The following is a 144179-nucleotide window of genomic DNA, read 5'->3' on the forward strand; positions in this document are numbered from 1 at the left end:
TTTGGACGCTCATGACCACTTACAGAGCACCCCTTCACATCCAGTTCATGTTAAAGAATGTTCTGATGAAGGTCCTGTGACGGACCGAAAACGTTCATAACCATTTTTGTCTGGATGCACAAATAAAAGGAAGCTCTTTTTTGTTCAAATACTGAGTGCCAAGTTTATTATTATATTAACTCAGGAAGAGTTCAGAAACAAATATTTTTTGGAATAACCATGATTTTTAATCACAGCTTTCATGCATCTTGGCTTGTTTTCCACCAGTCTTTCACACTGCTTTTGGGTGACCTTATGCCACTCGTAATACAAAAACTTAAGCAGTTCTTCTTTGTTTGATGGCTTGTGACTATCCACCTTCCTCTTGATTACATTCCAGACGTATTCCATGGGGCTGAGGTCTGGAGATTGGGCTGCCCATGAAAGGGATTTGATGTGGTGGTGACACAGGGACAGTGTCAGCGGGGTCTAGGCCAGGGGCGCTAGTCGATACACATGGACCAAGAAGACCAAAGTGTGCAGAGCGCACAGGACCTGAGCTAGGCCGGTCATGTGATCACAGAGGGTGGAGCTAAGCCAGTCATGTGACCACAGGGGCGGAGCTACCCGTGAGCGGACGGAGAGTTGACCGTGGTGCTGAGAAAGGTGCGCAAACCAAATAACAAAGTCAAAGCAAAGCCAAGGGTCAGAAGCCAGACAAGTAAAAGGTAACCAAGGGCAAAACAGAAGAGTAAACAGGGTCGAGCCAAGGGGTGAGAATACCAGGAAGGACAAAGCAGTACCGAGCAGTAAAAACAGAGACAGTAGTAAAGGGACAAACCGGGTCACATACAGCAAAACTCACACACGCAGAGGAACAGCGATTAGAGACGAGTAATCTGGGTCAGCAAACTCTAGCCGAGTAAACACAAGTATCACCGACACTGGACCCAGGAACTACCAGCATTAAATAGCCACTCCAGAACCAAAGAGAGGCGAACAAACTTAACCCTGACCTGCCCAGGACGGAGAAGAACCGCCCCCCCCATCCTGAGTCATGACAGGTGGTCCTTTGTCCACACCTTGATTGGCCTAGCTGTGTGGCATGGTGCATTGTCCTGCTGGAAATAACAGTCCTCAGAGTTGGGGAACATTGCCTGAGCAGAAGGAATCAACTGTTTTTCCAGGATAATCTTGTATGCGGCTTGATTCATACGTCCTTCGCAAAGAACCTGCCCAATTCCAGCCTTGCTGAAGGATCTCCAGATCATCACCGATCCTCCACCAAATTTCACAGTGTGTGCAAGACACTGTGTCTTCTACACCTCTCCAGGTCTCTGTCTAATCATTAGATGACCAGGTGTTGGGCAAAGCTGAAAATTACACTCATCAGAGAAGATTACCTTACTCCAGTCCTCTATGGTCCAATCCTTATGGTCTTTCTCAAACTTCAGCCTGGCTCTCCTTTGCTTCTCATTGATGAAAGGCTTTTTTCTAGCTTTACATGACTTGAGTGCTGCCTCTAGGAGCAGGAACTGTTCTTGCCATGCACTTCACCCCAGCTGCCATTTGCCATTCCTTTTGTAGGTCACTTGATGTCATCCTGCGGCTGCTGAGTGACACTCAAATAAGATGATGGTCATCCCAGTCAGTGGAGAGTCGTTTTCACTCTCTGCCGGTCTGTAGCTTTGTTGTCCCCAATGTCTGCTGCTTGACCTTGTTGTAATGGACTATCATCTTAGAAATTTTAAGGATGGAGGCAACATGATGCTCACTGTGTCCTTCTGCTAGTAAAGCCAGAATTGAGCCCTTCTTTTCCTCACTCAAGACTTTTCTTTTCAACTCCTTTGGCATGGTTAAAAGTTATTTTTTCATTCCTATTACTTTTGGGATATTACTAGCACTTGTTTTGCTATCCAGTTTGTCATATTGTAAGAGGATTGTGAACACAACAGCAGTGTTTTTTATACTTTCCTTCGTTAAATAAGATTTGGTTCAGGTGATCACCTAATCAGAAGCACATTAAGTAGAATGAGGTGTACTCTGGTTGGAATTCAACTGACACTGGAATGGAATGGCTGACGGACATGTAGAGAACCTGATTTTTATAAAACTGTTCAGTGGTCTTGTCACGATATGGTATGAAATATCATAAGTAGTTCTCTTGCTAGCCTGCGTGGGCTAAGCCCCCCTTCTTGGAGTAAGTTTGTAGCTGCCAATTCCTGGCTTTCCTTCTCAGAGAGTGTGGGGAGTTTTATGGCCGAACGGAATTTACGACCGGCATTTCCTGTGTAAGCTCTTGTTCAGCTATCAGTGAAGTAGAAACTTCAAGGATCCATGAAAGATTCTTTGTTTAGTTTTGTTAGATATTAGGCAAACGATTTAAGCTAGAAATACGAAAATATATATTCTTATCCTCACTCGGTGTATCTACCCATCCCTTGAAACTCGGGCTTCTAACTCCGTCTGGTAAAGAAGTAGGGTTTTCTCTGTAAATATGTATCCCAGATAGGACATATTTGATCTCATTAGAATGCTCACGTTAATCCGAGATGAATGATAGGTTTGGTCTGACTCTGTCATGTGTTGTAGCGAAGTTATAGCAAGTAGATAAATTTAAGATTGAAGTACTCAGAATGTAGAGAGAGGAGGGTCTGGATAAGCCAGCCCTTCTGTGATGTCAAAGCCTTAAGGTATTAAGTTGTGGCAGGCTCCCCAGCTCAGTCTCTCTGCTTGATTTCTTCTTCTGGACTTCTTGTCTTCTCCTGAAGCCAGCAGCCCGTCCTAATGAGCTGGGACATATGGAAAACTCCACTAGCCTGCTTGCCTGTCATGCTTTGAACATGTAAGTGCTGCTTTTTTCTCAGTTATTCCCTTTATGTTATAATTACCCTTGTACATATTTGCAATTGTCTCATTTGTCACATCTTTATAAACTATTTTTGATAAAGCACTGCCTAATTATTTTTATGGGATATAATATTTCATATATTAGTTCGTTCATCCATGCTCTAAACGTACCCTGTCTCTTGAAGAGAATTACGCTACTGTGTTGGGTTAGCTTCGGACCCGTTTAATCGAAGCTGGTGGCAGCGAGAAGTGTGCAGACTTTTGGGTTATGTTGTAGCGGCTGCGGCATTAATAATTATTGTTCCTGCCTGAGTGGGAGTAGTTATCGCGTCGCTGCAGCGTGCCCAATAGCCAGTACATAGCAGGCAGCCTTTCTGGCGACTAATTACCCAGGGTGCAGTACCTAATCTGACCTGAGAGTAAGGGGGGCGCCAGAGAGCTGCAAGTGTTAAGTGGAACTGTAAGCAGGATATACATAAATCCCTGCAGTTCGTGGTATATAGAAAAGCAGTGGGATACCTAGAATAAGCCCCTGCTGTAAGCTAAGAGGTCAATAGCCTTGTGTGTGTTGTTTCATCACATTGTAGCAGTGGAGGGATAACTAAGATAAGCCCCCCTGCACATGTGATAGCCGTCTGTTGGCCTCAAGTCACCTCAATCTGTGACGTAGGGGTGACGGTCACGGTGGGAATCCTGACTAATTGGTGACAGCGGTCAGGGGAATCGTGACAATTGGTGGCAAGGCGGTGGGATATCTTAGAGCATTAGTGATTTGGTTTGAGTAATCATTCCTCTCACTAAAAACTTGCAGAAAATTCTTGCGAGGACTCTGCGCAAATAAGTTTGGAGAACGAACTCAGTGCTTTTTAGTTGTGAGACAATTGCGTACTGGTAATTATCCCTTCCCTTTCTCTTCGTTTTTCTATCCTATCTTTTATTTGGCAACCATGGCTGCGAAAGGGGAAGCCTGGTACAACCAGCAGAAGAAGGACTTTCTTGCTGGGATATGCACGTGCCATGGCCTGAACCCCCAGGGTAAGACCAAGACTCAAATGGTCACTGAACTGGTGCAATTTGAAGCAGACCAAGCCAGGCCACAGAGCCCAGAGGCTGCAGAAGCCAGCACAAGCGAACATGGTGCTGCAGCAGAGGTCCAACCACTGAATACGGGCCCTACTGGCAACCAGGGGGGCTCGGACCTCCTCCTGCAGCTGGCTCTGCAACAATGCGCCGCAGATGACCTAGAGGGACGTCGGCAGCTGATTCAGCAATACCATGAGCGAGCCGAGCGAGAGGCCCAGCGAGCCGAGCGGCAAGCGGAGCGGGAGTACCAGCTGCAGTTAGCCCAACTGCAAATGCAGGGGTCGTCCCAGTCCAGCCGTGAGCCCAGCAGCGCTCAGATACCTAAGCCCCGGCCCGATCACTTTCCTGTTATGGAGAAGGACGGAGACTTGGACACTTTTCTGCGGGCCTTTGAGAAAGCCTGCAGACAGTACCGACTGCCTACAGATGAATGGGCACGATACCTGACACCAGGGCTGAGAGGTAAAGCTCTGGAGGCGTTTGCTGCCCTCCCTCAAGAACAAGATGGTGACTATGAGGCCATCAAGCAGGCTCTGATAGCCAAGTACCAACTTACACCCGAGGTGTACCGTAGAAAGTTCCGGACCCTCCAACGTGGCCCACACGACAGTTACAGTGATGTGGTGCATGGACTGGGGACCCACTTTGACCAGTGGACCCAAGGACTGTCAGTGACCACCTTTGCACAGCTGCGAGACCTGATGATCAAAGACCAGTTCTTACATCTTTGCCCAGCTGAGGTGCGACAGTTCGTGATGGACAGAGAACCCAAAGACGTGACGAAAGCAGCGCAGATTGCCGATGCCTATGAGGCCAACCGTAGATCGGAAGCGCGGAAGCCAGTCACCACCAGCTGGAGAGGGGGTAAGCCTGCAACCAACGCCAGTACCCCTGCCATCCAGCACACCAGAGGTCCTGTCCCCGTAGCCAACAGCACCAGACCTACCACCGAACCTTGCAAGTGTTACCACTGCAATCAGACTGGTCATATCAGTACCTACTGCCCAGCCAAGCAGAAGAACACCCCAGCCAAGGCCCCAGGGCCTAATGCAGCAGTTCTTTTGGTGGGTGGTGACGGTGTGGTTGGGAGGGTGTGTGACAACGTACAGCCCGTCACTGTGGGGGGCCATGTTGCTACAGGCCTCAAGGACACCGGGGCTGAACGAACCCTCATCCGACCCGAACTGGCGGCCCCTGAAGAAATCATTCCGGGGAAAACCCTAACTGTCACTGGGATTGGGGGCATCAGCTGTCCCTTACCGATGGCCCGGGTTTTTATTGATTGGGGTGCCGGGAGCGGGGTGATGATTGTTGGGGACTGATTTGGGGAGGTTGGTTGCCCACTACGTCACTGATACCCCTCTCCAATCTTCTAATAAGGGTAACGTTAACCCTGATGATGATGATGATGGGAGATCGCATGTGTTACCTGACCATGCTTTATCTTGTAATGATGCATCTAATAACCATTTTTTCCCTAGGATTGATGGTGAAAATGTTGTACCTGTGCCAGCTGAACCTGATAATGATTTTTCTGTGAAGGTTAATGTGTCCATAGGTACAGGTGTGCCCAGCCACGTCGCTCTGCAGAGTGAGACGGCTGAGGAACCCCTAACAGGGGCAAGTGTCGGTGCTACAGGAAATGGGGAGATGCATGGGAACCGTGAGGAAGGTGATGTCATGAAAGTGACCAGTGCCACCGAGGAAGGTAACTGGCCCATAAATAGCACTGCCCCTGAAGTGTTGGGGGTGGATGGGGAGGTAGAGCCCATAGCAGCGCCGGCTGATGGGCCTGTAGAAACCCCCGGGGAGACAGCCTACGTAGCTGCTGTCACCCGCAGTCAGAGTGCCCGGAACGCAGATAGCTGTCAGCCTTCCGGACCCTCCTCAGTCATTACTGTGACTGAACCAGAGGTGGACCCAGAGCAGGTCCAAGAGGGTTCCCGTGGGGAAGGGACCCTGACGTCGCTTCTGGCTTCCCCTAGCCAGGAGTTTCAGGCCACTCTGCACACAGATGCGAGCCTAGAGAGTTTGAGACAACTCGCCGGGACGCGCTTCTCCGAGACTGATAAGGAGAAGGTGTTCTGGGAACAAGGAAGGTTATAGCGGGAGACAGTACCCGGAGAATCACAAAAGGAGTGGTTGAGGGAAAGACAGCTAGTCGTCCCGCAGCAATTCCGGGGTGAGTTGTTGCGGATTGCCCATGAGATCCCGCTAGCTGGACACTTGGGGATCAGCAAAACTAAGGCCCGGCTGTCTCAACACTTCTATTGGCCTAAGATGGGGACAGATGTGTCAAACTACTGCGCTCCTGTATCACTTGTCAAAGAGTGGGGAAGGCGGGGCCTGCTATTAAGGCTCCCCTGATCCCTTTGCCAGTGGTAGAGGAGCCTTTCCAGAGGATCGCGGTGGACATTGTGGGCCCGCTGGCCGTCCCCAGCAGCTCTGGAAAGCAATACATCCTTACTGTGGTAGACTATGCTACCCGGTACCCAGAGGCAGTAGCTCTGTCGTCAACTAGGGCAGATAAGGTGGCGGATGCCCTGTTGGCTATCTTTTCACGTGTAGGATTTCCCAGGGAAATGCTTACTGATCAAGGGACCCAATTTATGTCTCGCCTAATGGAGGCTCTCTGTAAGAGAATGCAGGTGAAGCACCTGGTATCGAGTGCGTATCACCCACAGATCAATGGCCTGTGTGAACGCTTCAATGGTACCCTCAAACAGATGCTACACATGCTGGTTGAGACTCAAGGGCGCGACTGGGAGCGGTACCTCCCACACCTGTTGTTCGCTTACCGAGAGGTTCCGCAGGCCTCGACGGGGTTCTCCCCCTTCGAGCTCCTGTATGGCAGGCGAGTCCGGGGACCCCTTGGGTTGGTAAGAGAATCCTGGGAAGAGGAGCTGAACCCTTCTGAAGTGTCCATAGTGGAGTATGTCATGCGCTTCCGTGACAAGATGCAGACCTTGACGCAGTTGGTGCATGACAACATGACGCAGGCTCAGGCTGATCAGAAGCACTGGTACGACCAGAACGCCCGGGAGCGGACCTACCACGTGGGTCAAAAGGTGTGGGTGCTGGTCCCCGTACCAACGGATAAGCTTCAGGCCACCTGGGAGGGCCCGTAAGTCGTCCACCAACAGCTCAACCCGGTCACTTACGTGGTCACGCTTGACCACGCTCGGGGTAGGCGAAAGGCCTTTCACGTCAACATGATGAAGGTTCACGAACGTGAACCTTTCGTCCTACCGGTCTGCAGCTTGCCCGAAGACGGTGAGGAAGACACCCTCCTGGACTTGCTGGCCCAAGCCAAGGCCAATGGGTCCATCGAGGATGTTGCAAACCACACTGGAACCTTTCCGGGTCGTGTTCTCCAACCGACCTGGGAGGACTGAGTTAGCAGTCCACGAGGTGGACACCGGGAATCACGCCTCACTACGGCGAACACCCTATCGAATCTCTGACCAGGTGCAGCAGATTATGCGCCAAGAGATTGATGAGATGTTACAGCTGGGGGTGATTCGACGGTCAAAGAGTGCGTGGGCCTCACTTGTAGTTCTCGTGCCAAAGAAGGACCGGACCACCCGGTTCTGCGTGGACTACAGGGGGCTCAACACCATCACAGCCTCTGACGCGCACCCCATGCCGCGCATCGAGGAGCTGCTTGAGAAGTTAGCTGGCGCAATATACCTGACAATAATGGATTTGAGTAGAGGATACTGGCAGATTCCCCTGAGCCCCGAGGTGCAGGAGAAGTCCGCCTTTATCACACCCTTCGGAGTGTACGAGTCCACGGTCATGCCCTTCGGCATGAAGAATGCCCCTGCCACTTTCCAGCGGATGGTCAACCTCCTGCTTCAGGGACTGGAGACGTACGCCGTGGCGTACTTGGATGACATTGCCATCTTCAGTCCCTCCTGGAAGGAACACCTGCAGCATATCGAGGAGGTGCTCAGGCGAATTCACCAAGCAGGACTGACTATCAAGCCGGGAAAGTGCCAGATGGGCATGAGGGAGGTTCACTACCTGGGGCACCGGGTAGGCGGGAACACCCTGAAGCCAGAGCCTGACAAAGTGGGAGTGATCGTGAACTGGCCCACTCCCGTGACCAAGAAACAGGTGATGTCCTTCTTGGGCACTGCAGGGTACTATAGGCGCTTCGTACAGCACTATAGTAGCCTGGCAAAACCTTTGACGGACCTCACCAGGAAGAAGCTACCCCACATCGTCAACTGGACAGATGGCTGTGAGGGGGCCTTCCAGGCGTTGAAAACCGCACTGTGCAACGCCCCTGTGTTGAAAGCAGTCGACAGCAGTCGACCGTTCTTGGTGCAGACCGACGCCAGCGAGTTTGGCCTTGGTGCTGTACTCAGCCAGGTTGACTCGGAGAACCAAGAGCACCCCGTGTTATACCTGAGCCGGAAACTTTTGCCGAGGGAAGTGGCCTACTCCACAATCGAGAAGGAGTGCCTGGCCATAGTCTGGGCCCTGCAGCGCTTGCAGCCCTACTTGTATGGTCACACTTTCACTGTGGTGACCGACCACAACCCTCTGCGCTGGCAAAACGCCATGTGTGGAACCAACGGCAGGTTGCTACGCTGGAGCCTTGCCCTTCAGCAGTTTGACTTCACCATTGAACACAAAACGGGCAGGGAGCATGGGAATGCAGATGGACTCTCCCGCCAGGGTGAACCTACTGAGGTGCCCATGGAGGCATACCGTCGGGTTCTACCTCCCTAGCGCACACCAAAAGGGGGAGGTGTCACGATATGGTATGAAATATCATAAGTAGTTCTCTTGCTAGCCTGCGTGGGCTAAGCCCCCCTTCTTGGAGTAACAGTTTGTAGCTGCCAATTCCTGGCTTTCCTTCTCAGAGAGTGTGGGGAGTTTTATGGCCGAACGGAATTTACGACCGGCATTTCCTGTGTAAGCTCTTGTTCAGCTATCAGTGAAGTAGAAACTTCAAGGATCCATGAAAGATTCTTTGTTTAGTTTTGTTAGATATTAGGCAAACGATTTAAGCTAGAAATACGAAAATATATATTCTTATCCTCACTCGGTGTATCTACCCATCCCTTGAAACTCGGGCTTCTAACTCCGTCTGGTAAAGAAGTAGGGTTTTCTCTGTAAATATGTATCCCAGATAGGACATATTTGATCTCATTAGAATGCTCACGTTAATCCGAGATGAATGATAGGTTTGGTCTGACTCTGTCATGTGTTGTAGCGAAGTTATAGCAAGTAGATAAATTTAAGATTGAAGTACTCAGAATGTAGAGAGAGGAGGGTCTGGATAAGCCAGCCCTTCTGTGAAGTCAAAGCCTTAAGGTATTAAGTTGTGGCAGGCTCCCCAGCTCAGTCTCTCTGCTTGATTTCTTCTTCTGGACTTCTTGTCTTCTCCTGAAGCCAGCAACCCGTCCTAATGAGCTGGGACATATGGAAAACTCCACTAGCCTGCTTGCCTGTCATGCTTTGAACATGTAAGTGCTGCTTTTTTCTCAGTTATTCCCTTTATGTTATAATTACCCTTGTACATATTTGCAATTGTCTCATTTGTCACATCTTTATAAACTATTTTTGATAAAGCACTGCCTAATTATTTTTATGGGATATAGTATTTCATATATTAGTTCGTTCATCCATGCTCTAAACGTACCCTGTCTCTTGAAGAGAATTACGCTACTGTGTTGGGTTAGCTTCGGACCCGTTTAATCGAAGCTGGTGGCAGCGAGAAGTGTGCAGACTTTTGGGTTATGTTGTAGCGGCTGCGGCATTAATAATTATTGTTCCTGCCTGAGTGGGAGTAGTTATCGCGTCGCTGCAGCGTGCCCAATAGCCAGTACATAGCAGGCAGCCTTTCTGGCGACTAATTACCCAGGGTGCAGTACCTAATCTGACCTGAGAGTAAGGGGGGCGCCAGAGAGCTGCAAGTGTTAAGTGGAACTGTAAGCGGGATATACATAAATCCCTGCAGTTCGTGGTATATAGAAAAGCAGTGGGATACCTAGAATAAGCCCCTGCTGTAAGCTAAGAGGTCAATAGCCTTGTGTGTGTTGTTTCATCACATTGTAGCAGTGGAGGGATAACTAAGATAAGCCCCCCTGCACATGTGATAGCCGTCTGTTGGCCTCAAGTCACCTCAATCTGTGACGTAGGGGTGACGGTCACGGTGGGAATCCTGACCAATTGGTGACAGCGGTCAGGGGAATCGTGACAGGTCTCTTAATTTTTCCCAGAGCTGTATGAATGCACGGTGGTTCTGGTGATGATTTGTTCATGTAAGTACTCTTTAAAAAATGTTTGTGGCCCTTGGGATTGGTTCAGCATGGCTATGTGGCCCTTAGACCAAAAAATGTTGTGCACTCCTGCTTTAACAGATGAGTACAAACAATTTTGTCCATGTGTGTATTTTCAAAACTTCATTATTTTTTCCGGTTATTAAGTATTTGTGAAAGCATGAATGTAGTTCACCCTTCAGCTTTAGTGCTTGAGGCTGGTGCGCTTACATTAGGTTTAATACGGTGTTTCCTCCTCATGTTACCATTTAGTGGGAAGGGCTAGATGATCAATGCATGCAATAAAAGCCTTTCAAGGAAGCACTGGGAGCCCTGACATGGACGATACACAGGTGAGGTCTTTACATTTTCATTCAATGAGATACATACTTTAGTAATGATTACAACATATTTACATTTCTAGGTTGCAGAATGAGAACTGTAATCAGATGTTCTTCAATTTTAGTGAATACAAATGCTATTAATACAAGGCACTAAACCTGGAGCGCACCCTTCTTTTAGCTTGCTCTTACACAGCAACAGTATCATGAACAGATTAATGTTTGCCCTTTTTGCTAAAGTGTGTGTGAACTTAGAGAGATGATTCATGGAAGAACACAAATGTGTTGGGTGTGCCGGGTACACAAATGTGTAGGTGTGTCTGTAAAACCTAAGCTTCACTCCTAGATATTTATATATCAATAGATAGTAGCATTTGCTCATTTAAAAGAACAAAAAATGCTGAAATAAATAAAACTGATATTTCAGCAATTCTTCAAATTAATCTCTTTTTTTTTGTCTCCTACTATTAGAAAAAAATGTATTACTATTATTTACTACTAACAGAATGTATTAGTATGTATTATTACTATTATTATTACCATTATTTACTAATCCTGAGGATTAGACAGTGTAAACTTAGACAGTCTAAGGCTGGATTCAGAAGAACATATTTCATGGTCCTTATACGGACCACAGTGCCGGGACTGACTGAGGGTCTCCTGACCAGAATTTACAGTCTCATAGACACATGAGGCTGAAAGGTTGGTTGTGGTCTGTCTGGTCAATGCGGTCCGTACAGGCCGAATCCATCCTAATCTAGGTTCACAATCAATTTCTGCCAGACATTTGTGGTAACATAGGGGCTCAGTCTGAAGACTTGAAAAACAGTATTTAGAAGGAACCGCTGATGAAGCCATTCATTATAAAGATGGAGACTGAGATCACTTTGTTTTCTGCCTGCCTCCATTTTGGCAGTATCAGTCTTTGTAGCAGGCACAAACTGTGGTATACTGCACTCAACTGCCTAAAAAGACAGACACTTCTGTTAAAAAGGCCAGAGTACAAAATGACCTCATCCGCCTCGTTGATCTATGGCAGAAATGTCAACACAGCTTTAAAATGCAGCAACTTTATTCTAAATGACTTATGATGGAGAAGTCTGGTACACTTTTTTAAACTGTAATGCATGCTGCCAACCAATCAAAGCCCAGCAGCTAATATAAGATTGCAAGGCATTGGCGTCCCATGGCAGCGATGTTATGTATCATCACAACAGGCATGCGGACATCAGCTGCCAGCCTATGATTGGCAGGAAGAGTCCCTGTGCTGCAGTATACATCTGTGTCCTCGGGCCCCCCTCCCACATGGGCTCTGTAGAGGAGGGTAGAGAACAGTGTATACCAGAAAGGGGCCCAGGATGGGAGACATACAGTATATACCAGGTAGGGGCCCAGGATAAGGGACATATATACCAGGATGTGCCAATAATGGGAGACATATATACTAGGATAGGGGATGTATACCAGGATGGGCCAACAATGGAAGACATATATACCAGATTGGCCCAGAATGGGAGACATAAATACCAGGAAGGGGCCATGCACAGTATATACCAGGATGGGAGATATATATACCAGGATGGGGGACATTTATAACATAATGAGGAACATATACTGTATACCAGCAGGGGGGACATACATTATATATCAAAAAGGGGGACATGCATACCAGGATAAGACACATATACCAGGATAAGACACATATACCAGAATGGGAGACATTTATACCAGGATGGGGAACATATATGTCAGAAAGGGGCACAAGATGGGGGACATATATACAAGAATGGAGAACATACAGGTGCTTCTCAAAAAATTTGAATATGATCAAAAAGTTAATTTATTTCAGTTCTCCAATAGAAAAAGTGAAAGTAATATATTATATAGAGTCATTACAAACACAGTGGTTTATTTCTGTTAATGTTGATGACTATGGCATACAGCCAATGAACCCCCAAAAGACATTATCTTAGTCAATTAGAATAATTAACAAAAAACACCACCACATTGACACACTCCACGCGGAAGGTAAGCCACAAAAGGTCATTGCTAAAGAAGCTGATACAAAGTTCTGTATCCAAGCATACAGTTAGGTCCATATATATTTGGACAGAGACAACATTTTTCTAATTTTGGTTATAGACATTACCACAATGAATTTTAAACAAAATAATTCAGATGTAGTTGAAGTTCAGACTTTCAGCTTTCATTTAAGGGTATCCACATTAAAATTGGATGAAGGGTTTAGGAGTTTCAGCTCCTTAACATGTCTTACTCTGTTTTTAAAGGGACCAAAAGTAATTGGACAGATTCAATAATTTTAAATAAAATGTTCATTTTTAGTACTTGTTTGAAAACCGTTTGTTGGCAATGACTGCCTGAAGTCTTGAACTCATGGACATCACCAGACACTGTGTTTCCTCCTTTTTGATGCTCTGCCAGGCCTTCATTGCGGTGGTTTTCAGTTGTTGTTTGTTTTGGGCCTTTCTGTCTGAAGTTTAGTCTTTAACAAGTGTAATGCATGCTCAATTGGGTTGAGATCAGGTGACTTACTTGGCCATTCAAGAATATTCCACTTCTTTGCTTTAATAAACTCCTGGGTTGCTTTGGCTTTATGTTTTGGGTAATTGTCCATCTGTAGTATGAAACAACGACCAATCAGTTTTGCTGCATTTGGCTGGATCTGAACACACAGTATGTCTCTGAATACCTCAGAATTCATTCGGCAGCTTCTGTCCTGTGTCACATCATCAATAATCACTAGTGACCCAGTGCCACTGGCATCCATGCATGCCCTAGCCATCACACTGCTTCTGCCATGTTTTACAGATGATGTGGTATGCTTTGGATCATGAGCTATACCACGCCTTCGCCATACTTTTCTCTTTTCCATCATTCTGGTAGAGGTTGATCTTGGTTTCATCTGTCCAAAGAATGTTCTTCCAGAACTGTACTGGCTTTTTTAGATGTTTTATAGCAAAGTCCAGTCTAGCCTTTTTATTCTTGATGCTTATGAGTGGCTTGCACTGTGCAGTGAACCCTCTGTATTTACTTTCATGCAGTTTACTCTTTATGATAGATTTGGATATTGATACGCCTACCTCCTGGAGAGTGTGGTTCACTTGGTTGGCTGTTGTGAAGGGGTTTCTCTTCACCATGGAGATTATTCATCCACCACTGTTGTTTTCCGTGGGCGCCCAGGTCTTTTTGCATTGATGAGTTCACCAGTGCTTTCTTTCTTTCTCAGGATGTAGCAAACTGTAGATTTTGCCACTCCTAATATTGTAGCAATTTCTCGGATGGGTTTTTTCTGTTTTCGCAGCTTAAGGATGGCTTGTTTCACCTGCATGGACAGCTCCTTTGACTACATGTTTACTTCACAGCAAAACCTTCCAAATGCAAGCACCACACCTCAAATCAACTCCAGGACTTTTATCTGCTCAACTGAGAATGACATAACGAAGGGATTGCCCACACCTGTCCATGAAATAGCCTTGGAGTCAATTGTCCAATTACTTTTGGTCCCTTTAAAAACAGGGTGGCACATGTTAAGGAGCTGAAACTCCTAAACCCTTCATCCAATTTTAATGTGGCTACCTTCAAATGAAAGCTGAAAGTCTAAACTTCAACTGCATCTGAATTGTTTTGTTTAAAATTCATTGTGGTAATGTCTTTAACCAAAATTAGAAAAATGTTGTCTCTGTCCAAATATATATGGACCTAACTGTATTAATGGAAAGTTGAGTGGAAGGAAAAAATGTGGTGCAGGATATCCACAGCCTTGAAAGGATTGTTAAGAAAAGGCCATTCAAATATTTGGGGGAGATGCACAAGGAGTGGACTGCCGCTGCAGTCATTGCTTCAAGAGCCACCACACACAGAGGTGTCCAGGACATGGGCTACAAGTGTCGCATTCCCTATGTCAAGCCACTCATGACCTATAGACAACGCCAGAAGCGTCTTACCTGGGCCAAGGAGAAAAAGAACTGGACTGTTGCACAGTGGTCCGAGGTGTTTTCAGATTAAAGTAAATTTTGCATTTCATTTGGAAATCAAGGTCCCAGAGTCTGGAGGAAGAGTGGAGATGCATACAATCCAAGCTGTGTAAGGTCTAGTGTGAAGTTTCCACGATCAGTGATGGTTTCGGGAGCCATGTCATCAGCTGGTGTAGGTCCACTGTGTTTTATCAAGACCAAAGTCAGCGCAGTCGTCTACCATGAAATTTTCTCTGCCGAGAAGCTTTTTAGAGATGGAAATTTCATTCTCCAGCAGGACTTGGCACCTGTCTACACTGCCAAAAGTACCAATACCTGGTTTAAAAACAACAGTATCACTGTGCTTGATTGCCCAGCAAACTTGCTTGATATTAACCCATAGAGAATCTATGGGGTATTGTCAAAGGAAGATGAGCGACACCAGACCCAACAATGCATACAAGCTGAAGGCTGCTATCAAAGCAACCTGGGCTTCAATAACACCTCATCAGTGCCACAGGCTGATCGCCTCCATGCCACGCTGCATTGATGCAAAAGGAGCCCTGACCAAGTATTGAGTGCATTTAATGAACATACATTTCAGTAGGCCAACATTCAAGATTCAAGATTCAAGATTCAAAGAAGCTTTATTGGCAGGACCAAATACACATCAGTTTTGCCAAAGCAAGTGTATAGAGGCAATAGGGATAGGGACTGAGGGGATGTTGGGTAGGAGCTGTGGGGGGAGGTGGATGGGGCAGATCCAGGTTGGGGGCTATAGTCCATGGCATAGGGGAGGTGGATGGGGCAGATCCAGGTTGGGGGCTATAGTCCATGGCATAGGGGAGGTGGATGGGGCAGGTTCAGGTTGGGGGCTATAGTCCATGGCATAGGGGAGGTGGATGGGGCAGGTCCATTGTGGGGGCTATAGTCCATGGCATAGGGGAGGTGGATGGGGCAGATCCAGGTTGGGGGCTATAGTCCATGGCATCATAGTTCTCTTTCTCGCAGTCTATGGCATTCGCTCACATACCGCGCTGCTATCTCCACCGCTCTCTCTTCTTCTCCCAGCAAGATATATGTTTTCTCTTCCTCCTTCATGGTGATGAAGTCTGGGAAGAGATGTGAGAGTCTCCTGAAGTGAGTGTCCCTCACTGCTGAGTATTTGGAGCAGTGTAGCAGGAAGTGGGTTTCGTCCTCTATGGCCTCCTGATCACAGTGTTGGCACAGTCTTTCCTCCCTGGGCTTGTAGCTCTGCCTGTGTCGGCCACATTCGATGGCCAGACTGTGGGCGCTGAGTCTATATCGGCTCAGGATCTGGCGGTCTCTGGGGTCCGGGAGTTTCTCCAGATATGGGGCCAGTCTGTAGTCTCTCTGTAGGCTCCGGTACATGGTCAGTTTCTGTGAGCTGATGATATCATTCTTCCAGTCACTGACATACCTCTCCTGGCCTTCATCTGCCATCTTCCTAATTCCGGCTTTTGTCAGGTTGTTGTGATTGGTGTTCTGCTCCGGTTGGGTTTGGCTGGGCTGTTCCGGGGGTTCTGGTTTTTCTGTTTCACCTTCATGTATCAGGGCTTTATGGTGATGGGAGCTTGGATTGCTCCTATGCAGGTGAGCCCGGAATGACAGCGCCCTCTTTAGAACTGTCAGGTGTAGAGGGAATCTGCCCAGCTCGGCCCGACAAGCACTGTTGGAGGTGCTCCGATGGACCTGGAGAAGGTGCTTGCAGAATTCCAGGTGGAATATTTCTGTTGGACTGGAGTCCCACTTTGACCAGTCTGGGTAGGTGTGAGGACCCCAGACTTCGCTGCCATACAGGAGGATTGGGGCGATGATGGAGTCGAAGATTTTTAGCCAGACCCTCACTGGTGGCTTCAGATGGTAGAGTGTCCTTCGGATGGCATAGAAGGTTTTGCAGGCCTTGTCTTTCAGGGTCTCTATGGCTTGTTTGAAGTTCCCTGACCGGTGAATCTCTAGGCCCAGGTAGGTATATTTGTCCGTTCCTGTGAGGTCGCAGTTGTTGAGGATAAATGATGGGTGTTGGTCTGATCTTCTCTTTCTCCTCTGGAACACCATGGTGTTGGTTTTCTTCAGGTTGACCGGTAGGGCCCAGGTGGAGCTGAATTTCTCTAGGATTTTCAGGTTGTCCTGGAGGCCTTTCTCGGTTGGTGACAGCAGCAGCAGGTCATCTGCATACAGCAGGAATTTCACCTGAGCGTCGTGGAGGGTGAGTCCTGGTGCTGAGGAGGATTCCAGGGCGGTAGCCAGCTCGTTGATGTAGATGTTGAAGAGCGTTGGGCTTAGGCTGCAGCCTTGTCTTACTCCGCGGCTCTGCTGGAAAAAAGCCGTTCTTTTGCCGCTCACACTCACGCTGCAGCGGTTCTCGGTGTAGGAGCTTTTGATGACATCGTAGGTCTTTCCTCCTATTCCACTCTCCAGCAGTTTCAGGAATAAGCCCGGGTGCCACACTGAATCAAAGGCCTTTTTAAAGTCCACAAAGCAGGCGTATATCTTCCCATTCTTTGTATTGTAGACGTGTCTCTGAATGAGGCTGTGCAGAGTATAGATGTGGTCAGTGGTGCGGTGGTTCGGCATGAACCCTGCTTGGCTCTTGTTGAGGACGTTGTGCTCGGTGAGGAAGGTGAGGATCCTCTTGTTCAGGATACTGTTGAACAGTTTTCCCAGGTTGCTGCTGACGCATATGCCTCTGTAGTTGGCTGGGTCATACCTGTCCCCACTCTTGTGGATGGGTGTGATGAGGCCTTGGTTCCAGGTACGAGGGAAGTAGCCGGCACTCAGTACAATATTGAAGAGTTTAACCATTGCAGCCTGTATTTCTGGTGGGCTGTACTTCAGCATTTCTGGTAGGATTCCATCTAGGCCACCGGCTTTTCTACTTCTTATGGAGGAGAGTCTCTCGGTTACTTCCTGTAGTGTTATAGGTGTATCCACCGGGTTTTGGAAGTTTTTGATTTTTTCCTCCATTGCTTTTAGTTTCGCCATTATGTTTTCCTGTTCTTGGCTTAGTCCTTCCTTTGGAATGTCTTTATAGAGGTCTCTGAAGTATTGGAGCCAGAGGTTGCCATTTTGGATATGGTTGTTGTTTTTCTTGTCTTTGGTGTCCATGTGGTTCCATAGTTCCCAGAAGGAGTGGTCTTGGAGGGCGTCTTGGAGTTGATTGAGCTTCGTAGAGATGTAACTCTGCTTCTTCCTCCTGAGGATGGTTTTGTACTGCTTTTGTATGGAGTCATAGGCTTCCCTCAGACCCAGGTGGTTGGGGTCTCTGTGTTTCTTGTTGGAGGCTGTTCTCAGGGTCTTCCGTACAGCTTTACATTCTCTGTCAAACCAGCCATTGACCTGTGTTTCTTTTGGTCTCTTGTAGTCGACTTTTTTAAGGTCGGACAGTCTGGCCATTGCGTAGAATATATTGTTGAGGTCCTTTGCTGCTTGGTTCACTCCCTCTGGGTTTGGCATGTACTCAAGGTTGTAGAAGTGGTGGAGCATCCGCTGTATTTCAGGTCTTCTGGAAGCTTCTTTATATCTTAGTGCCGATATTTTGGACCATTTATAGGATGGAGGCCGGGTGAAGAGGCCGCTCTGCTGTGGCTTCTGAGTGGATGGTTTCTCTGTAGATTTCATGTACAGAAGAAGTTGGCTGTGGTCTGACAGGTGCGTTTGTGGGGTGACTATGAAGGCGCTGACATCTGCCAGGTTCATGTCTGTAATGGCGTAATCAACTACACTCCTCCCTACATGGGAGTTTAGTGTATACCTTCCTAAGGAGTCACCCTTGCATCGTCCATTAAGGATATGAAGTCCTAAACTTTTACATACGTTCAGGAGCTTTCTGCCACTTTTGTTGACTGTACTGTCATAGCTGTTTCTCTCAGTGTGTACAGGGTCTTGGCCGTCATTCTCTGCTCCAAGTATGTAGATGTTTCCATCCGTGGTCAGGAAGTCTCTCTCTCTCCCTGTTCTTGCATTGAGGTCTCCAAAGATGAGAACTTTGCCCAGGGCCTGATAATGGGCGGCTTCTCTTTGTAAGATTTCGAAGCAGTCTGGATTGAAGTAGGGGGACTCTGGCGGTGGTATATAGGTGGCACAGAGGTGGACATCAGACTGACAGGTGAGGATGGAGCTGCTGATTCTGATCCATATGTGGCTGCCTCCTTTCTTCACCGGTTTGATGTACTGGTGGAGCTCCTCTTTATACCAGATCGCTACTCCTCCTGAGCCCCGGCCCTGTTTGATGTTTTTATTTTTCTGGGCATGGACCAAGAATTCCTTGTATCCAATAGGCACCAGGGATTCGTTTTCGGCTCTGGTCCATGTTTCCAGGAGGATCTGAATGTCTATATTTTTCATACTTTGTATAAAATCAGGGTCCTTTGTTTTAGATCCAAAGGTTGAGGCGTTGAGACCCTGGATATTCCAGCTGCTGATTGTAAGTGAAGACATTCTTCTGTGTGGTTTGTGTGTATATACCTTGTAATGAGTATGGCTGTGTGGGACAAACTGGATTTCTGACCGTTTTATAGTCATTTCGGATTTTAAAATAATTTTTCAAGGTGGTGTTATAAAATATTCTAATTTACTGAGATAATGACTTTTGGGTTTTCAGTGGCTGTAAGCCATAATCATCAACATTAACAGAAACATTAAACCACACTCACACTGAGTCTGATCCTCAAAACTCTGCACAGAATCCTTGCAGGGACTGTTCAAGTTTTTAGTGACATGAGTGATGATCTGTGATTCCATCGCTTGCCAAATGGAATCGCGCAGATCCCACCACTGCCACCAGTTTGTCTTGAAAAACATTGAAGAGATAATGCAGATCTCACTGCTGCCATCAATTTGTCAGGGAGAACACCGGAGAGATCACACAGATACCACCACTGCCACCAGTTTGTCAAATGACGCAACTCTGCTGGCTCTAATTGCCAGGACAATTTCACAATTGACTGGCAAGTGATGGACGAAGCTGCAACTCTTTCCCCTACTAGGTCAATTACTGGGGAACGCACAGTGAGTGTATGGTACCGTGTATACCCCTCCGATTCCAACGCATATACATATATATATATATACTCCCATTTGGTCATTGCCAACTCCACCATAACAAAAGGAACTACTAGCTGCCACTACCAATTGTATATACAGCCTGTTTGGACACCCGTTATAGGTAGCTTATGGCTTCAGGGGTCTGCTTTACAGAGCAAGAGGAACGAAGCTATTCAATTTTATATATTTAATCCGGAAACGTAGGTATCCTTTATAAAATAAAATACAAAAATGTTACAAAATGGGAACAAAACAATATTGTATATACAAATATATAAAATAAAAGGGGTAACAAAAGAAAATTACTAAACCTGTGCCAGGCAAGCTGTTCCTTCTTGGACAGACAAATGACAGAAACCCAAACTCTGATTTTTATTAAATCAGGTTACACGCACATACCTCCCTTTGGTGAGCTTATATGAGGGCTAGTCGTGGGATAGGCTAGGTCTTTTAGAAGTTTGAAATCCCCAACTTTCAGAATACTTTTGCCCCTGGAGGTCACAGGTGAGAGATACTGTTGTCATGTCATTCTATCACGATTTTACCTTTCTATAAAGATCAAACATGGCATGGATAACATCATCCATCTTCCCAATATTAAGTTGGAGGTCTTCGGCTGGCCCTACGATGATGTGAGTGAATGCAAAATGTTTGTCCCTTTGTTACATGCCAAAAATATATCTCCGATAAATATTGGATAGCTGCAAACTCCAAAATTCATCAATGACAAATGGCTCCAGAGCTTCTGAGACAATTCCTTTGAACAGAGGAAGTCCATGTACTTCTCCGCCCCAGAATACATACCAATCCTATTCTTGGCTAGTTCTCATCAAATCCCCTGTGGTAATTACCTGTCAACAACAGGCGGCATTACTTCAGTGGAGGTTGAAGTGTTAGCTCTTTCTCATTTCCCCAGGTATAATTAATCCCATATGTTCAATGTGACCATGATATGACCCCTCTCTGGAGAAGTATTTTATAATTTTTATATAGGGTTCAGTAAAAATTGCCTAACAAGTTCTTGGGTACATGCACCGTACATATACTGGTCTGCGGGAACTGTGTTCCAGCAAACAGCAATATGTGTATGGCGTTGCGATCGCACTGCCTCACACTGAGCGCCGCGGAAAACAAGTGTGAGTGTCAGCTCTGTGCGAAAGCGGACACCCTGCAGCAACGCCCACGATCGGTGCTAGCACTTATCGCAGGCGTTTATCCCCTCTGATGCCGCTGTCAATAGTAACAGCAACATCAAGGAGACCGCACACAAGGAGGGGGCTCCCTGAGTGCTCCCATCACAACAAAGCGATGTGATACTGTACAATCCTGGGACAATTAAAAAATATTAAAAAGTTTAAAATATTTTTCAAAAATCCCCAAATAAAGAACGAAAAAAAAGAAACAAATATTTTTCCAATAAATACATTTATGTAAAAAAACAAACAGAAAAAGTACATATATTTGGTATCGTGTCATCTGTAATGACCCGACCTATAAACCTGTCCTACTAGTTAACCCTTTCAGTGAACACGGTAAAAAAAAATGCGAGGCAAAAAACAATGCTTGATCATCATACCACTAAACAAATTGTGCAGTAAAATGCCATCAAAAAGACGATTGTAAATAAAAATGGTACACTGAAAACGTCATCTTATCCCGCAACAACCATGTCACCATACAGATCCATCAGTGGAAAAATAAAAAATGTATAGCTCTCAGAATAAAGCAATCCAAAAATATATATTTTCTTATTACATACAGTCATGGCCAAAAGTATTGACACCCCTGCAACTCTGTCAGATAATACTCAGTTTCTTCCTGAAAATTTTTGCAATCACAAATTCTTTGGTATTATTATCTTCATTTAATTTGTCTTAAATGAAAAAAACACAAAAAGAATTGTCCTAAAGCGAAATTGGATATAATTTCACACCAAACATAAAAAAGGGGGTGGACAAAAGTATTGGCACCATTCGAAAAATCATGTGATGCTTCTCTAATTTGTGTAATTAACAGCACCTGTAACTTACCTGTGGCACTTAACAGGTGTTGGCAATAACTAAATCACACTTGCAGCCAGTTGACATGGATTAAAGTTGACTCAACCTCTGTCCTGTGTCCTTGTGTGTACCACATTGAGCATGGAGAAAAGAAAGAAGACCAAAGAACTGTCTGAGGACTTGAGAAACCAAATTGTGAGGAAGCATGAGCAATCTCAAGGCTACAAGTCCATCTCCAAAGACCTGAATGTTCCTGTGTCTACCGTGCGCAGTGTCATCAAGAAGTTTAAAGCCCATGGCACTGTGGCTAACCTCCCTAGATGTGGACGGAAAAGAAAAATTGACAAGAGATTTCAACGCAAGATTGTGCGGATGTTGGATAAAGAACCTCGACTAACATCCAAACAAGTTCAAGCTGCCCTGCAGTCCGAGGGTACAACAGTGTCAACCCGTACGATCCGTCGGCGTCTGAATGAAAAGGGACTGTATGGTAGGAGACCCAGGAAGACCCCACTTCTTACCCCGAGACATACCGTATATACTCGAGTATAAGCCGACCTGAGTATAAGCTGACCCCCCTAATTTTGCCACAAAAAACTGGGAAAACTTAATGACTCGAGTATAAGCCTAGGGTGGGAAATGCAGCAGCTACCGGTAAATGTCAAAAGTAAAAATAGATACCAATAAAAGTAAAATTAATTGAGACATCAGTAGGTTAAGTGTTTTTGAATATCCATATTGAATCAGGAGCCCCATATAATGCTCCATAAAGTTTATGATGGGCCCCATAAGATGCTCCATATTAAAATATGGTCCATATAATCCTGCATAAAGGTTAATAATGGCCCCATAAGATGCTCCATAGACACATTTGCCCAATATAATGCTGCACAAATGCTGATTATGGCCCCATAAGATGCTCCATAAGGATATTTGCCCCATATAGTGCTGCACAAACCTTGATTATGGCCCTATAAGATGCTCCATACAGACACTTGCCCCATATACCGTAATGCTCCACAAACGTTAATTATGGCCCCATACAGACACTTGCCCCATATAGTGCTGCACAAACGTTATGGCCTCATATAGTGCTGCACAAACGTTATGGCCCCAAAGATGCTCCATGCAAACACTTGCCCCATATAGTGCTGCACAAACTTTATGGCCCCATAGAGTGCTGCACAAATGTTATGGCCCCATATAGTGCTGCACAAATGTTATGGCCCCATAGAGTGCTGCACAAATGTTATGGCCCCATATAGTGCTGCACAAACGTTATGGCCCCATAGATGCTCCATACAGACACTTGCCCCATTTGTGTTTGCTGCGTTAAAAAAAAATAAATCACATATTCACCTCTCCGTCACTCAGGCCCCCCGCACTTTCAATATTCATCTGCTCCTCATTCCGGCGCCGCTCCATCTTCAGCACTGACATTCAGGCAGAGGGTGCACACTAACCACTTCACCGCGCCCTCTGACCTGAACGTCACTGCAGAAGATGGAGCGGCACCGGAACGGGGAGCAAGTGAATACGCACAGCGCTCCCCTCCCCACTATACTCACCTGCTCCTGGCGCGGTGCAGTCCCTGCTTCCCCGATGCTGCAGCTTCATCCTGTACTGAGCGGTCACCGTTACCACTCATTACAGTAATGAATATGCGGCTCCACCTCTATGGGAGGTGGAGCCGCATATTCATTACTGTAATGAGCGGTACCATGTGACCGCTCAGTACAGGAAGCTGCCGGCGGCAGGGAAGCCAGGGACCTGTGCAGGGACCATGCCAGGAGTAGGCGAGTATAATTAGACAGCCCCCACTCCCTCTCCGTTCCCGACCCCTGGGTATGACTCGAGTATAAGCCGAGAAAGTGGGCTGAAAATCTCGGCTTATACTCGAGTATATACGGTAAAAAAAGCCTGGTTGGAGTTTGCCAAAACGTACCTGAAAAAGCCTAAAACTTTTTGGAAGAATGTTCTCTGGTCAGATGAGACAAAAGTAGAGCTTTTTGGGCAAAGGCATCAACATACAGTTTACAGGAGAAAAAAGAGGCATTCAAAGAAAAGAACACGGTCCCTACAGTCAAACATGGTGGATGTTCCCTGATGTTTTGGGGTTGCTTTGCTGCCTCTGGCACTGGACTGCTTGACAGTGTGCATGGCATTATGAAGTCTGAAGACTACCAACAAATTTTGCAGCATAATGTAGGGCCCAGTGTGAGAAAGCTGGGTCTCCCTCAGAGGTCATGGGTCTTCCAGCAGGATAATGACCCAAAACACTTCAAAAAGCACTAGAAAATGGTTTGAGAGAAAGCACTGGAGACTTCTAAGGTGGCCAGCAATGAGTCCAGACCTGAATCCCATAAAACACCTGTGGAGAGATCTAAAAATGGCAGTTTGGAGAAGGCACCCTTTAAATATCAGGGACCTGGAGCAGTTTGCCAAAGAAGAATGGTCTAAAATTCCAGCAGAGCATTGTAAGAAACTCATTGATGGTTACCGGAAGCGGTTGGTTGCAGTTATTTTGGCTAAAGGTTGTGCAACCAAGTATTTGGCTGAGGGTGCCAATACTTTTGTCTGGCCCATTTTTGGAGTTTTGTGTGAAATGATCAATGTTTTGCTTTTTGCTTCATTCTCTTTTGTGTTTTTTCATTTAAGACAAATTAAATGAAGATAATAATACCAAAGAATTTGTGTTTGCAATCATTTTCAGGAAGAAACTGAGTATTATCTGACAGAATTGCAGGTGTGTCAATACTTTTGGCCATGACTGTAGTTGTTATTGTGTAACAGCACCAAAACATAAAAAAATGTAAATGGGTATCGCTGTAATTGTACTGACCCGAAGAATAAAGCTGCCTTATCAATTTTACTACACGTGGAATGGTATAAAAAAAACAATTCCTGAATTGCTGTTTTTCGTTCATTCTGCCTCACAAACATCAGAATAGAAAGCGATCAAAAAATAACATGTGACCGAAAATTATATCAATAAAAATGTCAACTTATGCCACAAAAAACAAGCCATCACATGACTCCGTGGGCTAAAATATGAAAAAAATTATAGCTCTCAAAATATGGGGATGTAAAACCTAGTTTTTGCAATAAAAGGCATCTTTTAGTGTGTGACAGTAGTCAAACACAAAAACCCAATATAAATCTGATATTGCTGTAATTGCACCGACCTGAAGAATGAAGTCATCTAATCACTTATACAGCACGAGGCATGGCGTAAAAAATAAATAAAACTAATTCTTCACATACTATTAATGTTTTTCATTCTGCCATCCAAAGATTGCAATGAGGCTCGGTGTACATTTATTCTGCACTCTGCGCTGAGCGCTTACACCGGGGTTTCCGTGTAAATCTCTGAAATACGTGATTCAGACTGAACCATGGCAGAAGATTCTCTATGAAGCAGATGGAGGCACTGTGGATGCCACAGGACCTGTGATTCGGCGGTGTTTGTCTTTTTAGGTGCATATACAGGTCCTTCTCAAAAAATTAGCATATAGTGTTAAATTTCATTATTTACCATAATGTAATGATTACAATTAAACTTTCATATATTATAGATTCATTATCCACCAACTGAAATTTGTCAGGTCTTTGATTGTTTTAATACTGATGATTTTGGCATACAACTCCTGATAACCCAAAAAACCTGTCTCAATAAATTAGCATATTTCACCCATCCAATCAAATAAAAGTGTTTTTTAATAACAAAAAACCCATCAAATAATAATGTTCAGTTATGCACTCAATACTTGGTCGGGAATCCTTTGGCAGAAATGACTGCTTCAATGCGGCGTGGCATGGAGGCAATCAGCCTGTGACACTGCTGAGATGTTATGGAGGCCCAGGATGCTTCAATAGCGGCCTTAAGCTCATCCAGAGTGTTGGGTCTTGCGTCTCTCAACTTTCTCTTCACAATATCCCACAGATTCTCTATGGGGTTCAGGTCAGGAGAGTTGGCAGGCCAATTGAGCACAGTAATACCATGGTCAGTAAACCATTTACCAGTGGTTTTGGCACTGTGAGCAGGTGCCAGGTCGTGCTGAAAAATGAAATCTTCATCTCCATAAAGCATTTCAGCCGATGGAAGCATGAAGTGCTCCAAAATCTCCTGATAGCTAGCTGCATTGACCCTGCCCTTGATGAAACACAGTGGACCAACACCAGCAGCTGACATGGCACCCCACACCATCACTGACTGTGGGTACTTGACACTGGACTTCAGGCATTTTGGCATTTCCTTCTCCCCAGTCTTCCTCCAGACTCTGGCACCTTGATTTCCGAATGACATGCAAAATTTGCTTTCATCAGAAAAAAGTACTTGGGACCACTTAGCAACAGTCCAGTGCTGCTTCTCTGTAGCCCAGGTCAGGCGCCTCTGCCGCTGTTTATGGTTCAAAAGTGGCTTTACCTGGGGAATGCGGCACCTGTAGCCCATTTCCTGCACACGCCTGTGCACGGTGGCTCTGGATGTTTCCACACCAGACTCAGTCCACTGCTTCCTCAGGTTCCCCAAGGTCTGGAATCGGTCCTTCTCCACAATCTTCCTCAGGGTCCGGTCTCCTCTTCTCGTACAGCGTTTTCTGCCACATTGTTTCCTTCCAACAGACTTACCATTGAGGTGCCTTGATACAGCACTCTGGGAACAGCCTATTTGTTGAGAAATTTCTTTCTGGGTCTTACCCTCTTGCTTGAGGGTGTCAATGATGGCCTTCTTGACATCTGTCAGGTCGCTAGTCTTACCCATGATGGGGGTTTTGAGTAATGAACCAGGCAGGGAGTTTATAAAAGCCTCAGGTATCTTTTGCATGTGTTTAGAGTTAATTAGTTGATTCAGAAGATTAGGGTAATAGGTCGTTTAGAGAACCTTTTCTTGATATGCTAATTTTTTGAGACAGGTTTTTTGGGTTATCAGGAGTTGTATGCCAAAATCATCAATATTAAAACAATAAAAGACCTGACAAATTTCAGTTGGTGGATAATGAATCTATAATATATGAAAGTTTAATTGTAATCATTACATTATGGTAAATAATGAAATTTAACACTATATGCTAATTTTTTGAGAAGGACCTGTAAAACCACAGTTTTGTGCACTTCTGAAAAGGACAATGCTTAACAGAGGCCAGACACAGTCCAGAGTCACTCTGCTGCCTCATTATAGTGAATGGTTCCCTTAAGTGTTTCATCTGAATCACATCACTCAGAGATTTAGATGGAAACCACAAAGTAAGTGGTCAACGTAGAGCACCAGATAAATGTGATCTCAAACACTATGTAAAGTGTTCCCAATAAAAGCGTCAACACAATCTAAAAAAAAGCAAGTCTCCACTCAGGTCTATCATCTGTTAACTGAAATATAGGGGGCTTCAACGTTACTGGTAGCACAAAGGCTCTGGAAAAGCAAAATGGCTGCTCGCCCCTCAAAGGATATGTAGCAAATTCTGCGCTTTAAAATCCAAATGCTTCCCTCCTTTCTGAGCCCCAGTTTGCCTAAACCACATTTAGCGCCCACATGTTTGGCATTTCTGTAGTGATGAGAGCCTGCCTAATTTCTGGGTGCGTTTCACCAGAAGCATGAGCTGGGCATAATGTTCTAGTCACTACAACGTACTGGTTACTACAATGGCAGTTTGCAATTTTCACTCAGCAACTTCCACTACTGCCTGTTTCTGGAAAACACCCATGGAGTCAAAATTGTCACTACATCTGTAGATAAATTCGCAAAGGGCTATAATTTCCAAAATGGGCTCACTTGAGGGGGATTCTGCTTTTCTAACACTTAGGGGCTCTGTATATGGAGTCTGCAAACTATTTTAGGAAAATCTGCGTTCCAGGAGGCAAATAGCTCTCCGTCCCTCCCGAGTCTCTCCTTATGGCTAAGCAGTACTGTACAGCCACATATCGTATATTTCTACATTAAGCAGAAATTGTGGGACAAATTTTGGTGTCATTTTTACCGGGTTCCAAGTAAGAAAATGTAAAATTTGAGGCGAACACACAATTTTGGTGGTTAAAAATGTAATTTATTTTTTCTTCACTGCCCAATGGTATAAAATTCTAAAATACACCTGTGGTGTCAAGATGATCAGCGCACCCCTGGATGAGAGGTTTAGTTTGTAAAATAGGGTCACTTGTGGGGATTCCGAGGTTCTGGCATCTCATGGGGTTTTCCAATGTGACATAGCACCCTCAAACCAGTGCAGCAAACTCTGCACTGCACTTCCCTTCTGAGCTTTGCAGTGTGCCTCAAAAGTAGTTTTGGACCACATATGGGGTATCGGTGAACTCAGAGAAATTGCACAACAAATTTTGGGGTCAATTATTTGCTATTCCCTGTGAAAATCCAAAATTTGGGGCTAAAAAACATTTTTGTGGGAAAAAAGGGATTTTTTTTATTTTCATGGCTCAACGTTATAAACTGCTGTGAAGCACCTGAGGTTTCAAAGTGCTCAATACACATTGTGTCACTTGTGGGGGCTTTCCACTGTTTAGGCACATCAGGGGCTCTCTGTTGTGAATTCTGTGGCTGAATTCACTCCTGTGGTCACAAGTGGTACTGCAGCTTCTGAGCTTCCTCCCTCAGGTGTTCTGGTGAGCTCGTTAACTGCTTCATTACTTAACTCCGCCTGATGCTGCTATCCTGGCTCCTTGTCAATGTTTCAGTGTTGGATCTGAGCGTCTCCTGATTGTTCCTGTGACCTGCTGCTCTGTATAGCTAAGTGCTTTTTGCTTTTTTGTTGCTTTTTTTCTGTCCAGCTTGTCTTTTGTTTTGCTGGAAGCTCTGAGACGCAAAGGGTGTACCGCCGTGCCGTTAGTTCGGCACGGTGGGTTTTTTTTTGCCCCCTTTGCGTGGTTTTGCTTTAGGGTTTTTTGTAGACTGCAAAGTTCGCTTTACTGTCCTCGCTCTGTCCTAGAATATCGGGCCCCACTTTGCTGAATCTATTTCATCCCTACGTTTTGTCTTTTCATCTTACTCACAGTCATTATATGTGGGGGGCTGCCTTTTCCTTTGGGGAATTTCTCTGGGGCAAGTCAGGCCTATTTTTCTATCTTCAGGCTAGCTAGTTTCTTAGGCTGTGCCGAGTTGCCTAGGTAGTTGTTAGGCGCAATCCACAGCCGCTTTTAGTTGTGTTTAGGATAGGATCAGGTGTGCAGTCTACAGAGTTTCCACGTCTCAGAGCTCGTTCTTGTATTTTTGGGTATTTGTCAGATCTCTGTGTGCGCTCTGATCGCTAAGCACACTGTGTTTCTGGATTGCCTTCATAACACCTGTCATTAGCAAACATAACAGTACAAGGAGCCAAACTAATGATTCTCAATAGAGGGAAAGAAAAAGTTCTGACATCATTTTTTTTTTTTTCCTGCTCTGTGTTCACTTTTTTTTTTTCCCCTAGACATTTGGGTGATTCTGGACACAGGTGTGGACATGGATATTCAGGGTCTGTGCTCTTCAATGGATAATCTCGTTATAAATGTACAAAAAATTCAAGATACTATTGATCAGAAATCTATGTTAGAACCAAGAATTCCTATTCCTGATTTGTTTTTTGGAGATAGAACTAAGTTTCTAAGTTTCAAAAATAATTGTAAGCTATTTCTGGCCTTGAAACCTCATTCTTCTGGTAATCCTATTCAACAGGTTTTGATTATTATTTCTTTTTTGCGCGGCGACCCTCAAGACTGGGCATTTTCTCTTGCGCCAGGAGACCCTGCATTGAGTAGTGTCGATGCGTTTTTCCTGGCGCTCGGATTGCTGTACGATGAGCCTAATTCAGTGGATCAGGCTGAGAAAAATTTGCTGGCTTTGTGCCAGGGTCAGGATGATATAGAAGTATATTGTCAGAAATTTAGGAAATGGTCAGTACTCACTCAGTGGAATGAATCTGCGCTGGCAGCTTTGTTCAGAAAGGGTCTCTCTGAGGCTCTTAAGGATGTCATGGTGGGATTTCCTATGCCTGCTGGTTTGAATGAGTCTTTGTCTTTGGCCATTCAGATCGGTCGACGCTTGCGCGAGCGTAAATCTGTGCACCATTTGGCGGTACTGCCTGAGGTTAAACCTGAGCCTATGCAGTGCGATAGGACTATGACTAGAGTTGAACGGCAGGAATACAGACGTCTGAATGGTCTGTGTTTCTACTGTGGTGATTCCACTCATGCTATTTCTGATTGTCCTAAGCGCACTAAGCGGTCCGCTAGGTCTGCCGTCATTGGTACTGTACAGTCCAAATTCCTTCTGTCCATTACCTTGATATGCTCTTTGTCGTCGTTTTCTGTCATGGCGTTTGTGGATTCGGGCGCTGCCCTGAATCTGATGGATTTGGATTATGCTAAACGTTGTGGGTTTTTCTTGGAGCCTTTGCGGTGTCCTATTCCATTGAGAGGAATTGATGCTACACCTTTGGCCAAGAATAAACCTCAATACTGGGCCCAGCTGACCATGTGCATGGCTCCTGCACATCAGGAAGTTATTCGCTTTCTGGTGTTGCATAATCTGCATGATGTGGTCGTGTTGGGGTTGCCATGGCTACAAACCCATAATCCAGTATTGGATTGGAATTCCATGTCGGTATCCAGCTGGGGTTGTCAGGGGGTACATGGTGATGTTCCATTTTTGTCGATTTCGTCATCCACCCCTTCTGAGGTCCCAGAGTTCTTGTCTGATTATCAGGATGTATTTGAAGAGCCCAAGTCCGATGCTCTACCTCCGCATAGGGATTGTGATTGTGCTATCAATTTGATTCCTGGTAGTAAATTCCCTAAAGGTCGATTATTTAATTTATCCGTGCCCGAACACGCTGCTATGCGCAGTTATGTGAAGGAATCCCTGGAGAAGGGACATATTCGCCCATCGTCATCACCACTGGGAGCAGGGTTCTTCTTTGTAGCCAAGAAGGATGGTTCGCTGAGACCGTGTATTGATTACCGCCTTCTTAATAAGATCACTGTTAAATTTCAGTATCCCTTGCCATTGTTATCTGACTTGTTTGCTCGGATTAAGGGGGCTAGTTGGTTCACTAAGATAGATCTTCGTGGTGCGTATAATCTGGTGAGAATCAGGCAAGGAGATGAATGGAAAACTGCATTCAATACGCCCGAGGGTCATTTTGAGTATCTAGTGATGCCGTTCGGACTTGCCAATGCTCCATCTGTGTTTCAGTCTTTTATGCATGACATCTTCCGTGAGTATCTGGATAAATTCCTGATTGTTTACTTGGATGACATTTTGATCTTCTCAGATGATTGGGAGTCTCATGTGAAGCAGGTCAGAATGGTTTTTCAGGTCCTGCGTGCTAACTCTTTGTTTGTGAAGGGATCAAAGTGTCTCTTCGGTGTGCAGAAAGTTTCATTTTTGGGGTTCATCTTTACCCCTTCTACTATCGAGATGGATCCAGTTAAGGTCCAAGCCATCCAGGATTGGATTCAGCCGACATCTCTGAAAAGTCTGCAAAAGTTCCTGGGCTTTGCTAATTTTTATCGTCGCTTCATCTGTAATTTTTCTAGCATTGCCAAACCATTGACCGATTTGACCAAGAAGGGTGCTGATTTGGTTAATTGGTCTTCTGCTGCTGTGGAAGCTTTTCAGGAGTTGAAGCGTCGTTTTTGTTCTGCGACCGGGTTGTGTCAGCCAGATGTTTCTCTTCCGTTCCAGGTCGAGGTTGATGCTTCTGAGATTGGAGCAGGGGCGGTTTTGTCACAGAGAGGTTCTGATTGCTCAGTGATGAAACCATGTGCTTTCTTTTCCAGGAAGTTTTCGCCCGCTGAGCGTAATTATGATGTGGGCAATCGAGAGTTGCTGGCCATGAAGTGGGCATTCGAGGAGTGGCGTCATTGGCTTGAAGGAGCTAAGCATCGCGTGGTGGTATTGACTGATCATAAGAACTTGACTTATCTCGAGTCTGCCAAGCGCTTGAATCCTAGACAGGCCCGTTGGTCGTTATTTTTTGCCCGCTTCGACTTTGTGATTTCGTACCTTCCGGGCTCTAAAAATGTGAAGGCGGATGCTCTGTCTAGGAGTTTTGTGCCCGACTCTCCGGGTTTATCTGAGCCAGCGGGTATCCTCAAGGAAGGAGTCATTGTGTCTGCCATCTCCCCTGATTTGCGGCGGGTGCTGCAAAAATTTCAGGCGAATAAACCTGATCGTTGTCCAGCAGAGAAACTGTTCGTCCCTGATAGGTGGACTAATAAACTTATCTCTGAACTTCATTGTTCGGTGTTGGCTGGTCATCCTGGAATCTTTGGTACCAGAGAGTTAGTGGCTAGATCCTTCTGGTGGCCATCTCTGTCACGGGATGTACGTACTTTTGTGCAGTCCTGTGGGATTTGTGCTAGGGCTAAGCCCTGCTGTTCTCGTGCCAGTGGGTTGCTTTTGCCCTTGCCGGTCCCAAAGAGGCCTTGGACACATATTTCGATGGATTTCATTTCTGACCTTCCCGTTTCTCAAAAGATGTCAGTCATTTGGGTGGTCTGTGATCGCTTTTCTAAAATGGTCCATCTGGTGCCCTTGGCTAAATTGCCTTCCTCCTCTGATTTGGTACCTTTGTTCTTTCAGCATGTGGTTCGGTTGCATGGCATTCCTGAGAATATTGTTTCTGACAGAGGTTCCCAGTTTGTTTCAAGGTTTTGGCGAGCCTTTTGTGGTAGGATGGGCATTGACCTATCCTTTTCCTCGGCTTTCCATCCTCAGACTAATGGCCAGACCGAACGAACCAATCAGACCTTGGAAACATATCTGAGATGTTTTGTTTCTGCAGACCAGGATGATTGGGTGTCCTTTTTGCCGTTGGCTGAGTTCGCCCTTAATAATCGGGCCAGCTCGGCTACCTTGGTTTCTCCATTTTTTTGCAATTCTGGGTTCCATCCTCGTTTCTCTTCAGGACAGGTTGAGTCTTCGGACTGTCCTGGTGTGGATTCTGTGGTGGATAGGTTGCAGCAGATCTGGACTCAGGTAGTGGACAATTTGATCTTGTCCCAGGAGAAAGCTCAACTTTTCGCTAATCGCAGACACCGTGTGGGTCCCCGACTTCGTGTTGGGGATCTGGTTTGGTTATCTTCTCGTCATATTCCTATGAAGGTTTCCTCTCCTAAATTTAAACCTCGTTTTATTGGTCCGTATAGGATTTCTGAGGTTCTCAATCCTGTGTCTTTTCATTTGACCCTCCCAGACTCCTTTTCCATACATAATGTATTCCATAGGTCGTTGTTGCGGAGATACGTGGCACCTATGGTTCCATCTGTTGAGCCTCCTGCCCCGGTTTTGGTGGAGGGGGAATTGGAGTATATTGTGGATAAGATTTTGGATTCTCGTGTTTCTAGACGGAAACTCCAGTATCTGGTTAAATGGAAGGGTTATGCTCAGGAAGATAATTCCTGGGTTTTTGCCTCTGATGTTCATGCTTCCGATCTTGTTCGTGCCTTTCATGCGGCTCATCCTGGTCGGCCTGGGGGCTCTGGTGAGGGTTCGGTGACCCCTCCTCAAGGGGGGGGTACTGTTGTGAATTCTGTGGCTGAATTCACTCCTGTGGTCACAAGTGGTACTGCAGCTTCTGAGCTTCCTCCCTCAGGTGTTCTGGTGAGCTCGTTAACTGCTTCATTACTTAACTCCGCCTGATGCTGCTATCCTGGCTCCTTGTCAATGTTTCAGTGTTGGATCTGAGCGTCTCCTGATTGTTCCTGTGACCTGCTGCTCTGTATAGCTAAGTGCTTTTTGCTTTTTTGTTGCTTTTTTTCTGTCCAGCTTGTCTTTTGTTTTGCTGGAAGCTCTGAGACGCAAAGGGTGTACCGCCGTGCCGTTAGTTCGGCACGGTGGGTTTTTTTTTGCCCCCTTTGCGTGGTTTTGCTTTAGGGTTTTTTGTAGACTGCAAAGTTCGCTTTACTGTCCTCGCTCTGTCCTAGAATATCGGGCCCCACTTTGCTGAATCTATTTCATCCCTACGTTTTGTCTTTTCATCTTACTCACAGTCATTATATGTGGGGGGCTGCCTTTTCCTTTGGGGAATTTCTCTGGGGCAAGTCAGGCCTATTTTTCTATCTTCAGGCTAGCTAGTTTCTTAGGCTGTGCCGAGTTGCCTAGGTAGTTGTTAGGCGCAATCCACAGCCGCTTTTAGTTGTGTTTAGGATAGGATCAGGTGTGCAGTCTACAGAGTTTCCACGTCTCAGAGCTCGTTCTTGTATTTTTGGGTATTTGTCAGATCTCTGTGTGCGCTCTGATCGCTAAGCACACTGTGTTTCTGGATTGCCTTCATAACACCTGTCATTAGCAAACATAACAGCTCTCCAAATGCGACATGGCGTCTGCTAATTTTTTCAGCAAATGTTATATTCAAAAAATCAAATGGCGCTCCTTTCCTTCCGAGCCCTGTTGTGTGTGCAAACATACGGCATATTCAGAAATTGTATGGTGCATCTACAACAAATTGTATGGTGCAATTTCTCCAGTTACCCTTATGAAAATAATAAAAATTGGGTCTAAAAGAACATTTTTGTGAAAAAAAAGTTTCCTTCCACATTCCATTAATTTCTGTGAAGCACCTGAGGGGTTAATTAACTTCTTGAATGTGGTTTTGAGTATCTTCAGGGGTGCAGTTTTTAGAATGGTGTCACTTTGGGGTATTTTCTGTCATATAGGCCACCCAAAGTCACTTCAAATGTGATGTGGTCCCTAAAAAAATGGTTTTGTAAATTTTGTTGTAAAAATGAGAAATCACTGGTCAAATTTTAACCATTATAACTTCCCAACAAAAAAAATATGTTTCAAAAATTGTGCTGATGTAGAGTAGACATGTTGATTTAAGGGTATAAAAATTAAAAGTTTGAAAATTGCAAAATTTTCACCAAATTTTTGATTTTTTTCACAAATAAACACAAGTCATATCAAAGAAATTTTACCATTATCGAGAAGTACAATATGTCACAAAACAAATCTCAGAATCAGTGGAATCCATTGAAACGTTCCAGAGTTATGACCTCCTAAAGTTACAGTGGTCAGAACTGAAAAAATTGGCCTGGTCAGGAAGGTGAAAACAGGATTCCGTTGAAATTTCTGTTGAAAAAATGTAATTATTCATTTTTTCATTCTTCTTTTGCATTAATCCCCATGAAGCACCTGAAGGATTGTCAAACATCCTGAATGGTGTTTTGATAACGTCAAGAGGTTTTTAAACTGGTATCACAATGGGGGGTGGGGGGGTGGGGGGTTGACGTTTAGGCCCCTCAAAGTCACTTCAAAACTTAATAGGTTTGTGAAAAATATAGATTATGTGGATTTTATTGAAAAAAATTAAACTAGCTGCCTTTACCCCTTCTGACATCCTAATAAAATAAAAGAGAATTTCAAAAATAATGCTGATGTAAACCAGACATATGGGAAATGTTGTTCAATAATTATTATGTGTGATTTGACTATTTGTTATAAGGGCATGAAAATTCAAAGTTTGAAAATACCTAATATTTCTACATTTTCATCAAATTTCCAATATAAAAAATAACGAAAATGAAATGTGTCACGAAAAACAGCCTCAGAATCACTGGGATTGAAAAAAGCTTTCCAGAGTTACAGTATTACCACATAAACTGACACAATTCAGATTTGAAAAATGAGTTTTTGTAAGGAAAAATAAATAAAAAAATGATTTGGCCTCATTATTAAAACCAGGAGCGGACACAGACATAAGAGAGCCCCTGAGCTGTTTATGGGCCATTTGCAGCTCATTATAATACACAATTGCACAGGGGCTGACTGGCAAATTTTAGCCTGGGGGGCAAGCACACAGCAGTGGCCCATGAGTAGCGGCTCATCCTTAAAGGGGTTGTCGGATCTTATGCTACATGTCTACAGACACTATGTGTGAATCCTCATATCATGCGCTATGAAGATTCTCTGGTGCCGGCAACAGGTGGTCTTGTGACTGCAAGCATGCGATATATATATTCCCAGCCACATTTCGACTAGACTGTTTTGGGCCTTGTTCAATACAGTTGCATTAGGCCATGCAAGTCTGGTCGGCATGTGACCGCACGTATGCAAATCACAAACTTACAGCCACACACCCGCCAAATAACCACAGCACTGCCAGCAATGTGAGAAGCACAAGTCTGCAGTCCAAAGAATGACAGAGTGAATGCACCAATGGCACACACACACACGCACAGCCCCACTGTATAATGACACACACACAGCCCCACTGTATAATGACACACACACACAGCTACACTGTATAATGACACACACAGCCCCACTGTATAATGACAGACACATGCACAGCCCCACTGTATAATGACACACACACACACGCACAGCCCCACTGTATAATGACAGACACATGCACAGCCCCACTGTATAATGACACACACACACAGCTACACTGTATAATGACACACACACACAGCTACACTGTATAATGACACACAGCCCCACTGTATAATGACACACACACACAGCCACACTGTATAATGACACACACACACAGCCACACTGTATAATGACACACAGCCCCACTGTATAATGACACACACACACAGCTACACTGTATAATGACACACACACACAGCCACACTGTATAATGACACACAGCCCCACTGTATAATGACACACACACACAGCCCCACTGTATAATGACACCCACAGCCCCACTGTATAATGACACACACAGCCCCACTGTATAATGACACCCACACACGCACAGCCCCACTGTATAATGTCACACACACAGCCCCACTGTATGACAGGCACATGCACAGCCCCACTGTATAATGACAGGCACACGCACAGCCCCACTGTATAATGACAGGCACACGCACAGCCCCACTGTATAATGACACACACACGCACAGCCCCACTGTATAATGACACACACACACGCACAACCACACTGTATAATGACACACACACGCACAGCCCCACTGTATAATGACACACACACACGCACAACCACACTGTATAATGGCATACACACACAGCCCCACTGTATAATGGCATACACACACGCACAGCCCCACTGTATAATGACACACACGCACAACCCCACTGTATAATGACACACACACGCATGGCCCCACTGTATAATGACACATGCACAGCCCCACTGTATGACAGGCACACGCACAGCCCCACTGTATAATGACAAACACACACCCACAGCCCCACTGTATAATGACACACACGCACAACCCCACTATATAATGACAGGCACACGCACAGCCCTACTGTATGACACGCACAGCCCCACTCTATAATGACACACACACGCACAGCCCCACTGTATAATGACACACACACAGCCCCACTATATAATGACATACACACATGTACAGCCCCACTGTATAATGACACACACACGCACAGCCCGACTGTATAATGACACACACACACACACACACACGCGCAACAGCACCACTCTATAATGACAGGCACACGCACGGCCCCACTGTATGACAGGCACACGCACGGCCCCACTGTATAATGACAGGCAAACGCACGGCCCCACTGTATAATGACAGGCACACGCACGGCCCCACTGTATAATGACACACATGCACAGCCCCACTGTATAATGACAAACACACACAGCCCCACTGTATAATGACAGGCACACGCACGGCCCCAATGTATAATGACAGGCACACGCACGGCCCCACTGTATAATGACACACACACACACAGCCCCCCTCTGTATAATGACAGGCACACGCACAGCCCCACTATATAATGACAGGCACACGCACGGCCCCACTGTATAATGACACACACACGCACAGCCCCACTGTATAATGACACACACACACGCACAACCACACTGTATAATGGCATACACACACAGCCCCACTGTATAATGACACACACACACACAGCCCCCCTCTGTATAATGACAGGCACACGCACAGCCCCACTATATAATGACACGCACACGCATGGCCCCACTGTATAATGACAGGCACATGCACGGCCCCACTGTATAATGACACACACACACACAGCCCCCCTCTGTATAATGACAGGCACACGCACAGCCCCACTATATAATGACAGGCACACGCACGGCCCCACTGTATAATGACACACACACGCACAGCCCCACTGTATAATGACACACACACACGCACAACCACACTGTATAATGGCATACACACACAGCCCCACTGTATAATGACACACACACACACAGCCCCCCTCTGTATAATGACAGGCACACGCACAGCCCCACTATATAATGACACGCACACGCATGGCCCCACTGTATAATGACAGGCACATGCACGGCCCCACTGGATAATGACACACACACACACACCCATTGTATAATGACAGGCACACGCACGGCCCCACTATATAATGACAGGCACACGCACGGCCCCACTGTATAATGACACGCACACGCACGGCCCCACTGTATAATGACACACATGCAGCTCACAGATGCACGCAGCACACACACGCACGCAGCTCACACACACGCACGCAGCTCACACACACGCACGCACGCAGCTCACACACACGCACGCAGCTCACACACACACGCACGCAGCTCACACGCACACATGCACGCAGCTCACACGCACAGATGCACGCAGCTCACACACACACACACGCACGCAGCTCACACACACACGCATGCACGCAGCTCACACACACACGCACGCACGCAGCTCACACACGCACGCACGCAGCTCACACACACACGCACGCAGCTCACACACACACGCACGCACGCACGCACGCAGCTCACACACACACTCTCCTCATACACACACACACTCTCTCCTCATACACACACAGACACTCTCCTCTGTGGTGCAGGGGCCGGCTGATGTCCATGTGCAGCTCTTCAGTTTCTCCTGCTCACAGCTCTGCACTGTCCCGGCACCTCCCCCATCTCTCCTTCTCTGCCGGGATAGCAGATAAGAGCAGGAGAAGCCGGAGCTCCGTGCACACACAGGCCGGTATGCCGGTATGCTGACCTTTCATCTTGGCTGCTGGCTCTCTCCCTCAGAGTGGCCGTGGCGCATAGGAGCCTGCTCATCACATACCCCTGCAGCTTGCATGTTAGGGCTGCTGGCGGGATGACACCATCGCGCACTACAGGTGCGCTATGTATTAGTCACTGCCAGTCCTCCAGCAGCCCTGTGCAGCTGCTTAGACACCGGCCCGGGGGGCATATGCATTTCTGCCACCTGGGCCAGCCCGCGCCTGCAATTGCAACAGCTTCGGAGGTAGAAGAGTTCCCCCCTTACCACTTCAGCCTCTGTAAAGCAAATTTCATTTTTTTAAATAGCTCCGATATAAATTATGTGTTTAACATGTGAGCGGTGTGTGTGCTCTACATGTGTCTGATATGTAAACAGTTTGCGTGCTGCATGTGTGTCTGATATATGAGCGGTGTGTGTGCTGCATGTGTCTGATATGTGAACGGCGTGTGTGCTGCATGTTTCATATGTGAGCGGTGTGTGTGCTGTATGTGTCTGATGTCAGCTGTGTGTGCTGCATGTTTGATATGTGAGCGGTGTGTGTACTGCATGTGTCTGATATGTGAGCGGTGTGTGTGCTGTATGTGTCTGATATGTGATTGGTGTGTGTGCTGCATGTGTCTGACATGTGAACGGTGTGTGTGCTGCATGTGTTTGATATGTGAACGGTGTGTGTGCTGCATGTATGATATGTGAACGGTGTGTCTGTTGCATGTCTGATATCTGAGCAGTGTGTGTGCTGCATGTGTCTGATATGTGAGCGGTGTGTGTGCGGCATGTGTTTGATATGTGAGCGGTGTGTGTGCTGTATGCGTCTGATATGTGAGCGGTGTGTGTGGTGCATGTGTTTGATATGTGAGCGGTGTGTGTGCTGCATATGTTTGATAAGTGAGCAGTGTGTGTGCTGAATGTGTCTGATACGTGAGCAGTGTGTGCTGCATGTTTGATATGTAAGCGGTGTGTGTGCTGAATGTGTCTGATATGTGAACGGTGTGTGCTGCATATGTTTGATATGTGAGCGGTGTGTGTGCTGTATGGGTCTGATATGCGAGCGGTGTGTGTTACATGTTTGATATGTGAGTGGTGCGTGTGCTGCATGTGTTTGATATGTGAGCGGTGTGTGCTGCATGTTTGATATGTGAGCGGTGTGTGCTGCATGTGTCTGATATGTCAACGGTGTATGTGCTGCATGTGTCCGATATGTGAGCGGTGTGTGTGCTGCATGTGTCTGATATGTGAGCGGTGTGTGCTGCATGTGTCTGATATGTGAGCAGTGTGTGTGCTGCATGTGTCTGATATGTGAGCGGAGTATGTGCTGCATGTGTGATATGTGAGTGGTGTGTGTGCTGTATGCGTCTGATATGTGAGCGGTGTCTGTGCTGTATGCGTCTGATATGTCAGCAGTGTGTGTTACATGTTTAATATGTGAGCGGTGCGTGTGCTGCATGTGTTTGATATGTGAGCGGTGTGTGCTGCATATGTTTGATATATGAGCAGTGTGCTGCATGTGTCTGATATGTGAGCGGTGTATGTGCTGCATGTGTCTGATATGTGAGCGGTGTGTGCTGCATGTGTCTGTGAATGGTGTGTGTGCAGTATGTGTCTGATATGTGAACAGTGTGTGTGCTGCATGTGTCTGATATGTGAACGGTGTGTGTGCTGCATGTGTCTGATATGTGAACGGTGTGTATGCTGCATGTGTCTGATATGTGAACGGTGTGTGTGCTGCATGTGTCTGATATGTGAACGGTGTGTGTGCTGCATTTGTCTGATATATGAGTGGTCTGTGCTGCATGTGTCTCAAATATGAGCGGTGTGTGCTGCATGTGTCTGATATGTGAACGGTGTGTGTACTGCATGTGTGTCATATATGAGCGATGTGTGCTGCATGTGTCTGATATGTGAACGGTGTGTGGGCAGCATGTGTCTGATATGTGAACGGTGTGTGTGCTGCATGTGTCTGATATGTGAGCGGTGTGTGTGCTGCATATGTCTGACATGTGAACGGTGTGTGTGCTGGATATGTCTGATATGTGAACGGTGTGTGTGCTGCATGTGTCTGATATGTGAGCGGTGTGTGTGCTGCATGTGTCTGATATGTGAGCAGTGTGTGTGCTGCATGTGTGTGATATGTGAACGGTGTGTGTGCTGCATGTGTTTGATATGTGAGCGGTGTGTGCTGCATGTGTCTGATATGTGAACGGTGTGGGTGCTGCATGTGTCTGATATGTGAACGGGGTGTGTGCTGCATGTCTCTGATATGTGAAAGGTGTGGGCTGCATGTGTCTGATATGTGAACGGTGTGTGTGCTGCATATGTCTGACATGTGAACGGTGTTTGTGCTGGATGTGTCTGGTATGTGAACGGTGTGTGTGCTGGATGTGTCTGATATGTGAACGGTGTGTGTGCTGCAAGTGTCTGATATGTGAACGGTGTGTGTGCTGCATGTGTCTGACATGTGAACGGTGTGTGTGCTGCATGTGTCTGACATGTGAATGGTGTGTGTGCTGGATGTGTCTGATATGTGAACGGTGTGTGCTGGATTTGTCTGATATGTGAGTGGTGTGTGTGCTGCATGTGTCTGATATGTGAGCGGTGTGTGATGCATGTGTCTGATATATGAGCGGGGTATGTGCTGCATGTGTCTAAGATGTGAAAGGTGTGTGTGCTGTATGTGTCTGATATGTGAACCGTGTGTGTGCTTCATGTGTCTGATATGTGAGCGGTGTGTGTGCTGTATGCGTCTGATATGTGAGCGGTGTGTGTGTTACATGCTTGATATGTGAGCGGTGCGTGTGCTGCATGTGTTTAATATGTGAGCGGTGTGTGTGCTGCATATGTTTGATATATGAGCAGTGTGCTGCATGTGTCTGACATGTGAACGGTGTGTGTGCTGCATGTGTCTGACATGTGAACGGTGTGTGTGCTGGATGTGTCTGATATGTGAACGGTGTGTGCTGGATTTGTCTGATATGTGAGCGGTGTGTGTGCTGCATGTGTCTGATATATGAGCGGGGTATGTGCTGCATGTGTCTGATATGTGAACGATGTGTGTGCTGCATGTGTCTGACATGTGAACGGTGTGTGTGCTGCATGTGTCTGATATGTGAGCGGTGTGTGCGTTACATGCTTGATATGTGAGCGGTGCGTGTGCTGCATGTGTCTGATATGTGAACGGTGTGTGTGCTGCATGTGTTTGATATGTGAACGATGTGTGCTGCATGTGTGTGATATGTGAGCGGTGTGTGTGCTGCATGTGTCTGATATGTGAGCGGTGTGTGTGCTGCATGTGTTTGATATGTGAACGGTGTGTGTGCTGCATGTGTTTGATATGTGAACGGTGTGTGTGCTGCATGTGTCTGATATGTGAGCGGTGTGTGTGCTGCATGTGTCTGATATGTGAGCGGTGTGTGTGCTGCATGTGTCTGATATGTGAACAGTGTGTGTGCTGCATGTGTCTGATATGTGAAAGGTGTGTGCTGCATGTGTCTGATATGAGTGGTCTGTGCTGCATGTGTCTCATATATGAGCGGTGTGTGCTGCATGTGTCTGATATGAGAACGGTGTGTGTACTGCATGTCTCATATATAAGCGGTGTGTGCTGCATGTGTCTGATATGTGAACGGTGTGTGTGCTGCATGTGTCTGATATGTGAGCGGTGTATGTGCTGCATGTGTCTGATATGTGAGCGGTGTGTGTGTTGCATGTGTCTGATATGTGAGCTGTGTGTGCTGCATGTGTCTGTGATTGGTGTGTGTGCTGCATGTGTCTGACATGTGAACGGTGTGTGTGCTGCATGTGTCTGATATGTGAACGGTGTGTGTGCTGCATGTGTCTGATATGTGAGCGGTGTGTGTGCTGCATGTGTCTGATATGTGAACGGTGTGTGTGCTGCATGTGACTGATATGAGCGGTGTGTGTGCTGCATGTGTCTGACATGTGAACAGTGTGTGTGCTGCATGTGTCTGATATATGAGCGGTGTGTGTGCTGCATGTGTCTGATATGTGAACGGTGTGTGTGCTGCATGTGTCTGATATGTGAACGGTGTGTACTGCATGTGTCTGACATGTGAACAATGTGTGTGCTGCATGTGTCTGATATATGAGCGGGGATGTGTGCTGGATGTGTCTGATATGTGAACGGTGTGTGTGCTGCATGTGTCTGATATGTGAATGGTGTGTGTGCTGCATGTGTCTGATATGTGAATGGTGTGTGTGCTGCATGTGTCTGATATGTGAACCATGTGTGTGCTGCATATGTCTGACATGTGAACGGTGTGTGTGCTGGATGTGTCTGATATGTGAACGGTGTGCGCTGCATGTGTCTGATATGTGAATGGTGTGTGTGCTGCATGTGTCTGATATGTGAATGGTGTGTGTGCTGCATGTGTCTGATATGTGAACGATGTGTGTGCTGCATATATCTGACATGTGAATGGTGTGTGTGCTGGATGTGTCTGATATGTGAACCGTGTGTGCTGCATGTGTCTGATATGTGAACGGTGTGTGTGCTGGATGTGTCTGATATGTGAACCGTGTGTGCTGCATGTGTCTGATATGTGAACGGTGTGTGTGCTGCATGTGACTGATTTATGAGCGGTGTGTGTGCTGCATGCGTCTGATATGTGAACAGTGTGTGTGCTGCATGTGTCTGATATGTGAATGGTGTGTGTGCTGCATGTGTCTGATATGTGAACGGTGTGTGTGCTGGATGTCTCTTATATGTGAACGGTGTGTGTGCTGTATGTGTCTGATATGTGAACGGTGTGTGTGCTGCATGTGTCTGACATGTGAACGGTGTGTGTGCTGCATGTGTCTGATATGTGAACGGTGTGTGTGCTGCATGTGACTGATATATGAGCGGTGTGTGTGCTGCATGCGTCTGATATGTGAACAGTGTGTGTGCTGCATGTGTCTGATATGTGAACGGTGTGTGTGCTGGATGTGTCTGATATGTGAACCGTGTGTGTCCTGCATGTGTCTGATATGTGAACGGTGTGTGTGCTGGATGTCTCTTATATGTGAACGGTGTGTGTGCTGTATGTGTCTGATATGTGAACGGTGTGTGTGCTGGATGTCTCTTATATGTGAACGGTGTGTGTGCTGTATGTGTCTGATATGTGAACCGTGTGTGTGCTGCATGTGTCTGATATGTGAACGGTGTGTGTCCTGCATGTGTCTGATATGTGAACGGTGTGTGTGCTGGATGTCTCTTATATGTGAACGGTGTGTGTGCTGCATGTGTCTGACATGTGAACGGTGTGTGTGCTGCATGTGTCTGATATGTGAACGGTGTGTGCTGCATGTGTCTGATATGTGAATGGTGTGTGTGCTGCATGTGTCTGATATGTGAACGATGTGTGTGCTGCATATGTCTGACATGTGAACGGTGTGTGTGCTGGATGTTTCTGGCATGTGAATGGTGTGTGTGCTGCATGTGTCTGATATATGAGCGGGGTGTGTGCTGGATGTGTCTGATATGTGAACCGTGTGTGTGCTGCATGTGTCTGATATGTGAACGGTGTGTGCGCTGGATGTGTCTGATATGTGAACCGTGTGTGTGCTGCATGTGTCTGATATGTGAACAATGTATGTGCTGCATGTGTCTGATATGTGAACGGTGTGTGTGCTGCATGTGTCTGATATGTGAACGAAGTGTGTGCTGCATGTGTCTGATATGTGAACAGCGTGTGTGCTGCATGTGTCTGATATGTGAGCGGTGTGTGCGCTGCATGTGTCTGATATGAGAACGGTGTGTGTACTGCATGTGTCTGATATGTGAGCGGTGTGTGCGCTGCATGTGTATGATATGCGAACGGTGTGTGTGCTGCATGTGTTTGATATGTGAACGGTGTGTGTGCTGCATGTGTCTGATATGTGAACGGTGTGTGTGCTGCATGTGTCTGATATGTGAACGGTGTGTGTGTTGCATGTGTCTGATATGTGAACGGTGTGTGTGCTGCATGTGTCTGATATATGAACGGTGTGTGTGCTGCATGTGTCTGATATATGAACGGTGTGTGTGCTGCATGTGTCTGATATGTGAGCGGCGTGTGTGCTGCATGTGTCTGATATGTGAACGGTGTGTGTGCTGCATGCGTCTGATATATGAACGGTGTGTGTGCTGCATGTGTCTGATATGTGAACGGTGTGTGTGCTGCATGTGTCTGATATATGAACGGTGTGTGTGCTGCATGTGTCTGATATGTGAGCGGCGTGTGTGCTGCATGTGTCTGATATGTGAACGGTGTGTGTGCTGCATGTGTCTGATATATGAACGGTGTGTGTGCTGCATGCGTCTGATATGTGAACGGTGTGTGTGCTGCATGCGTCTGATATGTGAACGGTGTGTGTGCTGCATGTGTCTGATATGTGAGCGGCGTGTGTGCTGCATGTGTCTGATATGTGAACGGTGTGTGTGTTGCATGTGTCTGATATGTGAACGGTGTGTGTGCTGCATGTGTCTGATATGTGAACGGTGTGTGTGCTGCATGCGTCTGATATGTGAACGGTGTGTGTGCTGCATGTGTCTGATATGTGAACGGTGTGTGTGCTGCATGTGTCTGATATGTGAGCGGTGTGTGTGCTGCATGTGTCTGATATGTGAACGGTGTGTGTGCTGCATGTGTCTGATATGTGAGCGGTGTGTGCTGCATGTGTCTGACATGTGAACGGTGTGTGTGCTGCATGTGTCTGATATATGAACGGTGTGTGTGCTGCATGTGTCTGATATGTGAACGGTGTGTGTGCTGCATGTGTCTGATATGTGAGCGGTGTGTGTGCTGCATGTGTCTGATATGTGAACGGTGTGTGTGCTGCATGTGTCTGATATGTGAACCGTGTGTGTGCTGCATGTGTCTGATATGGTTACGGTGTATGTGCTGCATGTGTCTGATATGTGAACGGTGTGTGTGCTGCATGTGTCTGATATATGAACGGTGTGTGTGCTGCATGTGTCTGATATGGTTACGGTGTATGTGCTGCATGTGTCTGATATGTGAACGGTGTGTGTGCTGCATGTGTCTGATATGTGAGCGGTGTGTGTGCTGCATGTGTCTGATATATGAACGGTGTGTGTGCTGCATGTGTCTGATATGTGAGCGGTGTGTGTGCTGCATGTGTCTGATATATGAACGGTGTGTGTGCTGCATGTGTCTGATATGGTTACGGTGTATGTGCTGCATGTGTCTGATATGTGAGCGGTGTGTGTGCTGCATGTGTCTGATATATGAACGGTGTGTGTGCTGCATGTGTCTGATATGTGAACGGTGTGTGCTGCATGTGTCTGATATGTGAACGGTGTGTGTCCTGCATGTGTCTGATATGTGAACGGTGTGTGCTGCATGTGTCTGATATGTGAGCGGTGTGTGTGTTGCATGTGTCTGATATGTGAACGGTGTGTGCTGCATGTGTCTGATATATGAACGGTGTGTGTGCTGCATGTGTCTGATATGTGAACGGTGTGTGTGCTGCATGTGACTGATATGAGCGGTGTGTGTGCTGCATGTGTCTGACATGTGAACAGTGTGTGTGCTGCATGTGTCTGATATATGAGCGGTGTGTGTGCTGCATGTGTCTGATATGTGAACGGTGTGTGTGCTGCATGTGTCTGATATGTGAACGGTGTGTACTGCATGTGTCTGACATGTGAACAATGTGTGTGCTGCATGTGTCTGATATATGAGCGGGGATGTGTGCTGGATGTGTCTGATATGTGAACGGTGTGTGTGCTGCATGTGTCTGATATGTGAATGGTGTGTGTGCTGCATGTGTCTGATATGTGAATGGTGTGTGTGCTGCATGTGTCTGATATGTGAACCATGTGTGTGCTGCATATGTCTGACATGTGAACGGTGTGTGTGCTGGATGTGTCTGATATGTGAACGGTGTGCGCTGCATGTGTCTGATATGTGAATGGTGTGTGTGCTGCATGTGTCTGATATGTGAATGGTGTGTGTGCTGCATGTGTCTGATATGTGAACGATGTGTGTGCTGCATATATCTGACATGTGAATGGTGTGTGTGCTGGATGTGTCTGATATGTGAACCGTGTGTGCTGCATGTGTCTGATATGTGAACGGTGTGTGTGCTGGATGTGTCTGATATGTGAACCGTGTGTGCTGCATGTGTCTGATATGTGAACGGTGTGTGTGCTGCATGTGACTGATTTATGAGCGGTGTGTGTGCTGCATGCGTCTGATATGTGAACAGTGTGTGTGCTGCATGTGTCTGATATGTGAATGGTGTGTGTGCTGCATGTGTCTGATATGTGAACGGTGTGTGTGCTGGATGTCTCTTATATGTGAACGGTGTGTGTGCTGTATGTGTCTGATATGTGAACGGTGTGTGTGCTGCATGTGTCTGACATGTGAACGGTGTGTGTGCTGCATGTGTCTGATATGTGAACGGTGTGTGTGCTGCATGTGACTGATATATGAGCGGTGTGTGTGCTGCATGCGTCTGATATGTGAACAGTGTGTGTGCTGCATGTGTCTGATATGTGAACGGTGTGTGTGCTGGATGTGTCTGATATGTGAACCGTGTGTGTCCTGCATGTGTCTGATATGTGAACGGTGTGTGTGCTGGATGTCTCTTATATGTGAACGGTGTGTGTGCTGTATGTGTCTGATATGTGAACGGTGTGTGTGCTGGATGTCTCTTATATGTGAACGGTGTGTGTGCTGTATGTGTCTGATATGTGAACCGTGTGTGTGCTGCATGTGTCTGATATGTGAACGGTGTGTGTCCTGCATGTGTCTGATATGTGAACGGTGTGTGTGCTGGATGTCTCTTATATGTGAACGGTGTGTGTGCTGCATGTGTCTGACATGTGAACGGTGTGTGTGCTGCATGTGTCTGATATGTGAACGGTGTGTGCTGCATGTGTCTGATATGTGAATGGTGTGTGTGCTGCATGTGTCTGATATGTGAACGATGTGTGTGCTGCATATGTCTGACATGTGAACGGTGTGTGTGCTGGATGTTTCTGGCATGTGAATGGTGTGTGTGCTGCATGTGTCTGATATATGAGCGGGGTGTGTGCTGGATGTGTCCGATATGTGAACCGTGTGTGTGCTGCATGTGTCTGATATGTGAACGGTGTGTGCGCTGGATGTGTCTGATATGTGAACCGTGTGTGTGCTGCATGTGTCTGATATGTGAACAATGTATGTGCTGCATGTGTCTGATATGTGAACGGTGTGTGTGCTGCATGTGTCTGATATGTGAACGAAGTGTGTGCTGCATGTGTCTGATATGTGAACAGCGTGTGTGCTGCATGTGTCTGATATGTGAGCGGTGTGTGCGCTGCATGTGTCTGATATGAGAACGGTGTGTGTACTGCATGTGTCTGATATGTGAGCGGTGTGTGCGCTGCATGTGTATGATATGCGAACGGTGTGTGTGCTGCATGTGTTTGATATGTGAACGGTGTGTGTGCTGCATGTGTCTGATATGTGAACGGTGTGTGTGCTGCATGTGTCTGATATGTGAACGGTGTGTGTGTTGCATGTGTCTGATATGTGAACGGTGTGTGTGCTGCATGTGTCTGATATATGAACGGTGTGTGTGCTGCATGTGTCTGATATATGAACGGTGTGTGTGCTGCATGTGTCTGATATGTGAGCGGCGTGTGTGCTGCATGTGTCTGATATGTGAACGGTGTGTGTGCTGCATGCGTCTGATATATGAACGGTGTGTGTGCTGCATGTGTCTGATATGTGAACGGTGTGTGTGCTGCATGTGTCTGATATATGAACGGTGTGTGTGCTGCATGTGTCTGATATGTGAGCGGCGTGTGTGCTGCATGTGTCTGATATGTGAACGGTGTGTGTGCTGCATGTGTCTGATATATGAACGGTGTGTGTGCTGCATGCGTCTGATATGTGAACGGTGTGTGTGCTGCATGCGTCTGATATGTGAACGGTGTGTGTGCTGCATGTGTCTGATATGTGAGCGGCGTGTGTGCTGCATGTGTCTGATATGTGAACGGTGTGTGTGTTGCATGTGTCTGATATGTGAACGGTGTGTGTGCTGCATGTGTCTGATATGTGAACGGTGTGTGTGCTGCATGCGTCTGATATGTGAACGGTGTGTGTGCTGCATGTGTCTGATATGTGAACGGTGTGTGTGCTGCATGTGTCTGATATGTGAGCGGTGTGTGTGCTGCATGTGTCTGATATGTGAACGGTGTGTGTGCTGCATGTGTCTGATATGTGAGCGGTGTGTGCTGCATGTGTCTGACATGTGAACGGTGTGTGTGCTGCATGTGTCTGATATATGAACGGTGTGTGTGCTGCATGTGTCTGATATGTGAACGGTGTGTGTGCTGCATGTGTCTGATATGTGACCGGTGTGTGTGCTGCATGTGTCTGATATGTGAACGGTGTGTGTGCTGCATGTGTCTGATATGTGAACCGTGTGTGTGCTGCATGTGTCTGATATGGTTACGGTGTATGTGCTGCATGTGTCTGATATGTGAACGGTGTGTGTGCTGCATGTGTCTGATATATGAACGGTGTGTGTGCTGCATGTGTCTGATATGGTTACGGTGTATGTGCTGCATGTGTCTGATATGTGAACGGTGTGTGTGCTGCATGTGTCTGATATGTGAGCGGTGTGTGTGCTGCATGTGTCTGATATATGAACGGTGTGTGTGCTGCATGTGTCTGATATGGTTACGGTGTATGTGCTGCATGTGTCTGATATGTGAGCGGTGTGTGTGCTGCATGTGTCTGATATATGAACGGTGTGTGTGCTGCATGTGTCTGATATGTGAACGGTGTGTGCTGCATGTGTCTGATATGTGAACGGTGTGTGTCCTGCATGTGTCTGATATGTGAACGGTGTGTGCTGCATGTGTCTGATATGTGAGCGGTGTGTGTGTTGCATGTGTCTGATATGTGAACGGTGTGTGCTGCATGTGTCTGATATGTGAACGGTGTGTGTGTTGCATGTGTCTGATATGTGAACGGTGTGTGCTGCATGTGTCTGATATATGAACGGTGTGTGTGCTGCATGTGTCTGATATGGTTACGGTGTATGTGCTGCATGTGTCTTTATAGAATAGACCTGACCTGCAACAGCTATGGAATAATTGGCAATTCTACACGCGAGTACATATGGGAATTTCATTATTTAGACACCATGTACCTACGTCATAGTAGTACAACTCAAAGCAGCTTAAATTGTAACTTGTATTCATTTAATACATAAACGGCAATATCAAAAACTCCGTAGTATATCTTTATCAGAGAAACTCGCTTCTGTCTCCGTCAGGACTGATATTTCATTTTCAAAATTCTCAATTCCTGGGGGACATCAGGGTCCAATGACAGGGGTGAGGGGAGCCAGGGGCCATCATCATCCTCCCTCTCCCCTGTACATAGAAGCACCGACTGTCATCTCCTAGCTCAGTTATGGAAAATTCTTCACTGAACACAGATTTTAACTATGAATTGAGAAAAATAACTGATCGGTCCCGGCGGAGAAAGAAGCAATGTCTGTGAACCTTCTGGAATTCCTGCCACCAAGCAGAGAGTGACTGGGCACAATCCCTGCATGTAACAGCACTGGCTGGCAGGCACGGACATGCTGCTGTGACACCATGGCTTATGTTCGCACAGGCATTTAGGATCACGATCAAGACTGAGAATCGCGACAGGAGGGGCCACACTGTCGCAGCATTGTATATTCAGTGTTGACCCCGCAGGCTTCCGTAGTCCGTACACGCTCTGGGGGAGGGGCCATGCATGTCACAGTTCCGGACACCAGGCGGAGATTGCCGTCAAGCGAGTCACATGCTGTTGTCATCACGTGACAGGACGTGAAGGTGGCTGGCTGTACGGTGTGTCACTGGTGGAGTGTGGTGTCGTACAGAGGGAGGCATGGATAAGCTGCGGAGGGTCCTGAACGGCCATGAGGACGAAGAGCGGGGTCTGACAGCTCAGGTACGGGCTACTAGTCATCTTATGCCGGATGTCCGCCCTGCTCCATAAGGGGCGTGCTGTGCTGCAGGCAGATGGCCGGGCTTGGATGGGTTACAGCTGGTTATACCCCGTGTACTATATATCCGGTCTTGGCCCTGTTAGACCCAGAATGCACTGCTTCCATCTCAGATATTCGGCCCCTGCAGTGTATATAGGTGCCCACTCATATATAATGCTCTACTATCTGCCCCTGCAGTGTATATAGGTGACCACTCATACATAAAGCTCTATACTATCTGCCCCTGCAGTGTATATAGGTGACCACTCATACATAAAGCTGTATACTATCTGCCCCTGCAGTGTATATAGGTGACCACTCATACATAAACCTCTACTATCTGCCCCTGCAGTGTATATAGGTGACCACTCCTACATAAAGCTGTATACTATCTGCCCCTGCAGTGTATATAGGTGCCCACTCCTACATAAAGCTGTATACTATCTGCCCCTGCAGTGTATATAGGTGACCACTCATACATAAACCTCTACTATCTGCCCCTGCAGTGTATATAGGTGACCACTCCTACATAAAGCTGTATACTATCTGCCCCTGCAGTGTATATAGGTGACCACTCATACATAAACCTCTACTATCTGCCCCTGCAGTGTATATAGGTGACCACTCCTACATAAAGCTGTATACTATCTGCCCCTGCAGTGTATATAGGTGCCCACTCCTACATAAAGCTGTATACTATCTGCCCCTGCAGTGTATATAGGTGACTACTCATACATAAACCTCTACTATCTGCCCCTGCAGTGTATATAGGTGACCACTCCTACATAAAGCTGTATACTATCTGCCCCTGCAGTGTATATAGGTGACCACTCATACATAAACCTCTACTATCTGCCCCTGCAGTGTATATAGGTGACCACTCCTACATAAAGCTGTATACTATCTGCCCCTGCAGTGTATATAGGTGACCACTCCTACATAAAGCTGTATACTATCTGCCCCTGCAGTGTATATAGGTGCCCACTCATACATAAAGCTGTATACTATCTGCCCCTGCAGTGTATATAGGTGACCACTCCTACATAAAGCTGTATACTATCTGCCCCTGCAGTGTATATAGGTGACCACTCATACATAAAGATCTGTACTATCTGCCCCTGCAGTGTATATAGGTGACCACTCATACATAAACCTCTACTATCTGCCCCTGCAGTGTATATAGGTGACCACTCCTACATAAAGCTGTATACTATCTGCCCCTGCAGTGTATATAGGTGCCCACTCCTACATAAAGCTGTATACTATCTGCCCCTGCAGTGTATATAGGTGACCACTCATACATAAAGCTCTGTACTATCTGTCCCTGCAGTGTATATAGGTGACCACTCATACATAAAGCTCAATACTATCTGCCCCTGCAGTGTATATAGGTGACCACTCATACATAAAGCTGTATACAATCTGCCCCTGCAGTGTATTTAGGTGACCACTCATACATAAAGCTGTATACTATCTGCCCCTGCAGTGTATATAGGTGACCACTCGTACATAAAGCTGTATACTATCTGCCCCTGCAGTGTATATAGGTGACCACTCCTACATAAAGCTGTATACTATCTGCCCCTGCAGTGTAGGTGACCACTCCTACATAAAGCTCTATCCTATCTGCCCCTGCAGTATATTTAGGTGCCCACTCATACATAAAGCTCTATCCTATCTGCCCCTGCAGTATATTTAGGTGACCACTCATACATAAGGCTCTATACTATCTGCCCCTGCAGTGTATATAGGTGACCACTCGTACATAAAGCTGTATACTATCTGCCCCTGCAGTGTATATAGGTGACCACTCGTACATAAAGCTCTATACTATCTGCCCCTGCAGTGTATTTAGGTGACCACTCATACATAAAGCTCTATACTATCTGCCCCTGCAGTGTATTTAGGTGACCACTCATACATAAAGCTCTACTATCTGCCCCTGCAGTGTATATAGGTGACCACTCATACATAAAGCTCTGTACTATCTGTCCCTGCAGTGTATATAGGTGACCACTCATACATAAAGCTGTATACTATCTGCCCCTGCAGTGTATATAGGTGACCACTCCTACATAAAGCTGTATACTATCTGCCCCTGCAGTGTATATAGGTGCTCACTCATACATAAAGCTCTGTACTATCTGCCCCTGCAGTGTATATAGGTGACCACTCCTACATAAAGCTGTATACTATCTGCCCCTGCAGTGTATATAGGTGACCACTCATACATAAAGCTGTATACTATCTGCCCCTGCAGTGTAGGTGACCACTCATACATAAAGCTGTATACTATCTGCCCCTGCAGTGTATATAGGTGACCACTCATATATAAAGCTCTGTACTATCTGCCCCTGCAGTGTATATAGGTGACCACTCATACATAAAGCTCTGTACTGTCTGCCCCTGCAGTGATTATAGGTGACCACTCCTACATAAAGCTGTATACTATCTGCCCGTGCAGTGTATATAGGTGCCCACTCCTACATAAAGCTCTGTACTATCTGTCCCTGCAGTGTATATAGGTGCCCACTCATACATAAAGCTCTGTACTATCTGTCCCTGCAGTGTATATAGGTGACCACTCATACATAAAGCTCAATACTATCTGCCCCTGCAGTGTATATAGGTGACCACTCATACATAAAGCTGTATACAATGTGCCCCTGCAGTGTATTTAGGTGACCACTCATACATAAAGCTGTATACTATCTGCCCCTGCAGTGTATATAGGTGACCACTCGTACATAAAGCTGTATACTATCTGCCCCTGCAGTGTATTTAGGTGACTACTCATACATAAAGCTCTACTATCTGCCCCTGCAGTGTATATAGGTGACCACTCCTACATAAAGCTGTATACTATCTGGCCCCTGCAGTGTAGGTGACCACTCATACATAAAGCTCTATACTATCTGCCCCTGCAGTGTATATAGGTGATCACTCGTACATAAAGCTGTATACTATCTACCCCTGCAGTGTAGGTGACCACTCATACATAAAGCTGTATACTATCTGCCCCTGCAGTGTATATAGGTGACCACTCATACATAAAGCTCTACTATCTGCCCCTGCAGTATATTTAGGTGCCCACTCATACATAAAGCTCTATCCTATCTGCCCCTGCAGTATATTTAGGTGACCACTCATACATAAGGCTCTATACTATCTGCCCCTGCAGTGTATATAGGTGATCACTCGTACATAAAGCTGTATACTATCTACCCCTGCAGTGTAGGTGACCACTCATACATAAAGCTGTATACTATCTGCCCCTGCAGTGTATATAGGTGACCACTCGTACATAAAGCTGTATACTATCTGCCCCTGCAGTGTATATAGGTGACCACTCATACATAAAGCTCTATACTATCTGCCCCTGCAGTGTATATAGGTGACCACTCATACATAAAGCTCTATGCTATCTGCCCCTGCAGTGTATATAGGTGACCACTCGTACATAAAGCTGTATACTATCTGCCCCTGCAGTGTATATAGGTGACCACTCATATATAAAGCTCTACTATCTGCCCCTGCAGTGTATATAGGTGACCACTCATATATAAAGCTCTACTATCTGCCCCTGCAGTGTATATAGGTGACCACTCATACATAAAGCTCTATACTATCTGCCCCTGCAGTGTATATAGGTGACCACTCATACATAAAGCTCTATACTATCTGCCCCTGCAGTGTATTTAGGTGACTGTTATGTAGGCAATCCAGTGACACAGTGTGCCAGCAATCAGAGCACATACAGTGATCTGACAATAACCCAAAAACAATAGAACGAGCTCTGAGACGTGGAATCTCTGTAGACCGCAATACCTGAACCTATCCTAAACACAACTAAAGGCAGCTGTGGATTGCGCCTGTCACTACCTATGCAACTCGGCACAGCCTGAGGAGCTGACTAGCCTGAAGATAGAAAAACAAGCCTGACTTGCCTCAGAGAAATACCCCAAAGGAAAAGGCAGCCCCCCACATATAATGACTGTTAGCAAGATGAAAAGACAAACGTAGGGATGAAATAGATTCAGCAAAGTGAGGCCCGATATTCTAGATAGAGTGAGGGATAGCAAAGAGAACTTTGCAGTCTACAAAAAACCCTAAAGCAAAAAACCACGCAAAGGGGGCAAAAAGACCCACCGTGCCGAACTAACGGCACGGCGGTGCACCCTTTGCGTCTCAGAGCTTCCAGCAAAAACGAATAGACAAGCTGGACAGAAAAAGTAGCAACAAAAGCAAAGAAGCACTTATCTAAGCAGAGCAGCAGGCCACAGGAAAGATCCAGAAGCTCAGGTCCAACACTGGAACATTGACAAGGAGCGAGGAAGACAGAATCAGGTGGAGTTAAATAACAAAGCAGCCAACGAGCTCACCAGAACACCTGAGGGAGGAAGCTCAGAAGCTGCAGTATCACTTGTGACCACAGGAGTGAATTCAGCCACAGAATTCACAACAGTACCCCCCCCTTGAGGAGGGGTCACCGAACCCTCACCAGAGCCCCCAGGCCGACCAGGATGAGCCACATGAAAGGCACGAACAAGATCTGGAGCATGGACATCAGAGACAAAAACCCAGGAATTATCTTCCTGAGCATAACCCTTCCATTTAACCAGATACTGGAGTTTCCGTCTAGAAACACGAGAATCCAAAATTTTCTCCACAATATACTCCAATTCCCCCTCCACCAAAACCGGGGCAGGAGGCTCAACAGATGGAACCATAGGTGCCACGTATCTCCGCAACAACGACCTATGGAATACATTATGTATGGAAAAGGAGTCTGGGAGGGTCAGACGAAAAGACACAGGATTGAGAATCTCAGAAATCCTATACGGACCAATAAAACGAGGTTTAAATTTAGGAGAGGAAACCTTCATAGGAATATGACGAGAAGATAACCAAACCAGATCCCCAACACGAAGTCGGGGACCCACACGGCGTCTGCGATTAGCGAAAAGTTGAGCCTTCTCCTGGGACAAGGTCAAATTGTCCACTACCTGAGTCCAGATCTGCTGCAACCTGTCCACCACAGAATCCACACCAGGACAGTCCGAAGACTCAACCTGTCCTGAAGAGAAACGAGGATGGAACCCAGAATTGCAGAAAAATGGAGAGACCAAGGTAGCCGAGCTGGCCCGATTATTAAGGGCGAACTCAGCCAACGGCAAAAAGGACACCCAATCATCCTGGTCTGCAGAAACAAAACATCTCAGATATGTCTCCAAGGTCTGATTGGTTCGTTCGGTCTCGCCATTAGTCTGAGGATGGAAAGCCGAGGAAAAAAACAGGTCAATGCCCATCCTACCACAAAAGGCTCGCCAAAACCTCGAAACAAACTGGGAACCTCTGTCAGAAACAATATTCTCAGGAATGCCATGCAAACGAACCACATGCTGGAAGAACAAAGGCACCAAATCAGAGGAGGAAGGCAATTTAACCAAGGGCACCAGATGGACCATTTTAGAAAAGCGATCATAGACCACCCAAATGACTGACATCTTTTGAGAAACGGGAAGGTCAGAAATGAAATCCATCGAAATATGTGTCCAAGGCCTCTTTGGGACCGGCAAGGGCAAAAGCAACCCACTGGCACGTGAACAGCAGGGCTTAGCCCTAGCACAAATCCCACAGGACTGCACAAAAGTACGTACATCCCGTGACAGAGATGGCCACCAGAAGGATCTAGCCACTAACTCTCTGGTACCAAAGATTCCAGGATGACCAGCCAACACCGAACAATGAAGTTCAGATATAACTTTACTAGTCCACCTATCAGGGACGAACAGTTTCTCCGCCGGACAACGATCAGGTTTATTCGCCTGAAATTTTTGCAACACTCGCCGCAAATCAGGGGAGATGGCAGACACAATGACTCCTTCCTTGAGGATACTCGCCGGCTCAGATGAACCCGGAGAGTCGGGCACAAAACTCCTAGACAGAGCATCCGCCTTCACATTTTTAGAGCCCGGAAGGTACGAAATCACAAAATCGAAGCGGGCAAAAAATAACGACCAACGGGCCTGTCTAGGATTCAAGCGCTTGGCAGACTCGAGATAAGTAAGGTTCTTATGATCAGTCAATACCACCACGCGATGCTTAGCTCCTTCAAGCCAATGACGCCATTCCTCGAATGCCCACTTCATGGCCAGCAACTCTCGGTTGCCCACATCATAATTACGCTCAGCAGCCGAAAACTTCCTGGAAAAGAAAGCACATGGTTTCAACACTGAGCAACCAGAACCTCTCTGTGACAAAACCGCCCCTGCTCCAATCTCAGAAGCATCAACCTCGACCTGGAACGGAAGAGAAACATCTGGTTGACACAACACAGGGGCAGAACAAAAACGATGCTTCAACTCCTGAAAAGCTTCCACAGCAGCAGAAGCCCAATTAACCAAATCAGCACCCTTCTTGGTCAAATCGATCAATGGTTTGGCAATGCTAGAAAAATTACAGATGAAGCGACGATAAAAATTAGCAAAGCCCAGGAATTTTTGCAGACTTTTCAGAGATGTCGGCTGAGTCCAATCCTGGATGGCTTGGACCTTAACCGGATCCATCTCGATAGTAGAAGGGGAAAAGATGAACCCCAAAAATGAAACTTTCTGCACACCGAAGAGACACTTTGATCCCTTCACAAACAAAGAATTAGCACGCAGGACCTGGAAAACCATTCTGACCTGCTTCACATGAGAGTCCCAATCATCTGAGAAGATCAAAATGTCATCCAAGTAAACAATCAGGAATTTATCCAGATACTCACGGAAGATGTCATGCATAAAAGACTGAAACACAGATGGAGCATTGGCAAGTCCGAACGGCATCACTAGATACTCAAAATGACCCTCGGGCGTATTAAATGCAGTTTTCCATTCATCTCCTTGCCTGATTCTCACCAGATTATACGCACCACGAAGATCTATCTTAGTGAACCAACTAGCCCCCTTAATCCGAGCAAACAAGTCAGATAACAATGGCAAGGGATACTGAAATTTAACAGTGATCTTATTAAGAAGGCGGTAATCAATTTATGGTCTCAGCGAACCATCCTTCTTGGCTACAAAAAAGAACCCTGCTCCCAGTGGTGATGACGATGGGCGAATATGTCCCTTCTCCAGGGATTCCTTCACATAACTGCGCATAGCGGCGTGTTCAGGCACGGATAAATTAAATAATCGACCTTTAGGGAATTTACTACCAGGAATCAAATTGATAGCACAATCACAATCCCTATGCGGAGGTAGGGCATCGGACTTGGGCTCTTCAAATACATCCTGATAATCAGACAAGAACTCTGGGACCTCAGAAGGAGTGGATGACGAAATAGACAAAAATGGAACATCACCATGTACCCCCTGACAACCCCAGCTGGATACCGACATAGAGTTCCAATCCAATACTGGATTATGGGTTTGCAGCCATGGCAACCCCAACACGACCACATCATGCAGATTATGTAGCACCAGAAAGCGAATAACTTCCTGATGTGCAGGAGCCATGCACATGGTCAGCTGGGTCCAGTACTGAGGTTTATTCTTGGCCAAAGGTGTAGCATCAATTCCTCTCAACGGAATAGGACACCGCAAAGGCTCCAAGAAAAACCCACAACGTTTAGCATAATCCAAATCCATCAGATTCAGGGCAGCGCCTGAATCCACAAACGCCATGACAGAATACGATGACAAAGTGCATATCAAGGTAATGGACAGAAGGAATTTGGATTGTACAGTACCAATGACGGCAGACCTATCGAACCGCTTAGTGCGCTTAGGACAATCAGAAATAGCATGAGTGGAATCACCACAGTAGAAACACAGACCAGACGTCTGTGTTTTTGCCGTTCAACTCTGGTCATAGTCCTATCGCACTGCATAGGCTCAGGTTTAATCTTAGACAATACCGCCAAATGGTGCACAGATTTACGCTCGCACAAGCGTCGACCGATCTGAATGGCCAAAGACATAGACTCATTCAAACCAGCAGGCATAGGAAAACCCACCATGACATCCTTAAGAGCCTCAGAGAGACCCTTTCTGAACAAAGCTGCCAGCGCAGATTCATTCCACAGAGTGAGTACTGACCACTTCCTAAATTTCTGACAATATACTTCTATATCATCCTGACCCTGGCACAAAGCCAGCAAATTTTTCTCAGCCTGATCCACTGAATTAGGCTCATCGTAAAGCAATCCGAGCGCCAGGAAAAACGCATTGGCATTACTCAATGCAGGGTCTCCTGGCGCAAGAGAAAATGCCCAGTCCTGAGGGTCGCCGCGCAAAAAAGAAATAATAATCAAAACCTGTGGAATAGGATTACCAGAAGAATGAGGTTTCAAGGCCAGAAATAGCTAACAATTATTTTTGAAATTAAGAAACTTAGTTCTATCACCAAAAAACAAATCAGGAATAGGAATTCTTGGTTCTAACATAGATTTCTTATCAATAGTATCTTGAATCCTTTGTACATTTGTAACGAGATTATCCATTGAAGAGCACAGACCCTGAATATCCATGTCCACACCTGTGTCCTGAAACACCCAAATGTTTAGGGGGAAAAAAAGGCTGAACACAGAGCTGAGAAAAAAAAATGATGTCAGAACTTCTTTTTTCCCTCTATTGAGAGTCATTAGTAGGCTCCTTGTACTGTTATGTAGGCAATCCAGTGACACAGTGTGCCAGCAATCAGAGCACATACAGTGATCTGACAATAACCCAAAAACAATAGAACGAGCTCTGAGACGTGGAATCTCTGTAGACCGCAATACCTGAACCTATCCTAAACACAACTAAAGGCAGCTGTGGATTGCGCCTGTCACTACCTATGCAACTCGGCACAGCCTGAGGAGCTGACTAGCCTGAAGATAGAAAAACAAGCCTGACTTGCCTCAGAGAAATACCCCAAAGGAAAAGGCAGCCCCCCACATATAATGACTGTTAGCAAGATGAAAAGACAAACGTAGGGATGAAATAGATTCAGCAAAGTGAGGCCCGATATTCTAGATAGAGTGAGGGATAGCAAAGAGAACTTTGCAGTCTACAAAAAACCCTAAAGCAAAAAACCACGCAAAGGGGGCAAAAAGACCCACCGTGCCAAACTAACGGCACGGCGGTGCACCCTTTGCGTCTCAGAGCTTCCAGCAAAAACGAATAGACAAGCTGGACAGAAAAAGTAGCAACAAAAGCAAAGAAGCACTTATCTAAGCAGAGCAGCAGGCCACAGGAAAGATCCAGAAGCTCAGGTCCAACACTGGAACATTGACAAGGAGCGAGGAAGACAGAATCAGGTGGAGTTAAATAACAAAGCAGCCAACGAGCTCACCAGAACACCTGAGGGAGGAAGCTCAGAAGCTGCAGTACCACTTGTGACCACAGGAGTGAATTCAGCCACAGAATTCACAACAGGTGACCACTCATACATAAAGCTCTACTATCTGCCCCTGCAGTGTATATAGGTGACCACTCATACATAAAGCTCTGTACTATCTGCCTCTGCAGTGTATATAGGTGACCACTCATGCATAAAGCTGTATACTATCTGCCCCTGCAGATAGTATACTCATATATACTCCACTCATACATACATAAAGCTGTATACTATCTGCCCCTGCAGTGTAAATAGGTGCCCACTCCTACATAAAGCTCTGTTTTATCTGCCCATGCAGTGTATATGGGTGACCACTCATACATAAAGCTCTGTACTATCTGTCCCTGCAGTGTATATAGGTGACCACTCATACATAAAGCTGTATACTATCTGCCCCTGCAGTGTATATAGGTGACCACTCATACATAAAGCTGTATACTATCTGCCCCTGCAGTGTATATAGGTGACCACTCATACATAAAGCTGTATACTATCTGCCCCTGCAGTGTATATAGGTGACCACTCGTACATAAAGCTCTGTACTATCTGTCCCTGCAGTGTATATAGGTGACCACTCATACATAAAGCTGTATACTATCTGCCCCTGCAGTGTATATAGGTGACCACTCATACATAAAGCTGTATACTATCTGCCCCTGCAGTGTATATAGGTGACCACTCATACATAAAGCTCTACTATCTGCCCCTGCAGTGTATATAGATGACCACTCATACATAAAGCTCTATACTATCTGCCCCTGTAGTTTATATAGGTGACCACTCATACATAAAGCTCTATATTATCTGTCACTGCAGCGTAGTCATCTTCTGAGAGTTGGGAAACATATTTAGGGTAATTTTACTGTGAATTCTTTCACTGCGTATTTTATTACAGAGTTTTTTGTGACTGAGAAACATTGTATCAGATAAAAGGGACAGTTGCGGAACTGCCAAGTGGAGATCTAACCTAGTTTTGCACTGGCTGACCTATGGTGTTCAACAACCGCCGTTAGGATTCATGTCTGGTGATTATTTAATCGACTGCCTGACTACACTTAATGTACACAGAATGATCAGCAACAGCTCTGAATGTATAACTTGTCATTGTTCTCGGCAGCTCATGTCCCATCTACTCGAGACCTGTGATGGATAATTTTTAAGCAAACCTAAAAATAATTTACAGAACCAGAAACACATGGGCTACTTGCACAATGAACAAGTCTGTAGGAACCTGTTCACACACCAAGAAACTTGAAGACACAAAAGAGCACAGTGAGGTAAAAAATACTCTGTTTAAAAAAAAAAATCACAGTAATAAGCAAGTGCTAGTCAAAAGATGGAAAAAAACAGGGTATTTAGTTGATACTTTTTTTTTGCAAAAAAAATGTATACTAAGCTGCTCCACCAATCGTCAAGGTAAACCCATATAGAGCAGTCCTACCTATTGTATATAATCCCCATCTGATGTATTTAAAAACCTGATCATCTGTATAGTACCTGTATAAGCAGGGTTCAGAGAGGGAATTTTCATGTGGACATGCAGGATGGAACAGCTTAGATTCAAATGACCCACAGAGGATTGGTGGACTCTCCAGTCTTGTAGAAACAAGAGAACAATTACAGAACCAGAAACACATGGGCTACTTGCACAATGAACAAGTCTGTAGGAACCTGTTCACACACCACTAAGAAATTTGAAGACACAAAAGAGCACAGTGAGGTCAAAAATACTCTGTTGTAAAAAAAAAAAAATTACAGTAATAAGCAAGTGCTAGTCAAAAGATGGGAAAAAAACAGGGTATTTAGTTGATACTTTTTTTTTTGCAAAAAAATGTATACTAAGCTGCTCCACCAATCGTCAAGGTATACCCATATAGAGCAGTCCTACCTAATGTATATAATCCCCATCTGATGTATTTAAAAGCCTGATCATCTGTATAGTACCTGTATAAGCAGGGTTCAGAGAGGGAATAATAATTTAACCTGAGAATGAGTGTTCGATACGCGACTGGCAGCCTGTGTTCACTAGCGCAGTGTTCCCCAACTCCAGTCCTAGAGCCTTGATGAAATTCTTCCCTTGTACCTTCCCTGCATGTGTGATTCCAGCCTTACTGACATTCAGAGCTTTGTCTTGCAGAAAAGCTTCAATACCAGATTTGACCTTGTAGAAAGCTAGAAAAGTCCAATGGATAAGCCAGGGTGTTTATTAGAGGGGTATTGATAAGTTGCTGCTTAATACATTTTTGCATCGCCTGTCTCCTGAGTAATTGAAAGAGCTGGAATGTTCAAGTGCAACATGCTCTGGGTGTGTCCCCAACCACGGACAGAGGGGTTAATCTCATGCACATTGCTAGTGTTGTGTATGTACAGTGTAGCTGACCAGGCATTAGCTGGTGCTGGGGATAAGATCTGGCCCTGCCTCTGTGAAGCCACAGGATGTTGCAGGGTGTGTTCACCATTGCTGGCTCAATCCCAGAAGTCATCTTTTGCAATGTTGCTACTCAGTAGCTGTCACAGTAATATGCACACTGTCCTTTGTTTCTTTATCCAAATTTTAAGTTTCTAAACATTTAACCCCTTCACTCCGAAACATGTTTTCACGTTTCTGATCAGAATGTGGTAATAACTCTGGAACGCTTCAACAGATCCCACCGATTGAGTGTTTTCTCGTGACATATTGTACTTCATGATAGTCGTAAAATTTGTTCGATATGACTTTTATTTGTGGAAATATTGGAAATATGTCGAAAATTTAGCACTTTTCAATCTTTTTTCTGTCCTTAAATCAGACAGTTATGTCACACAAAATAGTTAATGAATAACATTTCCCACACCCCTACTTTACATGAGCACAATTTTTAAAATTAAAACATAATTTGTTTGTTTTAGGAAGTTAGAATGGTGAAAAGTTGACCAGCGATTTCTCATTTTTCCAACAAAATTTACAAAGCAATTTTTTTTAGGTACCATATCACCATTGAAATGACTTTGAGGGGTCTATATGAGAGAAAATACCCAAAAGTGACACCATTCTAAAAACTGCACCCCTCAAGGTTTTCAAAACCACATTCAAGAAGTTTATTGACCCTTCAGTTGCTTCACGTGAATTAAAGGGAACCTGTCACCCCAAAAATCGTGGGTGAGGTAAGCCCACCGGCATCAGGGGCTTATCTACAGCATTCTGTAATGCTGTAGATAAGCCCCCGATGTTACCTGAAAGAGGAGAAAAAGACGTTATATTATACTCACCCAGGGGCGGTCCAGCTGCTGGTCAGGTCGGATGGGCATCTCCGGTCCGCTCCGGCGCCTCCCATCTTCATTACAAGATGTCCTCTTCTGATCTTCAGCCACGGCTCCGGCGCAGGCGTACTTTGCTCTGCCCTGTTGAGGGCAGAGGATAGTACTGCAGTGCGCAGGCGCCGGAAAGGTCAGAGGCCCGGCGCCTGCGCACTGCAGTTACTTTGTCTGCCCTCAACAGGGCAGAGCAAAGTACGCCTGCGCCGGAGCCGTGGCTGAAGATCAGAAGAGGATGTCTTGTAATGAAGATGGGAGGCGCCGCAGCGGACCGGAGACGCCCATCCGACTGGTGCCCATCCGACCTGACCAGCAGCGGGAACGCCCCTGGGTGAGTATAATATAACGTCTTTTTCTCCTCTTTCAGGTAACATCGGGGGCTTATCTACAGCATTACCTGCGAATTTCCCTTTAATGGAATGTGGAAGGAAAAAATGAACATTTTACTTTTCCACAACATTTTTTTTTTTTTTAAGACCCAAATTTATTTTCGCAAGGGTAACCGGAAAAAATGGACCCGAACATTTGTAGTGCAATTTCTCGTGAATACACAGATACCCCATTTATGAGGGAAAGCCACTGTTTGGGCGCACTGCAGAGCTTGGAAGGGAAGGAGCACCATTTGACTTTTGAATTTAAAATTTGGTGGAATAATTAGTGGACGCATGTCACATTTGGAGAGCCCCTGATGTGCCAAAAGAGTGGAAACCCCCCACAGGTGAACCTACTTTAGAAACTAGACCCCTCAAGGAACTTATGTAGATGTGTGGTGGAGTATCTTGAATCCCCAGGTGCTTCATAGAAGTATTTAACATTGAGCAGTGAAAAAAAAAAAAAAACTTTTTCCCCACAAAAATGTTTTTTAGCTCCAAATTTATATATTTTCGCACGGGTATCAGGAGAAAATAAATCCCCAAATATTTTTTGCAATATCTCCTGAGTACGCCGAAACTTCATGTGTGGGAAGAAACTATTGTTTGGGTGCACGGCAGGGCTCAGAAAGAATGTATTGACGTTTTGGAACGCAAATGTTAATGGAATATTCTTTGGGTGTCATGTTGCGTTTGAAGAGCCCCTGATGTGCCTAAACACTGGAATCCCCCCACAAGTGACCCCATTTTGGAAACTAGACCTCACTAGGAATTTATCTAGATGTGTGGTTAGCACTTGTGATGAGCGAATATACTGTATTTTTCGGACTATAAGACGCACCGGACTATAAGGCGCACCCAGGTTTTAGAGGTGGAAAATAGGAAAAAAAAATATTTGAAGCTAAAAAATGTGGTAAAATATTTAATAACATAAATGACATACTATTATATGTGGTGTTATTATATATAATAGTATGTTATTATGTTGGAAGCTGTGGGACCAGTGCGGTGTCTGTAAAGCACTATATGAAGATGCTGGAGGGTATATATGCTGGAGTATAAGAATGGGGGCACAGGGCTTATATTTAAAGCACCACTCCAGCACTGCAAAATAACACTGGAGTGCTGCTTTAAAATCCCATGGGAGAACTATAACTCCCAGCATGTCCTGCAGATCCTATGACATGCTGGGAGTTATAGTTCACCAAAGGAGTGGCAGAGTGCTTTAGTGTGTTTTGTAAAGACTAACCTCTTAAATGTGGCAGCCAGCCACACTGTGGTGAGGTTACAGCTGGAGCATCCCATGACTGCTTTCCTTTCCACAGCACAGGTTATGAGGAAGCTGCAGATTCTAGTGGAGACTGGAGAGCCTGAAGGACCTGTGATGATGTCAGGAAGAGGGAGGGCTCTGAGCTGCCATGTGATGCTCCAGCCCGCCCACTCCTGACATCATCACAGGTCCTCCTGCACAGAACTCAGCGTCCAGCCCAGGCATGGCAGGCAGGTATGCAGCCATCTCCTCTCTCCCTTGGCCCCTGCTGCCTCCTCTCCCGGACACACAGACCTGCCCAGCTGCTGCAGAAATCAGCGCTGGAGAAGCCATGTGTGTCCCTGCTTAAGCATTTGCTGCTCCCGGCTCACAGCTCAGCTGATAGGTGGGCGGGGAGCCGCTAATGAATATTCACTGCACTTAATCATCGGGAGCACATGGTTTCTCCAGCACTGATTCTGGGCACTGGGGACATCCTGAAGTGGGATAACAGTGCGATCCCACTCACTGCTGCCCCCCTCCCCACATGCTACATCCGTACCATAAGAAGCACCCACACTTTCCTCCCAAATTTGGAGGAAAAAAAATGCGTCTTATGGTCGGAAAAATACGGTACTCATTACTCGAGATTTCTCGATCACGCTCGGGGGTCCTCCGTGTATTTTTTAGTGCTCGGAGATTTATTTTTTCTTGCCGCAGCTGAATGATTTACATTTCTTAGTGAGCTTGATTACATGTGGGAATTCCCTAGCAACCAGGCAACCCCCATATGTACTTATGCTGGCTAACAGATGTAAATCATTCAGCTGCGGCAAGAAAAACTAAAACTCCGAGCACTAAAAAATACTCGAAGGACCCTCGAGCGTGATCGAGAAATCTCGAGTAACGAGTATATTCGCTTATTACTAGTGAGCACCTTGCACCCTCAGGTGCTCCACAGAAGTTTGTAGTGTTGAGCCATGAAAATAAAAATATTTCCCACAAAAAAAGTTTACAGGGGAAAATGAATTTGTGCAATTCTCCTAAGTACAGAGATGCCCCATATGTGGTCGAAAGGCTCAGAAGGGAAGAAGTGCCATATTGGAATTCAGATTTTGCTGGAATGGTTTGAGGGTGCCATGTCACGTTAGCAGAGCCCCTGAGGAGCCAGAACAGCAGAACTCTCCCCCTCCATCCACAAATGACCCTATTTTACAAACTACACCTCTCAGTGAATTAATCTACGGGTGCAGTGATTATATTGACACCACACATGGGTCACATAATGTTATACCATTGTGCAATGAAGAAAAAATAATTACATTTTTGCCACCCAGATTTTACATTTTCACACTGGTAAAAATAGCACCAAAATTTGAACAATTTCTGCTGAATGTAGAAATACCCTACCTATGGCTGTTTAGTACTGCTTAGCCACTCTGGAGGGACAGAGCGCTATTTTCCTCCTGGAGCGCAGATTTTGCTAGAATAATTTGTGGACTCCATATACGGAGCCCCTAATCCTAGAAGAGCAGAATTCTTCTTCAAGTGACCCCATTTTAGAAATTACACCCCTTTGGGAATTTATCTACAGGTGTAATAACAATTTTGACTCCATAATTGTTTTCCAGAAACTAGCAGTAGTGGATGTTGCTGAGTGAAACTTGCCATTGAAACGTACTAGGCACAGCTGTCACTAGTACGTGTGTGTTGTAGTCACCAGTGTGCTGTGGTGCCCATCTCATGCTTCTGGAGACACTCATCCGAAAATTAGGCGGGCTGTCATCGCTACAGAAATGACAAACTGTGGGGATCAGAAGGGGGAGGGCATTTGGATTTGGGAGCGCAGAATTTGCTGAATTTATTTTTTTTTTTTGGGGGGGGGAGGGGTGGAGCTATAACAATATTCCAGAACTTTTGTGCTACCAGTAACGTGGAAACCCCCTATATTTCCGTTAACAGATAACAAACCTGAGTGGGGATTTGTTTTTTTGTGGATTGAGTTGAAGCTTTTATTGGGAACATTTAACATAACGTTTGGGATCACATTTATCCGGCGCTCTATGCTGAGCACTTACTTTTGGGTTTCCATATAAATCTCTGAGTGATGTGATGCAGATGAAACCCTGGGGGATCTGTTCACTATAATGAGGCAGCAGAGTTACTCTGGTCTCCGTCTGGACTCTATTCAGCCTTTTCCTTCTTTTCAGACGTGCACAAAACTATGGCGGACAACGCTTTTTTGCACAACTAAAAAGATGGACTTCTGGATCATAGGTGGCCAGACAGCATCCACAGTACCTCCATCTGCCTCATTATAGGGAATCTTCCTCTGGGTGTTCTAACTGAATCACGTATTTCATAGATTTAAACGGAAACCCCAGTGTAAGCACTGGATTAATGTGAGATGAGCCTTACTGCGGTCTTTGGGAGGCAGAATGAACACATCAAGAGCAGGTGAAGAATTTGTTTTATTTATTCTTTACGCCGTTCCTAGTGCGGTATAAGTGATTAGGTGACTTTATTCTTCTGGTTGGTGTCATTACAGCGATACCAAATTTTTATTGGGTTTTCGTTTGCCTGTTGTCACACACTAAAAGATGCCTTTTATTGCAAAAATAGCTATAATTTTTCCATATTTCATCTGACCGTTATGTGAGGGCTTGTTTTTTGCGGGACGAGTTAACATTTTTATTGACACCATTTTCGGGCAGGAAGCCTGCAGTGGAATTTGCCTATGTTAAGGAGCAAAGGGGGGAAAGAAAAAACGGTCATGTAGCCCAGATTTTATTAAAATGGTAAACATGTCCTTACAGATGAGGCAGAAAGTGCATCTGTGCAGTGCAAAAAAAGTGCAGGACACACGGTACAAGCTTATATCAAAGTACCATAACAAGAAAATGGTAAATACCGTAATTACGAAATTTATACCCCACAATTAATACCAAGTGGTAGGGCGTCATATATCAGGGAGTAGAACCAGTATTGCAACTACATTGAGGGAGTATGAAAAAGCATAAAAGGCAGACAATATTTGAATTAAATATAGCATACCTGATATAGACAGACCAAGGGGGGGAAGCTGAGTAAGGCGTGGGTCCGCCCCATGGGCTCCTGCCTCCTGTGACCCAACTCCAATGCTTTCCTCCACCCCACTCTTCTCCCAGCAGGCAAGATAAGCTACATTTGGACTAGAACATGCACCCCCATTTTCCTTACTCTTTTTTTTCCCCACAAAACATTTGGATCTTATAGTCTGAAAATTACAGTAGTTGTGCTTGAAAAAGTGTATGGCTGTCTTAATGAGCAGAGGCACTGGAGTAAGACATGCCTAGTTCATTAAGTGGCACACCTAACAGGTGCAGTGCATTTATGGCAGAAAATGACTCCAGTTAGGGACTGGAGTGCCCTATTAGCGCTGCCCAACACCTTAAGTTCACACTGGAGAGAGCAGGGCAAGACACCATCTGGTGGCCACTTACCTACCTTGGGCTGTGAGGCACGGACCAGCCGCAGTCTCCTTACCTGAATGCACAGCCTCATATAGACCACAAAGGATTGTGCATGTTCATGTTGACCTTGTTCAATAATTTTTCACTGACATTATCATCTAATACATATTAGTGGGTCATATTTTTACCAAATTTGACAGTTCTCCCAGACTGTTAGGTCATGTCCAAATTGTGCTGCGGTTTCCATTGTAAACAGTAACCACAATGCTGGACCCATTGCACACCACCAGTACTGAGCCCAGTGGTTGGAGCAGTGGAGAAGCAGCGCTGGCATGGCCCAGGTAAGTACGGCTGATTTTGTTGTTTTACATAGAACAAACAGATGCAGCACTTGCCATGTTTTCATATTTCTACAGAATATAGACCTTTGAGCTGATTGATTCCTATGGGTAATGCCACAGTCTTCTAGTTTCGCTCGGTTTTGAAAACCCCCTCCCAGATTTAGGGACGCTCTACAGGTAGAGCTAAATCCTAACACAATCCAAGTCACCCAATGTCATGTAATGCCTGCAGCTTCCTAGGTATTAAACTGTAATGTCATGTGCTGATTTTATTTTTTGCATTGCTTTGTTTTCTGTTCTTTTTTTTTTTTTCTTGCTTACGGAAGGATTGTCATCTACTCCAGGAAAGGTAAATGAAACCTATGTGTATTATACATAACTCTTATAATTGTTTGCTTATAAACATCTAATGAATAATATATTATCTGTACATGTTGTGAAAGCACTACGCATGCTGCATCCAAATTCGGACGGTTGGTTTATTCATAGTTGATATTGGACCGGTCTTTAACAATTAGTGACTACATTCTATACTTTCCCCATAGACATGCACGCTAAGCCTGGTGCTTAGTTATTTTGCTGTGAAGAGGGAATTAGCCCCTGCTAACGTCTTATCTCCGCGACACGCTGAAATCCAATTTCTCCTATTGTCCGGAGATGGTGCTAGCCATTGCATACATTACTTTTCCGACCATTTTTTTTTTTCTTTTCTCTGTATGGACATTTTAGTTGTAATTAAGTTTTTTCTAATTGTGCCACATGAACAGCCCATTAATACATTTTTACTTTATTTTAGGTTTTGGATTCCTCCTCATTAAATTTTGGCACTCGAGTGAAATGGTTTGCAATATGCTTTGTTTCTGGAATTGTCTCTTCAATCCTGGTAAGTAAACTGCACCATTCCCTCATTTTTCCCATACATTTTCTGTATTTGCCTGTACAATTAAAGGGAAAAAAAGCCTTATCTAAGGGTATTGCTAATTAGATTTCGGTGCATTGGGGCCGGACTGTACATTGGGTCTTCTCCCTCTCTGTGATTCCAGATCTCCTTCGCTTTCCTCTTCCTCTGGTGTTTGAAAAACGGGTCACTGCTTTTTCACTGACATGTCGCCCCCTTTCTATTAAAAATCTCCTCTGCAGAGGGGCCGAGGAATCACAGACAGGAATGAGTAGGCCCAGTGTACAGTAAACTTTGAGAATTCAAGAACACCAAAGTTGTTTTTATTTTTTTTTGGTCACTGCAGTACTATGAATAATGCTCTAATAAGTGATCAAATTGTCATACCTATCCCAAAATGGTATCAATAAAAACGTTGTGCCATCACACACCTCCATCGACTGAGAAATGAAACCGTGACGGGTCTCGGAATATGGTGTCGCAGCTCCTAAATTTTCTTTTCTTTTCCAAAGTTCAGATTTTGTTTTCCCAGTACTAAAATAAAAACAAACAAACAAAAAAACCTCGATATCTTTGGTATCACCGTAATCGTGCCGATGAGCAGAATCGTATTACTAGGTCATTTTGTACCACACAATGTACGCCATGAAAACAATTCACAAAAAATCAACTTTAGAATTTTATTATTTATTTTTTTTTGTTTCACCTCATAGAATTTTCTACCCGTTTTCCAGTACAGTATATGCTAAAATTAATGGTGTCATTCAGCAGTTCAACTCGTCCCTCAATAAACAAGCCCTCATGTGTATGCGGACAGAAAAATAAAAGTTAAGGCTCTGGGAGGAAAAAACATAAAGACAAAATCAAAAATTGATCAAAAACCAAATAAAAAAAAACACAGTCCCAAAAATTAGCTTTTATCTCTTTAAAAAAAGGCTCTATTTCAATAAATAACACAAATCTTGATGAGTGGATCAGACATTGGTTCTTATACCAGGTTTTAAAAGATATTTAGAAAATAGTCTAAGGGAACAGATATTAGTACTCCGTTTCCCTACCTGGCAGCAGAGGCTGGCACCCTAGGGGATACGTTGTGGCACCCCCGCACAATGTAGGCTCACCCTGTCTGACCCTTCAGGGAAATCCCTCATCAAGCTGTCACCAACACCCAAAAAAATGTATTTTATAGGTATCCAATGAACTGAAACGTTTGTATGCTCAATATTTCAGAGTAATAAAAGGTGCGAATTAGTGGTTAGAGTAGATATAGTTAGGCTATGTTCACACTTTGCGGATTCCACTGCGGATTTTTCCGCAGCAGAATTCCAAAATCCGCAGTTAAAACCCGTCGCGGTTTTTACTGCGGATTTATCGCGGTTTTTACTTCGGTTTCTTCTGCGGATTTTCATCTGCAGTTTTCTATTGGAGCAGGTGAAAATCCGCAGAAAAGAAGTGACATGCAGCGTTTCCGCGCGGATTTTTCTGCAGCATGTGCACGGCGTTTTTTGTTTCCCATAGGTTTACATTGTAATGTAAACTCATGGGAAACTGCTGCGGATCCGCAGCGGTCAAATCCGCTGCGGATCCGCAGCAAAATCCGCAAAGTGTGAACATAGCCTTATACTTCAAGATCTATAGTTTTGTGTTTTTCTCTTTATTTGCATAACACATGTTACAAATGATCTAACATACTCACTATATAGTTATGAGATAACGTTTGTTATAACTAAAGTATTTTACTGTATGCTTAACAATGCATAATTCATATGTATTGCTTACTATGCTCAAAATTCTTGGATACAAATGTGTATGTACTACAGTTTATTTTGTTAATAAACAAATTTTTTTAAATAAAAGAGTACTAGAAATTGTCTGTATTGTTGTAATATTGTTAATATACCGGTATGTTTGAAATAGTCTGTTTTAACATGCATAACAGCACCCTTCGTCCTGTATCCTCACACCCCATAAAATCTCTTAATAACTGAATGATCAGCTGTCAATAGAGCAAAGGATAGATATATGGCATCCAGTAATTGGCTAGGGACACATTATCCTCCAAAACCACAATAGCCACTTAAACATATCACCCTTACTGAGCATGACTGACAGGTCCAATAAGAATTCTTGCAAGTTATAATAACTCTTTTGCAAATAACCATTGGCATTATGTCGCTTAGCTTTGGATTAAAAAAAACGCATCCCATCCCGATGCGTTTTCCCCCTTCTTTAATGGCGTAAGGGGTTCATCAGGGGAATCAGTAGTGAAGGGGCTCCAGTCAACACAAATGCTGCTTTCTGCCAATGTGTGGACCCTCAGTGAATCTGAGACCCACATTGTTGGCTTTCAGGTGTGAGACAATTGACTCAAAAGAATGTTTACCACCTGACCACAGGAAGAGGATGTCAGCAATGTATCACCCCCCAGAATTTAATCCGGGGGCACCATGTGACATCCTTATCCTGGAAGACAACAGTATCCTCCCACCAGCCCGGGACCTAGATAATGATACTGCCTCCAGGCCCTGATCATGTGGGATAATGCTGTATAAACAATTAATGCTAAAATAGTGTCAAGTTGCAAGTCTTCCAGTTTAGTGAGTAAGTCTGTGGTGTCTCTTTTTTTATTTTTCACGCACCAGCTCCTTGTTGCGTTTGGCGGGCATGTCAAAACGACGCACGGGGACGCATCCGCATACAACGCATGTCCCTGCGTACACAATGTTGACAATAGGTACGCAAGACGCATGCGGATCTATGCGCAGGCCTACTACGCTAGTGTGAAGCCGGCCTTATTTTATTGATAGTACTCACCAATTTGGCATTCAAAAGGGGACCTGACAACTGATACATGCTGCCTGGGAATATCAGGTAGCAGGTATCTGGCACTGGCTGCATGATTACAGCCATATATATTTAACTCCTAAAATGCTGAGGTGTTTCAGAGAAAACCATAGTTTAACCCCTTAATGACAGCCAATACGTCTTTTTACTGACATGAGATATAAAAGAATAGCCTCCCCATACAGGTGACAATCCAGCAGCTGTCGGCTGTCCACTATAGCTGACAACTTGCTGCATCAGCCACGATCAGTGTTGGCACCTTCCATATCTGTTTAACGCCTTAGATGCTGCTGTCAATAATGACTATCATATAAATGGTTAACAGAGTGTGGGGACTTCCTCTTTATCCCCATCGGCACCCTGAGATAATGATTGTGTGGTCCTGAAATTTGCCATGGCTAATCACGGCCAAATAGTAGCCTTAGAGTCTGCCAGCTACTGTAGCCTGTTCAAAAGTTAGCAATATTTAGGTGGTAAAAATATTCTTTTTCATTCCTATCCTGCCACTTTGCATTAATTACTGAAAAGCACCTGAAGGGTTAATAAACTACCTGACAGCAGTTTTCGGTATGTCAGGGGGTGCTGTTTTTAAAATGGTATCACTTTGCGGTTTTTCCAATATATAGGACCCCTGAAGTCACTTCAAACCTGGACAGGTTCCTAAAAAATACATTTTGTAAATTTCCATGAAAAAATGAAAACTTGCTGCTACATTTTTAAACCTCGTAAAATGCTAACAGAATAAAATAACATTTTACAAGTGGTGCTGATGTAAAGCAAACATGTGGGAAATGTTATTTATTAATGTTTTTGTGTAGTATGACTCTCTGGATTAAAGGGAAAATCACCAACCCACCAACCCACTTCCTTGACCATTTCACTGCCTGACTGCCACGCTTCATGTCCTCAGAATTACCAACCATTATCCTGGGAGACTTCAACATCCCCATTAACAATCCAACTTCCCCATCTGCATCCCATCTACTATCTCTAACCACTTCTCTTGGCCTTTCACACCTCTCAACCTCTGAGATACACAAAGATGGTAACACCCTTTACCTGGTCTTTTCAATCTCCTACCTAGATAACTCACTGCTTCCCCTCTGTGATCACAACAATCTCTCCTTCATGATCACAAGTCCCTGCCCACCCCAGCACACTTTTACCTACCACTCCTGCGTAAATTTACAACCCGTTAACCATTGTTCACTTACAGACCCCCTACATTCATCACTGTCCCCAATATCCTCCTTTTCCTGTCGCGATCTGGCTGTACACCACTACAATGACACTCTCAGAAGCTCCATTGGCCAAGTACCTCCCCTCACCCGCAGAACTTCCAAACATAGAGTAAAACTGTCTACTAACCTCCCTAAATCTGACATTTCCCTCTCCGTGGGTGGCACCATAATAACACCCCGACAGCAGGCGCGCTGTCTGGGTGTTATGTTTGACACTCTCTCCTTCACATCCCATATACAATCTCTTGCCCGCTCCTGCTGCTTACACCTAAAGAACATTTCTAAAATCCGCCCCTTTCTCACAATGGAAACAACAAAAACCCTCACTGTTGCCCTGATCCACTTCCGCCTGGACTACTCTAATGCTCTATTAATTGGCCTCCCCCTTACTCGACTTTCCCCTCTCCAATCCAACCTTAATGCAGCAGCCAGGGTTTTCTATCTGGCTAATCGTTACTCGGTCGCATCCGTTCTTCGCCAGTCGTTAAACTGGCTGCCCATTCATTATAGAATCCAATTCAAACTGTTTGTCCTCACCCACAAAGCTCTCCATAATGTGGCACCCCCCACATCTCCTCCGTCATTTCTGTTTATAAGCCTACCCGCTCGCTACGCTCTGCAAATAACTTTCAACTAACCTCTGCACTAACTACCTCCCACTCCTGGCTCCAAGACTTCTCCCGTGTTGTGCCAATCCTCTGGAATGCTCTACCCCAGGAAATTCAGACTAACCACAACTTAAACAACTTTAGGCGCTCCGTCAAAACACATCTGTTCAGAGCAGCCTATCACATTCCCTAATCAAAGTCCTTTTATGTATGTGTGTGTGTGTGGCCCATTCACTATCTATCTGTGAATCACCCACCATCAAACTCCTCCGCACCCAACAGCACCACAAAAACTGGCTGGTGACAACCTCATGCAGCCATTATCCATCCCCATTCCCTCAAGATGGCTGGACAATCTTTGTAAATAAGCCCCTGCATTTTGTGTCTCCCCCACCTCATTGTAGATTGTAAGCTCTTACGGGCAGGGTCGTCATTATTTTGCTTTAATTATTGCATTACTTTGAATGTTACTTATGACTTGTATATGAACTTCTGTATTGTAAAGGACTGCAGAATATAAATAAAGATTATTATTATTATCATTCAAATTTGAAAATTGCTAATTTTTTTACATTTTTGTCAAATCTCTGATATTTTTTATAAATAAACACAACATATTGACCTAAATTTTCCACTATCATAAAGTATAATGTGCCACGAAAAAAACAGTCTCAAAAGCACTGGGATTTATTGAAGCATTCCAGAGTTATTACTACATAAAGTGACACTGGTCAGATTTTACAAGTTTGGCCCGGTCAGTAAGGGGTTATTAGCTGCCAGGGACGACACATGGGAGACTAGTAAGATAGGAACTGGTTTTAATATACACTCTAAAAATTGTAACCGTGCACCGAGGCATAGGCCATGCCAAGGATGCACTGAATCACCCTCATTTGCATAGTAAATAAAATACGGTAGATTTTTCAGTAAATAATAAGCTAAACTGTATATGCATGGTATGATTTTTATAGGGGCGACATCTTTTACATAAATATTTACCGTATATACTCGAGTATAAGCCGACCCGAATATAAGCCGACCCCCCCCCCCTAATTTTGCCACAAAAAAACTGGGAAAACTTATTGACTCGAGTGTAAGCCTAGGGTAGGAAATGCAGCAGCTACCGGTGAATTTCAAAAATAAGAATAGATGCTCCATACCATTCATTATTGCCCCATAAGATGCTCCATATAAAGCTGTGCCACATATAATGCTCCATACATTTCATTATTGCCCCATAGACGCTCCATATAAAACTGTGCCACATATAATGCTACATACTGTTCATTATTGCCCCATAAGATGCTCCATATATAGCTGTGCCATATATAGCTGTGCCATATATAATGCTCTGCACCGTTCATTATGGCCCCATAGATGCTCCATATAAAGCTGTGCCATATAAAATGCACTGCACCGTTCATTATGGCCCCATAGATGCTCCATATAAAGCTGTGCAATATATAATGCTCCATACATTTCATTATTGCCCCATAGACGCTCCATATAAAACTGTGCCACATATAATGCTACATACTGTTCATTATTGCCCCATAAGATGCTCCATATATAGCTGTGCCATATATAGCTGTGCCATATATAATGCTCTGCACCGTTCATTATGGCCCCATAGATGCTCCATATAAAGCTGTGCCATATAAAATGCACTGCACCGTTCATTATGGCCCCATAGATGCTCCATATAAAGCTGTGCAATATATAATGCTGCTGCAATAAAAAAAAAAAATACATACTCTCCTCTCTTGCTGCCCGCAGCTCCTCAGCGTCCCGTCTCGGCGTTTCTCCTCACTGACTGTTCAGGCAGAGGGTGGCACGCAGATAAGTACGTCATCGCGCCCTCTGACCTGAACAGTCAGTGCAGAGGACGGGAAGATGGAGCGGCGCCCGGCGGGTGGAACGTGGACAGGTATATATGTAATACTCACCTGCTCCCGGCGTCCCTTGCTCTTTATCCCGGACAGATGGTCTCCGGGTGCCGCAGCCTCTTCCTCTGTCAGTGGTCACCGTTACCGCTCATTACCGCGGCTTGACCCCTATGGGAGTGGAGTCCATATTCATAACTTTAATGAGCGGTACCACGTGACAGCTGAACAGGGGAAGAGCTGCGGCACCCAGAGACCATTTTTTTTAAGGCTGAAAATGCCCCTCTCTGCTTATACTCGAGTCATTGCCAGGGGGTCGGCGGGGGAGGGGGAGTGGCGGCTGTCACATCATACTCACCTTCTCCCGGCACGGTCCCTGCTTCTCTGTTGCGATGCGATGGTCTCCGGGCACCTCAGCTCTTCATGTGTTCAGTGGTCACGTGGTACCGCTCATTAAAGTAATGAATATGGACGTGACTTCACTCCCATAGGGGTGGAGCGCATATTCATTACTTTAATGAGCAGTACCAGTGACCGCTGAACACCGGAACAAGCTGCCGGCCTGGGACGACGGAGAAGCAGGGACCGCGCCGGGAGGGTGAGTATAACGGGGGAGGGTGAGCATTGTGAGATATTCACCTGTCCCCGGTCCACCGCCGGGCTCTGTCTTCCCCGTCTCTGGCTGTGACTTTCTGGTAAGAGGGCGCGATGACATGGTTAGCACGCCTGAACAGTCAGAGGAGCCGGAAGACCGAGTGGCGCACGGCTGTGGAACGGGGACAGGTGAATATCGCAAGTTTTGGGGGCCTGAGCAACGAGAGGTGAGTGTTTATATATATATATATATATATATATATATATATATATATATATATATATATATATATATATATATATATATATATATATATATATAATGTGTGTATATAATTTTTTTTTTTTTTTTTTTTTTATCGCGGCACATGGGCCATAATCTATGGAGCATCTTAAGGGGCCATCAACCTTTATGCAGCATTATATGGGGCATAATCTATGGAGCATCTTAAGGGGACATCATTAATCTTTTGTGCAGCATTGTATGGGGCATATTTTAATATGGAGCATCTTATGGGGCCCATCATGAACTGTATTGAGCATTATATGAGGCTCCTGATTCAATATGGATATTCAAAAACACTTAACCTACTGATGTCTCAATCAATTTTACTTTTATTGGTATCTTTTTTTATTTTTTAAATTTACCAGTAGCTGCTGCATTTCCCACCCCAGGCTTATACTCAAGTCAATACGTTTTCCCAGTTTTTTATGGCAAAATTAGGGGTCTCGGCCTCAAGTATATACGGTAATAACATTTCCTACACGTCAACTTTACATAAGCACAATTTAGGAAACATAATTTTTTTTTTTTTTGTTAGGATGTTATAAGGGTTAAAAGTTGACCAGCGATTTCTAATTTTTCCAACAAAATTTACAAAACCATTTTTTTAAGGGACCACCTTATATTTGAAGTGAGTTTGGAGGTCAATATAACAGAAAATACCCAAACATGACACCGTTCTAAAAACTGCACCCCTCAAGTTGCGCAAAACCACATTCAAGAAGTTTATTAACCGTTCAGGTGCTTCACGAGAACTAAAGCAATATGGAAGGAAAAAATTTACATTTTACTTTTTCCGCCAAAAATTTACTTTGGAACCAATTTTTTCTATTTTCATATGGGTATCAGGAGAAAATGGACCACAAAATTTGTTGTGTAATTATTCCTGAGTGTGACGATACCCCATATGTGGGGGAAAGCCACTGTTTGGGTGCATGGCAGGGCTCAGAACGGAGGAAGCACTGTTTGACTTTTTGAACGCAAAATTGGCTGGAATCAATGGTGGTGCTATGTCGCGTTCGGAGACCCACTGATGTACCTAAACAGTGGAAACCCCCCAATTTGAACTCCAACCCTAACCCCAACACACCCCTAACCCTAATCACAACCCTAATCCCAACCATAACCCTAACCACAAACCTAACCCTAACACACCCCTAACCCTAATCCCAACCATAACTACAACCCTAACACTAGCCCAACGCTAGCTGTTGCCCAATCCAAACCCTATTCCCAACCCTAGCTTTAGCCCAGCCATAACCCTAGCTTTAGCCCAACTCTAACCCTAATTGAAAAATGGAGATAAATATATATTTATTTTTCCCTAACTAAGGGGTGATAAAGGGGGGTTTATTTACTATTTTTTTTATTTTGATCACTGTGATAGGGTCTGTCACAGTGATCAAAATGAACCAATAGGAAAAAATCCCTATGGGTGCCGGCCGACAGATCTCGGCGGGCGCATGTGCAATTTTCTTCTTGGAAAAAGACCGAGGGATTTCACGGGGGGATGCAGGGACATGGGGGATCGGGGGACCCCATTTCTCTCTCCTCTGATGTGCGATCACATCAGAGGAGAGAGAAATTAAATGGGATATCGGACTTTTTCTTTTTTTGTGATTGCAACACTTGGATCAGTAAAAACTGACCCGAGTAAAGTTGTCTGAGGTCTCGGCTACCCCTCCCCCACCCCCCCGGTAGTAGAGACTCTGGAGAAATGCCTGGGGGGTGCGCTATGCACTTATTTCTCGGCACCGTTAAAAAGCGGCGCTGAGGGCATAAGTACCCTTAACTGCTGCCGTTTAAAAGGCATATCGGCAGTCCTTAAGGGGTCAAATAGCTGTTGGCTGAATGTTATCTCTCATCTCCATCATATACATATGAAGGCTCATGCTTGTTAGGGGAGCAGAGAGAGCCTCTGCCAGCAGCCTATGTCCTAGTCAGTCTAATATGAATGGGGCCTCCATTCCACTTGCTCAACTATTTCTCTGCATTCAATCACTTACAGCACCTTGTAATATACTGCTGTGCAATCTACTGCAACTAAGACAGTGGATCCTAATCAACCCAACATGATCTAATATGGGTGCATAAGCTTCAGCGTGGCGAGACATGCAGGCAATGAGGTCATTGTGTGGTGTCAAGTCATTAGCGACTTGGTTTTGTGTCCTGACAGTTCAGACAGATTTTCAATAGGCTTCCAGATCTTCCTGCTGAAGACCGCTGCAGCTAGAGCGCCTCAGGTTGGATAACTCTGCCTTGGGCCCGACACTATTATAGTGCCCTGATATAACCCTGCCTACCAGCGGAGGTTGGTACCCTAACTTGAACGCAAATTGGCGCCCCCACTCACGCTGATAACACTAGGAGTGCCTACTTAGCTTGTAGCACCATAACCAATAATACCATCAATTACTACAACAAAACACCTGTCATCAGACCAATGATACTTATTCAAGGCCTGAGCGAGTAGTCCAACATAAATAAGGGACTGTGGTGGGACTTAATATAAAGGCAGCCAAGGTTCGAATGCCAACCAAACGAGGAATGTACTACCAGATCCAAAAAGCACACCACTATTATTAAATCCAGCAATGAAAAGATATTTTATTTACGTTTTTGGTTTTAAAGGAGGTGAAAAGATATTAAAGATATATTTAACTATAATTCACCCTCTGGAATCCCTAATAAAGCAGTCCATTCTTTGCTGCGGAGGTTGGCACCCTAGATAGTACGTAAGTGGCGCACCCACTGAGGATTCTCCCTCTCTGACCCTTAAATCTTTCCCTCCAAAGTGTGCCTAGACAAAGGGGTACCAGTGAAGTGGTGGAAAATTGGGTGATCATCTTGGGTGTCCCTTGTTGGAAGTGCTCAAGAATTAAATTCATTCCTCAAAATCAATTTTTGCAAAGAATTTGGAGCTAGAGGATCATTGAACTCCCCAGAAATTGGTCAGCAAAAAATGTGCAACATGCTCAGGTTATGTGAATATAAATTAAGGTCCCAGCTTCCTTCCACCAATACACATTATATTCACAACTTTATCAAGAAGCATACAAAAATCTAGCAGCCCTGGGTTTTTCAAAAGATACTTTAATTTTTACACATCTTTTATAGGCTTGCTTCTAGTGCTCATAGCACATCATTCAGTACCCACCATAGCCCAACTAAAGTACCCAGACAGGGATCAAGCAAAGAGCAGTATGCACTAAATAGTCAACTATTGCATCGTGCCCAAAGTAGATAAAAATATATAAAACAATATTGATAGACTTATCTGAACTCATTCATAGAAACATGATTTCAGCCTCGACGCGTTTCTCTCCTGTGATGAAAGTTTATCAGGAGGCATGGGACTTTGTGTAAATTCACAACATCCGAGATGACCACAGTCACCCGCCTGGTTGCGGGTGTGACATATCCACCGAATCTACCAAACATTGGTTCATCAGAAAAGGAAAGATGGGGTAGGAGCCACGCCATGTGCAGTGCTTTCTGTGTAGTGTATAGGACTTTGCATATCACAATTTCTATAAACTACTCTTGGCACTGAAGTAAAACATGTCAACATTTATGACCTGTTGCTGTCTCACAGATGGGGATACTACTGACCTTGGGAGTAGAACAACCTGACATGACAGTGTGGCTCTTAATGGGAATCCGTTGCCAGGTTTATTCTTTTCATTCAGGGGCAGCATAAAATTAGGAGCACAGACCTTGATTCCTGCAATGTGACTTACTGGGCATCTTGATTTAATTTTGATTAATATCAGTGTTTTATCTGATAGTCCTCTTGGTGATGAGCTCTGTCCGCCGAGCTTATGTGATTGACTTGATTTATTATGAGCCCAGAGGACTGGAGACTCAGCAGAAACACTTGCTCCTGTGATAAAACAAGTAGAGAAATGTGTTACCTCAGAAAGCAGAAGTCATTTATTATAAGAGACTTTGGCTTACCATGCCCACAGCCAGGAGCGTTGGTGTGTGCCTACCTTAGCTGCTTCAGTTCCTGCACAAGCAGACACTGCCATTACACAGTACACAGCAGGGACACATTTATAAGATTATCTCAGCACAGGAACATTTTATTCTAACACATTTAATTGTAAAACTTTATTATATTGCCAAGGTCTATTAATTAAAATGTACTTTGTTCATGGAACAACCATGAATTTTTTTATTTTTCTTATGATTATTTTGACAAACTTTTCATTCCAGGGAAGTGCATTACTTTGGGTTCCCAATGCCGGAATCAAGCTCTTTGCCATTTTCTACACACTGGGGAACATTGCTGCATTAGCTAGGTAAGCATTCATTTTCAAGCCACCTAAATACTACTTTCCTCTGTCTAGGCGCTACAGTGTAGAATATATTTCTAGAATTATGCAACTGATTTTCTTCCAATGAATTTTACCCAAAATGGCTATTTATGAACATTGTGCCCAACGCTGCAGCATTTCACAGCTTGAGTTCAGTCGTGTCACCTGACTTGCTCTGCTGTATCTGATTGGTCACTGCGGCTCCAGTTTGTAGACTTATTCAAACTTCAGCCAGCTTATTCAATCTAAAAAAAAATTGCACACACAACCGCTTTATCCTCAGCCATTGTGTTTTTTTGTTTTGTTTTTACAGTCTTAATTGTGCAAAAAAAAATCTTGGCAATATGATTCTCCAATTCGTTTCAATTGATTTGATGGGGGTGCGGCAACCTGTTACATTTATTTTTCTCATTATGGCATTTATCATTTAGGTTAATGTTGTATGTTGTTTGGACTTTTACAGACATTGCGATACCAATGTGCATTTCTTTAAATTAATAGGATAACAGTTTTGATATTTTTTTTTATATATATTTATACGGTAAAAAAGTTAATTTCTTTAGGGAATTTTAACCTGCAATCATGTGCAGTCCCTGCTTCCTCGGCACAGCAGCTTCTTCCTGTACTTGAGCGGTCACCGTTACCGCTCATTACAGTAATGAATATGCGGCTCCACCCTTATGGGAGGTGGAGCCGCATATTCATTACTGTAATGAGCGGTACCATGTGACCGCTCGGTACAGGAAGAAGTTGGGGCGCCGGGCAACCAGGCACCGCGCCAGAAGCAGGTGAGTATAATTAGACAGCCCCCGCTCCCCCTCCCCTGCCAACACCTGGGTATGACTCGACTATAAGCAGAGAGGGGGACTTTCAGCCCCCAAAAATGGGCTGAAAATCTCGGCTTATACTAGAGTATATACGGTATATATATTTTTTCCTCTTACTCTTGCTTAGTGGTGTTGCACTTTTGCTGCACCTGTTTTTTCCTTCTTTCAAATTCTGTCACTGGGCAAATTTGCCAGTAATATACCATATATACTCGAGTATAAGCCAAGATTTTCAGCCCATTTTTTTGGGCTGAAAGTCCCCCTCTCGGCTTATACTCGAGTCATACCCGGGGGTCGGCAGGTGAGGGGGGTCGGGGGCTGTCTAGTTACACTTACCTACTCCTGGCGCAGTCCCGGCTACTTCCAGCGCTGCAGATTCTTCCTGTACTGAGGGGTCACATGGTACCGCTCATTACAGTCATGAATATGCGGCTCCACCTCCCATAGAGGTGGAGCCGCATATTCATGACTGCAATGAGCGGTAACTGTGACCGCTCAATACAGGAAGAAGATGCAGGGACCGCGCCAGGAGCAGGTAAGTATACGGGGAGGGGAGCGCTGCGCGATATTTACCGCTCCTCGTTCCGCTGTGGCTCCGTCTCCAGCGTCCTCTGGCAGTGACGCTCAGGTCGGAGGGCGCGTTGACGTAGTCAGTGCGCGCCCTCTGCTGAGCGTCAGTGCTGGAGACGGAGCCGCACGAGGAGCAGGTAAATATTGAAAGCGCCGGCGTCCTGCGCGAAGAGAGGTGAGTATGTGATTTTTTTTTTTTTATTGCAGCAGCAGCAGCATTATATATTGGACAGCTTTATATGGAGCATCTATGGGGCAATAATCAACAGTGCAGAGCATTATATGTGGCACAGCTTTATGTGGAGCATCTATGGGGCCATAATGAACGGTGCAGAGCATTCTATATGGCACAGCTTCATTATGGCCCCATAGATGCTCCATATAAATGGTGAAGAGCATTCTATATGGCACAGTTTTATATGGAGCATCTATGGGGCCATAATGAACGGTGCAGAGCATTATATGTGGCACAGCTTTATATGGAGCATCTATGGGGCAATAATGAACGGTATGGAGCATCTATTTTTTTTTTCTTAAATTCACCGGTAGCTGCTGCATTTCCTACCCTAGGTTTATACACGAGTCAATAAATTTTACCCAGTTTTTTGTGGCAAAATTAGGGGGGTCGGCTTATACTTGGGTCGGCTTATACTCAAGTATGTACGGGTATATTGCGCGTTTTTTGTAATTGGTGTATTATAATTAAAATATTTGTGATAAATTTAATTTGGATGCACTGCTCTATTTTTTGAGAATGTTTACAATTTGATGGGAGTATATCCATAGCTATTGCAATGAGTGGTTTTGGCAAGTAGCCGTACACCACTTTCTTTACTATGTGGTCACTCAATATGAGGAGATTGGAAACGTAACCAGAGCATCCCCAGTAGAATCTCATCCATTCCCTCGGGAAGGACAAGCAGGGAGATAATTTCCTGATGGGAAGGAGACATAGATAACGTGAAAGGGATGGTCTGATGTGTAATTTGTGTGGGCAGTGTTGACCCATTTACCACTCGAACAGTTACTGGCCTGGTGAGCATCACCAGGGGTATAGCGTGGCTTTGGGCGAAGGCAGAGGACATAAAATTCCCCTCCGCCCCAGAGTCCACACAAAGCTCGACTGTGAGAATGGAAGAGCCTAAAGTGATTGTCCCCTTAAAGGACAGCTTAGAGGAAAATGCGTCTAGTGAACCTCCTCCTATGGTTACTAGACGCGATTGTTTCCCGACAGCTGGGGACATTTATTGGCATAATGTCCCTTCTGCTGGCAGTTATTACAGACCATGGGTACTCAAGAGCCCGGGACTTACGTCCTGCTCGAGAAACCTCCATGGCCTCATGGGAGTCGGACGCCTGGATGGGAGATTCCAGAGGACTAGCAAAGATAGGAGACAACCGGAACCTGTGCCTACACTCGATCCGCTCCAACCTCCGCTCGTTAAAACGGAGGTCGATGCAGGTAGATATAGTTATGAGGTCCTCCAGTGTGGCGGGAATCTCCCTGGTGGCCAAGACGTCAAGGGCTCCTTCCCTTTCAAGTTTTTACTGACCACAAAAATCTGGTATACTTACAGACAGCTCAGCGGCTAACTTCTCACCAGGCCAGATGGTCCCTGTTCTTCTCCCGGTTCCATTTCACTCTCCATTTTCTCTCCGGGGAGAAGAACATTTGTGCCGACGCTCTCTCTCGCGCCGTTGTGTCTTCTGTGGAGGAGGAAGAGGAACCTTGGCTTATTGTCCCCACTGAGAGCCTGAGAACTGTGGCCCCAATCTCGCTAGAGTCTGTGCCTCCGGGCAAGACTTTTGTGCCATCTCATTTCCGACCGGAGGTTCTCTCTTGGGCTCATTCGTCTAGGGTTGCCTAAGATTTTGTATTCATCAAATCCATAATAAATGTTTGTTTTTTTGCTTAGCTTTTTATTGAAAAAAAGGGTAAAAGAAAAGAGGGGAAAAACAAACATGGAACAATAAATATAAATTTTTGTCAAGAATATCAGTGTGTGACAATATATGTTACAACTTACAAGTAGTCAAACATTTGTCAGTGCATTAAATGGTGGCCAACCTTATTATATACCAGACTTGGGCAAAATGCAGGCCTTTTGGCTGTTCCAGTGAGGTCTTCAGACCAGGACAGCGAGAGGGCTTTATGCAGTGGCGTTCCACAGCACGCAGCCGCCCTCCACCTGACTGGTATATGTATATATCCTCCGCTTCCTCTTCCATCATTAATCATTCCATAATAATGGTGTGGTGATGTCATAATGTGTAGGGAAATCATACTGTTTGCGTGTGTGGACCGTGGAGACATTATTTTGGGAGCTGCTGATTAAAATTCAATGGCTGACTAACGAGCAATATGATTTACTGCTTTATATAAACTTTATAAAATCAGTAAATTACCGTATATGGTTCTGATTACCTGCTACAGGTAAAAATGTGACAATAAGCCCCAGCATAACGTGTATTAGCAGTAGCAACTAATTCGCAGACTTAATTCTGCTCAATATTACGTGCTAAAAATTAGTATACAACAGTATAAAACAATAATAAGCAGAATTAAGTTTGTCAGGTAACACAGACTGTGCTCAGGCTGTGTTGAAGTAGCAAGATGAAGCTGAGGGAGAACTGTAGGGCTCGTACTTATCTGCAAGGAAAACTGACTAGTGCAATCTGATTTTAAAAAAAATCGGATAGCACTCTGAGCATTATTAACTTGTATATTTACTGTTCATCTGCCATTTTTATTTATTTTTTTCTCAGCTGAAATAGGACTGAGAAGAAAATTGCAGCATGCTGCGATTGTTCTCGTATCTCGGACGAGACTCGCCAATGAAAGTCGATGGGTGTGATTAAAAAAAAAAAAAAAAAATCGCCTGGCACTCAGACCATGTGAGTGCCATCTCTCATTTTTACACATCCATGTCCATAGAATAGATAGAATTTTACTGAATAAATTATTTTCTGAAAAAAATGGTGTGGAGTTCCCCAACATTTTATTAACCAGTAGAAGGTAAGCCAACGGCTGGGGGCAGATGTTTATAGCCTGGGAAGGGGGTAATACTATCAACCCCTTACTGCTGCACCAGAACCGTGAGGCTGAGTGCCAGAATTGGCGCATCTTATGGATCTTGTCTCTCTCTATATCAAGATATACCGTATTTTTAGGTCTATAAGACGCAGCGGACCATAAGTCGCACCCCAAATTTTTGGGTGGAAAATATTAGATAAAAAGATTTTTATAAGATGGAGGTCCATCTTATTGTCCGAATTTAAGGTATCTTGCCTGAGGGCTGGCCGTGGTACAGCGGGGTCACAGAAGGCATGGTCCCTTCCTCAGGAAGCCGGTGGCGTCAGAAGTGGGGCAATGCTGTCCGGTGTCGGCGGTGAGGCAGAGCATGGAGCAGGGTCCCTTCTTCAGGATGCAGGCAGCAGAAATGTGGCGACACCGCGGCCCAGTGTCCACCGTTTTCCCTGCTGCCATCTTACTGAAGCCGTGGGATGCCTCGCGTGTGCAGATTGAGATCTCGGCGGCCATTTTCCTGAAGCCAAGTGCCGCCGAGATTTCAATCTGCGCACGAACAGCCTCCAGCGGCCATTTTCCTGAAGCCTCCAGTGGCCCTCAGCTTCAGGAAGATGGCCGCAGGGAAACCAGTGATGCACTCGGCTTTGCTTATCGTGGATCAACGGTGTCGCCAGACTCGCCACATTTCTGCCGCCGGCATCCTGAAGATGGGAACCTGCTCAGGTGCACTCTGCACCGCCCAACGCCACAGCATCTCAACACCTACTGCAACCCCCGGTAAGCCTGTGTTCGCACTATAAGATGCACCCCCCATTTTCCTCCCAAATTTTTTTGGGGGAAAGTGCGTCTTATAGTCTGAAAAATATGGTATATATCTCTATCAATCTTGAATATTTCATGGAAAACTGTGTAAATACATAGAGAATTACTCTGTAAATGGTCATGTTAAAATAGCATTGCAATCGGATCGCATTCACATGTAAATCGGATGCTAGGTGTTCAAAATTGGATTATACTCGCATGAAAATCGCATGACCCTTGCATGACACTCATCCCACTTTTCGGACCTTTATTTTCACAGTGATGGGTATGAGTCCTTAGGCTGAGTTACAGGGGTCTGCTCCCTGCTGGCTTGCCGCCCAGGCAGAAAAGCTATATTAGTTTATTAGGGGCATTATCATTAAGCATTTATGCAAAACCAGTTTTGGATTTGGGGTGGTGGACAGCCTTTTTAATTATGGCATATGGGCAGCATGAAAGGGAGGGAAGGCAACTTGAAATGAAACTAGTATTTTGAAACCTAAGTCCATGTTTGTAGACTGGATCAGGTTATTGCTTATGCAGCTGCAATAGCAATCACAATAATTGAAATTTCCATAGTCCACCCATGTCACCTGCCACATGACAATGGGTGACAGATGAGTTCTGTCGTTTTCTGTGCTGCGTGGCTCACAATTGTTTGCCTTCGGCAATCCTCCATAGACATTACCACTCATCGTTTCTGCATCATGCAGTAGGTTTGCATTGAGTCATATTTGCATTGTTCAAATTTGATCAGATGTGAATCCTGACGGGAGGGAAGGATAAACAGACATGTACTTTTCTTTTTGCTTCCGGCGTTCCACCTCTTTCCCTCTGACTTTGCTGATTTGTTTCATTGTGCCGTCAGTAATTTCATACACAGGATACAGCATGGGTTCAGGATTAGATTGCAAGGGGTTGTGAACTTGGAATTTAAGCTGGAAAAGCATTTCCTCCAATTATGAAAATAGCACAGCTCCATGGTACAGTAGAGGAACGAACCCCTGTTCGTAGCTGCCATATTTCATAGCAGATCTCTAAGAAGGGGTGTATTGATTTCACCTGCACCCAAAGGGCACTAAATAGGAAATGTCAATATATTTTCTTTTTTTATTGTTTTGGCCAAGGGTATTGTTTTTTTGTTTGTGTTTTTTTAACGGGTACGATATATGTCCACACCTGCAACAGAGGCTCTTAATAGTAGGTTCTGTCATTGTTTGGCATGACAGGTCAAATTCAGCAATATTTGCCCATCATAATTATATTGCCTTGGTAAAACCCAGTAGATGCCAAGTCATTGGGTTGGTTCAATGCTGGTTGTTGACCATCTCTGACCAGAACTATAATCCAAAATCACAAGGCAGAAGGGAGCAGAGTCAGATACTGAGAGATGCACATGCAGCAACTAAATGTCCCCGGTATAGGAAGCGTGCACAAATCATGTCGGACTAGGATTTTTTATTCTTGGGATTCCTAATTCTTCTTCTTTTTGTCATTCCAGCACATGTTTTCTTATGGGTCCACTTAAGCAACTTAAAAAGATGTTTGAGCCAACCAGACTTATTGCAACAATAATTATGCTGGTGAGTAAGGAATGCTTCAGTAATCCTTCAGAGATAGTTGGGAAACCCCCACAGTATTTGCCTAATTCCTGATTATGCAATGAAGGTGAAGGCACCTGGAATCCACCACTTGTAAACCTGTTAGTTGTGTTTCCAGTCATGATGTATTGCAGGAGTGATTTTGCCACATTATTGCAATGATCATCTATGCCTCATTTTTTTGTTCACTTCCACATGCGTAGAAAATATTGTGGAAACCTCCCTTACGTTCCAATCCCTACACTAGCACCAGGGAACATTGGTTGTCAGTAGATGAAGGTACTGGTGGCACGTCCCACTATTTGCTGACCAACTTTCAGTTTAGTTTCCAGATCCTCCAGCCTAATAATCTTCTATTTGTTCATTGCTTTTTTTTATTATTTCTCAACAGCTTTGCTTGGTTTGTACATTGTGCGCTGTATTTTGGGTAAGTAACCTTTTTAAATATGCGATAATTTAAATGTAGCATATTTCATGACCATACAGCCTTCAGAATCCTAAGCACAGTGGATATCGTGCTAAAATATGATATTCTTTCACTTTAAAGGGAACTGGTCATGTTATTCATGCTGTCCATACTGCAACAACAAGAATCCGAGAGTAGCAACAGGATTGCAGCCAGGTATATTTTTATATCTCTGAAATGCTGTGGTGTTTCAGAGAAAGTATATACGAGGGGCGATCCAAAAGTAATGATAATCAATACTAAACACAATGAATATATTCAAAAAATAAATTTATTTTTCTACATAGTCTCCTAACAAGTCTATACATTTAATCCATCTCTTTTCTAAACTTAGAATTCCCTTCAAAAAAAATTCTTGATCTTGACCCTCAAAAAAATCCCCAACAGCGGTTATCACGTCGCTATTGTCGTAAAATTTCTTGCCCCGGAGGGGTTCCTTGAGCCGAGGAAAGAGAAAGAAGTCACTGGGGGCTAGATCTAGTGAATAGGGGGGGTGTTCTACCAGTTCAAAGCCCGCTTCTTGAATGGTAGCCATAGCAACAGCAGCTTTGTGAGCCGGCGCGTTATCTTGGTGAAACAACACTCCAGCCCGCAGTTTGCCACGCCTTTTCTCCTTGATAGCCTCCCGCAATCTTCTTATTTGTTCTGCGTAGTAGGAGCCCGTAATAGTGGCTCCCTTCTCCAAATAGTCCACCATAATAATTCCTTCAGCGTCCCAAAAAACGGACGCCATAACCTTCCCTGCTGAGCTTGACACTTTGAATTTCTTCGGCGTCGGTTCGTTGGCTCGTTTCCATGTCATCGATTGTTGTTTAGTTTCGGGATCAAAGTGGTGGATCCAGGTCTCGTCCATGGTCAAAAAACGTGACAAAAAATTTTCCTTGTCTGCTTGGAACTTTTCGAGATTTGCTATTGAAATGTCAACTCGTTTCTTCTTTTGTTCGTCGGTTAACATTTTTGGCACCCAACGCGCGGAGACCTTTCTCATATGCAATTCTTTTGCAAGGATTCTTTGAATACTGCCATATGAGATCCCTGGGACCTCAGCTACATGCCTGATAGTCACTCTTCGATCTGCCAATACAACTTCTTCAACTTTTTTCACGTTTTCTTCATTGAGGGACGTGGATGGGCGTCCTTCACGATGTTCATTTTCCGTCGATGTTCTTCCCAGCTTAAATTCCTTGGCCCAGCGTGCAACTGTGGAATATGGAGGAGAAGAGTCCCCCAATGTTTCCACCAAGTCGCTGTGTATGTCTTTGGTAGTCATTTTTTTCAAGCAGAGGTATTTGATGACAGCTCTGAGCTCGTTTTTTTCCATTTTGATGTTCACTCCTCGGCAGTTCATATTCAAATGAATGTAGCTCCCGGGAATCGTGGTCTATTTAAGTAATTTTGTTTTCCTGGACTAGTGGGTACCTAAGAGAGAAGAAAACATTTTATTTTAATTTCTGTGTGCAATAGAAATAACTGATTATCATTACTTTTGGATCGCCCCTCGTACATTTGAAGATCCTGCTAGGTACCATGGCCAGAGGCTAGACTAGTCCCCAGCTGGCTCTTTGCAGCATGCTAAAGGTGATTGACTGGTCTTCCACTATGGAACACACCTGTCAGTCACCTAGATCAATGCCTGGAAATGCTGTCTGGGGACGACATTGGTGTCCTCTCATCTCTGCCGATGGTCCCTGGCCAGATCTCTAAAGTATATTTTTCTTCTGAACATTTGAGCATTTCAGAGAAAATTATACCTTGCTGCAATCACAGCCAGGCTCGGATTCATGCGGTCTGTGGTTTGGGCAGCATGAATCAGGTGACATGTCCTCTTTTCCAGAAAGGTTTTTTGTTGTATTCACAGTCTTTTTCAAAATCTGTGTTTTAATTTGTCCACACTTTTTAGCAGTCCAGGGGCAGGTTTGTGATAACCTTTTGTTTTAACCCCTTGGAGAACCTGCCCTTTTTCTTTTTTGCATTTTCGTTTTTCGCTCCCCTTCTTCCCAGAGCCATAACTTTTTTATTTTTCTGTTAATATGGCCATGTGAGGGCTTGTTTTTTGCAGGACGAGATGAAATTTTGAACGACACCATTGGTTTGACCATGTCACGTTCTAGAAAATGAGAAAAAAATTCCAAGTGCTGTCAAATTGCAAAAAAAGTGCAATCCCGCACTTGTTTTTTGTTTTGGCTTTTTTGCTCTAAATGCACTAAATGCTAACACTGACCTTCCATTATGATTCTGCAGGTCATTACGAGTTCATAGACACCAAACATGTCTGGGTTTATTTTATCTAAGTGGTGAAAAAAATTCCAAACTTTGTTTTCGTGATCTCGAGTTGGGTGAGGGCTTATTTTTTGTGTGCTGAGCTGACGTTTTTATGAATAACATTTCGGTAGAGATACGTTCTTTTGATCGCCCGTTATTGCATTGTAATTCTGGCTTTTTGAATTTTTTTTTATTGCTACGCCATTTAGCGATCAGGTTAATTCTTTTCTTTTTTATTGATCGGACAATTCGGAATGCGGCAATACCAATTATGTGTAGGTTTGATTTTTTTTTTTTTTTTTTTTATTATTTATTTTGTATGGGGCGAAAGGGGGTGATTTAAACTTTTTTATATATATTTTTATTTTTTTTGTATTTTTTTTAAAACTTTTTTTTTTAACTTTTGCCATGCTTCAATAGCCTTCATGTGAGGCTAGAAGCTGACACAGCCTGATCGGCTCAGCTACATAGGAGTGATGCTTAGATCGCCCTTATATAGCACACAGCAATCTGGCATCAACAACCATAGAGGTCTTCAGGAGACCTCTAGTTGTTTTGCCAACGCACCGATGACCCCAGATCACGTGACGGGGATCAGCGGTACGCATACTTCAGCTGCGCGGTCAGGAGCGCTTGTATAATGCTCTCCGCGTTTGACAGCGGCATTCAACTAGTTAATAGCGGCGGGTGGATCGCGATTCCACCCGCCACTATTGCGGGCACATGTTAGCTGTACAAAACAGCTGACATGTCCCGGCTTTGATGTGGGCTCACCACCGAAGAAGGAAGAGATGCGGCCTCCGCAGTACAAGTACAGCGGAGGTCGCGAAGGGGTTAAATTGCCCACATCCAATAGTGTTGTTCCCATTGAGGAATGATATACAGTACCATAACAATCTGATTGTTGGCTCCAATAATACCTTAAGGCCATGTGCACATGTAGAATGGTCCACTGCAGATTTTTCCTCAGCAGATTTGATAAATCTGCAGGGCAAAAACGCTGCATTTTTGCTGCAGATTTATCTCAGATTTACCGCGGTTTTTGTTGGCGGATTTCACTGCGGTTTTACACCTGCGGTATTCTATTGGAGCAGGTGTAAAACCGCTCGCTGCGGAATCCGAAGAAAAGTGACATGCTGCAGAATGTAAACCGCTGCGTTTCCGCGCTTTTTTTTCCGCAGCATGGGCACAGCGTTTTCTGTTTCCCATAGGTTTACATTGAAATGTAAACTCATGGGAAACTGCTGCGGATCCGCAGCAAAATCCGCATCGTGTGCACATAGCCTGAGAATGAGTGCAATTTAGAGGGGTTGTCCGATACCTATAAATGGCCTGTTAAACATATCTATCTTTTTTACTCAGCTATATTATAAATTTGCCTAGTTTACTCCCTATCCTGCTAATCCTTATATCTGTTCTTTTTTATTTTTTTTTTTTTAACTTCACGTACTGCAACATTTTGTTTGACGGGAATCTCAAGCGGGATGGCACAGGAAGGTAGCTCTGCAGCCACTTCTCGCAGATTCTAATACGAAGTAGGATATCAGAGGGGGTGTTACAGTAACTTACCACAGGTTCTGTCGCTACCATCCCTGATGATTTTTCGGGGGTGATGAAGAAGTTACTGTAGCTTCTGTCCCCGCTGCCCACATACTGAGTGGTCACCGCCACATAATCTATGTGCTGTAATTGGCAACCATTTAATTTTTGTGTTTTTATTTATTTTCTTCCAGTGGAAAAAGAAAGGCCTGGCACTTCTATTTTGTATCCTACAGTTTCTAGCGATGACTTGGTAAGTAATTTATAATGCATATTTACGGCCATCCGATACTTGCTGATCTGTATATTTGATTTTTGGTGATTCCAGCCTGAAGCATTTACTACTTATCCAATGGACAAGTGATTAAATATAAGATCTGTCTATTGGGACCTACAATAATCGTCAAAATGAGGGATGCTAGTTCCTCGTGTTTCCCCACACACATTTTCACTGGCTTATCGTAGAACACCAGTTTACATGAAGTTATGTCTACTACTTTCCATATGCCTTCTGAGGCTATCAAGATGTGTTCTCGAGGGCATGCCCCGGTGTGAAGATAAGCCTGGTGGATTCAAGGTCAGCTAGTCATTCTAATAGGCTGTATGTAATTTTTTGCTTTGAGAGACATTCAATCACATCAGGTAATACAAAGTTAAATACGAGAAGAAATGGAACCTGGGAATGTTTAGATCTCTCATACAGTCGCTATAAAAAGTCTTGACACCTCCGTTAAAATGCCATAGTTTGTTATGAAAAATAATCTTACCAAGAAGAATCATTTCAGAACTTTTCCACCTTTAATGTGTTCTATATTCTGTAAACTTCAAATTAAAATCAAACTGAAATCAAAACCTAAGTCATGTCAACCAAAAGCATGTGGGAATATTTCTACTGGTCTGATGAGACCAAGGCTGAACTTTTTAGCCTTAGTTCCAAAAAGTTTGTTTAGCGCAAATGCAACATTGTTCATCACCAAAAGAACACCATACACACAGTGAAGCATGGTGGAGGAAGCATTTTACTTTGGTGCTGTCTTTTGTCAGCTAGAACTAGGGCTTATGTTATAGAAACATTTACATTAAAGGGAATCTGACAGGTCCCTCTGTTCCAGTCTGCACTCAGTGACTGACCGAGTCAGGTTGTGCTCAAGAATATCCCTGTATTTCTCACCATCTTCTCCTTTACTCGAACCATTTTCCCTGTCCCTCCTGCTGTAAAACATCCCCACAACATGATGCTGCCACCACCATGTTCCACTGTGGGGGTGGTTTTCTTGGGGGTTTTCTTTAAAGGGACACTGTCACCTGAATTTGGAGGGAACAATCTTCAGCCATGGAGGCGGGGTTTTTGGGTGTTTGATTCACCCTTTCTTTACCCGCTGGCTGCATGCTGGCTGCAATATTGGATTGAAGTTCATTCTCTGTCCTCCGTAGTACATGCCTGCACAAGGCAATCTTGCGCAGGCGTGTACTATGGACAGAGAATGAACTTCAATCCAATATTGCAGCCAGCGGGTAAGGAAAGGGTGAATCAAACACACAAAAACCCCGCCTCCATGGCTGAAGATTGTTCCCTCCAAATTCAGGTGACAGTGTCCCTTTAATCCTTCTCATCAGAAGATGCTCCTGTTTAGGTGTCAACTTCTTTGGTCAGTCTAGATGTCTCTGAAATACTTGCAGTACATCTTTGTTGGGTAATACATACATTCGCACAACACAACATATCTAACAAAAAATGGAATGGCAACCCACCCATCTAGGAGACATTGAGACCGACCACAGAAGTTGACACCTAAACAGGAGCATCTTCTATATATTCTAGATAAATGTGTGATATTTATGCCTTTTATCTACCATGATTAGAACTTTTTTTCAGTTTGCCAGCATTGTGTGATGTTATTTTTGTTTCTTGTTTTCTAGGTACAGCCTCTCTTTTATTCCATTTGCAAGGTACATACGCAAACTGGTTTTTTTAACAGAATTTATAACATTGGTAATTTGGAGAAAAAAATTGTCTTCAAGCAGAACTGAGTTTTCTGTTTATCTTTTTTCATATTTAACATCTCTTAGTATATTTGTAATATGTACTACTTTTTTGCTGCTTAATTAAACACAAAAACGTAGAACATTTTTGTGATAATTAATCCTGTTTTTGGCCTTCCTTGGTATTTCCATCGTTTGCTCAAAATACCATGGAGGCACTGAGGTGGGCGCCATCTACTGCTGAACACGGAGGCGGTGGGTGCAGCGCCTACTACTGCTGCCCCTGGAGGCAGTGGGTGTGAGATTCCTACTGCTGCACATTGAAGTGTTGGGTGAGAGATTCCTACTGCAGCGAATGGAGGCGGTGGTTAGGAGGTTCCTATTGCTGCAAATGGAGGTGATGTGTGTGAACTTTCTACTACTGCACATGGATGTGGTGGGTGAGAGATTCCTACTGCTGCACATGGAGGTGGTAGGTGGGAGCTTCCTACTGCTGCTCATGGAGGCGGTGGGTGGGAGATTCCTACTGCTGCACATGGAGGCGGTGGGTGGGAGATTCCTACTGCTGCACATGGAGGCGGTAGGTGGGAGCTTCCTACTGCTGCACATGGAGGCGGTGGGTGGGAGATTCCTACTGCTGAACATGGAGGCGGTGGGTGGGAGATTCCTACTGCTGCACATGGAGGCGGTGGGAGGGAGCTTCCTACTGCTGCACATGGAGGCGGTAGGTAGGAGCTTCCTACTGCTGCACATGGAGGCTGTGGGTGGGAATTTCCCACTGCTGCACATGGAGGCGGTGGGTGGGAGCTTCCTACTGCTGCACATGGAGGTGATGGGTGGGAACTTTCTACTACCTCACATGGATGTGGTGGGTGGGAGATTCCTACTGCTGCACATTGAAGCGGTGGGTGAGAGATTCCAACTGTTGCACATGGAGGCGGTGGGTGGGAGATTCCTACTGCTGCACATGGAGGCGGTAGGTGGGAGCTTCCAACTGCTGCACATGGAGGCGGTGTGTGGGAGATTCCTACTGCTGCACATGGAGGCGGTGGGTGGGAGCTTCCAACTGCTGCACATGGAGGCGGTAGGTGGGAGGTTCCAACTGCTGCACATGGAGGCGGTAGGTGGGAGCTTCCAACTGCTGCACATGGAGGCGGTGTGTGGGAGATTCCTACTGCTGCACATGGAGGCGGTGGGAGGGAGCTTCCTACTGCTGCACATGGAGGCGGTAGGTGGGAGCTTCCTACTGCTGCACATGGAGGCTGTGGGTGGGAACTTCCTACTGCTGCACATGGAGGCGGTGGGTGGGAGCTTCCTACTGCTTCACATGGAGGCGGTGGGTGGGAGCTTCCTACTGCTGCACATGGAGGCGGTGGGTGGGAGCTTCCTACTGCTGCACATGGAGGCGGTGGGTGGGAGCTTCCTACTGCTGCACATGGAGGCGGTGGGTGGGAGCTTCCTACTGCTGCACATGGAGGCTGTGGGTGGGAACTTCCTACTGCTGCACATGGAGGCTGTGGGTGGGAACTTCCTACTGCTGCACATGGAGGCGGTGGGTGGGAGCTTCCTACTGCTGCACATGGAGGCGGTGGGTGGGAGCTTCCTACTGCTGCACATGGAGGCTGTGGGTGGGAACTTCCTACTGCTGCACATGGAGGCGGTGGGTGGGAGCTTCCTACTGCTGCACATGGAGGCTGTGGGTGGGAGCTTCCCACTGCTGCACATGGAGGCGGTGGGAGGGAGCTTCCTACTGCTGCACATGGAGGCGGTGGGTGGGAGCTTCCTACTGCTGCACATGGAGGCGGTGGGTGGGAGCTTCCTACTGCTGCACATGGAGGCTGTGGGTGGGAACTTCCTACTGCTGCACATGGAGGCGGTGGGTGGGAACTTCCTACTGCTGCACATGGAGGCGGTGGGTGGGAGCTTCCTACTGCTGCACATGGAGGCTGTGGGTGGGAGCTTCCTACTGCTGCACATGGAGGCTGTGGGTGGGAGCTTCCCACTGCTGCACATGGAGGCTGTGGGTGGGAGCTTCCCACTGCTGCACATGGAGGCTGTGGGTGGGAGCTTCCCACTGCTGCACATGGAGGCTGTGGGTGGGAGCTTCCCACTGCTGCACATGGAGGCTGTGGGTGGGAGCTTCCCACTGCTGCACATGGAGGCAGTGGGTGGGAGACTCCTGCTGCACATCCTCACAGTCGCCTATCTATATATCTAATATTCTAAGATGGGTTTCTGTCAATTTAAGAGGGTAGCAACCATTTTAATTTCCTACAGTGACTACCTCCCTAGATAAAACAGGTGTGATTTGCTAATTGAAGGTTCTTATAAAAAATATAATAGGAATATATTTACATGCTATTCCCTATTCCTGTAGATCCTCTTATAACATACAAATTTCTCTTCTTTTCTCTATCACAGGGATGTTGTGAAAAAGTGCTTCGCTTCATGTCTGAATTAGAATTCAAGATGGCTGCAGAAATAATGGCGTTCTCTTTGTATCAATTGGTTTGATATTCTCTATCCACAAAGAAATCTAATTTTTTGTAAATAACAAAGTTCTGATTCCCTAAATGTACAATGTTTAAAGAAACAATATATTCTGTTTTTAATTTTTTTTTTCTATAACACATATTTATGCAGTAACAAAAAATAAGTGCACTCATACAATATGTTGACCGAAGTGCCTTATTTCAGGGGGGGGGGGGGGGTTGTGAAACACTTTATTTTTTAAGATGCTAGCTTTGTAAATATTTAAATCTATAATAAATCTACTTGTGAAATAATTGTACTGTAAATCTTAAATCCATTTTGTCGGAAGTAAAGCGGATTAATCCAGATGTTGGCTGATTTAACACCGGGTTTGTAATTATGCACCATTTTCTGTCTATCTCCGCAGGTATCAGTTAACCTGCTCTGTCAGTTCGCAAATTTTTGTACATATGTTGCATGAAAATGGTGGGATTAGCAGAAAGCTGCCATAGGAATTGAACAGTGTACAGGGGGAACACAGCAGCATCATGCATTGGTTATGACGAGTATGCAGCACATTTAGTTGACTAGGACAGGGGGTGTCAAACTGCATTCCTCGAGGGCCTCAGACCATGCGTGTTTTCAAGATTTCCTTAGCATTGCACAAGGTGCTGGAATCATACTCTGCAGGTGATTAAATTATCACCTGTGCAATACAAGGAAATCCTGAAAACATGACCTGTTTGTAGCCCTTGAGGAATGCAGTTTGACACCTCTGGACTAGGAGATGAACAGCAGTACTCGGCAGCTGCACCTAGGCAATGTACAGAGCTGCGGTGTTTTTCACCCGTAGATCTCTGCTGTAGCAGTATTCAGCTGATTAACATTTGGTAACCCAAGCAGACTCCTACCAATCTTATATTGATGACTTATCCATCGGTCAATAAAGGGTTTTCTACTTTGATGAGTGGAGCCTAAATGCATTTATGTAAGTTACATAACTATCAGAGCCGTTAATCTCCCTCCCAGGGCCCAGCGCTGACTCTCTGCGTGTGAGCCGGTCTCAGTATTTTGACTGTAGCGGTTACGTCACTGCTGCAGCCAATCTCTTTACTGAGTGGTTCCTGCACTCAAATTTTTATTTTGTTTCCAAAACTGTACTTTTTTCCCATCTACCCATTTGACCAGGCCAAATTTTTTTAATCTTACCAGTGTCACTTTATTCAGCAATAACTCTGGAACGCTTTAACGGATCCCAGTGATTTTAAGATTTGTTTTTTGGTGACACATTTTATTTTATGATGATGGTAAATTTAGGCGGATATGTCGTTGTTTATTTATAAGAATCAGAAATGTCAAAATTTGCAATGTTCAAAATTACCTCTGTTAATCCAGATAATCATACCACATAAAAACATTAATAAATAACATTCTCCTTTTATATATGCTCTACATCAGTACCATTTGTAAGATGTTTTTTTTTAGGTTTATAAATGTAGCAGTTATTTAGCTTTAACTTTTTTTTTTCAAGGAAGTGAACAAAATGTTGTTTTTTTTTAGAGACCTATTCAGGTTTGAAGTGATTTTGGGGGTTATTTTGGAAAAACCCCAAAAGTGATACCATTTTAAAAGCTGCATCCCTCAACGTCTTCAAAATTGCTGTCAAGTAGTTTATTAACCCTTCAGTTGCTGTTCAGAAATTAATGCAAAGTGGCATAACAGAAATGAAAAAATGTATTTTTACCACCTAAATGTTGCTAACTTCTGAACAGGTCACACAATCTGGAAGACTCTAAGGCCGCTATTTGGCCATGAATCGCCATTTCAAACATCAGGACCACACAATCATAATTTTAGGCTGCTGATGGGGTTAAAGATGGAGCCCCCACACTCTGTTAACGATTTATATGATGTAGTCACTATTAGCAGCAGCATCTAAGGGGTTAAAGAGACATGGTCGGTGCCAACACTAATCGTGACTGATGCAGCAGTGTCAGCTACAGTGTACAGCCGACAGCTGCTGGATTGTCACTTGTCATTAAGTGGTTAAATATGACTCTTTGCTTACTTTTCATTTTTTTTATCCTACAGTTTTAGCATGTTTTTAACTTATTTTACTCCCTTATTCTGCGCATTACAATACGCTCTGCATACTTTTTTTATGTTACGTTCCCAACAGGAGTTTTGTGTTGCATATTTTTACTGTATGAAAAAGGTAACATCTTACAGTTCCAGTGGATAGAATGTAAAGATATCTGCCCACTGTGCTTTTTTTTTTTTTAACACACGTAAACTGACCTCCGATGCCTGAAATCCGCAACATGTCAAATTCTCTTGCAGGTACGCTGAGTTTTGTTTGCAGATTTTATCCATAGAACTGTATGAAATGCAGGGTAAACTGCAGGTAAAAAAAAAATATATATATATATATATATATATATATATATATATATATATATATATATATATATATATATATATATATATATATATATATATATATATATATATATATATATATATATATATATACACACACAATTGTCTAAGGGTCACTTCCGTCTGTCTGTCTTTCTGTCACGGATATTCATTGGTCGCGGCCTCTGTCTGTCATGGAAATCCAAGTCGCTGATTGGTCGCGGCAAAACAACCACGACCAATCAGCGACGGGCACAGTCCGGAAGAAAATGGCCGCTCCTTCCTCCCCACAGTCAGTGCCCGGCGCCTGCATACTCCCCTCCAGTCAGCGCTCACACAGGGATAATGGCAGCGTTGACCGCGGTGTAACGCACTTGGTTCACGCTGCTATTAACCCTGTGTGACCAACTTTTTACTATTCATGCTGCCTATGCAGCATGAATAGTAAAAAGATCTAATGTTAAAAATAATTTAAAAAAATAAAAAATCGTTATACTCACCGTCCGTCGGCCCCCCAGATCAGGAACCGGCCTTTCCCGCTCCTCGCGACGCCCCGGTGACCGCTCCATGCATTGCGGTCTCGCGAGATGATGACGTAGGGGTCTGACTGCTGCGTCATCTCGCGAGACCCCAGTGCACTCTTAAGACCGAAGCGCGAGGAGCGTCGGTAACCGCTTCGATCCAGGGGCCAACAGAGGGTGAGTATATAACTATTTTTTATTTTAATTCTTTTTTTTTAACATGGATATTGTGCCCACATTGCTATATACTGCGTGGGCTGTGCAATACCCTGTTTCCCCGAAAGTAGGACCCCCCCGAAAGTAAGACAGGGTGGGGGTTTCGGGGGGGTCCTCGAATGTAAGGCCTCCCCCGAATGTAAGGCAGGGTTGGGGGGGCCGCTGTGAAATGTAAGGCCCTTACCTTTGGGCCGCCGCTGTCCCCCATTGGGTCCCCAGGCTCCAGAGGTGTCCTCAGGTGCAGCTGGGCGGGTCCAGTGCTCATGGGGTTAACTCGCCGTGTTAACCCCGCAATCCGCCCAGCTCAACAGCTCATTGGCCGCCCCTGCTCCCCACGTCACCGCCGGCCCCCGGCTCGAGCGCTGATTGGCCAATCAGCTCGAGTGCTGATTGGCCCAGCAGCTCGAGCTGTAATTGGCCGCCCCAGCCCCACGTCACCGCTGTTTCCCTGCTGATTGGCACAGCGTTCCCTGCAGCACAGGCCTTCCGCACCCACAGCCGCACCGCAGAGGAAAACGTCCAGCATTTAAAAACCAAGTAGGGAAACATGTACTGTATAGGGTATGGGGCTGTGTGCAGTGGGATACGGCACTGTTATGGGGTATGGGGCTGTGTGCAGTGGGATACGCCACTGTTATGGTATGCAGGCAGAGGGTATACGGCAATTACCGTACAGTACCGTACCGTAGTGTGTACGGTAGTAACAAGATATTCTTGATACGCTACATTTGTTTTATTCTACTGTTTGGTGATGACCGACTCTTCAGCATGTTAATAAATGTTGATTTATTGGTTAAAAAGAAATTGTCATTTTTTTTTCGGCTAATGTAAGACCTCCCCCGAAAGTAAGACAGGGTGGGACTTTTTGGGGTAAAATTAATGTAAGACAGGGTCTTACTTTCGGGGAAACACGGTATATTACGTGGGCTGGGCAATATACTACGTGAGCTGTGCAGTATACTACGTGGGCTGGGCAATATATTACGTGGGCTGGGCAATATACGCTGTGCAATGTACTGCGCGGGCTATGCAATGTACTTCGTGGCCTGTGCAATATAGTACGCGGGCTGTGCAATATAGTACGCGGGCTGTGCAATATACTGCGTGGGCTGTGTTATACACTACGTGGCCTGTGTTATATACTGTGTGCGTGGTACTGCGCGGGCTGTGCAATATACTCCGCGGGCTGTGCAATATAGTCCGTGGGCTGTGCAATATACTGCGTGGGCTGTGTTATACACTACGTGGCCTGTGTTATATACTGCGTGCGTGGTACTGCGCAGGCTGTGCAATATACTGCGCGGGCTGTGCAATATACTCCGCGGGCTGTGCAATATACTCCGCGGCCTGTGCAATATACTCCGCGGGCTGTGCTATATACTCCGCGGGCTGTGCTATATACTCCGCGGGCTGTGCCACGTACTACGTGGCTGTGCTATATACTACGTGGCCGGCCGCGAACAATCAGCGACAGGCGCAGTCCGTCCGCGAATTGGCGCGGGATTTGAACCATGCTTCGCTAATTGGTCACGGCCGGCCGAATCCTGTGTATCCAATGTATTATTCTAAAATCTTCATAAATAAACTACATACATATTCTAGAACAGAGGTCCCCAACTCCAGTCCTCAAGGCCCACCAACAGGTCATGTTTTCAGGATTTCCTTTGCATTGCACAGGTGATGCAATTATTACCTGGGCAAGACTAAGGACATCCTGAAAACATGACCTGTTGGTGGGCATTGAGGACTGGAGTTGGGGACCTCTGTTCTAGAATACCCGATGCGTTAGAATCGGGCCACCATCTAGTATATATATGTGATTCTGCTGCGGAAAGGCACTAAAATCACATGTAATCCACACATAACACACGTATCAATAAAGATTTCAGAGGCAAATACCAAAAGGCACCCAAGAGAAAAATTACAAAACGTGCAGCATCAAAAACTTTAAAAAAAAGTCACATTCAAAAACGCAATGAAAAAACGCAAGTAATCCAATTCACCTGATAGGTGCAGAAAATATGCAACATCAAATCCTCATCATGGGGATGTGTTTTGTTTTTGTTTTTTGCGGCTATATAGCTCGAGTCTTTCCATATGTGGTGATACCAATTGTCATTTTTTAAGTACAAACAAAAAGTAAAAAAGATAACTATTTTTCCAGTTCACCACCTGACAGCACCATTGGAGGATGTCCTTCTTACCCTCAGTGGGACAGGAGCAACAAGCGGTTAAAAGGACCTCCCCACTCCACCCACCAGTATTTTTCCTGTCCCACTGTGGATAGGAACGGCAAGCTTATCCTCCGACGGTGGTGTGCAGATGGTGGGGATTGGGGGGGCCCAGCCTTTCCCTTCCCTGCTGCAAGATATCTGCGGCTGATACCTGCGATGGGGGGTCCCTCAGCCTCCCCAGTGTAGCGTTGCTCCTGGGGTCGGATCCTTTCCTCCATACTGGGGGCTCTCAGTCCGGGTGCCTGTTTGCTGGGGGGTGTATGCGGGGGCCATCTCCAACACGGCGGCCGATTCCAGCATGCGGCCGTGTCCATTCCCGGCAAGCACTCTCAGCGCGGTAGCCGCTGCTAGCTCCAGGACCAGCGGCTGCGTCACTTCCGGCCGACGGCCGCATCACTTCCAGTTGCGACAAGCGCCGGACAGTGGAATGCCAGCGACAGCGCTGACCTCAGGGAGGTCTTCCAGCACAGTCATACCGCGTGGGATGAGGTAAGGAGGGCAGGATCAACCAGATAAAGAACAATATAAAAATGGGGTATGTGGATTTATGTGCCGCTGGCCATCCTGATAAGGAGCATCCGGCTATTATACCTTTATAATGGAGGAATCCGCCAGACCTGAGGGGACAGAGCTGTCACAGGGGCAAGTGAGTAGGCTATTCAAAGCCATACTGCAATGCCTCCTGCCTATTCCCTATGCCCCCCTATTCGATGATCTCTATATTTTAAGGAGAGCCTCCCAACCCCGTACCTGAAAAGAAAAAGGCTGGGAAGAAAAAATTTCCTGTTTGCGCAGCTAGATTTCCTGAGAACTGGCGGAAACCGCTCTGCAAATCATGCACATCTAAGATTATATAAAGGGTTGGGATGAAGTTCCTAAGATAGATGTGCCAATAGCAAAAGTGGCAAAGAAGACGGCGATTCCTTTTGAAGACTCCTCCGCGTTGAAGGATCCAGTGGATCGCAAAGCAGATTGACTGTTGAGGAGAACTTGGGAATCCTCGGCTGCAATAATACGTGCTAATATAGCAGCAACCTCGGTAGCCCGGTCCATGCATTTATGGATGGACGATCTGGAAGAACATCTCAGGGCTAAAACCTCTAGAGATGTTATCCTCAAATCCCTACCATTTCTAAAGCTGTCAACAGGTTTCATGGCGGACGTTTTGGCAGAATCTACAATTCGCCGCCAGAAGCGAATCTTTATCCAATGCAGCCAGAAGAGCAATCTGGCTAAAGACTTGGTCAGGCGATATTCAGTCATAGAATAAACTTTGTGGGATTCCGTTTTCAGGGGGTAAAGTGTTTGGGCCTATTCTAGACGACATATTAGAAAAAGCCTCAGACAAAAAGAAAGGATTCCCTGAGGATAATAATAAAAAATACCAGCCCTTTCGTAGATTCCGGCCTAGTCAGAAGACAGACTACAGGGGGAAAGGGAAGACTGGGAGATGGTCCTATCCCAAGGGTGGAAAAAGTAGAGACTCCATCTTCCAGGGTTCAGGGAAGCCTAATAAATGACATCAGAGTGGGAGGTCGATTACAAAGGTTTCTGGGGGGTTGGCAGAAAATATCCAAAAACCCTTGGATTCTGCAGGTGATTGCTCACGGTTACAAATTAGAATTCACCAGTCCTCCAGAAAGGTTCGTAGTAACCAGATCTTCTCCCCTCTTAAACTTTCCTATGTGGCCAGACATCCAGGAGTTGTTAGAAATAGAAGCAATCGTCCCAGTACCCATCTCAGAGAGAGGCAAGAGCCATTATTCACACTTATTTTCAATTTTAAAAAAACCGGGAGACTCCCGGACGATTATAAATCTGAAACCCCTGAACAAATGGATAAGGTACAGGAGGTTCAGGATGGAGTCTATAAAGTCCACAATACCTCTCATAGACAAGGACATGGTGATGTGCACCTTGGATCTAAAGAGTGCATACTACCATGTCCCAAAACATGCTTGCTACCAGAAATTCCTGAGATTCGCCCTGACGAACAGAGGTAGTTTATCACTTTCAATTCAAGTGTCTTCCCTTCGGCCTAGCCTCGGCCCCAAGGATATTTACCAAACTAATGTCAGAAGTAGTCGCCTATCTAAGGAATCAAGGTATTGCCATAGTACCATACCTAGATGACTTTTTGATAATGGCGAGGTCAGAGAAGCTCCTCAAGATCGACCGCGACTTCACACTCTCCATTCTACAAGATCTGGGGTGGATTGTGAATTGGGAAAAGTCATGCCTAGTTCCAAATTCCAGAATAAATTTTTTGGGGGTTATATTAGATTCCAACACCAGAACATCTTGTCTACCAGAGGAAAGACAGAAGTCGTTAATTGAGAACATTTACCGGTTTAGAAAAAGCACTTCCTCTATAAGGGAAGCGATGAGAGTCCTAGGCTTAATGATGGCCTGTATTTGCTGTGTGAAATGGAGCCAATTTCACTCACGGGGGTTACAGAAGCAAATCCTGAAATCTTGGGACAGAAGGCAAAATTCTCTGGAGAAGAAGATGGTTCTTTCTCCTTCGGTAAAGAAGTCCCTAACCTGGTGGACCGTCCCGGAAAACCTGAAGGTGGGAGTTCCATGGATCCTCTATCCCTGTGGCACCGTTACCACAGACGCCAGTCAGAACAGATGGGGCGGACACATAGGAAGGACATACTACCAAGGGAAGTGGAGTCCAGAAGCGTTGGCCAAGTCATCAAACTTCAGAGAACTGTATGCAATTTGGAAAGTGCTCTACCAGTCTCAGGTCAGAGACAGACACATGAGGATTCTGTCCGACAGCGTGACAGCAGTGGCATTTCTAAGGTACCAGGGAGGCCCAAGACATCCATCTCTACAGCACTTGGCAGACCAGATTTTCAGATGGGCAGAAAAATCCGTCAGGTCCATCTCAGGAGTTTACCTGGAAGGTGCCAAAAACCAGGTAGCAGATTTTCTAAGCAGAACGACAGTAGATCCCAGAGAATGGGAATTGAATCCAGAAGTGTTCAGCAATCTGTGCCAGCGGTGGGTTACGCCTCTAGTGGATCTCTTTGCCATAAGATCAAAAGCAAAGGCCAGAGCATTTTTCTCTCTCAATCCTCTAGTGCGGGAGTCGACGCACTGTCTCAACATTGGGGAGAAGGTCTTCTGTACGCTTTTCCACCCCTGCCACTGATCCCGAGAACACTCAGGAAGATACGAGACGAAAGAGCAACTGTAATCCTGGTGGTTCCATTTTGGCCCAAGAGGAGCTGGTCTTCTCTTCTATCCAGAATGACGACAGAAACACCTATCCTCCTGCCGAAGAGGCAGGACCTTCTGTGCCAAGGTCCAGTGTTACACAGCAATCCGGATTCAATACAGCTCTCTGCCTGGATCCTGAACGCCTGACTCTAAGATCCAGAGGCCTGTCAGAAGAGGTTATCACCACACTCGAGGCAAGCAGGAAACCGGTGACTTCAGCGATATATAACAACATCTGGGAGCGGTATTGCTCTTTCCTAGGATAGATTCCTATAGATACCTCAAAACCAGACATTCCTAAAATCCTTGACTTTTTACAACTTGGATTTAAAAAAGGCCTCCGGCCTAGTACTTTAAAAGTACAGATTGCGGCCCTAAGGGTATGTGCACACGTCAGGATTTCTTGCAGAAATTTTCCTGACAAAAAACGGACATTTCTGCCAGAAATCCGCATGCGTTTTTGACGCGTTTTTTGTGCGTTTTTTTCCCAAATGCATAGAATAGCGGGAAAAACGTAGAAAATCTGCAAAATTAATAAACATGCTCCTTTTTTTACCGTGATGCGTTTTTTTCGCGGAAAAAAATGCATCATGTACACAAAACATGCAGAATGCATTCAAAATGATAGGATGCATAATGCATGTGTTTTTAATGAGTTTTCATAGCGTTTTTACCACGGAAAAAAACGTGAAAAAACCTGAACGTGTGCACATACCCTTAGTGTGTTTTTTGACTCATCATTAGCCTCCCATCCTTGGATAGCAAGGTTTGTTAGGGCCATACAAAGAATGAGACCTCTTGTGAGGAAATCGTCTCCTCCTTGGGACCTGAATTTGGTCCTTAACCCCTTTCTGACCTCGGACGGGATAGTACGTCCGAGGTCAGATCCCCTGCTTTGATGCAGGGCTCCGCGGTGAGCCCGCACCAAAGCCGGGACAGTTTTGAACAGCTGACATGTGCCCGTAATAGGCGCGGGGAGAATCGCGATCTGCCCGCACCTATTAACTAGTTAAATGCCTCTGTCAAACGCAGACAGCGGCATTTAACTACCGCTTCTGGCCGGGTGGCCGGAAATGACGTCATCGCCGACCCCCGTCACATGATCGGGGGTCGGCGATGCGTCTCCATTGTAACCATAGAGGTCCTAGAGACCTCTATGGTTACTGATCGCCGGTGGCTGTGAGCGCCACCCTGTGGTCGGCGCTCATAGCACATCTCCATTTCTGCTACATAGCAGCGATCAGCGGATCGCTGCTATGTAGCAGAGGCGATCGAGTTGTGCCTGCTTCTAGCCTCCCATGGAGGCTATTGAAGCATGGCAAAAGTTAAAAAAAAAAGTTGAAAAAAATGTTAAAAAAAAAAAAAATATATAAAAGTTTAAATCACCCCCCTTTCGCCCCAATCAAAATAAATCAATAAAAAAATATAAAATATACGCATATTTGGTATCGCCGCGCTCAGAATCGCCCGATCTATCAACTAAAAAAAAGCATTAACCTGATCGCTAAACAACGTAGCGTGAAAAAAATTCGAAACGCCAGAATTACGTTTATTGGTCGCCGCGACATTGCATTAAAATGCAATAACGGGCGATCAAAAGAACGTATCTACACTGAAATGCTATCATTAAAAACGTCATCTCGGCACGCAAAAAATAAGCCCTCAACTGACCCCAGATCATGAAAAATGGAGACGCTACGGGTATCGGAAAATGGTGCAATTTTTTTTTTTTTTTTTTTTTTAGCAAAGTTTGGATTTTTTTTTTCACTACTTAGATAAAAAGTAACCTAGTCATGTTTGGTGTCTATGAACTCGTACTGACCTGCAGAATCATAATGGCAGGTCAGTTTTAGCATTTAGTGAACCTAGCAAAAAAGCCAAACAAGAAACAAGTGTGGGACTGCACTTTTTTTGCAATTTCACCGCGCTTGGAATTTTTTTCCCATTTTTTAGTACACGACTTGGTAAAACCAATGATGTCGTTCAAAAGTACAACTCGTCCTGCAAAAAATAAGCCCTCACATGGCCAAATTGATGGAAAAATAAAAAAGTTATGGCTCTGGGAAGGAGGGGAGCGAAAAACGAACACGGAAAAAACGGAAGAAACACGAAGGAAGGGGTCTATCATAACCTTGACGTTAGAGAGACAGTTCTGAAATACCTAGGGGCGACTGAAGGTTGGAGACGAGACACGAACCTGTTCATACAGTATGGGGGACCAAATAAAGGTTGTAAGGCAGCGAAGTCAACCATTGCTAGGTGGATTAATACTACTGTAAACCTAGCGTATACAGCCCAGGGGAAGGATCCCCCAGATATCCTTAGAGCCCACTCAACCCGATCTATTGCTACATCATGGGCAGAGAGGGGGGGAGCTTCAGCAGAGCAGATCTGTAGGGCTGCGACTTGGACCAGTCTTTCTACTTTTGCCAGACACTATAAACTAGATGTCTCATCAGAGCAATTATCTTTTGGTAGAAAAGTATTACATGCAGTAGTCCCACCCTACGTTTCCAGTCTTTGGTATTCCAACAATGGTGCTGTCAGGTGGTGAACTGGAAAATGGTAATTAGACCTACCGGTAATTGTATTTCCAGGAATCCATCCTGACAACACTACTAGTTCCCTCCCACTGAAATTTGTATTAATAAACTAATGTGATGTAACATTGGTGTAAATTTGTTGAATAAACTCTTTTTTGCATCCATCCAGATGTGGTACTTGGAAAATCACTGGTGGGTGGAGTGGGGAGGGTCCTTTTAACCGCTTGTTGTTTCTGTCCCACTGAGGGTAAGAAGGACGTCCTCCAATGGTGCTGTCAGGATGGATTCCTGGAAATACAATTACCGGTAGGTCTAATTACCATTTTTCTGTTCATCCCACACACACACACACTTATTTTATTTTTGTTACGTTTTTACAGATTTTATTACATTTTTTGTTACATACATATAATTTTTGTACAACTTTAGGACTTGAACTTTCACTGGTTTGATCGCTGGTCTAATACTCTGCAAGCCATGATTGGATTGGTGCTAGGGCCAATTTAGTCTTTGCGGCAGAGTATTGCCTACAATAATATACAGCTGACCCCTGCTAGTGATGACGCCATCTCTACTCCTGAATCTAAGGTGCGGTACTTTGAGGGATCTCCTCGCCCGCTGATTTACGGAAAATGTCCGGAGGGGATAAAAAATATTGAAATACACAGTAAAAATGTATAACTTTTTTTTTCACCTCAAGCCCAGTTTGGCATGTAGGTTCTCAATCAATGTTCAATTATACTTTTTTTTTTTTTCTTTTTAAGTATATTCATACTGAGGTTTTTTGAGGAGTCTTTGGAGCAGAAATTCTCCAAATCATCCTCCAATCTTTTTTTTTTTCTTCCCACCCCAAAAGCTTGGCAAAAAGACTAATGGTCTGATTCTTCATGACTGGTGTAGCACTCGCATTACACCACTCTTGATATAGCATAAGGTGATAAATACTTGAGGGTATGTGCACACGATCTGGAGTTGGTGCAGGTTTGATGCTGCGTGTTTATGCAGCGTCCAACCCGCAGCAGCCAGCTGTGACAACATAGTGGATGAGATTTCAAGAAAACCCATACCCACTACACGTCCACAGACACGTGGATCACCCGCGGAGACAGACATGTGGTGTGTCTTTCCAGACCGCAGCATGTCCATTTCTCTTGCGGATTTACCTACGGTCATAGACTGCAGCGCTTGGGAAGCAGCGAACGTGTGCTGCGTCCAAACCGCTTCTAGTTCCAGATCCAGGACACCCGGCCTAAGAGACCCACACCGCTAAAAGGGGTTGTGCCATGAACAAAAGCATATTTTAATCAACAGATCTTGGAATAAAAATAAACTTCACAATTTGATGATCCTGTCACAAAATAATTTTATAAATTTGCCCCACTGTAATGGCTGTGTCTGACCGTGCAGGAATGGGTTGGCTATACCACAGCTCCTGGGCAGTGGAGGAAGTAAGAGTATACAGGCAGGACCGCACGGGATTACAGCTACCATATATACTTGAGTATAAGCAGACCCCCCTAATTTTGCCACAAAAAAACAGGGAAAACTTAATGACTTGAGTATAAGTCTAGGGTGGGAAATGCAGCAGCTACCGGTAAATGCCAAAAGTAAAATTAGATACCAAAAAAAGTAAAATTATTTGAGACATCAGTAGGTTGTGTTTTTGAATATCCATATTGAATCAGGAGCCCCATATAATGCTCCATAAAGTTTATGATGGCCTCATAAGATGCCCCATATTAAAATATGCCCCATATAATCCTGCATAAATGTTAATAATGGCCCCATAAGATGCTCCATAGACACATTTGCCCAATATAATGCTGCAAAAATGTTGATTATGGCCCCATAAGATGCTCCATAAAGATATTTGCCCCATATAGTGCTGCACAAACGTTATGGCCCCATAAGATACTCTATACAGATATTTGCCCCATATAATGCTGCACAAACGTTGATTATGGCCCCATAAGATGCTCCATACAGACACTTGCCCAATATAGTACTGCACAAACGTTGATTATGGCCCCATACATACACTTGCCCCATATAGTGCTGCACAAACGTTATGGCCCCATAAGATACTCCATACAGACATTTGCCCCATATAATGCTGCACAAACGTTGATTATGGCCCCATAAGATGCTCCATACAGACACTTGCCCTATATAGTGCTGCACAAACGTTATGGCCCCATAGATGCTCCATACAGACACTTAACCCCATTTGCTGCGCTAAAAAAAAAAAATCACATATTCACCTCTCCGTCGCTCAGGCCCCTGGCACTTGCAATATTCACCTGACTTCGTTCCGGCGCCGCTCCATCTTCAGCGTCTTCTGCACTGACGTTCAGGCAATGGTCGTGCACTAACCACTTCAGTCGCGACCTCTGACCTGAGAGTCACTGCAGAAGACAGAGCGGTGCCCGGAACGAGGAGCAGGTGAATATCGCGCAGTGCTCCCCCTCCCCGTTATACTCACCTGCTCCTGGTGTGGAGCAGTCCCTGGTTCCCCGGCGCTGCTGCTTCCTATACTGAGCGGTCACCATTACTGCTCATTACAATAATGAATGTGGCTCCACCCCTATGGGAGGTGGAGCCGCATATTCATTACTGAAATGAGCGGTACCATGTGACCGCTCAGTATAGGAAGAAGCTGGGGAGCCAGGGACCTGCAGGGACCGTGCCAGGAGCAGGTGAGTATTATTAGACAGTCAACGCCCCCCCTCCCCTGCCGACCCCTGGGAATGACTCGATTATAAGCCGAAAGGGGGACTTTCAGCCCCAAAAAATGGGCATAAAATCTCGGCTTATACTCGAGTATATACGGTAATTCTTTTTTCTTTTTTTTTTTAGGTAAAATATTGTTTAAAAACAGGCTGCAAAATGTTTTACCTCACAGAATGAATCAGCTGTGATCCTATGATGTCCTGTCTGTATACTCTCTTGCTTCTCCCCCTGCCCAGGAGATGTGGTGTGAACAGACCATGTTCCTGCATGGTCAGACACGGCCATTACACAGTACACAGCAGGGGCACATTTATAAGATTATCTCAGCACAGGAACATTTCATTTAAACACATCCAATTGTGGAACTTCTTATTATTCCAAGATCTATTGATTAAAATTCACTTTTTTCCGTGGCACAACCTCTTTAACCCCTTCGCCCCAAAGCCTGTTTTCACCTAAGTGACAGGGCCAATTTTTACAATTCTGACCACTGTCACTTTATGAGGTCATAACTCTGAAACGCTTCAACGGATCCTGGTGATTCTGACACTGTTTTCTCGTGACATATTGTACTTCATGATAGTGGTAAAACTTCTTCGATATGACTTGCATTTATTTGTGAAAAAAACAAAAATTTGTCGGAAATTATGAAAATTTAGCAATTTTCAAACTTTTAGTTTTTATGCCCTTAAATTAGAGAGTTATATCACATAATATTGTTAATAAACAACATTTCCCACATGTCTGCTTTACATCAGCACAATTTTGGAAACATAATTTTTTTTTGTTAGGACGTTATAAGGGTTAAAAGTTGACCAGCGATTTCTCATTTTTGCAACAAAATTTGCAAAACCATTTTTTTACGGACCACCTCACACTTGAAGTGACTTTGAGGGGTCTATATGACAGAAAATGCCCAAAAGTGACACCATTCTAAAAACTGCACCCCTCAAGGTACTCAAAACCACATTCAAAAAGTTTATTAACCCTTCAGGTGCTTCACAGGAATTTTTTGAATGTTTAAAAAAATTGAACATTTAACTTTTTTTTCACAAAATTTTTACTTCAGGTCCAATTTGTTTCATTTTACCAAGGGTAACAGGAGAAATTGGACCACAAAAGTCGTTGTACAATTTGTCCTGAGTACGCCGATACCCCATATGTGGGGGTAAACCACTGTTTGGGCACATGGCAGAGCTCGGAAGGGAAGGAGCGCCATTTGACTTTTCAATGCAAGATTTGCTGGAATTGAGATCGGAGCCCATGTCACGATTGGAGAGCCCCTGATGTGCCTAAACAGTGGAAACCCCCACAAGTGACACCATTTTGGAAAGTAGACCCCCTAAGGAACTAATCTAGATGTGTGGTGAGCACTTTGAACCTCCAAGTGCTTCACAGAAGTTTATAATGTAGAGCCGTAAAAAAAAATTTTTTATTAATTTTCACAAAAAATGATCTTTTTGCCCCAAATTTTTTATTTTCCCAAGGGTAAAAGGATAAATTGGACCCCAAAAGTTGTTGTGCAATTTGTCCTGAGTACGTCGATACTTCATATATGGGGATAAACCACTGTTTGAGCGCATGGCAGAGCTCGGAAGGGAAGGAGTGCCATTTGACTTTTCAATGCAAAATTGGCTGGAATTGAGATCGGACGCCATGTCGCATTTGGAGAGCCCCTGACGTGCCTTAACAGTGGAAACCCCCCACAAGTGACCCCATTTTGGAAAGAAGACCCCCTAAGGAACTTATCTAGATGTGTGGTGAGCACTTTTAACCCCCAATTGTTTCACTAAAGTTTAGAATGTAGCATTGTGAAAATTAAAAAATAATTTTTTCTTTCCACAAAATGTTTTAGCCCGCAATTTTTTTTTTCCCAAGGGTAACAGGAGAAATTGGACCACAAATGTTATTGTCCAATTTGTCCTGAGTACGCTGATACCCCACATGTGGGGGGGAACCACCGTTTGAGTGCATGGCAGAGCTCGGAAGGGAAGGAGCACCGTTTGAAATGCAGACTTAGATGGAATGGACTGCAGGTGTCATGTTGCATTTGCAGAGCCCCTGATGTACCTAAACAGTAGAAACCCACCACAAGTGACCCCATATTGGAAACTAGACCCCCCAAGGAACTTATCTAGATGTGTTGTGAGAGCTTTGAACCAACAAGTGTTTCACTACAGTTTATAACGCAGAGCCGTAAAAATAAAAAATATTTTTTTTTCCACGAAAATGATATTTTATCCCCTATGTTTTTATTTTCCCAAGGGTAACAGGACAAATTGGACCCCAAAAGTTGTTGTCCAACTTGTCCTGAGAATGCTGATACCCCATATGTTGGGGGGAACCACTGTTTGGGCACACAGGAGAACTCGGAAGGGAAGGAGCCCTGTTTTACTTTTTCAAAGCAGAATTGGCTGGAATTGAAATCGGACGCCATGTCACGTTTGGAGAGCCCCTGATGTGCCTAAACAGTGGAAACCCCCAATTATAACTGAAACCCTAGCCCTAACCCTAGCCCTGGCCCTAACCCTAGCCCTAACCCTAGCACTAATGGGAAAATGGAAATAAATACATTTTTTTACATTTTATTATTTTTCCCTAACTAAGGGGGTGATGAAGGGGGGTTTGATTTACTTTTATAGCATTTTTTTGGCGGATTTTTATGATTGGCAGCTGTCACACACTAAAAGACGCTTTTTATTGCAAAAAATAGTTTTTGCATCACCACATTTTGAGAGCTATAATTTATCCATATTTTGGCCCACAGAGTCATATGAGGTCTTGTTTTTTGCGGGACGAGTTGACGTTTTTATTGGTAACATTTTCGGGCAGATGACATTTTTTGATCGCTTTTTATTCCGATTTTTGGGAGGCGGAATGAACAAAAACCAGCAATTCCTGAATTTCTTTTAGGGGGGCGTTTATACCGTTCCACGTGTGGTAAAATGGATAAAGCAGTTTTATTCTTCGGGTCAGTACGATTACAGCGATACCTCATTTATGTAATTTTTTTTATGTTTTGGCGCTTTTACACAATAAAAACTATTTTATATAAAAAATAATTGTTTTTGCATCGCATTATTCTGAGAGCTATAACTTTTTTATTTTTCTGCTGATGATGCTGTATGGCGGCTTTTTTTTTGCGGGACAAGATGACGTTTTCAGTGGTACCATGGTTATTTATATCTGTCGTTTTGATCGCGTGTTATTCCACTTTTTGTTCGCCTGTATGATAATAAAGCGTTTTTTGCCTTGTTTTTTTTTTTTTTTTTTTTTTGCGGTGTTCACTGAAGGGGTTAACTAGTGGGATAGTTTTATAGAGCGGGTCGTTACGGACGCGTCGATACCAAATATGTGTACATGTATTGTTTTTTTTTTTTTTTTTTTTTACATAAATTTAATGGATTTATTGGGAAATGTTTTTTTTTTTTATTTGGGGATTTTTTTTTATTTTTTTTTTACACATTCTATTTTTTTTTTTTTTTACTTTCTAACATTGTCCCAGGGTGGGACATCTCTGTATTAGATCAGATCGTTGATCTGACACTGTGCATAGCACACTGTCAGATCAACGATCTGACAGGCAGCTTAGCTGGCTTCCAGCGCCTGCTCTCAGCAGGCGCCGGCTAGCCAGGTCACTTCATGACCCGGAAGGAGTCCGGCGGCCATCTTGGATCCGGGGACTCCTTCCGGGTCACCGGAGCAACGCGATCTTATTGCGTTGCTCCGGTGGGAGAGCGCAGGGAGCCCCTGTCCCTGCGCGATCCCCCTCTATGCCGCTGTCACTACTGACAGCGGCATCAGAGGGGTTAAATGCCCGCGATCGGCGATGGCGCCGATCGTGGGCATTGCTGCTGGGTGTCAGCTGTCGTATACAGCTGACACCCGCACCCGATCACCGCGGCGCTCAGCGCGAGATCGCGGTGATCGGTGCGCCGTACTAGTACTGCTGCTGGCACTAATGCAGTGCCGGCAGCGCAGTACTAGTACGGCGCATGTCGCGAAGGGGTTAAAGAATTTGCCGCATCCTATTAGTGTTGTGCATCCTGCCGAAAATGCTTATCCATTGCAAAATTCCTACCCAGCTCCACTCATTTCACCTGAGCTGATTCAAACTGCTGTGAGAATGAGCATATGAAAAATTGTCCAAACTTTATCCATGTTATCCTTATTCCACCAGTTTGTGATTTGTCTGTGGTTTTGTTTCAGATAAAATGTACCAGCTCAAATACAACACCGTTCTCCTAGGAAATGGTATCTAAGAATGGATACAGTACGTATGATCCGTAGGGGTTCTGTCTTCTTTTTTTGTGCACCCATAGGTTTGAATAGACTATCATCTTAAAAAACAAAGAGCGGTGCATGCCGTAATTTTTCCCTTTTTTATTTTTTTTCACAGAAACTTGGTGTAGAAAACTAACTTGTCAGCTGAACAGCCCTCCTTAATAACATTAGTCTGTTCTGATTTATAACTTGTCCAGCTCATGTACACAAAATACGTTGCCCTGAACGAACACTGACAGGCTGGAATACTGGTCTGCACTAGGCGGTGTATCATCAAAGGCCCATATTCCCAAGTGCCCCTATAGGACTAATAAACATGCTAAAATATTAGATATACTTTGCTACTCTCCTATTTGTATAAACTCATAAGTTAGAATTTTCTTGTCTTTACCGGTACTTATTCATTTTTATTTTATCTTTTTGCCTCTCCCAAATTAGTACACGTTGAAAACGCCAGCTTGTCAGGCAAAAAATAAACCTTTGTGGCACTCTGAATATAGAGACCCAAAAACAATTTTTGTTTTTTCCCCCCAGGTTGTGGATTTATTACTTTTGAGCAATACATACAATTAAATTTGGTATTGCCGTATTAGTACTGACCCACCGATCAACACTTGATTTGTGCAGCACTACCAATTTACAACCTAGAAGTATGACTACACATATGTTATAAGTGATTTTTATTTAATACATAAATTATACATATGTAATAAGTATAATATGTAATAAGTATAACACCGCCCTCTGTATCTAGGGGTAGAAACAGGAACGGTATCAACATCACATTTCAATTATCACTTTTCAAGGATACTAATAAACTATAAAATTCATCCATGCATATGACCTAGGTGAAAAAATCCAAATGTATGCCAAATATGAAATATGCACATCCCTAAATAATAGGGATACATTTTATGCTGCCTCTGAGATATGGTAATCAATCATAAGCCCTAAATAGTACAGACCCTAGTTACCGCCACAAGTATTTGCTAGGAATCACTATATAGTGCAGATATATACACTGCTCAAAAAAAATAAAGGGAACACTAACATACCACATCATAGATATCTCTGAATGAAATACTCCAGTTGCAAATTTTTATTCATTGCATAGTGGAATGTGTTCAGAAAAATAAAACATAACAATTCTCAATGTAAATCAAAATGAATATCCCATGGAGGTCTGGATTTGGAATGATACTCAAAATCAAAGTGGAAAATCAAATTACAGGCTGATCCAACTTCGGTGGAAAGGCCTCATGACAAGGAAAAGATGCTCCGTATTATGTGTGGCCTCCCCGTGCCTGTATGACCTCCCTACTGTACAACGCCTGGGCATGCTCCTGATGAGACGGCGGATGGTCTGAGGGATCTCCTCCTAGACCTGGACTAAAGCATCCGCCAACTCCTGAAAAGTCTGTGGTGTAACGTGACGTTGGTGGATGGAGCGACACATGATGTCTCAGATGTGCTTAATCGGATTCAAGTCTGGGGAACGGGCTGGCCAGTCCATAGCTTCAATGCCTTCATCTTGCAGGAACTGCTGACACACACCAGCCACATGAGGTCTGGCACTGTTCTGCATTAGGAGGAACCCAGGGTCAACCGTGCCAGCATATGGTCTCACAAGGGGTCGGAGGATCTCATCTTGGTACCTAATGGCAGTCAGGCTACCTCTGGCGAGCACATGGAGAACTGTGCATCCCTCCAAAGAAATGCCACCCCACGCCATTACTGACCCACTGCCAAACCGGTCATGCTGAAGGATGTTGCAGACAGCAGATCGCTTTCCACGGCGTCTCCAGACTCTGTCATGTCTGTCACATGTGCTCAGTGTGAACCTGCTTTCATCTGTGAAGAGCACAGGGTGACAGTGGCGAATTTGCCAATCCTGGTGTTCTGTGGCAAATGCCAAGCATCCTGCACGGTGTTGGGCCGTGAGCACAACCCCCATCTGTGGACGTCGGGCACTCAGATCATCCTCATGGAGTCAGTTTCTAACCGTTTGTGCAGACACATGCACATTTGTGGCCTGCTGGATGTCATTTTGCAGGGCTCTGGCAGTGCTCCTCCTGTTCCTTCTTGCACAAAGGCGAAGGTAGCGGTCCTGCTGCTGGGTTGCCCTCCTACGGCCCCCTCCACGTCTCCTGGTGTACTGGCCTGTCTCCTGGTAGCGCTTCCAGCCTCTGGACATTATGCTGACAGACACGGCAAACCTTGCCACAGCTCACATTGATGTGCCATCCTGGATGAGCTGCACTACCTGAACCACTTGTGTGGGTTGTAGAGTCCCTCTCATGCTACCACATGTGTGAATGCACAACCAACATTCAAAAGTGACCAAAACATCAGCCAGAAAGCATTGGTACTGAGATGTGGTCCCCACCTGCAGAACCACTCCTTTATTGAGTGTCGTAAAGGGAACCTGTCACCCCCGTCCCCCCAGGCGTTTGTAGCTAATAGATCCACCTTGTGCAGCACTAATGCTGCATTCTGACAAGGTGGCTCTTTTAGTTATTGGTGCTGTAACTTCAGAAATAATCCATTTTATAATTTGTCCCAAATACCTTGAATCAGTCCTGGAGGCAGGTCTCTCCCCCCCCTGCTGCAAACGCAACACCGCCGTCACTCATGTCCTCTTGGCGCCGGGCGCCGCCTTAGCGCTATTTTTAAATGAGCCGGCGCTGCGCTCTTTTCTCATGCCTTAGGCATGCGCAGTGAGCACTGCCCATCCTCTGTCCTCATTTGCAGTCAAGCTGACTACGCCTGTGCGGCTGCCCTGCCCAAGATCCCGCCCCATAGTGTCTTCTGATTTATTCTCACTGCGGGGCAGGATCTCGGGCAGGGCGGCTGCACAGGCACAGTGAGCTAGACTGCAAATGATGACAGAGGATGGGCAGCGCTCACTGCGCATGCCCAAGGCATGAGAAAAGAGCGCAGGCGCCGGCTCATTTGAAAACAGCGCTGAAGAGGCGGCACCAAGAGTGACGGTGGTGCTGCGTTTGCAGCAGGGGGGGAGAGACCTGTCTCCAGGACAAATTATAGAATGGATTATTTCTGAAGTTAAAGCACCAAAAACTAAAAGAGCCACCTTGTCAGCATTAGTGCTGCACAAGGTGGTTCTTTTAGTTACAAACGCCTGGGGAGGGTGACAAGTTTCCTTTAATAATTTCCATCTGTTGTCTATTCCATTTGCACAACAGCATGTGAAATTGATTGTCAAACAGTGTTGCTCCCTAAGGCTAGTTTCGCATTTGCGTTCGAATCCGCAGCGTTTAATCCGCATCCGCAAGTGCAGGAAAAACTCATAGAAACACGTACAAACGCAGCGTTTTTTTTAGAAGCATGCGGCTTATAAAACGCTGCGTTTTCACACTTTTCCATGCCTTTTGTTATGCGCTTGCGTTTTTTGTGCGCATGGTGGAAAATTTTATAGGAGAAAAATCTAGATAACCAGACACCGCCAATGTGACTACAGAAGGGCGTGTATTATGGGATATCTATATATAGACCCTTGGACTGCTGAAATCTTAACAGTTTGCTACTGTATCCTGTGTCATGATGGATCTTCGCATTGAGAGCTCTTATTTCAACCTGGATTTAAGCATCAAGCTGTTTCTTGCCTGTGCATTTGCTTGGGAGCAACACAGAAATCGCGAAAGATGGAGAAGGACACGGCATAGGCGTTTTTGGCGACACCCCATTATCGAACTACGTGAGAGCTATGGAGCCTATCACACGCTATATGGCGAGCTTAATGCCAACCCGGACAAATTTCTGGAATATACAAGGATTCCGGGATTTGCTTGGTCGTGTCCATGGAGCCATCCGGAGACCGGACACCCAGCTCCGTAGAGCGATTCCACCTGAGGAACGTCTGCTGGTTACATTAAGGTACGTAACAATTCTAAACAAATGCCAGTCCTAATTTTGGTTGTTCTGCCATGTATTCTTTGTATTTTTCTTTATGTCTTTAGCAGAACAATACCATAAAAAGAATTGATTGTAAAAAAAAAATTTATTTATTTTTTTTACAGATTTCTGGCAACCGGAGAGAGTTTATCATCCCTCCACTTCCAATACCGGCTTGGAATTTCCACCCTGTCCGGAATAGTTGCAGACACCTGCCAGGCTTTGTGGAATGTACTCCGGGATGAGTTTATACCCCTACCCACCGCGGACATGTGGATTGCAATTGCTGAAAAATTCTGGAGTGTGTGTGATTTCCTCAACTGTTTGGGAGTTGTGGATGGAAAGCACATCCGCATTATCAAACCAGCCAGAACAGGACCGGAGTACTTCAATAATAAAAAAATATTTTTCTGTTGTGCTCATGGCAATAGCAGATGCAGACTGTTGCTTCATCGCCGTGGACATTGGAGCTTTTGGTCTTGGCAACGATTTCCAGACTTTCAAGAACTCGGATATGGGGCGCCGTTTGTATAGCAAAAATTTTAATTTTCCACGGCCACGACCTCTCCCCAACACTCAAGGTCCACTGATGCCATTTGTTATGGTTGAGGATGAGGCCTTTCAGATGTGTGAAAACCTACTGAAGCCATATTCCAGTCAGGACTTGAACCACCCTAAAAGGATCTTTAACTACAGACTGACCAGGGCCCGAAGAACAGTAGAGTGTACCTTTGGGATTCTAGTCTCAAAATGGCGCATTCTTGCAACAGCCATTAATCTAAAAATGGAGACAGTCAAGGTGGACAAAGCCTGTATGGTTCTCCACAATTATATAATGGCTAAGGAGCGACCCAACATTGAACTGGATGAACTAGTTGCAAACCCATTGCCAGATTACCAGCATCAACCGCTGCGGTCAACTGCTGAAGTTCGCCACATGCGGGACCAATTTGCTGCCTTTTTTTTATTCTGATATTGGACGTGTGGCATAGCAGGACAATATTGTGTAAAATGTCCTGTTGGGTTTGGGTCTGTAACAGTTATGTTACTAATATTTGTTGTTAATAAACTTTATAGTTTTGGTATCTTGACCGTGTCTCCTATGTATTTCCTCTACAAACTACTTAGGTTGTTAGTGGTAAGGTTGTTGACGTCATTGCGTCCTGATTCTGTTCTGCAGTATCTGTTGGACGCTGACTGAAGAGACAATGGCTGTTTAATACAAAACATCCATACTCATCAAGTCAGGTGTCAGAAATAATGAATTCATGATGCACGTATAACAGCCTAATGAATTGACTATTTCTGACACATGTCCAGGTGAGCATAGATATGCCTTGTATGACTGCCATCGTCCCTTCACTTTGTGTGAAATAGATTACGTACACATAAGAGAAAATGGAGGTTATACAAGGCAGTTCTCTACTCACCAGGTCAGGTGTCCTAACTAATGAGTTTTTGGACACATGACCTGTTATAGTTCTGCATTGTATTGCCGCCATTTTCTCTTCAGTCTGCAACACTAGTCACAGACTAAGCAGAAGGAAGAGATTATGGATAAAATACAAGTATAAATTTTTTGGCCCACCTCATATCTCTATACTAAAGACACACAAAACTGCAGTGTTGTACTTGCTAACTACTGGAGCTATGATGTGGGCAAAAAATAAAGTGTGCGGCACAGTTTTTTATTTGGCACGCGGTGTGTGTTGCCGGTGGCGAAATACACAATTAACCAAACATTTTTGGGGGCAAAAAACATTTATTTTTATTTAAAAAAAAAAAGAAAAATTAACTGCGCCTGCTTAGGGTAGAGTGCTGGAAACGGGGGGTATATAGCTGTGAAGTTTGACTCACTGTGGACGACGCAGGGGTGGCAGGAGAAGGGGCAATTAAATTACTGGGGTCTGGCAGATTGGGGATGGGGCTCGACGCATGAGAGGGATGAGACACGCTGGAAGGGTGAGACAAAGCTGACATAACAGACACATTGGGAGGTGAGGGGGGAGGAATAGAAATAGTCCGCTTTTTTTCCTTTTTGGGATCGGTGCTGCGGTCTGGGGAGCCTCAGCGGGCTCATTTCTTGCGGCCTGGTCATAGTGGCCAAACTGTCACTGTCTTTGTCCCGCTGCTGCAGCTGCATGGTTGCGGTAGGAGTTTGTAAGGCCATGCCAGGGTCTTGCTGCATCGTGGTGGCGGAGCGGAAGGCCATGCCAGAATCCTGCTGCATCGTGGTGGCGGAGCGGAAGGGAATGCCAGGGTCCTGCTGCATCGTGGTGGCGAGGCGGAAGGCCATGCCAGGGTCCTGCTGTATCGTGGTGGCAGAGCGGAAGGGAATGCCAGGGTCCTGCATTGTGGTGGTGGAGCGGAAGGCCATGCCAGGGTCTTGCTGCAGCCAGTGGAGGAGGTCCAAGCAGGAGCAGCAGTTGTGATGGTGGTGGTGCTGTAGTGGTGTCAGGCAGTGCTTGGAATGGAGGTGGCCGTGCAGTGGTACGCAGCAAAGGTCGGCATTGAGGTCAAGCGTGACAGTGTAGGCACAGGTGGTTATGCCGCCACTGCTGAAAATATCTACTGCTGCATAGCCTGCACGTAAGCAGCATTGCAAGCCTGCATGACACTAAGCTGGAGATCAGGAGTAAGGTGTTCCGCCATGCCCTGTTCAATTTGATTAAAAAAATCATGTGCTGGCCTCTGGAGGTCGGCTTTTACTTGGTCAAGGCTTTTGGTGACCTCCTGGATACATGTATTCATATGGCTAATGGCAGTATCCAGTCGGTCACCCAAAGCCTTGAGTCCATCGTGAAAAACCGAACTCAAGTGCAAAAACCCGGGCATGAGTGACCTGTCCGATGCCCGTTGCCGGGAGGAGCCCCCAAAAAAGGGGCAGAGGACTGGGAAAGGGGAACACCTGATGGACCAGCTTCCTGGTCTCCAGTTAGTGTGGCAGGCCCACTTGCTGCAGCGCTGCTGGATGGCTGGGACGGGTCCGTGGCTGTCTGATGAAGGACCGCTCCAGACCCTGGGTCAACAGTGCTGCTCCATGTGCTGTGAAAAAAGAAAAAAAATTGAATACCAAAAATTTAGAAAATGCCAACTCCTGTGGAATAGAAACATACAGATTATGGCAATACAACACAACCTAATACACCGAAAAAATACTTGCGTTCTCTGGGCAAGGACCGGTCTTAAAAATGCCAGAATGGGATGGTATTTATATTTTCGGATCCTTGCTCCAGAACCACTGGGAACAGGGCTCTCTTGAAGCAGGTCCTTGTTGAAGCGGTCCTTTATCGAACGCCAACGTGTTTTGACTTTGAGCACTGTTGAAAAAACAAAAAATAATGGTTAGACAATGGACTTGTGGCCGTGCTCACATAACTGTGTGTGATGACAGAAACTCCTGAGAGTTTCTGTCATCACACACAGTTTAGTGATCCCGACCAAGGTCTCTGCTGCATCACACTGCATTGCAATACTTACAAAATGCATTTCGGACCCGAGTCGGGGCATTGTCCCAGCCATCCCACATCGCTTTGGCCACCGGATCGTCACGTTGTCCAAGTGCTGGGGAACCTGGGTGTCCCACAACGGGACTCGCTCATGGACCAGGGAGATGAGGATATCCTTGTCAATGAGGTCCTCATCCCGTTCTGGAACCTGAAAAATAAATAAAGACTTTAATGTTGGATACATTAACATAAGTAAATGAAAGAAGAGGCAGAAAAATGGCATGAATAATGAAAGTCAAGATAAAAAAGGAGTCCAGGAGAAAAATGTAAAGAAAGAGGAAAGTAAAGAAAGGAAGATTCAAGAATACTAAAGTGAGGATACAGTAAACAGTCAGCCAGGTATACTTACAAGCTGCCGCCTTGCCACCCGACCGTGAACCCGCTGCTCCTGCTCACCCTCTGCCGCAGTGGAAGAAGTGCTCTAAAAAAAAAAAAAAAAAAAAAATTGTCACATGTGTAGATGTGACAGTGAATACTTACCAATCTGAGGCGTTGAGTACTCACTTCACTGACATGTTCGGCTTGTGAAGGCCCACGACGTTGCTCCTCATCAGAAGATGACATTCTGATGCATGCAGAAAGAAAAAAATGGCAGAAATTAGGACATGAAGAGACAGAAAATAGAAAATAAAGGCATTGGCTAGGATATACTCACATTGTTCAGTCTTGTTTCCTCCAAGTCTGGTCTGGTTCTCTGTCTGCTGAGTAGTGACCTGCAAATGTTCACTCCCTCCCTTTATCACTTTGTATGTGGGGGGTGGCTAATTAGTGGCTAGACATGTTTTCCTGTGGTTCAACGCATGCGTTCACAAACGCAAAGGCATGTGCTTGCGGCCGAATGTGTTCATATAGACAGCAATGCGTTTTTTTGCCGCATACTTTTCTAGGCAGCAAATTGACGCCTCTAAAATTACTACATATAGCGTTTACTGGGCCAAACCGCAGTCGACGAAATGACGCATGCGTCGTCAAACGCGGCAAAACGCAACCGATCGCAGACACATGCGTCTCTAATGTTAAATATAGGAATACACAACGCATGCAGATAATTGCGGAAGAAACGCTGCGGACACAACTAGCCTTAGAGGACAGTTTGATTTCACAGAAATTTGATTTACTTGGAGATATATTCTGTTTAAGTGTTCCCTCTATTTTTTTTGAGCAGTGTATTATATTACCTTGTGTCTGATGTGCGTTTCACCATCGCTTCTTCCTGGGGTAGCATTTATATGGTTTGTGTTTTTTTGTTTTTTTAATTATTTCTCCTCAAAGATTAATACTTCTGTTATATGTACTTTGAAGTGGTGCCTCTCACAAAAAAAAGGCTCATCTACAGCTACCTTGGCCAAAAAAAAATAAATTATAATTTATGTTTCCTGGAATGTGATGATTATGAAAAACAAAAAGTTTGGTCATTAAATGCTTAAAGGGTATAGATATCATCTATCCACATGACCGGTAATAACTTATTTATCAATGAAGTGTAACTGCTGGGACCCCCATTTATCAGCATAACGGGGTACTTTTGACCTGGGAGAATGGAGTGGCAATATGCTAGCCTGACTGCTGCTACATTTATTCTCTATGGGCCTTTGACTAAGGTGCATTCAATACTCAGCAGCTCCAGAGGGAATTAATGTAGCGGTTGTCCAGCATGTCCACGGCCGCACCATGATAAAGGGAATTTAAGTTCCCCTTTCTGCTAATCAGTGCAGGTCCCAGTGCTCATTCCCCCATGATCATTAATTGTCACCTATCCTGTGGATAGGTGATAACTTGTTTTTTATTGGAGAGCCCGGTTAAGGTTGATGGAGCACATCTCAACAGATTGAGCCAAATGTGCCTTATACAATCAGAGTAAAAGAAATCCGTAAAGCATTCCAAAGTAAGAGCTTCTTCCAGCTAATGAAGAATTATTCTGCTGCCTTGTCCTCTGCTTCCACTCTTCTGGGAAAACTTTCTACCGTAGTTTGTGTGATCAGATAATGTTGTTGGATAAGAGGGCCTGGCTCACAATTTTTGTTCTGGTTCCTGCCAAAAGTGTTTATTGGGGTTGAGGTCAGAGCCCTGAACAGGCCAGTCAAGTTTTTCCACACCAAACTCTTGCCCAAACCTGCTTTTATATACCTTACTTTGTGCACTGGATCACAGTCATACTCGAATAGAAAGACTTTCCTCAAAACTGCTCCCACAAAGTTGGAAGCTACCATTGTCCAAATGTCTGGATATGCAGCAACAGAATTTCCTTCACTGGAACTAAGGGACTTAGGCCAACCCCTGAAAATCAACTACTACATAGCATTATCCTTCCTCTACCAAAGTGGTAGAACAAATGATATGACCATTTCACACAACTCCTTCTAGCCTGAGGATGAGAAAATGAAAGAATGAAATCCTTGTATCATCCAGACAAGCTACCTTGCAATTACAAACTGTTAATTACTGAAGGATATTACTCAGCCCTTCCTTGTAGATGACACGATTCATGTACTGGATACATAGGTTACTCAGTACAAACTTGTTATTGTGCAAGAAACCAAGGACACCAGATCGTACAGGGAAATTCTGCAACCCAACATCCTTGGTACCACACCTGTATAAAGAGCCTGCCCAAAAGGAAGGTTGGAACAGATCAGACATATGGAGGCAATTGAGAGACCCCTTTAGACCACTTCATGACATTTTTGTCCTATCATACAGGCAATTATATTGTTGCCAAATGAAAGCCATATACAATTAACTTTTTCCATTGCCTGCTGAACGCAATCACATTCCTGTGAAAATCCCAGTGTTCATCAGAACGGGGAAGCCATGCTGCCGTGTCAGGGGCTTAATCCTGTTCATTTGAGCACTAAGTTGCAATACCAGACACGACCAGGGCAGCGGCGCTACAGCAAGCATATCCCTGACTCAGTGAGTGTGTGTCCCCCACAGATCACACATAGCTTATTCTAAGGAAAGGATCTTGCACCTAGGGAGGCCATATACGTGAGATTAAGACCAAGGCCGGGGTCACACTTGCGTGTGTAATGCGAGAAACCTGCACAAGTCTCTCACATCAATACCGGGCACTCGGACCGGAGCGTGCGGCTGCATGTATTTCTATGCAGCTGCATGCTCCGGTCCCGAGAGCCAACAGCAGTGCCGGGTATTGATGTGAGATTCCTGCGAGTTTCTCACATTACACACGCAAGTGTGATCGCGGCCTAATATTTATGCTTTTGTCACAATATGCTTGTTACTGAAACATCTTAACTAGTGATGAGCAACTCTACTCGGTACTCGAGATTTCCTGAGCACGCTCGGGTGTCCTCTGAGTATTTGTAAGTACTCGGAGATTTAGTTTTCAGTGCCACAGCAGAATGATTTACATCTGTTAGCCAGCATAAGTACATGTGGGGATTCCCTAGCAACCAGGCAACCCCACCATGTACTTATGCTGGCTAACAGATGTAAATCATTCAGCTGCGGCGATGAAAACTAAATCCCCGAGTGCTTACAAATACTCGGAGGACACCCAAGCGTGCTCGGGAAATCCCGAGTATACTCGCTCATCACTAATCTTAACAAAAATTGCTATGTGGTTCATAGTTGGTCTCTGAAGGTTTACATTTTGCACAATAATTTCCATTAGTTAAAATGACAAATCACTGACCATTGATGGCACACACGTCTCTTTCAGCAGGTGTGACTTTTGAACAACTGCACCCAACAGTGACCAAAACAATCCAATATAAGAGCTTGGCATTTCAGCAAACCACACTAATTTTGTAGGAAAATAGTCTACACTGGCCTTTTTGGACTACGGCCAGCCTAAACAAGTTTTCTGGTGCCTCTCCCGTCCGCATCACTGATGACATTGGCTACAAGTGCCTACAGGTACAGTTGCATGTCCAGCAGGTATCATGCTTGAGTCCTATGCTAATGAACTGATGGAAAAGTGAAAGGTGCTAGAATACCCTTTTCAAGTGGCCTCCCAGTCCAAGGTCAACCTTTTAAATACGATAGGGATGAAGTAACGTTACTTGGTGGACCTCTGTGTTGTCGCAAAATGGTCTGCTTGTCAACTTTTACCAAACAGCTGTGTGAGACTTCATATCACTCGCCATTTTACAGACAACTCTTCTGTTTGCCAACCCTGAAATGATTGTTTGGACATCAAGGTTCCATCTGATGACTGAGTATCATAACACAACAGGAAACCTCCAGGGTGCAATTGCAAAAGGCTTCTTCAGCACCTGGGAAATTTGCCAACTCATTGGGGAATCTGTTTTCAAGGAGCTTCGCACTTGTGGACAGTGCTTCACAGACTACCCAATGCATACTCAAATTTGTTTTGGAACAAGAGGGTTGCTTTGATGCCATAAAGTAAATGTGGACATATGCATGTGCAGATTTGGCTGCACAGGAGCCCACTAGAAATGTATAAGGGTACTGTCACATTTAGCGACTTTAGAGCGATAACGATAGCGATCCGTGACGTTGCAGCGTCCTGGATAGCGATATCGTTGTGTTTGACACGCAGCAGCGATCAGGATCCTGCTGTGACATCGCTGGTCGTTGCTGAAAGTCCAGAACTTTATTTCGTCGCTGGATCACCCGCTGACATCGCTGAATCGGCGTGTGTGACGCCGATCCAGCGATGTCTTCACTGGTAACCAGGGTAAACATCGGGTTACTAAGCGCAGGGCCGCGCTTAGTAACCCGATGTTTACCCTGGTTACCATTGTAAAAGGAAAAAAAAAAAACACTACATACTTACATTCCTGTCACGTTCCCCAGCGTCAGCTTCCCTGCGTCCCCCAGTGTCAGCACCAGCCGTCACCGCTCTGCTTTCCGGCCGGCGCTTACACAGTGCAGGGAAGCTGGCGCTGGGGGACGTGACAGGAATGTAAGTATGTAGTGTTTTTTTTTTTTTTACTTTTACAATGGTAACCAGGGTAAACATCGGGTTACTAAGCGCGGCCCTGCGCTTAGTAACCCGATATTTACCCTGGTTACCCGGGGACTTCAGCATCTTTGGTCGCTGGAGAGCTGTCTGTGTGACAGATCTCCAGCGACCAAACAGCGACGGTGCAGCGATCGGCATCGTTGTCTATATCACTGCAGCGTTGCTTAATGTGACGGTACCTTAAGTCATAGGCAGTCAGAGACTGGGCAGTACCGCTGAGCAAAACGCCAAAAGTATTTGTGTAAAATAACCAGCGCCTTGAAAGGATTGTTAAGAAAAGGCCATTCAAAAATTTGGGGAAATTCACAAGGTGTGGACTGCTGCTGGAGTCATTACTTCAAGAGCCACCACACACAGACATATCCAGGACATGGGCTAGAAGCATGTTACCTGGGCCAAGGAGAAAAAGCACTAGACTGTTCAGTGGTCCAAGGTGTTGTTTTCAGATGAAAGTAAATTTTGCATTTTATTTGGAAATCAAGGTCCCAGAGTCTTGAGGAAGAGTGGAGAGGCACACAATCCAAGCTGCTTCAGGTCTAGTGTGAAGTTTACACAATCACTGATGGTTTGGGGAGCCTTATCATCTAATGGCGTAGAAAAATAAACAAAAATGTTGCACTGTATTGTGCTAAAGCATATCAATGTGAAATGTAGGAAATATAAATAGCTATACGGCTTCTGAATAGTAGAAAAAAACCAAGACCATGACTTGGCCAAATTATGTGCAAAGCATCTCATTTTTTCTAGTATTCAGAACTCGTGTAGCTATTCATATTTCATATACAGTACAGACCAAAAGTATGAACACCTTCTCATTTAAAGATTTTTCTGTATTTTCATGACTATGAAAATTGTACATTCACACTGAAGGCATCAAAACTATGAATTAACACATGTGGAATTATATACTTAACAAAAAAAGTGTAAATTTATGTCTTATATTCTAGGTTCTTCAAAGTAGCCACCTTTTGCTTTGATGACTGCTTTGCACACTCTTGGCATTCTCCTGATTAGCTTCAAGAGGTAGTCACCGGGAATGGTTTTCACTTCACAGGTGTGCCCTGTCAGGTTTAACAAGTGGGATTTCTTGCCTTTTAAATGGGGTTGGGACCATCAGTTGTGTTGTGCAGAAGTCTGGTGGATACACAGCTGATAGTCCTACTGAATAGACTGTTAGAATTTGTATTATGGCAAGAAAAAAGCAGCTAAGTAAAGAAAAACGAGTGGCCATTATTACTTTAAGAAATGAAGGTCAGTCAGTCTGAAAAATTGGGAAAACTTTGAAAGTGTCCCCAAGTGCAGTGGCAAAAACCATCAAGCGCTACAAAGAAACTGGCTCACATGAGGACCGGCCCAGGAAAAGAAGACCAAGAGTCACCTCTGCTTCTGAGGATAAGTTTATCCGAGTCACCAGCCTCAGAAATCACAGGTTAACAGCAGCTCAGATTAGAGACCAGGTCAATGCCACACAGAGTTCTAGCAGCAGACACATCTCTACAACAACTGTTAAGAGGAGACTTTGTGCAGCAGGCCTTCATGGTAAAATAGCTTCTAGGAAACCACTGCTAAGGACAGGCAACAAGCAGAAGAGACTTGGTTGGGATAAAGAACACAAGGAATGGACATTAGACCAGTGGAAATCTGTGCTTTGGTCTGATGAGTCCAAATTTGAGATCTTTGGTTCCAACCACTGTGTCTTTCAGCGACGCAGAAAAGGTGAACGAATGGATTCTACATGCCTGGTTCCCACCGTGAAGCATGGAGGAGGAGGTGTGATGGTGTGGTGCTTTGCTGATGACACTGTTGGGGATTTATTCAATATTGAAGGGATACTGAACCAGCATGGCTCCCACAGCATCTTGCAGCGGCATGCTATTCCATCCGGTTTGTGTTTAGCTGGACCATAATTTATTTTTCAACAGGACAATGACCCCAAACACACCTCCAGGCTGTGTAAGGGCTATTTGACCAAGAAGGAGAGTGATGGGGTGCTACGCCAAATGACCTGGCCTCCACAGTCACCACACCTGAACCCAATCGAGATGGTTTGGGGGGAACTGGACAGCAGAGTGAAGGCAAAAGGGCCAACAAGTGCTAAGCATCTCTGGGAACTCCTTCAAGATTGTTGGAAGACCATTCCCGATGACTACCTCTTGAAGCTCATCAAGAGAATGCCAAGAGTATGCAAAGCAGTCATCAAAGCAAAACGTGGCTACTTTGAAGAACCTAGAATATAAGACATAATTTCAGTTGTTAAACACTTTTTTTAAGTATATAATTCCACATGTGTTAATTCATAGTTTTAATGCCTTCAGTGTGAATGTACAATTTCCATAGTAATGAAAATACAGAAAAATCATTAAATGAGAAGGTGTGTCCAAACTTTTGGTCTGTACATCTCTGGCAAAAATTAAGAGACCATCACATCAAAACCCTGTCATGGCAGCCCAATCTCCAGACCTGAACTGAATTGAAAACCTCAAATGTAATCAAGAGGATGAAGAATAGTCACAAGCCATCAAGCAAAGAAGAACTGCTTACATTTTTGCGCCAGAAGCAGTGTGAAAGACTGGTGGAAAGCATGCCAATGCGCATGAAAGCTGTGATTAAAAATCATGGTTATTCCACAAAATATTGATTTCTGAACTCTTCCTGAGTTAAAACATTAGTATTGTTGTTTCTAAATGATTATTATCTTGTTTTCTTTGCATTATTTGAGGTCTGAAAGCACTGGGATTTTTTTTTCTATTTTGACCATTTTTCTTTGTAAGAAAAAAAATACAAAATTTATTGCTTGGAAATTCAGAGACATGTTGTCAGAAGTTTATAGACTAAAAGAACAATTTACATTTTATTAAAAAATATACCTATAAAGAGAAAATCAGACAAACTGAACATTTTGCAGTGGTCTCTTAATTTTTGCCAGAGCTGTATTTCACATTGACATGCTTTAGCACGATACAGTGCAACTTTTTTTTGTATTTTTTTGTATATTGTATATGGAGGTAGCTGCTCCTAAGTTTGCAACTATTCACACTAGCTTGGATGTGCCAGTCAGTTTTTTTTGTTATCTGCAGGTGTAGGTCCACTGTGTTTTATCAAGACCAAAGTCAGCGCAGCCGTCTATCAGGAAATTTTAAAGCACTTCATATCTCTCTCTCCGTTTTTTCTTTGCCGGATTGTGCCTGAAACCAAAAACATGATGTGTGAAAGTAGCCTAAGGGTTTCACTTTCAGTATTGAAGAACTGAAATAAATTAACTTTTTGATGATCTAATTTAGTGAGAAGCACCTGTATGTGGCATGTGCCTAATGTGTGACTGGCATGTATGTGACATCAAGTACATATAGTGTGTGTCTGCTGTTTATGTGGTACGTCTGGTTATGACTGGTGTGTATATGAAGTGCCTAGTGTGACTGATGAGGTGGCATGTGCTTAGTACATGACTGGTGTGTATGTTTCGTCTAGCGCAAGACTGGCGTGTATGTGTGACTGGTGTGCATGTGCCTAGTGCGTTACTGGCGCATATTTGGCATGTGCCCAGTGTGAAAGACGCGTATGTGGCGTGTGCTGACTGTGACTGGCCTGTAAGTAGCTTGTACCTAGTGCATGACTGGTGCGCAAGTGCCTTGTCCCCAGTATAAATGGCGCATGTGGTGTGGGCCTAGTGTGTGACTGGCAGGGGCGTAACAACTGCGGTCGCAGGGGTCGCAGCTGCGACTGGGCCCGCAGCGTTTAGGGGCCCGCCCAGTCCAGCAAACAAGCAGACAAGTCACGCACCCTGCTGGCCACACCCACAATGGGCAGCTTCCCAACTTCCAGCAGTGTGCGGCGAGTGGGCGTGTCCGTGAAGGACATGTGACCTAGCAGAAGGGCTGGGCATGTCACTGAAGCTTGACAGAGATGGAAGGCAGCAGCTGGTGAGTGAAGCGGCTGAAAAGTGCTGATGTGCTGCTTACACCTGAAACATGCGCGTGTATACACACACACACACCTACCTGTTCTGTGCGCACAGGACCTGTGATGAGGTCACAGGAGGGGAGGAGTCAGGGGTCACATGATCAGTGGCCTCAGTGTATGCAGGACTCTGCTGTGCTTGATTGTCATGGTGCTGAATGAGGGGATGTTTATGTGTGGGGTCAGGAGGGGTTTACAGTGTGGATGTAACAGAGCCGTGTGTGTACAAGGTGTACAAAGCTGAGCCGAGGGTGAAAGAGGTGAACGGAGTCATGTATGTATGGGGTGTATGGAGTGATGCAGCGTGTTTATGAGGTGTATGGAGCGGAGCCGCATGTGGACGGAGTGGAGAAGTGTGTGTATGGAGTATACAAAGCGGAGCTGTGTGTGTGAGGTGTACGGAGCAGATCCGCGGGTGTAAGGAGTGGAGCCGCGTGTGTGCAAGGTGTAAGAAGCAGAGCAGCGTGTGCAAGGTGTAAGGAGCAGAGCCGCGTGTGTGCAAGGTGTAAGGAGCGGAGCCGCGTGTGTGCAAGGTGTAAGGAGCAGAGCCGCGTGTGTGCAAGGTATAAGGAGCAGAGCCGCGTGTGTGCAAGGTGTAAGGAGCAGAGCCGCGTGTGTGCAAGGTGTAAGGCGCAGAGCCGCGTGTGTGCAAGGTGTAAGGCGCAGAGCCGCGTGTGTGCAAGGTGTAAGGTGCAGAGCCGCGTGTGTGCAAGGTGTAAGGAGCAGAGCCGCATGTGTGCAAGGTGTAAGGAACAGAGCTGCGTGTGTACAAGGTGTAAGGAGCAGAGCCGTGTGTGTGCAAGGTGTAAGGTGCAGAGCCGCGTGTGTGCAAGGTGTAAGGGGCAGAGCCGCGTGTGTGCAAGGTGTAAGGTGCAGAGCTGCGTGTGTGCAAGGTGTAAGGAGCAGAGCCGCGTGTGTGCAAGGTGTAAGGTGCAGAGCCGCGTGTGTGCAAGGTGTAAGGAGCAGAGCCGCATGTGTGCAAGGTGTAAGGAGCAGAGCCGTGTGTGTACGGGCTGTAAATTTCCGAGTCGGGAAGAATGGCACACGGCTGTGGGCAGAGCCCAGCATGTGCACTGTGGGGGAGTATTGGGTGTACTCGCCAGCGTCAGAATGTGCAGTGCGCATGCTCCGGAGCCAACCAGTACACCCAATACACCCCCACACTGCACAGGTCTGGAAATGACGCACTGCAGCGTCATACCAGGAAGAAACAGCACGCAGATTTCAAATGCCGGGAGTGCGCTTGGAATTAGAGCCAGGGAGGACATGAACGCCCAGAGTCTGCACTTCCGAAGACATCGCCCTAATTAGTATAGGGACATGTTAGTTATAAAATCATTTTTCTCAGCGATTACAGGGCAGTAATAGGTCAGACTACACATTGCAACAAAACTATAGTGTGCGAAATGTTCTGTCCCCACATGAGGCGAATGAAGGTGTCGCAGACTAATAAGAGTTGTGAGAGAGATAATCGTACCTTCGCATTTCCTCGATATGAGGCAGACAGGACCAATGCTGCTCAGCGTCCAGAGAGATGATGCACTCCAGGGATTGTGTAATCCAGACTTGTTTATTTTGTTGATCTGGACATACAGCGTATAACTGGTAATACAGAACTTCTCCAGAAATGCAGGGTAGACAGGGTACAATAAGATGTAGCACCAAGTGTGTCTGCAAGTGTGAGCAGCATGAGAGAGTGGTCGAAAGACTGATGCCTTCCTAAGCCCAGTTCAAAAGCACGTCCTCTCACAACAGAAAGTAAACTGGAAATGGCTGCCAGAGGAAGAGAAGATTTGACCCCTGAACCGGATGTAAGACATGCCCACAAGAAATACATGAAAAATAAGCTGCCATACAGAAAAAGGCCATTGGGTGGCAGCAGAGTAAAATATAACAACATACATGGAAACTGAGGAATATACATGGAACAGCACACTCCCCGTCTGAAATTCCGAAAGGGATTTCACTATATCAATGTCCTTAAAAAGTCCAACAACCTAGAAAGTGAAACCAAACATGCATGTAATGCAATAATAACTTTAAACAAGACATTAAGTCAGCTCCTGAGATAATCCAATGGAAAACCCATCTTCGGATCAGAGAAGCCGCACTAGGCCAAACTATCTCTGACCCACTGTAATCCAATGGGTAAAGTACTAGTGCAGTGTTCTGTTCATAGCTTATCCTACCGGAATGTCCTCGATTGGTAGTACCAGTACGAGATCGTGGATTGGCCTCTGAAATGTCTTAGGTTCACCTTTCCTAAGGACTTTCAGCTCCACCTTCCGGACCTTACCGTCTTCACTAGGGAAAGTCTTTTTAATGATTCCCATAGGCCAGTCAATCCTTTGAGCTTGTTGTTCCTTCATTAACACAATATCTCCTTCCTTCAAGTTCGGTTTACTCTGTCGCCATTTTCTTCTTCCTTGCAGAACCACAAGATACTCCTTTCTCCATCGGTTCCAGAAGTAATTGGCAAGGTACTGTATGCGTTTCCACTGCTTCTGGTAGGAGTTTGCGTGAGTAAACTCTCCACTGACTGTTAGCGGGTTCCCGATCTTTTGGGTAAGAAGAGTAGCCGGCGTAAGAATAGTTGGCGTTTCAGGATCCATTGACCCTGGGACAAGGGGTCTTGAGTTGATTATGGCAGAAACTTCAGCCAGAAGAGTAACCAAGGTCTCATGCGTAAGTCTTGAAGAGTTTATGTCCATAAGCATAGAGTTCAAGATGTTGCGTGAGATCCCGATCATCCTTTCCCAGGAACCTCCCATGTGAGAACTATGCGGAGGATTGAAGATCCAGGTGCAACCTCTTTCTGCCAGTTGATCCTGAATTGGCTTGATGTCAATACCCAGCTCTCGACATGCACCGATGAAGTTGCTTCCGCGGTCGGACCTTAACTGTTTCACTGGTCCTCTGATCGCTAGAAACTGCCGAAGGGCGTTAATCAGGCTGGATGTGTCCATAGATTCTATCACTTCTATGTGAACGGCACGGACACTCATGCAAGTGAATAGTACGGCCCAACGTTTGCTGTTGGCATGACCTCCACGAGTCCTGCGTGCAGATACCATCCATGGCCCAAAGACGTCTAGGCCAACGTAGGTAAAAGGCGGTTCGGTGCTCAGTCTGTCGAAGGGTAGGTCAGCCATTTGTTGATGTACCTGTTTTCCTCTAGTTTTGCGACATTGCACACAGCGATGTATTGATCCCGCTACACGTCTTTTCATGCCTATGATCCAAAGTCCCGCAGACCGTATCTTGCCCTCTGTGATCTGCCTGCCTTGGTGTTCAGTTTTTTCATGAAAGTGCCGAATCAGTAGATCGGTGATGTGATGTCTACTGGGAATGATGCAAGGATGTTGCTCTGAAAACTCTAGCTTGGCTCGACTTAATCGACCTCCGACTCTCAGCAAACCAAAGCTGTCCATTAGTGGATTCAAATGGGCAATGGGGCTTTTCGGAGGGATCTGCTGTTTGTGGTATAAGCATTCCCATTCGGTACTGAATACACTCTGCTACATAAAGTATTATAAGAGACTCACAGTGAGCAATGTCCTCAGCAGAGAGTGGTTTTTGACAGACGTGCCAACCATGACAGTCTTTGTCTCCATGTGAATTGTGATAAGATCTCGCAATGTGGACTAACCTTGCAATAGTCTTAATGAGTTTCATCCAATTGGAGAAGCGTTTGAAGCACTGGCAACCGAGGGAGGAGGTTGGTTTAGCGTTCGTGGCCAGAGCACTGACCTCGGAGCGGACTTCTGGATCATCGTCCGGATCCTGGATGCTGAAGACTTCCTGAACACATTCACTTCCCTTCTGTTCCAGCAGAAACTTTGGACCTGAAAGCCAAGAAGAGTTAGCAAAGGAATTTATAGACATAGGTCTAGTGGCATGGTCGGCTGGATTAAGTTCAGATGGGATATAGTGCCACTGTTAAGGTTTGGAAGACCTTCTTATTCTCTCAATGCGGTTACTGACGTACACGTAGAAGCGCCTTGTTTGGTTGTAGATGTAACCTAAGACAACTTTACTGTCACTGTAGTATTGTACGTCATCTATGTGAGTGTCCAGCTCATGCTGAATAAAGTCTGCGAGTTCTACTGCAAGCACAGCCCCACAGAGTTCCAGCCTGGGAATAGTGTGGTCAGGCTTGGGAGCCAACTTAGCTTTGCCGAAAACGAACCCAACATGATCTTGATTGTCAGATCCCGTTACCTTCAGGTAGACAACAGCTGCAATGGCCTCCGTGGATGCATCCGAGAACACATGGAGTTCCGTCCTAGTGCTAGCAGCAAGTGAGATTCCAGCGTAGCATCTCGTTATATGGATTTTATCCAAGGCACACAAAGACTGCTTCCAGGTTTCCCATTTTGGTTCCTTATCAGGAGGTAGAGGGGTATCCCAGTCCTTGACAGTTTCGGACAGCTGTCTCAGAAGGGATTTACCTTGTATGGTAATTGGTGCTACGAATCCCAGTGGGTCATACAGGCTATTTACCACTGACAGGACACCACGTTTAGTGAATGGTTTGTCTGCACAGTTGATTTGGAATCCGAAGGTGTCGGCTGACAGGTTCCACCTCAGGCCTAAGCTTCTCTGCACAGGCGGACGGTCTGGTCCCAGGTCTATGTCCTTGAATAAAGTCGCTTGACTCAAAGGCTCTCATGACAGCCGGGCTGTTTGAAGCAATTTTGTGCAGTCTAAGCTTAGCTCGGTACAGCATATGTTGGGTCCTTTTGAGTAGGTCGATTGCAGCTTCTTTTGTAGGTAGAGATTTTAGTCCATCATCTACGTAGAAGTCTTTCTCTACAAAGTCTCTGGCGTCTGTTCCATACTCGGACTCTCCTTCTTGTGCGGTTCTCCGCAGGCCATATGTTGCCACAGCGGGTGAAGGGCTGTTCCCGAATACGTGCACCCGCATGCGATACTCCACCATCTCTTTGCTGGGGTCATTGTCCTTGTACCACAGGAACCTGAGGAAATTCCTGTGGTCCTCTCGGACTATGAAACAGTGGAACATATGTTCAATGTCGGCGGTGATGGCAATGGGCTCTTTCCTGAACCTCATCAACACTCCTACTAAGTTGTTTGTCAGATTAGGACCTGTGAGGAGGACATCATTGAGAGATACGCCTTGATGTTTGGCGCTTGAATCAAAGACAACTCTAATTTGTTTAGGTTTCTTCGGGTGATATACTCCAAATGAGGGTAGGTACCAGCACTCCTCATTTTCCTTTAAGGGAGACGCTGGCTCCGCATGGTTGTTATGGAATATTTTGCCCATAAAGGTGACAATGTGTTCTTTCATCTCCGGTTTATTGCTTAGCGTGCGCTGGAGAGAGTTAAATCTGGACAAGGCTTGTTCACGATTGTTCAGGAGCCTTACCCTGGTAGCTCGGAAGGGTAAGGGGAAAACCCAGTGATTGGTTTCGTCCTTAAGGAACTCATTGTCCATTATCCTGACAAATTCCTTGTCTTCCATAGACGGGGCTACTTTGTTGTCATCCTTAGTGGTATGAAACACCAATTTTCCCAAGTCATCTGCGTAGGGAGAAGGGATAACATCAGGCAGCTCTACGGAATCTGGAAGCTTTTCCTTCACCTCATAGTGATGAGGACATGGTTTGCAGAAGGTAGTGCGCCCGTCTCGGCGTACGTACGTCTTAAAGGAATGGACTCCTGTTTGGTCCAAGCATACATTTCCTATGACTACCCACCCCAAGTCAAGTCTCTGGGCGTAGTCAGGACCATTACACTGTTGGCGGACCTTATGTATCCTCAAATTGTCTCTGCCGAGCAGAAGTAGGATTTCAGCATCTGTGTCCAAAGGTGGGATAACGCTGGCTAGGTGCCTTAAGTGTGGTTGGTGGAAAGCAGCTTCCGGGGTAGGGATCTCATCCCTTTGGTCTGGTATTTGATCGCATTCAATTAGCGTAGGTAGGGGTATTTCTACGTCTTCATTGACAGGAGAAGCGATGAAACCTTGTGCTCTTCTGCCGCTAGTCTCTATGCGCCCCGAGCAAGTATTCAGAGTGTAGGGCGTTGCTGGTCCCTTGATTCTAAAGGCTTCAAAGAACTTAGGTCCAGCTAGGGATCGATTGCTCTGATCGTCAATGATGGCATACATTTTTACAGCCTTCTCTGGTTGCCCTTCTGGATAGACTCTGATTAGGCATATCCTGGCACAGCATTTAGCACTTTGATTCTCCCCACATACCTCTGAGCATGAGCAGGACACAGCTGTGGTGGACTTGGCGTGATTCTGTGGCTCCCCGCCATGGTTTGTAGCGGGACCAGAGGTAACTGCGACTGCTGGATCGCTGGTGGCTGAGCCTGGGTGCAAGGCTGATGGGTGTCTGTCGCTATGACACTCTTCACACTTAATGGCAGATTTACAGTCCTTGGCCATGTGTTCTGATGAAGCGCAGCACTTGAAACATACCCCAAGTTCGTTGAGGATTTTCTTGCGCTCCTGCATGGTTTTGGACCTGAAGCCTCTACATTTGTTCAGTGAGTGTGGTTTTTTGTGAATGGGACACTCACGATTGAAAGACTTATCCCTCGACGGAATAGTGTACTGCTTGTCGGCAGGTACTGCAGGTGATGGCAGGTTAGTCTTTCTGACGCTTACACTGTTCCTTGAGTCCTTGCGTCTATGTGCGACGCTTTCATACCTTGATGAAGGTGTTGCTGGAGCTGCAGTGTTAGACTCCAGGAAGTCGAGGCTAGGGTCGTTCCTCATTTGGGCTTGTTCGTCAATGAACTTGCAGAACTGAATGAACGGAGGAAAGGTGATGTCATGTGACCTTTTATACCTGGAGACGCACACTGCCCACTTCTCTTGCAGACTGTGTGGCAGCTTTGAGATGATCGGGTTCACCCCGTGGGCAGTGTCCAGGTAGCACAGTCCAGACAGACGAGGGTCTCTTTTAGCAAGTTCCAGCTCCATAAGCAGGTCACTTAAATCCAGAAGCTTGTGGGCTTCCTTAAGGTTGATCCTTGGAACGTTCTGCAGTCTCTTGAATAGGGACTTTTCTATGGCTTCAGCGCTGCCGTAGGTTCTTTCAAGTCTCTGCCAGGCCGCAGCGAGACCTGCTTCAGCTTGCCCCACATAGACAGTCCTAAGACTCTTGATACGGTTTGTGGATTCAGGACCCAACCATTTTACCATGAGGTCGAGCTCCTGCTCCGCGGATAGGTTGAGATCAGCAATGGCGGCCTTGAAGGTTGCTTTCCAGGCTCTGTAGTTCTCTGCACGGTCGTCGAATTTTGAGAGGCTAGTGCTGATTAGCTCCCTGCTCACCATGAACCTGGCAAACTCGGACATGTCTGATCCTTCACTCCTTGTTACCATATTAGCTTGTGGTGCCCCTCGGGCGTATAAGCTGTGTGGCGTGGAAGGGTGAATTGTTCCCGGGTAGAATGATGTCGCTGCAGGGTTGAGCTGTGGTTTAACCTCTAGAGATTCCGATGACTGCTGCTTGAACTGTGGAGGCGGGCTGGAGTGTGCCTTGTGGTCGTCTTGCGATGATGATTGCTCCTGAGGGGGTACATCACGGCGTTGGTCTTGGGTCTCTGTAGGGGCTGTGGGCGATACTGGCACCATAGGGTGGGCTGACTTGGACGTTTCCGCAATGTTGGGTTGAACGTCACTGGAGAAGGTGTGCGCTGCAGGTATCTGTTTCTGCACGTAGTCTCTGGTACGAACAGCTGGGTCGTCTTCTTCCTGTGGTGGCAGGCAAATTGGGTCGAGGTTTTGCTTCAATGCTTGCTCGAGTATTTTTACTTCGGCTAATGCAATTTCTTCCTCCATTTCTGTTTGAAGAATCCTTGCTTGAGCCTCTGCTTCTGCTCTCTTCGCTTCTGCTTCTGTTTGAAGAATCTTTGCTCGAGCCTCTGCTTCTGCTCTCTTCGCTTCTGCTTCTGTTTGAAGAATCTTTGCTCGAGCCTCTGCTTCTGCTTTCTTTTCGGTGTATGAACGTCTTAGTTTGGACCGCTCTGCATTTAAACGGGCCTCTAGGATTCTGTCGCTGAGGGCTGAAGTTCTTGAGCAGGATGATTTGTACGACCGAGCAGAGTGTTTAGACGAGGCTGACCTGTGCGATCTAGTTTCTTGCAGATGGGTGATACGAAGCTCCGCTTTATCTTTGGCGTCTTGCACGGCGGCGTCCCTTTCTGTCTGTGGAATCTGCCTTGCTTAACTCTGATAGGGCTTCGTCGATTTTAGATTCTTTTAGGAAGGCAGCATACTTTGTGGACAGTCTCTTGTATCTGCCGTGGGCCACGTCTAGCTGTCTTATAGTGTCCTGTAAACCCGCTGCATCATTTTTATGGCGTTGGACGCTTGACATAAGGGAGGCGACTCGTTCCCATAGGTCGTCCAAGTTGTCATTGAACTCATCCCTTGTGGAACAGTAATTCTCGAGGACCTTTAATGTTGGCTTGATGGAACGTACTGGTCGTGCATCTGGGTCTGCTGTGGAAGCGGGCTCTGCTTCCTGGTCTTCATAATGGACAGTATCAGGTTGTATTTGCTCTGTTTCAGCATTGGGGAACTGTGGAAGGTCCTTTTCGGCCATTTTGATTTAAGGTGCGCTGTCCCTTTAAGAAACTGAACCTTTAAATTGGGGGCTGGAAATTGCGGTGCAGCTTAGTTGCGACCCCCTGATAAGATTCCCAAGGTGTTGTTGGAGAATTGTGGGGTTCTGCGGTCCGACGATCTGCAGCAGTGCGGTATAATACACAGAGAGTCTTTATGTACAATGCAGTCTGAGGTGATGCTGCAGGAGATTTCTTAGCAGAGCAGGGCTGCAGTATGTGAGCGGGCAGAGAGCGGGCACGTGAATAGTGATATAAGGGTGATTCTGGCCGGGCTTCAAGGCAGTCTTTCGACTGTTCTGTCCCCACATGAGGCGAATGAAGGTGTCGCAGACTAATAAGAGTTGTGAGAGAGATAATCGTACCTTCGCATTTCCTCGATATGAGGCAGACAGGACCAATGCTGCTCAGCGTCCAGAGAGATGATGCACTCCAGGGATTGTGTAATCCAGACTTGTTTATTTTGTAGATCTGGACATACAGCGTATAACTGGTAATACAGAACTTCTCCAGAAATGCAGGGTAGACAGGGTACAGTAAGATGTAGCACCAAATGTGTCTGCAAGTGTGAGCAGCATGAGAGAGTGGTCGAAAGACTGATGCCTTCCTAAGCCCAGTTCAAAAGCACGTCCTCTCACAACAGAAAGTAAACTGGAAATGGCTGCCAGAGGAAGAGAAGATTTGACCCCTGAACCGGATGTAAGACATGCCCACAAGAAATACATGAAAAACAAGCTGCCATACAGAAAAAGGCCATTGGGTGGCAGCAGAGTAAAATATAACAACATACATGGAATCTGAGGAATATACATGGAACAGCACACGAAATGAAAAGGGAAAATCTGAATTTGGGTGGGAAATATTTTGGAGGGGGGCCCTCACTTTGTAGTTACGCCACTGGTGACTGGCACATATGTGGATTGTGCTGAGTGTGACTGGTGTATATATGGCTTGTACCTAGTGCACGACTGGCATGTATGCGGTGTGTGACAGGTGCGGAACTGGAACGTATATGGTGTGTGCCTAGTGGGTGACAGACGGGTACTAGGCGTGTGCCAGGCAGGTATGTGCCCAGTGTGACTGGTGCTTATGTAGCTCCTACCCACTGCGTGACTGACACATATGTGGCATGCGCCCAGTGTGACTGACACATATCTGGCATGCACCCAGTGTGGCAGACGGGTATGTGGCATGCGCCCAGTGTGACAGACGGGTATGTGGCATGCGCCCAGTGTGACAGACGGGTATGTGGCATGCGCCCAGTGTGACAGACGGGTATGTGGCATGCGCCCAGTGTGACAGACGGGTATGTGGCATGCGCCCAGTGTGGCAGACGGGTATGTGGCATGCGCCCAGTGTGACAGACGGGTATGTGGCATGCGCCCAGTGTGACAGACGGGTATGTGGCATGCGCCCAGTGTGGCAGACGGGTATGTGGCATGCGCCCAGTGTGACAGACGGGTATGTGGCATGCGCCCAGTGTGGCAGACGGGTATGTGGCATGCGCCCAGTGTGGCAGACGGGTATGTGGCATGCGCCCAGTGTGGCAGACGGGTATGTGGCATGCGCCCAGTGTGGCAGACGGGTATGTGGCATGCGCCCAGTGTGGCAGACGGGTATGTGGCATGCGCCCAGTGTGGCAGACGGGTATGTGGCATGCGCCCAGTGTGGCATTCTGTGCCCCAAGCTGGCGGTGCCCCCGCATACACTTTTCCTGAGGCCACAGAAGCTCCGCACTCCCATCACTTTGCAGGACCTCTTCTGCCGGCACATGGGCTCCCTCATGTCCGCGCCGTCGCTATGGAGCCGTGTGGGCGGAGGACGGACCTGCCCGACCAGTTGTGTGCAGATAGCGGGTGAATCAGCGGAGGGCGGCCGGGAGGGAAGGAGGGACGGGCTCCGGTTATTAGCCATTGTCACAGGGAGCTGCTCATTCCAGACATGGCTCTGCCTCCCATCCCGCAGCATCAGCTCCCGCCTCACCGGGCACAGCTGCCTCCTCACCGGGCTCAGCTCCCGCCTCACCCGGGACAGCTCGCTAAACTTGTGGACAGGAAGGCTTCTGCCCAGCCGCCACCGCCGTGTGACTCCAGGAGGCGCACCCTGGACCACCTGTCCAACTCCTGGCCATCGGCGACCCTCAGGAGGCATAAAGCCACTCCGGGGCAGCACGGAGACCCTCTGCACCCAGCCCGGCGCTTCCTGGAGCAGGTGCCCGTGGCCATGACTCGCTCCTGTGAAAGCGTCATCCATCCACGGCCATCAGTCCTTCCCAGGACCAGGAGGGAGCTGCCCAGAGACCCCCCGGGCAGGAGACCAGCCCAGAAAGCGCACACGGGCCAGCAGCAGGAGGCAGCACCCCCGAAGCCCCCCGAGGTGCCCCTCTCCCTGCGCCTCACCCCAGAAGCCATCCTGGTGATCCAGAAGAGGAGCCTGGAGAAGCAGCGCAGTGCCACCAATGCCCGCAGGCTCTTCGCCAGCAGTGGGCGCTGCCCCCGGAGCTCTCTGCACAGATCGCCCCCAGATGTCAGCCAGCTGCTGAAGATCTCACTGCTGAACGAGCAGCATCGCTACGATGACATGGAGTATGAGGACGAGTGCTGGCTGCGGGCCGGCGAGGAGGGGCTGGTGAGGAAGTGCACGGAGTGGCTGCAGGGGGTAGAGATGGCCACAGGGCGGGGGGTCACCCTCCATGACAAACTGCAGTCTCTGCCCCATCTCAACACCTTCTGACCCGTCAGCTCCATCAACTGCCAAGTACTGTGACTGTGCCAGGCTGGAGGGGGCATGCTGCCCATGGGGTCCAGATCTGGTGACTGTGCCAGGCTGGAGGGGGCATGCTGCCCATGGGACCCAGATCTGGTGACTGTGCCAGGCTGGAGGGTCATGCCCATTAGACCCAGATCTGGTGACTGTGCCAGGCTGGAGGGTCATGCCCATTAGACCCAGATCTGGTGACTGTGCCAAGCTTGAGGGGACATGCTGCCCATGGGGTCCAGATCTGGTGACTGTGCCAGGCTGGAGGGTCATGCCCATTAGACCCAGATCTGGTGACTGTGCCAGGCTGGAGGGGGATGCTGCCCATGGGACCCAGATCTGGAGTTTATAGACTTCCATCACCTGTCATGAGGAGACTTGTGCCTTACACCCTGGATTGTTGGGCTCCTGCCCAGGATTACAATGATCTTGTATATTTATGAATATTGTATAGAAATCTGAAGCTCAGTATCCAGCGCTTCCCACAGTCTCCATAGTTAGAGCTTCTTCATTAACTGAACTAAACAAGTCATAATGAGGCGCGGAAAGTGTGGACAATTTACTGTGGTTGTGCTGGGGCTCTACGGACATCTGGTGCCAACTCCCATATAGTCTGCTGTCATCTTGTCTAATTCTCATGGACGTCGATTGGCCATGCTCTGCCTTGTGTTACTGTTACAATGTGATATGCAATAAGTGTATACGCTCTGTGATCATATTCGCTTCTGTGCCTGATAGACTGTGACCCCACTGTGAGACTGATGACCAAATTATGACCCCACTGTGAGACTGATGACCAAATTATGACCCCACTGTGAGACTGATGACCAAATTATGACCCCACTGTGAGACTGATGACCAAATTATGACCCCACTGTGAGACTGATGACCAAATTATGACCCCACTGTGAGACTGATGGCCAAATTATGACCCCACTGTGAGACTGATGACCAAATTATGACTCCAATGTGTGAGATCCTGAAAGGGGTTTTCAGAAAATACACAATGATTTCTTAGGGTTCTTCAGGTCAAAACCAGTGATCACCCATCCCTTCTAATGGGGATAACAGATCCCAATGATGAGCAAGTTAGAACTAGGGATGAGCGGACCAGTGGGAGTTCGGGTTCTGGTACCCAACTGAACTGTAGCCCAAAGTTCGAACTCAGGTACCAGAACTGTACCCGAATTTGAACCTGAACCCTATTGAAATCGATGGGGACCCAAACTTTGGGGCTGGAAAATATCTCTCTTCTCATCTCTTCTTGTCTCTCCGGACTCCCTAAGTGTAAAACAGACTTCGAGGAGAAGTCCACGTTCAGAGTTCAGCATCGGACACTGTACGAACCCTGGCTCATCTCTGTTATCCCCTGTCCAGTGTCTGTCCGTGGCTTTCCCACAGAGAACATGGGAGCACTCTGTGCAACGACTGCTCCTGTGTATCGGCTAAACGGTTTGGTGAAGCATTGGTCAAGCAGCTATGT

General features: G+C 45.4%; 3 protein-coding genes across 5 annotated transcripts in view; 2 read left to right on the forward strand and 1 right to left on the reverse strand.

Annotated features, from left to right (window-relative positions):
- Positions 1-10470: 10470 nt before the first annotated feature.
- SFT2D1 (SFT2 domain containing 1) lies at positions 10471-97195 on the forward strand. Of its 3 annotated transcripts, none has more exons than XM_069769509.1 (8): positions 10471-10540; positions 69407-69493; positions 81180-81265; positions 88008-88089; positions 88499-88534; positions 92569-92627; positions 94295-94324; positions 96779-97195. In XM_069769509.1, the coding sequence occupies exons 1-8, from the start codon at positions 10481-10483 to the stop codon at positions 96816-96818; spliced, it is 480 nt and encodes a 159-aa protein (XP_069625610.1). In that variant the 5' UTR covers positions 10471-10480; the 3' UTR covers positions 96819-97195. The 3 variants fall into 3 exon arrangements, with proteins under 3 accessions (XP_069625610.1, XP_069625609.1, XP_069625608.1); XM_069769508.1 differs by lacking the exon at positions 10471-10540 and adding an exon at positions 50332-50494; XM_069769507.1 differs by lacking the exon at positions 10471-10540 and adding an exon at positions 68849-68959.
- Positions 97196-132937: 35742 nt separating this feature from the next.
- Positions 132938-140727, reverse strand: LOC138681722 (uncharacterized). Its single transcript, XM_069769510.1, has 2 exons — positions 140305-140727; positions 132938-135180 (listed from the first exon to the last, which is right to left on the reverse strand). The coding sequence occupies exon 2, from the start codon at positions 134764-134766 to the stop codon at positions 133516-133518; it is 1251 nt and encodes a 416-aa protein (XP_069625611.1). The 5' UTR covers positions 134767-135180; positions 140305-140727; the 3' UTR covers positions 132938-133515.
- Positions 140728-141846: 1119 nt separating this feature from the next.
- The window catches only part of PRR18 (proline rich 18), a 3571-nt gene continuing 1238 nt past the window's right edge, over positions 141847-144179 (forward strand). Inside the window, exon 1 of the mRNA XM_069769511.1 lies at positions 141847-144179. This exon is cut by the window's right edge and continues 1238 nt beyond it. Coding sequence (XP_069625612.1) covers positions 141881-142672 — 792 coding nt within the window. The 5' untranslated portion in view covers positions 141847-141880 and the 3' untranslated portion in view covers positions 142673-144179.

This window comes from Ranitomeya imitator, chromosome 5, assembly GCF_032444005.1.
Source record: "Ranitomeya imitator isolate aRanImi1 chromosome 5, aRanImi1.pri, whole genome shotgun sequence".
In the NCBI taxonomy this organism is placed as follows: domain Eukaryota; kingdom Metazoa; phylum Chordata; class Amphibia; order Anura; family Dendrobatidae; genus Ranitomeya; species Ranitomeya imitator.

Bases quoted from the DNA above. Each gene is read 5' to 3' on its own strand.
- SFT2D1 (XM_069769507.1), top strand. From the start codon at position 68,864: ATGTCATGTGCTGATTTTATTTTTTGCATTGCTTTGTTTTCTGTTCTT. The intron at 69,494-81,179 runs GTAAGTAAACTG...TTTTCATTCCAG, and splicing joins GAATTGTCTCTTCAATCCTG to GGAAGTGCATTACTTTGGGT. The intron at 94,325-96,778 runs GTACATACGCAA...TCTCTATCACAG, and splicing joins TCTTTTATTCCATTTGCAAG to GGATGTTGTGAAAAAGTGCT.
- LOC138681722 (XM_069769510.1), bottom strand. From the start codon at position 134,766: ATGGACAGCTTTGGTTTGCTGAGAGTCGGAGGTCGATTAAGTCGAGCC.